Genomic DNA, 113313 nt, shown 5'->3' with positions numbered 1-113313 from the left:
ATCCTTCCATGTATATTTTATATTCTGCATTTTCTCTTTATGGGTCAGTAGCAAGTGACCTGAACTTATAAGGTTCTCCGTATCTTACCCCTTCCATACCTCTTCAGCCTCATTTCTCTCCCTCTTGCTCATGAAACTCTAGCCTCACAACTGTTAATGTTTCAGTTAAGTGAAAACCTGATTATTTGGAACCTTAGAGACCTTGGAACCTTGTTTTATTTTTAATAGCTCTTATCACTATTTAAAATTATCTGGTTCATGTGTTTATTTGTATATTGTCTGACTGCTCCCACTTGAATGTAAGCTCCATGAGAACAGAAACCTGGTCTATCTTATCCACTACAGTATTCTTACTACCTAGAACAATGCTGGGCACCTACGAAGCATTCAATATCTGTTAAATAAACTAGCACTACAGTAAACAGCCCTAGAGTAAAAATTTCTGCCATTCTAGTTTAGCTTAGCTTAAAATGAATTCTAAATTTACTCAAATTTTAGTGTTAAAATGTAACTATTTGCATTACACAAGTGTGATATGTATATATGTTATCAGAATCAGCAAAATAGTGAAAACAAGTTTAATTTTTAATTTATTAGAACCCAGTAAGAGATGATTTTAAAAGCAGAGTTTCCATCAAATTAACACTTAATTCAGGGCAAAAATACATTTAAAAAACCTAAATCTTAAGGCAGAAGTAAAACATTATAAAACCAGCATTTCTAATACAGACTGTAGAATGTCAGAATTTTAAGAGATTCACATAGAATTTATAGCACTAAAATGTTAATACAGTCAAAATATTATCAATTGGTCCAAGATTTCTCAGTTTATAAAATGTCTAGACTGCTAATGGAAGAAATTTTGCTATGTAAGTAATAGTTACCAAAAAATGAAGTAATTGTTTTTATGACAAAGGAACTAAGGCAAGAAATTTCTTGGTTTTCATTTGTAAAGATTTTATAGCATTATAGTATTACTAGGAGTATTTTTTAGATTTATCTTCCCATCCTAATGCCCAAAAGTGTGCATTAATTCCCTTTAACTCCATTTTAAAAAATTCTGTGAACTATCATACCTATTCACTGTGGGCCTAACTCTACTGATAGCAAAGGCATGAATTGTTTACTTTGATATGGTAGAAAAAACAATTTTAGTAAATCACTACATCTTTTCCTGGTCGCTAAATAATTTCAAACTGAAGTCTAAGAATTTTTGCACCTCCAATAAGTGAACAACCTATTTTTTTACGTCTATACATTTGAATTTTGATTAGAACCTGAGTACAGGGGGGAAAAAAAGCATTTCATGTTTATGTGCAATTAACAGTAGCCCTTCTGAAAAAGAGCATTAACAACCTTAAATTTTTCCTTATGATCAAAACCTTTTATTTTGGGGGAGGGGGGTAAGATTTAAAAGTGCTTTAAATCAGAAAACAAGAATTAGCTAGCTTACATATTCTACTAAACAGTGTCAAAAAAGACAAATGCATTTAAAATAATTTTGTAAGTCTAGCAAATAAGAGGTTTATGGGTTCTTAACTAACATATTAAGTAATTACAAAGATTCTTCATCTTTATTACAAACTTTTAAGCTATTTTAATAAAATGGCTATAGACCTCACTGTACTTCTATTTATCTGTGCATTAATAAAAATCTGTTAAAACTCCTTATTTAGTACTTCTGAAAAAGTCTAGTCAAATAAGATCACTAAAACTACCAGAAAAGCTTTGAAATACTGATTGCAGATTCATTTCAAAGTTGATTTAGCCTCTTTCAGAATCTGGCATTTAATCATGAATATCTTCACCAACTTGAGCTCTGAAAATACAAAATTTTAGCCAGTGCTGGTTATAGTTAAACAGTACTGGAATTATGTGAAAAAATAAAAATATATTGTCCATCATGCATTTCATAATTTCATGAACTAAGTAAGGTATAACTCATAAATATTGTTATGTCTTTGCAGGTTATCTCAATTTCCATCAGGCCTCAGCTGAAAGATTATCTCCAAAACACATCAGCACTCATGTAAAATAAAAGGAGTAGAGAGGTGATTTTGCACACATGCTGCCCAGTGTTTGGCTTCCAGGTTCTCCTCTTTTATATAACTATTCTAGGTATAACTCCTTGAAGAGCACGAGATGAGGGGTAGATAGAACAGAAGACCTGTTGGGCTAAGAAGAATATATTAGTATATAAAAAGTTTTTCCATTGAATAACTGTTCTCACTGTGGTTATGCTATGTGCAACATACAAACTGTACAACTTTTTCCTGTTTGTCCGTTTGTGGAAAGAATTAGGCTCAATAAAATGTAAAATATACATTAGTTTGCTTTAAATGCAAAGATTAAAGTTTTGCTTATTTTGTTTTTGGCTCAACTGTATCATAACCAAAAAAGTCTCTGCTTTGATAATACAATATGAAAAAGTTCACATATGTACATGGGTACATTCTTTCATTAAAATTTTTCCTTAAATCTATCTCAATGTATCTTTACAACTGATATAACTGATCTTTACAACAAAAGTCAAAAACGACAAAGTAGAAATGATTCCATTATACAGCACTTTAGGTTTTCTGAAGTTTTCCTTTAGGACTTAAAGGACATCATTGAAACGTTGCTTTCCATAGTCTGCAGGATCCATTTGAAGTTCTCGTTCTTCATCATCTGTAAGGGAGATAATTATGTATCAAGAATATTATTTTTAAAATCACTTGCAGAAATCCAATTAAATGTCTCCTTTTTTTCTCAGTCTTAAGGTAGTTTTCTGCTTGTTATTTTACACCGTCTGCAAATAGTGTTCTATTTCTTAGTTGCTTGTCTAAAGAGCAAAAAGTCTGTAACTATTTTGGAAGATTACTTAATTTTAACAAATCTTTTGATATTTGATAGGAAGGATGGAAGGAAGAGAGAAAGAAATAGGTAGAGCTAAATATATATAGCTAGCAAAACTTTAGGAGCCCACTAACATTGAGGAGTTAATCCTTTTATATAAATATATTATTTATATACAGATGAAGGTTAGTCCTTTAAAGCTTTGGTTAAAACGGTTTTATGTACATTTTTATGCCTTTAAAAACCAAATTTTTTTCTAATTATAAAATTAATCCATAGTCATCATGTAAAAATTAGAAAATAATAGATAGGAAAATAAAAGTTACTCATAATCCCAACATTTAGCATGTTAGTGAATTTCTTTGCTTCTCTGCTAAGAGCTTACCAGTAACTTCCTAAATGGAGTATACTAACCAAAACTTAACCTTTTCTTTACCAAAAAGAAAAAAATTATTACATAATATTGTTAGTAAGATCTAAAATCACTTTGAGTAGCTATATTAAGCAACCCCATATGGCACTTTGGAGTTTGACTTATTTGGCTATTGACAGGTTTTCCAACTCCTTCTTGGTTATCAGCTGTCACTTCACATCACTGTCAGTTTATCTGCCAATAGCAATCTTTCTCTTTTTTTCTAATTTTGCTACAAACTACAGGTTTTGAAATAAGACTGTTCAGAGTATTAAAATTATGTTATTTTGTAATGTATATAAATGTTGAATCAATATGTTGTACACTTGAAACTAATATAATATTGCATGTCAATTATACTTCAATTAAAAAATTATATTAGAACAAGAATGAAATTTTTTTTTTTTTTTAAGATATAGATCTCAGGGGGACCTGGCTCAACATTTTTTTTTTTTGAGGAAGATTGGCCCTGAGCTAACACCTGTTGCCAATTTTCCTCTTTTTTTCTTTTTTCTCCCCAAAGCCCCCAGTACATAGTTGTGTATCCCAGTTGTAGGTCCTTCTAGTTCTTCCACGTGGGATGCTGCCTCAGCATGGCTTGATGAGCAGTGAGTAGGTCCACGCCCAGGATCCAAGCTGGCGAACCCTGGGCCGCCAAAGCGGAGTGCAGGAACTTAACTGCTGCGCCACCAGGCCGGCCCCCAAAAAGTACTTTAATCAGATTCTAAGAGTGTCCGTTTTAAGTACATGGCTTTTAATGACATCTTTTGGCTCCTCCACAGCCTTAAAAAGTGACTTTTCTTACTTTTTGGTTCACAGTTACAATTACCCAATAGCTTAGTTTTGGACAGATTGAGGTGTTACTATCATAACTGTCTGGAAATATAATTTTATATAATTTAAAGAGAAATATACATTGGAATCCAAATTCACATGACTACCATAGCTTTCTGAAATCTATTCTTTTAGGTTTGATAGGTTTTCCACTCTCAGCTTCTTTAGGATAACCTGTGGTAAAATTTTGTTCAAAAAGATGCCATGTGGTGTATGTATTATGTATTAACTTTCCACAATGATGTGTTCTTATTTCTTCTTTGCATTTATTCATAAAAAATGCCAAACAAACCAACTTTCTCTTTCCTTTCAATAACGTTCCTGTCAAACTTTTAGAAATTCTCATTTAGAATTGCAGGCAACCACTTTGCATCATATTCTAACAAACTTATCTCATATCTTTAATAGTGTAATGCACTGGGTATGATAACCCCAAATCTGTTATGTGTAAAGGCTGAAATTATATCCATAATCATACTTGTATTTTGAAAATATGCTAATTAATCCCTTATCAAAGAACTCTGTACTTACAAAAATTATCTTTGGTTTTAAAAAGGAAAATAATCACTGGCACCTCTCCAAAAAGCTCTCCTTAGGATCCATGCCATGAGACCTCACCTTATGACTATAAACACATCTTTCAGGACTTTAGTAATTAAATGAAGACTTAATCACCATGGAACAGTGGAAAAAGCTACCATACAAAGGAGACTTTCTAGAAATTTAACACGAAAGTTACTGAAAGGAAAAAATACTGTTACTTTTTGGGATTTTTAAATGAATAATTATAAAGAGAAAACAAAATAAGAGCAAAGGTCTAGGAATAGAAAAACTGAATTCTAGTCCTGGCTCAGGCACTTAACAAACACGATCTAGTTCCAAAACCTCTTTGGACCTCTACCTTCTCAGTAGAATAGGGATAACAACTGTTTTTCCTGCCTCGAAATAAAATAACGCATATGAACGCAGTCTGTACTTCCAAAGTCCTCTATAAATACAAGGAGGAGTTTGTTGGTTTTATTATTTTATGCTTTTTAGCAAAGTTTTTAATGTAGTGCCTTCGCATTGTTTTTCAGAATTTCATAGGACTTTTGTAATATTGCATTTTTCTTACATTGAGCTATCATTTTCATTAACTAGAGTCCATTGTCAATGTGGCTATTCTAACCAGAATTCCAGTTTCTACCAACAGCCTCTTTGCATTTATCTGCAAAGTACAATGAAATTACCTAACCAAATCTGATATAGAATAACAGATAACCACTGAATATAACTATATGAACTAATATTTTATTTCATTTTACAAAGCAGCAAAATCTATAAATAGCTCATCAATGTAAAATGACTAGTAAAGGAAATATAATACAAAGACATACATAATTTATTAAATAATTCCTAAATTCCCTCTGAAGTCAAGAAAGGACCACCTCCATAAAGAAAGCTCTACCAAGCAAGAACTTCTTGGGGCAATAGTGCAATGAGGCTCCACTAAATTGTACAAATTAATCCATAGGCCAAAGTTCAATTATCCTCCAAAGCAGGCAATCCAGAAAAAAAATTCTAGATTTGCTTTTACTTTTTTTTACTATTTGCTTTTACTTACTTTTACTATTTTATTCAACAAACACTTATATAGTGCTTACAGTATGAAAGACCCTGTTTTAAGTGCTGAACAAATATTTAAATCATATAATCCACATAACAACTATTGAATTAGGAAACTATATTTATCCCTATTTTACAGATGAGGAAATTGAGGTATAGAGGTTAGGTAATTCACAAGGTCACCAAGCTAGTAAGTGGTGGAGCTAGGATTCATATCCAGACAGTCTGGCTCCAGAATCCAGGCACTTAAGCACTATGCTAAGCTTCCTTCCATAGATCTACTTAGTAATATGCATGTCATATTCTATTAAACGAACTTGGAACTTCTATGGGATTAAAGATAAGAGTAAAGAGAATTTGTAAACATCCATCTCCTTATTACAATAAAGAATGAATTAATAGATATATCCATCAAACCTATAGTGTTTCTAGAGTTAATCTTTTAGCTACTCTTTTCACTGAGTCATTAAAAGAAGCCAGTAAAAAATTTTTTACACCAATATCAATAAAATAATATTTCTTTTAGGATGTTTCAGGAAACCAGGAATTAAAAATCAAAATAAACCAGGATTGCAAACACAGGAAAAATAGACTTCACTTAATTCTACAAGAAAACACTCTGTAGGTAGTGCTGACCCAAATGATCAATACATACGAACAGGTGTCAGAGATAAAGCTGGAATCCTTCAGCTCCCTATTGGCAGAGATGCTACCAAAGCCTGCATTTCATAATCCAGAATTTCGGAAACCAAAGCCAGAGTGTGCTTAGCTAAACCCAGCACACTCAGTCCTGCAGCTGGAATCTCTAATCCTAGGGACCCGACAGCTTGAGAAAAAATACTAGAGAGAGCAGAGAAGAGCCCCTACTGCTAGAACCTTAATAGTGCTTCTGAAGTGCATGCTTCAATGTTTGATATCTCTGGCTACAGTCTCAATGGTGGCAGTAAAGTTGCTACTTTCTTTCCTGGGTTTGGAGGAAGATGTTTCAGACATGCTGAAATCTGAAACATATTTTCCCATAATACTTGCGTTATATATAGTGATTCCACTGCGAACGTGACCACAGAATTTTAGAACTGAGAAGGATCATCTATTCTACTTCAACACTCTCACATTATAGATGCAGAAATTGTGGCCCAGAGAGTTTAAGTGACTTGAAAAGCAATACACAGCTGGTCTCCTAACTCTGGCTAATGTTTTCTTCCACTCTATTCTACTGCCTTCTTTGGCTACAAGAGCAAACTGGGAACCCAACCATTATTTCTGCATTGAAACTATCAAGAAATGCTTTTAAATTCCAAATATTCTAACTTAAACATTTGGAATCCAAATTGTTGACAAGGTAGGGAACAGCCATAATTCCCCCTCCCCGCTTTTTGGACAATTAATACTACACCTAAAGAATCCCTGAAAATATGTTTTAAATTATTTGGGTCTCTAGTATTCCTTTTTAGTCAGTTCGCCCAAACTTATACCTCTTTATTTGCTGGAGCTGATGTTCTTGCATCTTTCTGTTCCCTATGATAAGGAAGTCCCCTAGCCAGCTGCCCTATCTTACTGCTACTATCATCTAGTGAACCCCAAAATAGGACAAAAATGTTAAAGGGCAACCCCCAGCTCAAGTAAGATTCACTTGCAAATGAAGAAACCCCAAAATTTAACAATCTCCTCTCTACTTCACTGAGGATATCATCTTAGGTCATTTTCATATATTCCTTAGAATCAGTGGATTTATTTTCTTGTGAAAGGAAAGGCAGAGCAGCACGAGGGTACTGGGGACCTAAAGTGGAAAGCGGCAATGACAATTGGGGCTGGGAAAGGGTACAGGAAAGAGAGAGAGAAGGCACTGAAGATAAATGTACCTACCATGGATAAAAACCATAAAAATATTAAACTGAAATTTTGTGATAAAGGTCATCAACTTTAAGATAGCCAAAATATAAGAAATTATTTTCAATTATGGTTGAAATTAATTGCTCTAATAAAAACCTCAAAATTATCCAATGAGATGATAGAAGCCCTTATGAAAGAAAACTAGAGAATGTTTAAAGTGTAAACCAAGCAATAAGACCAGAAGTTAAAGGGTTATTACCCTAGTCACAGTTGTAAGAATAAAAGCTCAATGAGAAAAGCATAAAATTATCAGTTACAACATTTACTGAGGGCTCTATGTGTGCTAAGTACTATGGTGGGGGAGAATATGAAGGCAAGAAAAGATACAAACAAAATAGAAGGCAAAATAAATGAAAAGTCCTGCCCTCCAAAAGCTTACAATCTAATTGGTGATATGATATACATGCATGAAAAAAGCCTTAAAACAATGTTATAAATAATTGCAAAAATATAACCCAAGCAAATCACAAAAGCAATAAGAAAAAAATCATAAAATGGATGAAAAATGGATGAGATTATAGAAAAGGTGACTATAATTTATTCAACAGTACCAAAAAGTTTTTGAGAAGTTAACATTAAGTTAATCATTAACATTCCCTTATATAACTCCTAGCATTTATTAATCTTTTTCTATTCCCAATAACCATTCTTCTAAAACTAGAATGTACTATCAAAACAATGCCTAGGTGGAAGTCAAAGTCTCTAGTTTCCCTTTTTCTAACTATATAGTATTCTAGGACAACTATATTTTCTTCTGAGTTCGATAAAAACAATTCTTGTCACGAAGCTAAATAAAATTTAATTACCTTAAAAAGAGTTAAAGAAGAAATCAAGACAGATTACATTGAAAAATATTTCATGCATCATATTATAAAATCTAATATATCACACATTAAGTTTATAATCAACTTTTATAGAAAAGAGAAAAAGCTCCACAAATACTACTAAATGATATAAGCAGGCAGAAAACAGGCCAAAAAACTTACAATAAAGCAACATACTCTGATATGCATGCATGGATAGGGCTGCATGCACACAGGCAGATTCTGAACTTTTACTAAGTTAAAAGCTCAGTAGTGACCCAGTTAACACAGGAAAATATGTTGAATCTGTGTATTAAACATAAAACAGACAAATCTTCACAAACTGATTGCTAAATATAAATTTAAGCCTCTCAGAAAAAATTTCAAAAACAGCCTTCCTATGCTGAATCAGCAGTGAGATAATCTTATCTTCAGTGTGGAGGAGACCATTCCCTTTGTGCCTTCCTTTTTGAGAAAAAGGCTGTCTGGTCAATATTTGTACCTAGAATAATGAATTGCTTTCAGATGAGAAATTGGAAAAGAATTATTTTCTAGGAATATTTGCCTTAGGTAAAGTCTAGAGCCATTTTAAACAATTTAATTCTAAAATTTCTGAAGATTCTGAATTTCAAATTGTAACTATATCAATAATACATATAACTAAAAATGAAAATAATTAAAATAACTTATTTATAGAACTGCACAGAACCTCTTTGTGTTAAGATTGTACTGCTACTAATAAGTGGGGAAAATTCTACACAAATTCAACCAAAATACTTAGAGGTGGGTTTCACGGTCACAGCATGGAGGCCAGGCCCACGCTCACCTTGGACGTCTTCCTCTCCACCATCACCATCTTCTTCCTCATTGTAAGCCAGCTCAGCCTGCTTGTCTGCCTCATACTCACCTACGTTACCATCATCCCCATTATAATCCGCCAGTTTAGAGCCATGCTGCGGATCAACAGGGGATTCATTCTCATCAAAGAATCGGCCTGTGAAGTAGGTAGAGGATTAATTCAAGGGTAAAGAGAGAAGAAAAGAAGGGACCTATACTGGAGGCAGACCAGAAAGTAGACAAGTGAAACCTGGCAACTTTCAGGGTACTGGTTATAAAAAAGATACATTTTGTGAAGGTTATCCAAGACAAAAAGAAATAAGAATGAAGACTGAAAATAACTTTTATTTAAGAATTTCTGTTTTGTGTTGATTTTAGTACTTGCTACTTAAGGTCTGAACGTTTTCTTAAAGGGCACCATTTTCAGGATTTTTTCCTAACAACCAAGGACTTCTCTGATATAAATATTTGTTCAATTTAACACTTTAGGAGAATAAATAATTTTATTAGTAGATACAATACATATTTGAAATTTGTAGTCATTTATTACTTTATGAAATACTACTTTCCATGAGTAATTTTCATAACTTTTTTTTTTAATAAAAATAAACAAGTACTACATATGCTAGTGTCTTCTTGGATACTAAGACAAACTAACACACCTGAGGGCAATCTCAAGTTCCTTCAGTAATAGTGATTCACTATAACCATGAATTTCCAAAAGGGATGGCAGAGAGAGTAACCTGTCAAAATCCCTAGTGATATGTGTTTTGAAAAGACATCCCAAGTAATTTTGATTTATTCTTTTCCATTTCCTAAATTAGAGTTTTAAAAGTCAGTGGTAGAGAAAGCTTAAGAAAGTTGACCTACATTAGGCTGTTAAATTGCACACATTTATAACAATTAGAAATTAAAAGGAAGGGCCAGCCCCGTGGCTTAGCGGTTAAGTGCGCGCGCTCCGCTACTGGCGGCCCAGGGTTCGGATCCCGGGTGCGCACCCACGCACCACTTCTCCGGCCATGCTGAGGCCACGTCCCACATACAGCAACTAGAAGGATGTGCAACTATGACATACAACTATCTGCTGGGGCTTTGGGGGGAAAATAAATAAATAAAATTAAAAAAAAAAAAGAAATTAAAAGGAAGAGCAATAGACACAACACCTACTGTAGACAGCTATTCAACAACTAGACATTGAAAATAAACATGTTAGGCACACTAAGCTCTGACTCACAAATACAAGTTAAACTCTACTTTGACATTAAATTTAAGTAGTAGAGAAGTAAATTTTATTCCAATCCCTAAAATATGAATAGCATTAACTTACTGATGATATAAGAATTTAAGATTTTTAAAAATTATCAAAACTTTCTGTGATAGGTCTAAAATTTTTGGAATTATATTTTAAAAATTTACATTGCAATGAAACATTCAGGAAAAAAATCAACAACTTCTTTTGTTTGGAAAGAAATATTAAGTACAAATGGAAAGAATTATGGAGGTATTGGTCAATTCTACAGATGCCTCACCATATCATCGGGTCAACATATTTTTAATTGCTGGGCAAAGAGTCAATCAGGAAAATAGTTAAAGAACAAATCACACTTACATAGGTTTTTAAAGGGGTAGGGAATTTACAATAGGAGACTGAAGTAATTGGGGCCAATAAAAAGAGCATCAGGTCATCTTAAATCTATTCAAGAATAAGGTTGAGTATGTACAATAAATAAATAAATGGAAAAGTTGATCAAATAGAGTCAGATAAAATAAATGGATATACAAGAGTTAAAAAGGAAAAACAGTAACAAAAGAAGAATAGGTAGGCTATTTGTGAGAAAGACGTCCCCTCTCCTAATGATAGTAATACAAAACAAAACATTTTGGTGGCTTTTATTATTACCTCTTTCTCTAATGATAAAATAAATGATGCCAATGTAAGTAGGAAAAAGTGAGATTTATAGAAAGCTATATTTTCTTTTTCTTAATATTCCATATTTACTATGGACAAAATACCTAGAGGAGTTAAACTATCTTTATGTAATGTGAAACTGCTATTTTAAATACATAAACACTTTAATATGGTAGTTACCAGTGAGTTTCTCAAAGTACAATATTTCCTCCAAGAAAACTTTTCCATTTTTTAACAGTTATGAAATATAGAAGACAAAAAAATTAGCCTAAAAAAGTTATTGTAAAATATAGTTAATTAACTAATATTATCAGACATGGCATATTAACCAAAGAAATGGTCCGCCTGTACCTGTTATAATTTTCCAACAGAACAATTTATAAAATTTCTTTTCTTTTCTTTTCATGTGTTTGATGATCTGACTAGCCTGAATTCAGTCATAAAATTTTAATACTACAATAATAGTGACAGAGATAATCAGAAAATCAATAACAAGAATGGATGAACACACAACTGTCCTTTGTTAAATAGTAATTTGTGCTATCATATACACAGAATTTTCATCTTTGGAGAAAAAGCTAACCCTTAATAGTGGGGTTTCCAACACCATGATAGACAACAAGCGAGCTAAAAACAGAGCCAACTACACTAAGTTGCCAGTGAAGTTGGGGACATCAGACAAACTCCACATTAAACAGTGAATGAATATGACAATATAAATAAAAATGCTGATCAATATAACAGACTGCTAAATTATATAATTGTCAGGCAACATATTTGCAAAAAGAGTTATACAAGGGAGAAATCAGTGTGGGTTACAGCAAGGGAAGGTTTCAAAGAAGAGGCAAATACATTGGATCATGACAGAGAAGGAAAGAAGCATTCAAAGAATAGGTAAGAATGAAGATGGAGTACTTAGGAGAGTAAAGAGATTCATTTGACTGGATTTATATTAGAAAGTGGAAAGAGGAAGTTTGGACAAGCAAATTGGGAATAATTATGGAAGACCTTTAAAGTTAAAGATTTTAAAAGGTCTCCTATATCTACTTCACAAGGTCATTGTTAGAATGAATGACAAAGTATATGAAAGTATTTACAATGTTCTTTCACCCATCCATCCAACAAAGATTCACTGACACATGTGATAGGTATTGTGCTAGGCACCATGATACAAAAATAAACTTAGCATTTCCATCTCTGATTACTCAGTGTAGTAAAGAAGACGAATTATAAAGTGATGCTATGTGTGCTGTAACACAATGATCGAGAAAGTGACCTCTGAACATGGAGACTGTTGCTACCACTAGTTTCTATTTGATAGAGAAGTCTGAACTTTTATGTAACAGGCAATAGGCAGTTGTCATGATTTCTTTTAAGCTCTCTGAGAACAGGAATCTAAACTGCCTTATGTATCACAGCATCTCCAGCGTCTATTCAGGCAAGAAGCTATGAGGACTTAGACTAGGAATATATCAGAAAAAATGTTAGGAATAGGTGAATCAAACACATTTAAAAATGACAAACTGAATATGTGGCACAATGGAGTGGAAAGAGTCAAAGGATGATTCTATAATCCTAGCCTGGAAACTAAAAATAGTGGTGTCTATACCCAGCAACAATTGGGAAGGTATGGGAAAGCAAATTTTGCTTTAGGTATACTGAGCTTAGGGCTACAGTAAGATAGCCAAATGAAAATATTTTATAGACACATGGAAATATGGAGCTAGACTCTAGGTGCAAGGTGAGGGCGAGATGTGTAGATTTAAGACTCATAAATGATGATAAGTTAAACTATGAGAAGATAATTTCTCTGAGGAAATAAATATTTACAGAAAACAGTTATAAGTCAAAGGAGTGATCTTGGGGAATGACTAAATTTAAGAAGGGAAAACAGAAGTAACGACGGTAAAGTTATCACATGATGATATATCTGTGGTGTTTCAACAGAAAGTAAATATTAGACTTCATTTCTGAAGCATTTTACAACTATTTAAAGATTTTTAATTCAGTTGTGCCCTCAATAACCACAATGTTAAAGCTGTGCCCAACTAGGGGAGTAATATAGTAATTATATTTAGTTTGGATCCCCAAATTTCCTTATATTGTAGCAAAATTCAATTGTGGACTAGAATATTATTTTTACCCTGGTGGCTGGTTGAAAATGACTAACTTAGAGTCTATCAGTAACAAGTTAGCTTCATCCCAACAGTTTAAACATGAGAATATGAAGAAAGAAGCAACATACACACTAGCTATTGAAAGTCTTTGGGCAGCATCAAGCTGGAAAAATAAATCATAACAGATCGTTGATACAATTTTCAGTTCACTTTAAACAATATAATAGAATTTCATATAGAATTATAGATATTCTGTAAAACACCTTAAACATCAGACTGCAAACTTCGAAACTCAGTAGAAAATGAAAGGATAATGACAAATAACTATAACTTTTCTCAATCTCAAAAAGGCATTTCAGTCAAGAGAACAAGATCCAATATTTTAATTTTGTACTATTTTTTTTTTTAATTTTTTGTTTATTGCAGTAACATTGGTTTATAACATTGTAAAAATTTCAGGTGTACATCATTGTACTTCTATTTCTGCATAGATTACATCATGTTCTAATTTTGTACTATTGATCAAACCAAGATAAATCACTTTTTTGCTTCATTGGCTCAAGGTTCATTTATGAGTTTCAATTTCTCAACTATTCTATTAAAAAGAGGTTTATATTTTTCATGTCATTCTTTTAATATATTACCACTATTATAAACAAAACGAATCAGCCTGAGTTGGTTGTAATAACTCTAGAGAGAAAGAAAAGGAAATTTTACCCTAAAGGAGGAAACCTCTTTTTCCAGCTTTTATCTAATGTTAGCATTTCTTTTGTACCATTCATTTGGCAATTAACACATTCAACTGATTCTTGCATTATTCAATTAAACACCTACAGTTTTGACTACTTCAAGTATCTCTGAGGGTCCATGATACGTGATAACTTATAATTTGCTGAGACACCAGTTAGAGTCATGAGTGTTGGGAGGGAGGGGTATGCAAACTGCGACAAAAATGTTAACTGCAGGCTTTCCTCACAGAACAATATATAGGGAAAACTAATGACTGGCTTTTAAACTGTTTACCTTGATTTCATTATCACGAACATATTGGTGCAAAAAGACCAGACATTTTGCATCTCAAGGTATAGGACCGGCATATAGTAGGCACAGGAAGGAATCTGTTAATTGACTGGACTTATAGAAGGTAAAGAGAAACGGAGGAAACAAAAGAAGCATGGTACCTAAAAATTATGGCTAAAAGCATCTGACCAATCTGACCATCCCCCTCACTTCCAACACAAAGAGGTTCAATTGCTCTTTCCCCTTCTTTATATAATCCACAAACTGCCTTTTTTTTTTTCTTAAAACTAATTCTATGGGAGGAAGGGAGAAGGGAAGGGAAGCACACAATTTGATTTGCTTCAAAGTCAAATACTGTTCTTTCCTCTCCATTTTACCCTCCACCAAACCTACTGGACTAGTACCAGCACAGGATAAAGGAGCCTGAGGTGGGAAGAAATTTGTTAAATTTTTTTTTTTTTTTTGGTGAGGAAGATCAGTCCTCAGCTAACATCCATGCCAATCCTCCTCGTTTTGCTGAGGAAGACTGGCCCTGGGCTAACATCTGTGCCTATCTTCCTCCACTTTATATGGGACGCCGCCACAGCATGGCCTGACAAGCAGTACGTCAGTGTGTGCCCAGGATCCGAACCCCGGCCGCCAGCAGCAGAGCGTGTGCACTTAACCGCTACGCCAGGGGGCCGGCCCCAGAAATTTGTTAATTTTTGAAGAAGTAATACTAGGCACACATCACATATGTATGACAACTACATTAATCTTATGTACATTAAATACTTGGATACTCCACTTCAATTTCAGGACTCAAATATTCTTTAACGTTCAAAGAATAAACAAAGCTATAATGTAATTGATTAACAAATTTTTGTATGCCAAACTTGATTGCCTTTCTGCATCTATATCAAGAAAAAATGTCATCTCAAGACAATATTGTTGTGTATTGAAGAATGGAGCAAACCATTTCTTCAAATATTTCACGAAAATTTTTCTTTTTAATGTAGCACTATGATTTACATTTTATAAAAGTTTAACAGAATTTTTCTATTTTTTATTATTAAATATTTTCAGATATGTAGAGAAGTATAGAGAATATAATATCCATGTTCCCACCATTCAGAGCCTTGTCAAATGTTAACATTCTTTGCCATATTTGTTTCAGAACTTTTAAACACATAAAACATTACAGATACAACTCAAGTTCCCTGGGTACCTCCTCTCCCTAGCATTCTCCTCCTACCCCAACGGTAACCTCTATCTTAAATCGAGTGTTAAGCATCCCCATGAAGGTTTATGTATTCATTAACAAATAGTATTGATTCACAGGCCTTTAAACATTATATATATGGCTTCTGGGCAGGAAAGAGTTAACTCAGCATGCCTGGGTTGCTCAAACCCTGTACATTCCAAAGAAAGGCTTGTCTTCAGGACTGGTCCTTGGCTGGATCCTGGGAGATAACTTTTGGACCCTTGGAATGTTCTGCCTTTTGTGTTTTTGTATGCCTGAGGCTTTGGGCCATGCTATACCAGTATGATTGGATAAATTTCTCCTAACAAAGTGATCTATGGTGAATATGTGTTTTTGCTAGGTGGAGTGGAGGAGGGCTGGAGTGTGAAAGCTGAGCTGCTCCTGTTTTCCTCTAGACGTTTTATTAGCTTTAAATTTTAAATCTATAATTTATCTTGAATTTAATTCTGTGTATTGTGTGAGGTAGAGGAGCCATGGTAAATATTCTTCCCTTTGGCTATTCAATTGACCCAGTACTGTTTACTGAAAAGACTATCCTTTCTTCTATTGCATTGTAGTATCAACTTTGTCATAAATCAAGAGACCATATACGTGTGGTCAGTTTCTGGATTGTCTATTCTGTTTCATTTGTCCACCTGTCCATTCTTGTGCCAATATGACACTGTGTTACTTACTCTATCAATAATAGTTTTATAGTAAGTCTCAATATCTGGCAATGAAAGTTGTTTTGTTCTTCTTATAGATTGTCTTGGCTATTCTTAGTCCTTTGCATTTCCATACAAATTTTAGAGTCAGCTTATCAATTTCTACCAAAAAGAAGAAAGAAAAAAACTTTGCTAGGATTATGAATGGGATAGTATTGAAATTCTAGATCAATCTGAGAAGAACTGACATCTTTAAAACATGAAACCTTCCAATCTATCAACATGGATTTATTTATATATTATCTAATTTCTATTAATAATATTTTGTAGTTATAGAGGTCCTTGTGAATATTTTGTTAGATTTTTTTCAAGGATGTGACGTATTTCAGGCTATTAAGATAGTTTCTTTTTAAAAATTTCACTTTATATGTTTGTTGCTGACATATAGAAATATTAATTTTTTAATATTAACCTTGTATCTAATAACTTTGCTAAATACATTTAATAGTTTGTAGAATGTTTTGAGTTTTCTACATACAAAATCATGTCCATAAATAACATCAGTTTATCAGTTTTACTTCTTCTTTTCCAATCTCTATACTGTTTATTTCCTTCTCTTGTACTTCATTGCATTGACTAGGACCTACAATGAAAGGCTGAATACAAGTGACGATGGTGGTTATCCTAGTCTTCTTCTGGACTTCAGGGGGAAAGTTTTTGATAGTTCACCATTAAGTATGATGTTCGTTATAGGATTTTTGTAGTTACTCTATCAGATTAAGGAAATTACCTTCTAATCCCAGTTTGCTTAGTTTGTCATGTTTCATGAATACATGCTGAATTTCCTCAAATGCTTTCTTTGCGTCTATTGAGATGACTATTTGATTTTTCTCATATATTTTGATAATGTGGTGAATTACATAGACTGCTTTTCAAATATTTAATAACCTTGCATTTTCAGAATAAACTTAACATGATCATCATGTACATCATTTTTATCTATCTCTGGACTTGATTTGCTAATATTCTATTCAACATTTTACATGAGAGGGACTGTCTGGTAATTTTCCTTTCACATAATATCCTTAGTTTTGCTATCCAACTTATGCTGGCTTCATAAAATGAGTTGCGAAGTTTTTCCTCCTTTTCAATTCTCCGGAAGAGTTCATGTTAGATTGGTTATATTTCTTCCTTAACTGTTTGGAAGAATTCACCAGTGAAATAATTTGGACATGAAAATTTCGTTAAGAGAAGGTTTTAAATTACAGATTCAATACCTTAAATAGACATGAAATTATTCAGATTTTCAATATCTTCTTGTCAGTTTTGTATAGAGGTGTTTTTCTAGGATATTGTCCGTTTCTTCTAAATTTTCAAATGTTTTGGCACTAATTCATAGTATCTCACTAAATATCCACTAATATTGTTATTTGTAGGATCTATATTGATGTTCTCTTTGTTTCATTCTTGATATTGGTAATTTGCGCCATCTCTGCCTGTCTTGATCTGTACTAGAGGTCTTATTTTCACTAGTCTTTTCAAAGAATCAATTGATGGTTTTGTTGATTTCATTGTTAATTTCATACAGCATTCCTGAATTTAGTAATCTAGCTAAACTCTCATTACTTCTAGCAGTGTCTCTTTCTGGGTGTAGTGAGACTTCTGATTACCCATTCAACTTATTTAACGGTTATTGGTTTATTCAGGTTTTCAAATATTCTTGAGTCAATTTTGGTAATTAATCTTCCAGAAAATTATCCATTTAAGTTTTCAAATTTATTGTCGAAGTTTTTAATAATATTTTCTTGTGATTTATAGTTATACCTGTTGTTCTGAATATTATTTATTTTATCTTTTCTATTTTTCTTCATTAGTATTACTAGAGGTTTGTTTATCTTGGTTTTTTTTGCTCCTGTCTATTCTTTATTTTCCATTTCACTTATGACTGCTCTCGTCTTCATTTTTTCTTCTCTCTACATTCTTTAGGTTTCCTCTGTTATTCTTTTTCTCCCTCTTTCTCTGAAACCAGATTGTTTGGGTTCTAACCTTGACTCAACCATTTACTAGCTAAGTAATCTTGGTGGGTTCTAACCCTGACTCAGCTGTTTACTCAGCTATTACTATTAAATAATCTTGGAAGTGTTATGAAACTTCTTTATGTTTGTTTACAGTCTATAAAATGAAATAATGACAGTATCTACACATGAGTTGATGAGTTTATACATACAAACATTTTAGAACAGCAACTGGCACATACTAACTTCTCCAATGTTAGCTATTATTAGTATCATCATCACTAGTAGTAGTAGTAGTAAGACTACTACCACCACTATTATTATTACTACTGCTCTTTTCAGGTTGAATTCAATTCATTTAATTTTTAGGGTTTTTTTTCCTTAATGCTTTTGAGGCCATAAATTTAGCTGTAAATACTACTTTGGATGTATCCCTCACATTTTGATGTGTGGAACTTATATTATTGTTCAGTTCTGTAAATTTTGAAATGCCCATTATAAATCCCCCCCCAAGAAGTTATCAAGAATTGACTTTTTTAAGTGTATAATATAGGGGTTTTAAAATACTATTAATGACATAAATTGCTTGAAATTTATTGACTCCCTGTGACCTAGTATCCAGCTGATTTCTGTTATTGCTCCGTGTGTACTTGAAAAATGTTTATTTTCTCTTTATTAAGTGTAGGGATCTGTGTATACTTATATATATTTGAATAAAATTGATAATTTTTGCTTTAAAATTTCCATAGTCTTAGTGATTTATAAGTTTTGTTAGAACTATATTAAAATCTTTCATATTATGTAGTTTTCAATTACTCCTTGAAATTGTGTCAGCTTTTCGTCTTGCTATTTTTAGATATGGATTTCCTCTTTTTAGTTGATTCTTCCTCTTGTTATTATGGAGTATCCTTTAATTTTTCTTTTTTCCTTAAAATCTATTTTGTCACTTGTTAATACTTTACATCAGCTTTCTTTTGATTAGTTTTCACCAAGTAACATCTTTTTTTTTTTACATATGATAAAATACACATTACATAAAATTTACCATCTTAACCATTTGTAAGTGTACAGTTCAGTGGCATTAAATACATTAACACTGTTGTGCAACCACACCACCATCCACATCCAGAACTTTTTTCATCTTCCCAAACTGAAAATATTGATTAAATATTAACTCCATCCCCCCGCCCAGCTCCTGGCAACCAGCATTCTACTTTCTGTCTCTACGAATTTGAGTACTCTAGGTACCTCATATAAGTGGAATCATAACAGTATTTATCTTATTGAAATTGGCTTATTTCACTTAGCACGATGCCCTCAAGGTTCATCCATGTGTCAGAATTTCCTTCCTTTTTAAGGCTTAATAATATTCCATTGCACACATACACCACATTTTGTTTATCCATTCATTCATCAATGAACACTTGGGTTGCTTCCAACTTCTGGCTACTGTGAATAATGCTGTTATAAACATGGGTCTACAAATATCTGTTCAAGTATCTGTTTTCAGTTCTTTTGGGTATATACCCAGAAGTGAGAAATATCTTCTATAGTCCTTTTATTTTCACATTTTCTATGTATGTGCGTTTAAGATTTAGTTGTAAACACTACATAGCTGGATTCTGTTTTTGTATCCTTTTATCATCTGTCTTTTAATAGATAACTTTAATCTGTTGATATTTATTGTGGTTTTTGTAGCAGCTGAGCTTATTTCTTTGATTTTACTGTTTATACTCCCTTCTTTAAATTTCCTTCTTCCTTTCTTTCAATATTATCTCCCTTTGCCACTCGACCCACTGTTGGATGGAAGCAGCACACTCAATTTCTATTCTTTTAGTGATCACTCTTAATTTTAAACAAATACTTCATAAATTTTTCTAACAAAATTTCAAAGCATTCAGTATTTCTGTCCTCTTTCTGAACAGGACATGGACCTTTTCACTTTACCCTTGAACATCCTTTCTATCTTTTATTATTAATTGCTATTGTTTTTGCTGTCTTAACACAAAAATAGTTTTCTTAAGTCAGTAACTAAATGTACCAATAGCTTTGATCAATTTGAGTTCCACTTCTTTGTAACTGTTACTATCTCTCTTCAATTTTCTTTTTACTAAAGAATAACCTTTACTCTTCCTTCATTGAGGGTCTATGAGAGGTAAACTCAGTCTTGTGTAACTGAATATGTCTTCATTTTGTCCTTGTTGTCCTCATTAGCTGGTATAACATTCTATGTTGGTAGTTATTTTCCACTCATCACGTTCAAGATATTATTCCATTACCTTTTGGCATTTTATTTGCTGATGAAAAATCTGCTGTCAATATAGTTGTCATTCCTTGGAAACAATCTATATTTTCTGGTATCATTTAAGATTTTTTCCTTCATTTTTGGATACTTGGAAGTTTTCCTACAATGCAACTTTCCTACAAAGCAAAGACTTTCCTCATTTATCCTACTTGACACTCAGCAGGCACATTTGATCTGAGAACTCAAGTCTTTCTTCAATTGCAGAAAATTCTGAACTCTTCTTCAAAATTCTTTTCAAGTATTATCTACCATTTCCTCCACTGTCTACCCCATACTCCTGTTAAACACACATACATCTTCTGTCTCTCTTAACATCTCTGTCATATATATATATGATATATATTTGTCTCTATATCTAAATGTCTATCTCTTTGTCTCTCTGTGCTACATTCCTGGTGAATATCTCAGTATAAGCTTCCAAATCACTTATTTTAGTCAACTACATTCATGGTCTACTATCTCATACACAGATTTTTTATTTCACTGATTATTCATTTCTAATATGTATAATTGGTTTTTATATCTGTCTGTTTTTGTTTTATTTCTGCCTCTTTGAGCACCCTTAAACATATTTAGTTTTTAGCAGACTGTTACATAAATTTATTTTCATGTTTCCATTGTTGATATGTTGGCTATCTCTCTTAGCATTAAAATTTTTCATATGTTTTGGAGTTTTGGTTTGTTGACAAATTTTCAGTGTGTGGGGGTATTTGCTTTTTCTTTTTCCCTCTCTGTGTTCACCTTTATTATCCAGTCATTTCAAAGATGCTTTCACCCAGTTTCCCAGTCTAGGATGAGATTTTATAATCACATTTCAGAGTTTCTATTCCATCATGCTACTGGGGATACTACAGATTCAGTATAGAATCAATGATGGTGTGGTTTAGTGCATGGTCACAAGGCTACATCTGTTAAGTTCCTATCTCCATAAGCCTTCAGGTTGCTAAACATTGTAGTCCATGATGGCAGTTAGCAATAGCTCTGTTTTCTGCTTCCTCTGCCAAGGGAGATGGGGCAATAATCAGCTCCTAGCTTTAAGCAATAAGCCTGGCTTCTATTTTTTTTTTTTTTTTTTTTTTTTAAGATTTTATTTATTTTATTTTTTTCCCCCCCAAGCCCCAGTAGATGGTTGTATGTCATAGCTGCACATCCTTCTAGTTGCTGTATGTGGGACTCGGCCTCAGGATGGATGGAGAAGTGGTGCCTCGATGCGCACCCGGGATCCGAACCCAGGCCACCAGCATTGCAGCGCGCGCACTTAACCACCAAGCCACAGGGCCGGCCCCCTGGCTTCTATTTTATGTGGTACCATTTTATTCTGGTTGCTCTTAAGAGCCAAATTCCTGGAAATCTGCATTTCCAGACCTGGAGCCTAAAAGGTCCAATCATTCAATTCCTTTCATCATCTTGTATTTCTCTTTCATTTCTTAACCACAGAAACGTTTAGCATATTTCTGAGATTATGAATATTGTTTTAGTTCTCTCTTTTACATTTTGTCTATCGTTTTGTGTGTGAGCAGAGTGGATATGTCAAAGGTGAACTAACTAAGCCATCTGGACCAGAGGTTGAAAAATACTTTAAAAAAAATCCATATATAAAAGAAAAGCATGTACTCTCTGATACACTGGCTTGTGTCACCAATGTTGTTCAGGAGAATCCTTAACCACAGTTAAATAAATGAATCCCTGCTGCTACTCACCCTGGAGCATGTTATACAGAAAAGCACATACAAGAAGCGGCTTGATCAACAATCACCACCTACTGTTTGGAGTAACTGCCCTTGTAAACTGCCCTTTCAGTATGGGGCTGACATTTGAAATGAACTGTTTTCTCTATTCAAGCCATCTAAATATACAAGGTAAGTCCCTCCTAATTGGCAAACAGGTGGGCCGTCCATGGATTCTCAATTTCAACTACTTTGGAGGATGTCTGACTATTTCTTTGAAGTATGCCTCCAGGATACTTTGAAGTATCCCCTAAACTATATTTTGTGTCACCATATACCCTACATTCTACATTTTATTTTATTTTTTATTTTTTTAAATCATTTTTTTTTTTAAACTTTATTTGTTTATTTTTCCCCCCAAAGCCCCAGTAGATAGTTGTATGTCATAGTTCCACATCCTTCTAGTTGCTGTATGTGGGACACGGCCCCAGCATGGCCCGAGAAGCGGTGCGTCAGTGTGCGCCCAGGATCCGAACCCGAGCCGCCAGCAGCGGAATGCGCACACTTAACCGCTAAGCCACAGGGCCGGCCCTCTACATTTTAAATTAAACCAAATATATCTTCCAAATATGGCAAAACATGCCAAGAAATTATCTAGCCATTTTTGTATGATGTGGCAATACAAAATAAATTTACAAAAATATGCATATCTTTATATAAATATAAATATGATATATTAAGCTATAAAACAAAAATACTAAATTTAAAACTGCCAGAATATTAGTGGTGTTCATTGTATAAAGCCTGAGATTTTTCTCCCCATATCTAGTAGTCAGTGTTTTCAATGAAATTTTCAACTCGTTCTAACAGCATATCATTTTATACCTACAGAATCAAGTGCTTTTATATTCATTACCTATTTATACTTCTGCTATCATTTGTACTTGTTGATCTCTCCATATACCTTTGGTCTCTAGGTGAAGTAAAATCATTTGAAGATATGGACTGAGATTATATCTGCCTGTCTCCATGATGCAAAAGCAGTCAAGCAGGACAGAAAAAGAGGTTCCTTTACACACTCAAGACTCATTCTTCCTATTCCCACTTCATATTTTTCTTTTATCAACAAAGCCTCATTATGAAAATAGTGTTCAGCCTCTGGCATTTTTAATGTAGTATCTTTTCTCTCAAGATCAAAATTTCCCCATTTACCATTTTTCAATATCACTTCTCAGTCTGATGCTTCTTACTTGCTAAATTTCAGTCAATACTTCCCTCTCCAGCTCAGTCTAACCACTTTTCTATACTGCCATGGATTCCAAATAGCTAGGCCCCTGCTCTGGATCAACTACAAAGTTTCTCTTCTGCATTCTGGTGGTACAGAAAGGGGCCACAAACTCGAATGGCTACAAGCATCAGACAAGAAAGATAAATGGATATATTATGTCAGAGTGGGGTTATAAGAAATGAGACAGGGCAAGTTTTGTTCTAAAGAGAAGTCATAATCAGTTCCAGTGATTATGTCAAACATTCTGATTTAAGAGAATCTAGATACTGGGAATTTTATGTGAAATCTCTTGATTTTTAAATGTTGTAACTATTTCAGATTTTTAAAAATCACTGTGTGGACCAAACAAAACTCATATGTTGTCTGCATGTGGCCATGGGTCACTAGTTTTCAATCTCTGCAAAAGATTATTTTTGCTATTTAACAAAGTTTCAGAAACAAAACACATAGATCTAGCCTAACACAAAATCACTTTCTTCAAATTCAACTAGAGCCTGGCCGTTCCTATAAGCCTTAATCTCCCTAATGAACAAATAGGCTTATCCCTCATCTGCTATTCCAAGTGTTTTCTTTTACCTATATTGAATACAGATGGAAAAATGAAGTTAACAATTAAAACTATAGCGAAAAAAAAGCCCTTAATGCTTCTTCATGAAAAAAAAAATCAGAATAAAATGGCAAAATATTCTTAAAAGACAGTAGAAACGGATATAAAGTAGAATATAAAAACTTAAGGTACACTACCAAACAACAGAGGAAAAATTGTGGTTATAAATGGATAGTGTTTTGCCTGATAGGCACTCAATAAAGTTTAAGAGTATATATTAATAAGAAAGAAAAGTGTGAAGAATTAAGTATCTACCTAAAAACTTAAAAAGGGAATAAAGTGACAAGTCACAAGTAGCAAAGAATAAAGTATAAGACATATTGGAAATTAAAAAAGGGCAAAATTAGTAGTTAGGTTTTTGAAAAATAAAGATTGAAACAATTGATAAATTACAATTTAAAAAAGAGAGACTATAAAAGTTTCAGGACTAAGAATTTTAGAATAAAGAAATTAAAAGTAGATAAATTCTAATAATTGTATATTAATATAATTTATGACCAAGTAATCATTTTGATTGTATGACTATCTACAGATATACAAAATTCCAAAATGGATGCAATAAGTTTAACAAATATTTAACAAATGCTTACTATGTACATGTGAAGCTGGGAAAATAAAAAGCATAAGACACAGTTCCTGCCCTTGTGGAGTTATTACTTTAATAGAGAAGACAGATATATAAACAGTTGCAGAATTAAGGACACACTACCCAACATTGCTGATTCTTTAATGTTTTATTTTCCAGATTTAAGGAAACCTTTTTCTCTTTTCTCTTAAGCTATCTCTAACTTACAGCAATTTGGTAAAGTATACTTTTGTGAATAAAGATGAAACAATTACTTTTTCTCCCTACCTGATCCCTCCAGAGTTCAGAAACTCTTAGTGAGTAATCTTACTTTCATGCAATATAGTTATTTGGATAAGTTCAATAAGATACTGTTCTCCTTGCAATAGGACACATTTGGAAACTCTGGTTGTATTACCAAGGCTCTGACTAGAATGTCATATTTGGAATGATGCATAAAATCAGATATGACCAGACAGCTTTATGGAACTAAGGTTGACTTTAAAGAGTCAATACTTGTAAAGTCCCTGTTGGAAAAACCAGCCTACATCTGGTGTACAGCGTTGCCAGCCTTATAGGTGAGTAAGGAAGGTCACTTCCCGGCAGGCTCAGGAACCTCAGGATATCTTGGGAAACTCAAGAAAAGAGGAATTCACATAAGTCTATTAGGTATTACAGGAAAAATCTGATGGTGAATTCTTGGCTTCACTTCCTAGCCTCCAGGGGCTTTTAAAAGTGCAATCTGAGGGGCGGGCCCCATGGTGTAGTGGTTAAGTCTGGCAGGCTCCACTTCAGTGGCCAAGGTTTGCAGGTTCAGATCTTGGGCGCAGACCTACACCACTCATCAAGCCATGGTGTGGCAGCAACCCACATACAAAAAATAGAGGAAGCTTGGCACAGATGTTAGCTCAGGGCTAATCTTCCTCAAGCAAAAAAAAAAAAAAGAGAGGACGATTGGCAACAGATGTTAGCTCAGAGCGCATATTCCTCAAAAAAACACAAAAAGTCCAATCTGAGATTCCTTATGAAGAGTTCCAGCAAAAGCAAACTCAAAAGACCTATGCAGTCAATCACTATTCTTGCTGTACTTATATAAATAATCAGACCAAGTTTAATGAGACTAGACTTGTTTTGCAAAGTCTTACAAGAAATAATAGACAAATAGAGAGAAAAATGATGCTTCAATAGAAAACTATAGCACACCTTTGTGGGTATTAAATTCTAGTACTATTCATTGTCTTTAAGATTTTGTTATCTACCTGAAAACTAGACTGGATCCTGAATCCTTCTAGTTTTCTCAAATATCTGGTTACAACTCTCCAAATTAAAGTTTCCAATTTTTCTCCCACCCTTCTGACTTTGAATCACTAAAAATTAAAACTGCCCTTTTCCCAAAGCCCTGCAAACTGAAGCTGGACAATTTGATATAAACTTCAGAGAAATCACCACAACAGCTCATGTACGGACCACTTTTGTGCCTGTTGCTGCATGGGCGACTTACCAAGTTCACCAGAACACCTGATGACATCACCAGAGACATTCAAAGCGTAAACCAGGAAAATTTGTCATATTGCCAGTGCCTGTCCTCCTTCCATCTGAAGATGTTTTGAGTCCAAAATCTAGAAAATCTTCTCGACTGACTGCCTTCTGGACTGAAAAACTGAGTTTACAGTTTCTGCCAAACATTAACCTTTGTCTTTCTTCTGTTTCCACAGAAATGTCCAGGACTGAGACATTGATTCAGTGGGTTAAGGTAAAATCTACCAATTCAGTTTCTGGACTGTGAAACTTCTTGGGGAATTTTCAGATGAAGGAATGATGGGGTTTTCAGGATATGCTACCCCAAAACATGGTACCTTCGCATATTAAATATTTCAAGCTGAAGGAATTTGAGAAATGGCATGTGCAGGAAGGACTTTCTGACCTTCCCCTGAAGCAGGTCATAAAACTCTCACGTGAGAGGTGCCCTCCCTATACCTGAAGGAAAGAAACATCCTTATTTCCAAGACAGAGGAACACCAAGAAGAATCTGAATAAAGAGGTCTTGTTGTTTCCCCTAGTTTATACACTGATCTCATACTCTTTGTCCTATCATGTCTTTCTACAACTTTCCACTCTTCATCAGACCTAGCATAAAAACACTCAGGTTTAACTATTTCTTCAGGTCTTCAATTCCTTATGAAGGGTCTCATGTCATGCAAAGTTATATTAAATAAATTTGTATGCTTTTCTCCCGTTAATCTGTCTTTGTCAGTTTAATTTTCAGATCCAGCGAGGGACTCTAAGAAGGTCAAGGAAAACTTTCTCCTCTCCTACAACAGTTAATTACAGAATAATGTGGCATACACACTAAAGAAAGTATGTTCAATGGATTGAAGTAGTATGAGAAAGGAGTGTCTGACTTGGTCAAGACAGTAGGGACACGAAAAAGGGCTTTATCAAATAGGTGACAGCAGAGCACGGCTTTAAAGTATGATTAGGAGTTTGCTATAAATAGAACAATAAAATAAAATATTAAAGAATTTTTCCAAAACTTCAAAAGCATAGAGGAGGTGGTATGATACCTGGTGGTTGAAAAAAGAAGTGAACCTGAAGATAATAGTCCTGGTTGTTCCACTGTTTACCTCAAGCAAATTAAACTCGCTGGATCTAATTTTTCTTGTCAGTAAAATGAGGAAATCATATTAGAGTAAAGTCTCAAACTTCAATGTAAATATAAATAAGGTCTAGGGTAGGGCCCGAAATCTTTTTAATGATCACAGGTGATATGGATGCTGCTGGTCCACTGACCTATACTTTGAGTAGTAGCACATTAGATTATCTCTATAGGTTCCTTGTACCTTAAAAGTTTATTTCAAATAATTCTTCTATTATATTGAAAATTTTTAGGCAAATATGATTTTGAGAAGGATAAAACTAAAGAAGAAAATTATAAGGTAAAAAAAAAGAAGAAAATTATAAGGCAAATTACACTTAAAAAATAATTTCCCGGGGCTGGCCCAGTGGTGTAGTGGTTGAGTTCGTGCACTCTGCTTTGGTGGCCCAGGGTTAGCAGGTTCGGATCCCAGGCACAGATGTATGCACAGCTTATCAAGCCATGCTGTGGCAGGCATCCCACACATGAAGTAGAGGAAGATGGGCACAGATGTCAGCCCAGGGCCAATCTTCCTCAGCAAAAAGAGGAGGATTGGCAACAGATGTTAGTTCAGGGCTAATCTTCCTCACAAAAAAATAAAAAATAATAATAATAATTTTCCTTTATGACTAAACAGTGTTTACCCTCTAGAAAATAAATATTCAAATAAAACCACTTTCCAGTTAACCTGACAGCATATCTTTTAAAATTCTTATCAAAAGAATTTATTGGACATACCAACAAGTAGTTTAAAGTTGCAAGAAATGAGAAATACCAAAAAGTAACTTAGAATCTACATAATAGTGATATACTGTAACTGCAGGCCCTCCAGGACCAGTTCAACTGACCCCATCTCTTAGTAACAGAGTGATTAAGAATTGCCTTTCAGAAAATCTGCAAAGTCATGTAGCCAGGGCATGCGCAAACGAAGAAATTATGACTGGAAACAACCATGGACCCAGAGATCCTCCTTCCCATGGAACCCAAGAACTGAGACACGACTGGAACTTGAAAGTCAGACTCCTATCAAAAGCGAGGGGTCCCTCATTCTGGAAGATCCGGTGTTAAAATTCCTTCCCCACCTCATCAAAAATGTTTAGAACCCTATCATAAAAGTTTAGAACCTCATCATAAATGTTTAACACCATATCATAAATGCTTGAAGCCCACCAATCAAAACCTGTCCCACCAGCATTTCTGTGTGCCAGCCTGTTCTCCCTAACGTCTTAAATATGGCCCCAAATCCTGAATTGGAGAGAGAGATCTGAGGGCACATGCCCCCTGTTCTCCCTGCAGATCCATCTTGCAGAATAAAGCTAATCTCTTTTCCCAAAGACTGATGCCATAATTAATTGACTTGCTTATGCACATCAGGCAAGTGAACCTCAATTTTGTGTGGTAACAATACAACTTGAAAATAGAACGAAAAAATGTCTCATTTTTAAATAATAAGAAAAAAACAGTTAAGTATTTGGACATCAATTTAACTTGGGAAGTCAGATATTTATTCAAAGAAAAGTATGATTACAATGAAGCGTGAATAAATGGAGTCTCAAATGTAAAGACTAAAGATAGCAAATAATATAATACTACCCAATTTAATATGTAGATTTAATTCAATATGCATTAAGGTTTCTTAGGACTAGTTATAGAACTTGATAAACTAATAGTGAAATTCTTCTGGAAGAACAGAGAAAACAATTAGTTCTTTTTATTTTAGGGTAGATTCAAATTATTATAAAGCAGTATTTTTCAAACCCATATGTGATACTGTGATTTATAATAAGAAATATGTATTTGGTCTTCATCTTTTCTGGCAGAGAGCTCCTAAAACCCTTGGAATTTCCTAAGTGATGAAAGCCACATAAAGGTGCCTTTTGTTATGTTAATGAGGTTACTGTTGGAATGCACTTAAGGTTGGGGGCTGGTTGCCTGGATAATCAACCATGTGATTAGAAGGTTAGAACTTTCAGTCCCACCCCCCTGACCTCCAGGGAAGGGAGAGGGGCTGGAGGTTCAATCAGCCACCAATAGCCAATGATTCAATTGATCATGCCTATATAATGGAGCCTCCATAAAAACCCAAAAGGCCAGGTATCGGAGAGCTTCCAGGTTGATGAACACATGGAGATTTGGGGAGAGCAGCATGCTCGCAGAAGACATGGAAGTTCTGTGCAATCTACCCATACCTTGCCCTATGCATCTCTTCCATCCAGCTGTTCCTGAGTATATCCTTTTATAATAAACTGGTAATCTAGAAAGTAAAATGTTTCTCTGAGTTCTGTGAGGTGCTCTAGCAAATTAATCAAACCCAAAAAGGGGACTGTTAGAACTTCAGATCTATAGCCAGTAGGTCAACATCCTAGACTTGTGATTGATATCTGTAGCCACAGGCAACATCCTAGACTTGTGATTGATATCTGAAGTTGGGGGCAGTCTTGTAGGACTGAGCCCTTAACCTATGAGATCTGAGGATTTCCAGGTAGAAGTAGTGTCAGAATTGAGTTGAATTGTAGGACACCCAGCTGGTATCAAAGAATTGCTTGGGGGTGTGGGAAAAAACCCCACACATTGGAATTGGTATCAGAATTGTTAGCTATGCTGTGGATAAGGAAAAGAGTTGGAAAAAATGGTAATCCTAGAGATAGGTTAAGAATAGTGAAATAATTTAATGTGTGTGTGTGATAAACCAGAAGTAAATACCACAAAGGAAAAATAAATAATAAGAATCCTGGGACAAGTGGTTATCAGGATAGAGAAAAATTAATTTGGATCACTGTAAATCCTAAAAAGGTCAAATAATCAATTAGGGGAAAAAATATGAAAATCAAGTGGTATATTTATGCCTAGATGAAGGACAAATAATTTTCTATAAAAGAAATGAAGGCTGTCATAAGAGTCAAGATAGATATGCTTAAATATATATAAAAACAAACCTACTGCATCCAATTCAGCTAATTTCAGGATACAAGCAACAAACAAAAATCAGTCATATTTCTATGCAGTGAACAATCTGAAAAGGAAATTAAGAAAGCAATTTGATTTACAATAACATCAAAAAGAATAAAATGCTTAGGAATAAATTTAACCAAGGAGGCTATAAAACCTGTACACTGAAAACTACAAAACATTGCTGAAAGAAATTAAAGATACCTTAAATAAGCGGAAAAACATCCCATTTTCATTGATTGGAAGACTTAGTATTGTTCAGATGACAATACTCCTCTCAAAGCAATCTACAGAGTCAATGCAATTCATATTAAAATCCTAACTACCTTTTCAGTAGAAATAGACGAGCAGATCCTAAAATTCACATGGAATTGTAAGAGATCCCCAATAGTCAAAATAATCTCATAAAGAAGTTCAAAGTTGGAGGACTCATACTTCCTGATTTCAAAACTTACTATAAAGTTATAGTAATCAAAACAGTGTAGTACTGGCATCTACCCTCAACAGAACAGAATTGAAAGTCCAGAATAAACTCATAGATCTGTGGTCAGTTGATTTTCAACAAAGATGCCAAGACTGTTCAATGGGGAAAGAAGAGTCTCTTGAACAAATAGTGCTGGGACAACTGAATACTCACACACATAAGAATGAAGTTAGATCCTTACCTCACATCACATACAAAAATTCACTTCAAATAGATCAAAAACCTACATATAAGAGCTAAAACTATAAATCTCTTAGAAGAAAACACAAGGGGAAATCTTCATGACCTTCAATTTGGTAAAGGTTTCTTAGATATGACACCAAAAGCATGAATAATAAAAGAAAAAATAGATAAATTGTACTTCATCAAAATTAAAAACTTTGCACATCAAAGGACACTATCAGAGAGTGAAAAGACAACCTATAGAATGGGCAAAAATATGTGCAAATCACATATGTGATGAGGGTCTAGTATCCAGAATACACAGAGACTGCTCAAAACTCAACAATAAAGACAAACAATTCAATTTAAAAATGGGCAAAGGACTTATATCCAAAGAGGATATACAAATGGCCAATAAGTACATGAAAAGATGCTCAATGTCATTAGTCATTAGGGAAATGCAAATTAAAATCATAATGAGATACCACTTCACACCCACTAGGATGGCAATGGTAAAAAATTAAGTGTTGGCAAGGATGTGCAGAAATTAGAACTCTCAGGTATTGCTGGTGGGACTGTAAACTGGCGCCGCTGCTGTGGAAAATAGTTTGGCAGTTCCTTATAAAACTAAACATAGAATTACCATATGACCCAGCAATTCCATATTTAGGTATATACTTGAAAGAACTGAAAACAGGTCTTCAACCAAAACTTGTAAATAAATGTTCATAGCAGCACTATTCACAATAGCCAAAAAAGTGAAAACAATCCAAATGTCCATCAACAGATGAATGGATAAACAAAATGAATTCATACAACTGAATATTATCCAGCCATAAAAAGGAATAAAGGACTGATACATGCTACAACATGGCTGAACCTTGAAAACATTATGCTAAGTTAAAGAAGCCAGATACAAAAGGCTACATATTATATGATTCTATTTATATGAAATATGCAGAATAGGTGAATCCATAGAGTCAAAAAGCAGATTAGTCTTTGCCAGGGACTGTGGGTAAGAGAGAATGGGGAGTGACTGCTTAAGGGATATAGGCTTTTCTTTTGGGGTGATGAAAATGTTCTGGAACTAGAAGTCACAATGACCACACAACATTGTGAACGTACACTAAATATCACTGAATTGTACACTTTGGTGAATCTTATGCATATTTTACCACAATTTAAAAATTATTTTTAATTTAAAGAAAATCTTTTGCATGATAAAATATAATAAAGTCTCATATGAGGAAAGGCAACGGGGAGGAAAACTGTAATAAAAGTAATTTGTAAAAGGTTAGTATCTGAATTATTTATAAAGATTTGATACAAAGATAGAGGGCCAATCTCCAAAGTTATCAGCCTAAGTGGTCAAAATTGATGCACAGATTATATACCAAGAAATAATTACAATAAAATCACATAAAAATGGACAGGCCACTGGAAAGTAAACACTTATTTAAAACATCTTTAAGAAATGATTATATTCTGAATGCGTTATAAGAGAGTTGAAAAGCAAATGTGGCCAGGCCATAAGGAAATAAATAAATTTAAACATCTCTAGTGACACTGTGAAACTGTTCTAGAGAACAATCTAACAATATGTAAGAGAAGCTATAAAGCCAGTCAAGTATTTCAACCTAGTATTAGTTTGAGGACTGCACTTTCAAATAAACACCCAAAGTAGGGAAAGCAGTAAATAATTTGAAAAAAAGATATTCATAGTCGTGGTAACTAACATGAGAAAATACAAAATAATTTAAATAATCAATAAAAGAGTAGAGCTAAAAGAAACTAGTATTACTGCCTAAGCCCAATGGAATATATGCATATGTCTACATATGTGTGTATATGTATATATAAATTTAAAATGACAACTATGTAACTATTTGATAGGTTAAAATGTGAGAAATAATGTCAAAGTAAATCACAAAATAGTGCTTGCATTGATTTCAACTCTATATATATATTGAAAAGAATTTGGAGTAAGTTTAAAACTCAGTAGGCTCTTTTAAAAATAAGTTGTAGAGAGTAATAATTTTTCAGCAATTATTTTCTAATCACATTCTTCACCCAATTGGTAAAAGAAATATAGGTAAGGCAACAATAAAAAACTCTATAGCATAAGCCATAAATTTATAAGAAAATCTTAAGTGATCAAATTAAGATATTTTATTTTGTTATGTCCTTACTATAAACCTCTTTTTGTTGAGATAAAAGTTTTCAGGCCGATCCTCCAACAAGATTTTGAGGAAATATTTTTTTCGCTGTATTTAGAATGTTAACCTCATTCTTGTAAATAAAAATGTTTTTCATATAATACTTTTGTCAAGACACAGATATGCTTTAAAATATCAAAGAAGGAAAGTGAATTAAATGTATGCAAACTATACATTTATATAGATGCAGAAATATGAGTAACTGTCATAAGACCAACAAAAATATCTTGAATGGATTAATAAATGTAACACTGCGCAGTTTATACTGTACAAGCTACCTGTGTACAAATAACTGCCTAAACACTGCTCTGAACAGTAGTTTCCATAGAAGCCATCATAAAAAGCAAAAAAAGGCAAACTGAGCTTTTAAATATTCTGTCTGTTCAGAAGTTGAAGAAGGGAAGAAATCTTGAAAAGCAGAAGCAGTGAAAAGTTATAGTTTAAGGGAGCTGACCTAAGAGATACTGTCCTGCCCCAAATTCTCTCTACTACAAGAATTTTGTCTTATACTTCCTGAGACTCTACCAACTGGAGAGTTATGCAGATTAACAGGTATTGTCCATATATCAAAATCAGTACCTCTGAAACAATTAAGCAGTCATACTCTATTACACAGTACTACGAATTGGTTCAATTTCTTTCACTTCTCTCAACACCTAAATGAAGCAAACTGCAATCAGAGGGAATGGAAAAGGAAGCAGCACTGATGCTTCCACTATGGCAGTCTCCCCAGGTCTATAATTCTCTCAGAATCCATTTTTCAAAAGTATTTACCTTCCCTCTCGTCTAATTGAAGTTTTCATTCATTAGCCTAACAAAATATATCTTTCTCACTTCCCCCCAAAATTTTACAGTCATAAGAACTAATAGCATTTTTTAAAATCAACTCACCTGAAATTTACTATTTAACATTGGAGAACATGAGAAGATTTTTGAAGTCTTTAAAATATCTCCATCCATTTAAAACCTGCATTTCTTTTAAATTTTACCACCAATATGCTTTCTCTTTAAATGAATATAATTTCACTATACATTCATTAGTTAGAGATTATAATAATGAAGACCTTGAGACTTGTAAACAAACATATTTAAAGAAATCGTTTCAGCATAATATTCATCAACTGATTCTTACTTTGCTTCAACTTATGGAAATCACTGACTCTATCCTTGGCAGCCTGCTTTAGTATATCTGCTTGAATTCGGGGTTCATTCTCCGAGTTTGGGCCTGGAATGAATCGCTGAAGAGGATTGGAAGGGTTTTGTTTTGAAGTTTCAGGGTTTCCATTGTGGTTGACATGAGAATCTATGGCATAAAAATATCAAATTAAGGTCATATTTTGCAGAAGAATTTCATAAGACCTGTTTTAGAAAAGCTAAGACACACTGTTGTCTGATACTGAGTAGTCATGAAGCCTTTTTTTAAAGCTTTATTTTAATTTCTTTAATCAAATCTTATAAACACTGTGATTTTAGCTGTGTGAAGTTTACGAATTATTCCTAGGTGAGTATCTCCAGTGCTGATTATAAACCTATTCACCAAAGGGATATATAGTAGGAACCCAAAGATTAAAATGGCAATGACACCTGTATCTTGTCCTCCCTCCAAACTCTATATTGCCGTCAGAAATGTCCAAAATACAATAACGCTTTTAGAATTTTTAATCTCTAAGTGATTTTCATCTACACAGTGATTTACAACTGTTAACTCTTGATTCTTTCTTATTAGTATCTGCTGGATAGAACCTTCCCTTCCCCCACTCCACTTTTTTCCTTGTCAAAGCCTTGATTTAGATCTTTATTATAATTAATCTTAATCATATCAATTCTCATTTTAGGAGAACATTTCTATAAAATTGAACACGTATTCAGTAGAAAACAAACAGATACATTCATAAGTACAGAGTAGGGAGTTTAATATAGGTGGATCTAGTGATTTATAGAAGGCCTCTGTGAGATAAATTTGAACACATTTCAAAGAAGGTAAATACATATAGACTGGCAGAGATGAAAGGGAATGTAGTCTAGAGTGGCAGAACAAATAATTCTTCTGCTCTTAATAATCCATTAGACAAAGTGCATTCTCAAATGATTATTTTTCCCTGAGTTTTTATCAGTCATTTGAAAATATATAGCATTAATAAGAATGAATGCTACTTCACTATGCTGCTAAATGACACGTTTTATTTACAACATAACAATACATGACCAGTAAATTGGTTTTCAAATGGAATTTTAAGAATAAGACTTCAGGGCTGGCCCCATGGCTTAGCAGTTAAGTGCACGCACTCCGCTGCTGGCGGCCCGGGTTCAGATCCCAGGTGCGCACCGACACACCACTTCTCCAGCCATGCTGAGGCCGTGTCCCACATACAGCAACTAGAAGGAAATGCAGCTATGACATACAACTATCTACCGGGGCTTTGGGGGAAAAAAATAAATAAATAAAATTATAAAAAAAAAGAATAAGACTTCATACCTGGAGCCATATTTGGGGAGAGAGGTTGTCCAGTTGGAAGATGGGAGATTGCTTGATGACTTTCATATTGAGAAATGGAAATAGGGGCTTTCCTTAAAGCTAAAAGAAAAAATAGGTCCATATTATTCCCATTGATATTATGATTTCTAAAAGCCAATCACCATGAATCTATTTACACTGCACTAATCTTATGATGCTTATTCTAATTTTGTAATCCTTATAGTTGGTATATTAACTAATTAATTTATGGCTACTAATTGATACACTGTACCATCCATCACAGATTTTGGTGATCAGTAAATCTGACCAGGATAGAAAACAGTAGAAACTGTCTTGTTCACCACTACATACATCCCCAACACCTAGAATAGAGCCTGGCACATGCCAGGAGCTCAACAAAGATCTGATGAACGAATAAGTAAATGAATCTCTTCAGATACATTAAGACCTTTTTATATAGACAGAATAAATAAAAATTGACATTTATAGATCAGGTGAAGCAATGAGAGTATGTTACTCTAAGTTGCTCAGATTTTAAACAAAAACTAAATATGACTGATACAGCAAGTAGAGATTTTTGAAGAGGGAAAATTCAAGTTTTGTACAAAGAACTGTACTAACATACTTATAGTTGGGGCTTTCTTCTCCCTTAAGAAATGAAGGCACCAGGGAAAGAGATCATTTTTTACTCACTACCACTGACTCCAGTGCATCCTTGGGCAGCTTAACATGATAGAAAAGCAGACAGCAAAGAAGGAAACTAGAGAGAAGGGAAACAGATATGGAGAAAAAATAGAGAGCCCATCTATAAGATATGATTAGAGGCACAATTTATTCTTCTAAAACATTGGTGTGGCAGAGACAATACTATGTGATCCTATTTCATTATATTTTTCCTGGGCACAGAGAAAGATCAGCCTTCTTTACAGTTAGGGGCCATAAGACTGAGTCCTGACCATGAGGATGTAGGTCAAACCAAACGTGCCACTTCCAAGTATGGTGATAAAATCTTCTGTGCAAATCACCTACAATCTCATTTCCCTTTTTGTCACAACTTAGGAGGCTACACATGAAGATGGTTGCATCAAATAATAGAAGGGGACACTGCTTGGAGGAGAGCTATAAAGAGAGTCATCCAACCTGCATCAGACTGTAATACGAACAATAAATAAACCTTTATTGTTTTAAGCCACTGTAATTTGGGGATTGTTTGTTAATACATCACTGCCTATTCAATCCTAACTAGAATACCTGGGTTATTTTTATAATCCTCAAAGTTTATTTCCATGACTGTATTTCATTTATTGTTACAAGGATTTCTAAATTTAAAGACCCAACAAGCTTAAAATTCACTCTAAGAAAGCAACCCACTCAAATTTACAGAAAGTTGAGGTCTTCTCTATCTCTCTGTGTTCCCATTACCTTGTTCCTATCGCCAGATGCAACGCCCAACACCCACTTTCTACACATAAGAGAGCTAAATAACAACAATCAGCTGACATCTTTAAGGAGTAGTACTTCGCCAGGTTTAACAGTACAATTTTCATTTGCCAACAGACTCTGAGGACACTAAGCATCTGGTAGATATATTTGGAAAGAGAAGTCAATCACAATCCACAAATTTATTGATCACTGTTGGACCCTAGCTGGCTCCAGCACTATAAACCAGACGACAATAGAGGACACCTCTATTACTAAACAAGAAGTGATTACACATGTCCTTAGCTTTATATAACGCTTCCTGCTCAAGAACAAGGTGACTACTTGAAGACAAAATTGTGATTTAGAAAGGTAGGAAAAAGCTGGATTACAAACAGCCTTTATAAAGCATCCACGGGAGTTTAGAACTGATATAGTAGAAAAAGAGTAGTAATATGGAGGCCTTATAAGTTTGACATTAATAATACATGTTCCTACAGAAAATTTAGAAAAGTAGAAAAGCACAAAGAAAATAAAAATTAGCTGTAATTCTACTACTTAAAAATAACCACTATTATCATTTGGAGAATATCTCTCTGGTGTTTTGGGGTTTTTTTAATGTACATTGTAATATACACCTAAAATAAAATTAGGATCCAATCATATACACTATCTTATAGTCTTATTTTTTACTTAATATTTTATACATATTTTTCTATGTCATTCCATTTTCTTCTACGACATTCCCAAATGGTAGTGCTGAATCAAAATTTTCAATTTAATAGGTTTGGCTAGAGAGACCTGGGTAAAGAATTGCCACAAGGACTTTGGAGCCCCATAAATGGTATCAGCTAAGCTAGTTGATGGATAGACTTTCACTACTTAGGAAAAAGTAATGTGTTTTCTGGAAACACTTCACTTTCTATGCTTTTACTTTAGCTTTTTGTTTACTTTCCTTTTTGGTTTCCTTGAAAAGTTCCTTTTAAAAAAACTTCAGCCTTCTTTTTGTTGAACTAAGGGGGAAAGGTGATTTATTTATACATAGGACAAGATAGAGACTTGCCCAGGAGCCAGAATTAATAGTTACAGCTAGTGGTACCGAAACAAAGGAAGATCTAGAAAACTACTAGTGGACTTGAAGACAACTAAGAGTGCTAATCTCACTCTCCAATTTTGAATAGGGTTCTTCAGACTTTTTTCCTACACACCTACAAGTGTCTAATTTTCCCTTCACAAATATGAGATTATATTATACTTGCTTTCTTGTAACCTGCTGTCTTCATTTAAAAAAATCCTAGGCATGTTTATATATAGCTCAACATCATTTTTAATGACTACATATCACATTTTATGGATCTGACAAACTTAATGAACTCACCTTCCCTATAACCTTTATGTGGTTTTAAATTTGTCATTATATACAATTTTATGATGAGAATTCTTGTACCTACATGATAGAGTAAATTCTCAGGAAAGTACTAAGCACTACGTCAATGGCTATGCATACTTCTTAAACATATTAAGAGAAACTGAATAATAAATGTGAGCTTGAAGACAATAAAAGTATAGGAAAAAATGAGACACTGAAAAGACTGCAAACAATAATTTATGATATTAAAGCAGTTCTAATTCTATATATTTTACCCTAGTCCTCTCCATTGAGGACCATTGAGCGCCAGTAGAAAATATACATCAACAGAGAACAGCATGCTACTATAAGATAATATCATTAATAACTAGGCTGCTAAAATATATATCACTCATAAAACCACTATTAAGGAAAAGTACCAAAGACAAAATGAAAAAAAACTATTTACCATAAACACAAAATATAGGGTACAAAACCACTAGAGCACATAGCATTTATCCTACCACTATGGTCCTGGGTTTTGTAATTTTTATAAAGAAGAGCTATCAGCATGGAAATTCAATCATTCTACAATATTTATTGTCAACTATATGCTAAGTACTGTTCTAAAACCCTGGAGATTTAGCAATGAACACAACAGATCAAGTTATTGCCCTATGAAGCTTACATTTTGTTGGGTAGATAATAATAAATAAAAAACTATGTATAGAATATAATATAAAAGTCAGATGAAAAGTGTTACATATAAGTAAAAAAGGGAGATGTGATAGAGAGTGGTGGGAGATTTTATTTTAGATAGTTTGGTCAAGGGAGGCAGTTTTGAGGAAGAGACAATTAAGCAGAGGTGTGAATGGAACATGGAGGAAGAGCATTCAGGTAGAGACCAGCAAGTACAAAGGCCTTGAGACAGGAGCATGCACAGCATATCTGAGGAACTGCAAAGAAAGGAGTGAGGGCAAAGTGTTAGAAATGAGGTCAGAGAGGAAAGAAGGGGCCATATTACAGACACAACAGTAAAAATGTTAGGAATAGGTGGTAAGAAGGCTAGGGTCCAAGGGCTGGGACTACATTTGGTAACTCCAAAAGAGACAATAATAGTAGTAATTATAATAATAATAGCTCCCTTTTTCTGAGTACTTAGTACGAACCAGGCACTAATCTCATGTCACCCTCAAATCTATCGGACATAGATATCCCCTTTTACAGATGAGGAAACTGAAACTCACAACAGTAGAGATGAGACATAGCCCTTACTTGACTTAAAAATTCAAAGTAGTCGTTTCTAGAGAAAGTGGCTGAGATGCTTACAAAAGGTGACAGGAGGTTTCAGGCTAATCCTCCTCCACTTCTCTATTAGCCCTCAGTTGCAGGCTCTACTCTGACAGCAAAAAAAAGAACTGTCCTCCTTTTACTCTCATTTTCTTATTCCAATGACAGGGCTATAATCTTAAAAATGTTCACACTTTCAGTTTCCTCCCTTACAGGGCTTCACAATCCAGTATCAATAACTATGGAGAAGGAATATGGCACTAGTAAGCAGTGGTCCTCAACTCCAGCAGCACTTCAGTATTACAGATACCACCCCAGACATACTGAATATGGGAATGGTACCTGGGTATCTGTATTTATTAAAAGCTCCAAAGGCAGTTCTGTTGCACAGTCAAGACAGTAAGACAGAATAAAAAGCATGGGATTGAGAGTTAGACCAAGGTTCAAATCATGACTCTGCAATTTATCAACTTATGACTTTGGTTTAGTGCCTAATTTCTCGAAGCCTCGGTTTTCATTTGAAAAACAGGGATAATGCCATTTACCCTGCATGATCGATTTGGGGATTAAGTGAGAAGGATTGCTAATGGATTATGACACAAGCCTAGCAAATAGTCAGTGTTCAATATATACCGAAGCATTTAGAGTTTTCAAAGTATTTATCTTTAGAATGAAAAAAGAATTCAAGATTCAGGTTGAGAAAACAAAACATTTTAATGTAAAACTACTAACCAATTTATTGATCCTCCTGATTACAGTTTGCTCATACTTAGGAGTCCTGATGAATGTTTACTTATAATAATGTTCTGAGACGTTCATGAAATTCTGATCAGCAATTGCCCATAAAAAATATTAATCATTCTGAAGCATGAACATTAAATACAAACAATGATGTAACATTCTCATGTTACTTTGCTCTACGTATAAATACAGATATTATTGCTCAAATATTGGTCAGTGGGACCATCTTAGCCCTCCAACAAATACACGCACATGTGTACAGAGACTATTAAAATGATGTTCTTATATAGTTCCTAAAACCTGTCTGTGAACTAAACTTCCTTCAAACTTGGAGATCCATTTACATAATTTAAAAACAACAACACAGACTTCCACTGTTAGCCATGACATAGTAACCAGTACTGAACTTACCCTCCTATACCCTAAATAATTTCTAATATGGACAAAATAGATAAGGTAACTGTTTTCAGGCACTGGACTACCAGCAGCACAAGACTATTTCTTGAAAAAAGAGATATACACGAAATGGGCAGTCTCAGTGAACAGAAGAGGCAGAGATCATCAGGGTCTGGGATGCTGAGGTGGCTGAAATTTGCAGGACAGAATACTACAAAGAAAGGAGTTGTGTGAGCTGAAATGGGGAGAAGAAATCTGCATGGATATTCCCCTTGGGTCTTTAGCCAAGGCCTGGGCTGTGTATACACAGGGTGAGACTCTATGGGGCCTAACAGCGAACACCTGCTGCAGGGCTGAGAGCTGAACAGAAATAACAGAGGTCATGTGGCACTTGAAGACAATGGATCTCTGGCCCAGCCATAGTAAAGAATCTTCACTGAGCATTTTGGGCATTCCAATGAGATGCTACAAGTCCTACTTTGAAAGTAGGGACCACACCCTAGAGTTAAGGGCCATGCCCTCAGACTACGAACAAAGTCAAAACTGACCTGCCCTAACAAAGCATAAAACCAAGCCTGACAGAATCAAGAGGATTCATCAGTAATTTAACTGTCTGCCAGAATAAAACTCAATACCCTTTAAAAGAAGACAACAAAATCCATACTTCCTTAGGGTTATCATTCAAACGGCACAGGATAAAATTACTAGACATACAAAGAAATAGGAATATGACTCATAATCAAGAAAAAAAGCAATCAACAGAAAAAGACTCAAAGATGATCCACTTGTTGAAATTAGCAGACAACGACTTCTAAACAATTTATATATATATATACACAAAGATTTAAAGGAAAAGATGGGGACACCCAGTAGAGAAATGGAAACTAAAAGAAGAATCAAAGGGAAATTCTAGAACTGAAAATACAACATCTAAAATGAAAAATACACTGAAAGAGCTTTGAAGAGTGTTTTGACTAAATACCATAGAAAAAGGGGTCAACGAACTTGAAGACAGATCAAGGACACTGAACAAATTGAAGGAGAAAAATTACTGCAAAAAAACTGAACGGAACTTCAGTAACCTGTGGGACTATATCAAGCAGTCTGAAATGTATGTACCTCAAGTCCCAGAAGGAGAAAAAAGAGAGAATTGGGCAGAAAAATTTTTGAATAATATTTGAATTTGAATAAAGGCTGAAAATTCCCCAAATTTGGTGAAAAACAACCCACAAATTGAAGAACCTCACTGAATCCCAACCATGATAAATACAAAAAAAATCAAACTAAGGCACATCATAGTCAAAATGATGAAAATTAAAACTAAAGAGAATATCTTAAAAGCAATTAGAAAAAAAATACACGCTAATATAAGGACACAATAAAAAGAACGATGGCTGACTTAGAATCAATGGAGGCTACAAGACAGTGGAATTGCATCTTTAAAGTGCTGAAAGAAAAACAAATTGATCTAAATTATCATATTCAGTAAAAATATTCCTCAAAAATGAGTATGAAGTAAAGATATTTTCAGATAAACAAAAGTTGGAAAAATTTGTTGCTAGAAGGCCCGCATTTCAGGGCCGGCCCCGTGGCTTAGCGGTTGAGTGCGCGCGTTCTGCTACTGGCGGCCCGGGTTCAGATCCCGGGCGCGCACCGAGGCACCGCTTCTCCGGCCATGCTGAGGCCACGTCCCACATACAGCAACTAGAAGGATGTGCAACTACGACATACAACTATCTACTGGGGCTTTGGGGGAAAAAAGGAGGAGGATTGGCAATAGATGTTAGCTCAGGGCCGGTCTTCCTCAGCAAAAAAAAAAAAATAAGAAGCCCTGCATTTCAAAAACTGCTAAAGGAAGTTCTTCAGGCTGAAGGGAAAATGATAATCAAGATACAAATTAGAGGCCGGCCCGGTGGCATAGCAGTTAAGTTCGCACATTCTGCTTCTGCGGCCCAGGGTTCACAGGTTAGCATCCTGGGCACGGACCTACTCACCGCTCATCAAGCCACGCTGAGGGAGCATCCCACATAGAAGAGCTACAACTCTACAACTATGATACACAACTATGCACTGGGGCTTTGGGAAGAAAAGAAAAAAAAGAGGAAGATTGGAAACAGATGTTAGCACAGAGCCAATCTTCCTCAAAAACAAAAACAAACAAACAAAAAAAGATACAAATTAGAATCCACAGGAAGGAATGAAGAGCACTGGAAATGGTAAATGTGTGGTAAATATAAGAGGCCATAATTTTTTCTTCTTTTATTTTCTTGAAAGCCTTTTTAAAGCAAAAATAATAATACCGAAAGTACTGGGATTTTTAGCATATAGAATTAAAATATATGACAACAATAACACAAAGGGTGAGGCAAGGTAAGTAGAATTATATCTATGAGGTTCTAACATTTTACATGAAGTGGTACAATATTATTTCTAAGTAGACTATGATATGTAAAGGATGCACATAGTAATCCCTAGAACAACCACTAAAACACAATACCTCGGTAGTATAGTTTTTAAAAAGTGGCAGAAACAGGCACCAATTAAACTCTCAAACCCTTGAGTCTTAACTATTCCTGTTCTCCCTAGATGATACCTGCTGTTTCAAGACCTTCTTTTGATTTCTTTTTTCTTAATTGTGCTAGTATAAATTGTGGCCTCATAAAATATGACAATAAAAGAAATGTCTTTCAATTTTAAACCAAATGTATCATTAGAAATTTATGTATCTTTAGTAGCAATTTTCAGGAATATTTACAATTTGATATTATGCTAGTATAAGTATTTTTCCCCTACAAAAAAAAATTATAAATATCCAATTTTACATAATTTGTTTCTTCTGTAAGAGAGATCTTTGAAAATTTTATTTTTCCCTGAGGAAGATTTGCCCTGAGCTAACATCTCTTGCCAATCTTCCTCTTTTTGCTCAAGGAAGATTCGCCCTGAACTAACATCTGTGCCGATCTTCCTCTATTTTGTATGTGCGTCACTGCCACAGCATAGCCACCAACGAGTGGTGTAGGTCTGTGCCCAGGAACCGAAGCAGAGCCACCAAAGCAGAGCACACAAACTTTACCACTAGTTCATGGGGCCAGCCCTGAAAACTTTTTCTTAAAGGGCCAGATAAGGAATATTTTAGGCTTGTAGGCCATACTCAAGTCTGCTGTTCTGGCACAAAACCAGCCATAGACAACACATAAACAAATGAGCATGATAGTGTTTCAATTAAACTATTTATTAAAACAGATAACCAAGTTTTAGTTTGCCAATTCCTGTTTTACAAGATACCTAAGAGAAAACTTAAGTATATCTATAGTGATTCACTTTGTTAAAAAATTTTAATGTATTTTTATAAATTTAGATAATTTTTCCCCTATAAGCTCTACCCTTTAGAGAAAGAATCTTTTTGTTATTTTTTGCTGTTGCTCTCTTTAAGAAGTGAATGTGCTGATACCTTTTTATTTTCGTCCCCAAAGCCCCAGTACATAGTTGTATATCCTAGTTGTAGGTCCTAAAGAAAGAATCTTTACACACATACAAAAAAAGATTAACTACATTGCTTCTTTAAAATATAATCTTTTACCTTTTTTCTCCTTTCAAATATCACTGTAATCACCTCTCTTTAATTTTTCAAAAATCATTAATTTTTTGAATAGGTAATTTATGAAATTACCTTATGAAATCTTGAAACCAAAATTCAAAAGGTTCAAAAGGTTGTATAATGAAAAGTCAGTCACCTTTTCTTCTCTGTCCTCAGTCTTCTTCCCCAGAGGCAACCACTATTACCAGTTTCAATCTAGAGCAGCACTATCCAATAAAACTTTTTGCAATGACAGAAATGTTCTATATCTGTGCTGTCCAATACAGTAGCCACTAGCCATAGGTGACTATTAAGCACTTGAAGTGTGGCTAGTTTGACTGAGGAACTGAATTTTTAGTTGTATTTAAGTGTAATGAATTTAAATAACTACATGTGATGAGTGGTTACTGTATTAGACAGTGCAGATCTAGAGAATCGTCCTAAAGCAGTGGTTTTCTACCTCGACTACATAATATAATCACCTAAAGAGCATTTAAACATTCAATGCCCAGGCTGCATCTCAGACCAAATATATCAAAATCTCTGGAGTGGGACCCAGGCATCTTTTTTTTTTTTTTTAAACTCCCCAGTGATTCCAATATACAGCCAAGGTCAAAAGAAAATTAAATATCTTATAAATAGACTAGCTCTACCTAATGTTAAAAAACCAAAAGGAATAACTTTCTAAGTAATTAATTATAAAAGAACTTCCAATTTCTCAAGCACATACAAATCTTTATATCTATATAGGGTTTTTCCTAAAGTAAATCATTAGGGGCAATTTTTACTATGAGATTGACTGGACCTAAAACTAGAAAGAAGTTTCCAAGTAAGAAATAAGATTATCCTCTCTGTTGATATGCAAGACATGGAAAAGGTATTTGCATTACATACTATTAAAGAACTCTTAAAAATCAGTGAGGAAAATACCAACAATCCAATAGGAAAATGAGCAAAAATGATTACCAGGCAGTTCATAGAAAAAGGCAACCAAAATAGCCAATAAACATATGAAGTGACGCTTAATGTCACTAGTACCAAGGCAAATTTAAGTTAAAATGAGATACCATTTCACAACCATCAGATTGGCAAAAAACTAAAAGTATAACAAACTCAAATGTTAGTGAGGATGTGGATGACAGAAATTGTCATATATTACTAGTAGAAGTATAAACTGATATAAGTATAGTGAAGCTAACAATACTCTATGATGCAAGATTCTACTTTTAAGTGCATACCCTTGTGCTTGGGATTGTTTATGAGTTATCAGTTTGCTGAACTATTGATCTCCTCAACCCTCAGTGACTGGGTAGGGCCTGGGACAGCTAGACCCCTAGGCCTGTCCTCTAACCCGCAACAGCCTCATCTTTTTATCTCAATGTACTAATCAAATATTAGAAGTATCTAGAGACTCTCATGTGCACAACAAGATATACACAAGAATGTCCACTGTAGTACTGTTTGAAGTAACAAAAAATTGGAAGGAGCCTACTTGTTTATTATATATGAATAGATAAATTATGATATATTTATACAATGGAATAATTATAACCATTAAAAAGCCACAGGATAACCTGGGTAAGTCTCAAAAGCATAATACTGAGGAGAAAAAAACAAACTGCAGAATAATATACACAATAAGACACCATTTATTTAAAGTTTAAGGCAGCAAACAAAACAATACTTTATAGTTTTATAGATGCTTACAAATGCAATAAAAGCCTAAAAACATGTATGGAAATTGATACACACCAATCTTAGCATAGTAGATACCTGTGGGGAAGAAGAGACAGGAATGGGAGCTAGAGGGTACACAGGGAAGCTTCAACTTATCAGTAATATTTTATTTCTTTAACAACAATATCAATGACAGAAATAGCTGAAACAAATGTGGCAAAATGTTATTTTATTTTATTTTTTTTAGGGCAGTGGGTACTTGGCTATTCAATACATTATTCTCTATGTTTTTCTGTATGTTAAAAAAGAAAGTATGTTCTAAAAAAGTTTAAAGACTAGTGATATTAATATGTAACTGCCTAACATCACAGGTGCCTAAAACAGTACATAGGTAAACATTCAGGTCAAGGATGGTCATGGGTTAAATTATAGGAATCCTGTAAAATCTTGGTGATTAGCTCCAAATCAACTTCAAAAAACAAACAAAACCCACAGAGGTTTAGCTCTATGGCTTTGGAAGCTGAGAAGCCGAAATATCACGCTAACCATAGGCACATGCTATACACCCCTTGACTGTTTCAGAATTGTATTTTAAGATAGTTCAGCACTGTTCTGCTACAGTTTCTAGTACAGTCCCGGCTATTGTAAACAAAGCTGTCATTAACACTTGAGTCTGATTTAAAATTAGAAGGATGTGTTCCTTCCTCTACTTCCTCTGTGGAGTTACTGCCTCTATAGTCATTAGGGACACCACATGGATGGGCATTAAGAACTCTGGCATAGGTTACTTCTGAGAGAAAAGAAACACTCAGTAAAAGGAGTGACAAGGAGATAACAAATATATTTACAATGATATGAAATAATCATAATAATAACAGCAGCTAAGATTTATATTGCACTGGCTATGTGCCAGGTACTGTTCTAAGTGCTTTAGATTCAAACCTCACATCTACCCAATGAGGTTGGAACTGTTATTATCCTATTTCATAGATAAGGCTAAGGGTGAAGAAATGGTCACATGCTTGTTAAAAGATAGAGCCAAGCATTTGAATCTAGGCAATTTGACTGCAGAAACCATTGCGTCACCACTAAGGATATTCTGTTAATTCAACCATACACATTAACTGGGACCCTGTCACGTGCAAGGCACAATACTGGGAGCTGAGAGTACAAAGATACGACATGGCTTTCCGTTGTGTTTGCTTTTGACTGACTACACAGCTCAAAGTTTCTTTTCACCAGTTATTATATCAAAATAATCTTTATACTCAAAATACTTCTCTAAATAATTAAGGATAACTGTTATGAACAATGATATTCAAAACAAAGCACCAACAGTTTAAAGAGGTTCAAAAATTAATCCAAAGGACTTCTAGTTTCTAGTTCTGCATATAAGGAGCTTAGAAGTCACCACTCCAACCTAACAACAAGTAAAAAGCTGAAACCGTTGAAAAATCAATGACTCTTTTTAGATACATAAGAGAGGGTAGGACATAGAGCAAACCACTGTCCCTAAGACTGGAGAAAGAGACAAGCGAGTCATGGCTTACAGGAGTAGACACATGAGCAGAAACTCCATGGGAACCAGTGCTGGAGTAAAAAAACCTGAACTCTAGGGGCCAGCCTGGTGGCATAGTGGTTAAGTTCACACACTCCACTTCAGCAGTCTGGGGTTCGCAGGTTCAGATTCCAGGCGCAGACATATGCACTGCTTATCAAGCCATGCTGTGGCAGGAGTCCCACATAAAAGTAGAGGAAGATGGGCAGGGATGTTAGCCCAGGGCCAATATTCCTCAGCAAAAAGAGAAGGACAGGCCACAGCTGTTAGCTCAGGGCTAATCTTCCTCAACAAAAAAATAAAGCACACACAAAAATCCCTGAGCTATAATTGATGAATTGCTGGAGGCTCAGTGTGAACAACTCAGAAAGTTAAAAACTCCAGGGGGTAGTGACATCAGCATCATGGCAGAATGAGTTGTTCCCTTTGTCTATTCCCTCTAAGTTATAACTAAACGGACATTCATTGACCAATACAGGATTCCCTACACAACACAACAGGACACCTGAGAGATCCACGCAACTATACATCTGCAGGTGGGTGGACTGGATCCCAGGAAGCAGTGGAACTAGATGAACAGACTCCTCTTCCTCCTCCCCATCGGCAGTGATCAAGGTCATGGATCCTCACACAGCGGCCTGTGCAACTGTAAGTGGAGGCAGGGGAAGCCAGGCTCTCGTGCAAATGCTTTCAGGGTGGTAGCTCAGCCCACAGGGGCACCCACCTACAGAGGCAGCCCCACCTGTGCGAATACTCCCCACCGAGTGGCAGTGGCTCAGTCCCCGAAAAGATGCCCTGCCTGAGTGAACACTCCCCACGAAGTGGCGGTGGCTCAGCCCAAGTGAAGGCGCCCAGCCCACCGAGCACAGCAGCTCAGCTGACCCACTCACAAATGCAGTGCCGGCCTGTGCCAAAGTGCCCCTCCCACTGGGTGCAGTGCCCAGCTGTGATCCACCTGCTGAGCACAGAGGCCCTGCCCGTATGAGCACAACCAGCCATGCAGCTTCAGCCAGCCCACATGAACACAGAGTGGCCCAACCAGCACAATTACCAGCAGACAGGGCAGGAACAGAAAACACAGCTCCTCCCTACCCCCAGCTGAGTGGTGGCAGGTAGAATCTGCAACCGGATACTACCACAAACACACCAGCAGAGAACCAATTCATCAAACACCATGAAGAACTACAGTAACACTGCAGAGCAGAAGGAAAATGACAAGTCTCCAGAAACCACTCCTGAAGTCACAGAATATTACAGTCTAAATGACAGAGAATTCAAAACAGTCATCATAAAGAAATCCAAAGAGTTATAAGAAAACACAGACAGACAGTTCAATGAGCTCAGGAATAAAATTAATGAACAGAAGGAATACTTCACCAAAGAGACTGAAGCCCTTAAAAAAACTATACAGAAATTCTGTATATGACGAACACAATTAATGGATAAAAATAATGTAGGTGGGCTGGCCCATGGTGTAGTGGTTAAGTGCGCATGCTCTGCTGCTGGCGGCCCGAGTTCGGATCCTGGGTGCACACCGATGCAGTGCTTGTCAGGCCATGCTGTGGCGGCTTCCCACATAAAGTGGAGGAAGATTGGCATGGATGTTAGCTCAGGGCCAGTCTTTCTCAGCAAAAAGAGAGGAGGATTGGCATGGATGTTAGCTCAGTGCTGATCTTCCTCACACACACACACATATAAAATAATGTAGAAACAATAAAAAAATAGAGGAGACATTATGGAGGACAGAAACAGTGAATTAGAAGGTAGAAACAGGGGTCAGCCCCATGGCCTAATGGTTAAGTTCTGTGCCCTCCACTTTGGCAGCCCGGGTTCGGTTCCCGGGTGCAGACCTATACCACTTGTTAGCAGCCATGCCGTGGCAGCGATACATATACAAAATACAGGAAGACTGACATCGATGTTAGCTCAGGGAGAATCTTCCTCAGCAAAAAAGAAATGTAGAAATGGCTTTAGGTGGAGGAGGAGAGAGAACTAAGATTTTTAAAAAATGAAGGAATTCTTTGAGAAATATCCGACTCAATTAGGAAAAGTAACATAAAGATTATAGGCATTCCAGAGGGAGCAGAGAGGAAGAAAGGACAAGAGAGCTTGTTCAAAGAAATAATAGCTAGTAACTTCCCAAACCTGGGGAAGGAACTGGACTTAGAAGTACATGAAGCCAATAGAACTCCTAATTACATCAACACAAAAAGACCTTCTCCAAGACATATAATATTAAAACTGTCAAAAGTCAATGACAAAGAAAAGATATTAAGGGCAGCACCACAAAGGAAAATAACCTACAAAGGAACCCCTATCACGCTTTCAGCAGATTACTCAGCAGAAACCTTACAGGCTAGGAGAGAATGGAATGATACATTCAAAATACTGAAAAACAAAACTTTCAGCCAATAATACTCTATACAGCAAAATTATCCTTCAGATATGATGGAGAAATAAAAGATTTCCCAGATAAACAAAAGCTGAGGGAGTTCATCACCACTAGAACTGCCATATAAGAAATGATGAAGAAAGCCCTCCTACCTGAAACAAAAAGGCAAAGGTTTACAAAGCTTTGAGCAAAGAGATAAATAGACAAAACCAGAAAATTGCAGCTCTCTATCAGAACAGGTTAGCAAACACTTAATTATAACACAGAAGATAAACGGAAGGAAAGCATCAAAAACAACTACAAACACTTCAATTTAGTTACAAATTCACAACACAAAAGAGAGTAATTTGTGACAATAATAACTCAGAAGGGGAAGAAGAATGGGATGGAACCTGCTTAGGCTAATGGAGATAAGAGGCTATCAGAAAATGGACTATCTCACCTATGAGATCTTTTATACAAACCTCGTGGTAATCACTAAACAGAAAATCAGAGCAGAGCCACAATTCATAAAAAAACAGAAAACCACCACAGAAAACCATCAAATTGAAATGACACTCAGAAATAGAGTGAAAAGAAACAATGGAAATTTAGAACAACTGGAAAACAAGAGATGAAACAGCACTATTAAGCCCTATATCAATAATCACTCTAAATGTAAATAGATTGAATTCTCCAATCAAAAGACACAGAGTGGCTGGAGGGATTAAAAAACAAGACCTAACAATATGCTGCCTCCAGGAAACACATCTCAGCTCTAAAGACCAATACAGGCTCAGAGTGAAGGGATGGAAGATGATACTCCAAGCAAAAGAAAGCAGGTGTTGCCATACTTTTATCAGACAAAGCAGATTTCAAGATAAAAAAAACAATGAGAGACAAAGAGGGGCAGTATATAATGATAAAAGGGACATTCCACTAAGAGGACATAACACTTATAAATATATATGCACCTAACACCAGGAGTACCAAAGTATATAAAGTAACTATTAATAGACGTAAAGGGAGAAATGGACAGCCACACAATAATAGTAAGGGACCTCAACACCCCACTTACATCAATGGATAGATCATCCAGACAGAAAGTCAACAAGGAAACAGTGGTCTTAAATGAAACACTAGACCAGATGGACTTAACAGATATATATAGAACATTCCATCCAAAAACAGCAGAATACACATTCTTCTCAAGTGCACACAGAAGATTCTCAAAGACAGACCATATGTTGGGAAATAAGGCAAGCCTCAATAAATTTAAGAAGACTGAAATCATATGAAGCATCTTTTCCAACCACAATGCTATGAAACTAGAAATCAACTACAAGAAAAAAGCTGGGAAAGTCACAACTATGTGGAAACTAAACAACACACTACTGAACAACCATTGGATCAAGGAAGAAATCAAAGGAGAAATCAAAAAATACCTGGAGACAAATGAAAAAGAAAACAACATACCAACTCTAATTGGATGCAGCAAAAGTGGTACTAAGAGGGAAATTTATAGCAATACAGACCTATCTCAACAAACAAGAAAAACCTAAAATAAGTAATCTTAAATTATACCTAACAGAACTAGAAAAAGAAGAAAAAACAAAGTCCAAAGTCAGCAGCAGGAGGGAAATAATAAAAATTAGATAAGAAATAAATGAAATAGAGACTGAAAAAATAATAGAAAGGATCAATGAGACTAAGAGCTGGTTCTCTGAGAAGATAAACGAAATTGACAAATCCTTTTAGCCAGGCTCACTAAGAAAGAAAGAGAAAAGGCTCAAATAAATAAAATTAGAAAGGAAAGAGGAGAAATTACAATGGATACCACAGAAAGACAAAGGGTTATAAGAGAATACTATGAAAAACTATATACCAACAAACTGAATAACCTAGAAGAAATGGATAAATTCTTAGACTCATACAACCTCCCAAAACTGAATCAAGAAGAAATAGAGAATCTGAACAGACCAGTCACAAGTAAATAGATTGAAACAGTAAACAAAAACCTCCCAAAAAGCAAAAGTCCACACCAGATGGTTTCTCTGGAAAATTCTACCAAACATTCAAAGAAGATTTAATACCTAGCCTTCTCAAACTATCCTGAAAAATTGAAGAAGACAGAATGCTTCCTAACTTATTCTACGAGGTCAACATTACCTTGATACCAAAACCAGACAAGGACAACACGAAAAAGGAAAATTACAGGCTAATATCGCTGATGAACATAGATGCAAAAACCTTCAACAAAATATTAGCAAATTGAATACAGCAATACATTAAAAGGATAATACAGTATGATCAAGTGAGATTTATACCAGGGACACAGGGATGATTCAACATCTGTAAATCAATCAATGTGATACACCACATTAACAAAAGGAGGAATAAAAATCACATGATCAGGGGCTGGCCCCATGGCTTAGCGGTTAAGTGCGTGCGCTCTGCTGCTGGCGGCCCGGGTTTGGATCCCAGGCGTGCACTGACGCACCTCTTCTCCAGCTATGCTGAGGCCGCGTCCCACATACAGCAACTAGAAGGATGTGCAACTATGACATACAACTATCTACTGGGGCTTTGGGGGAAAAAAAAAGGAGGAGGATTGGCAATAGATGTTAGCTCAGAGCCGGTCTTCCTCAGCAAAAAGAGGAGGATTAGCATGGATGTTAGCTCAGGGCTGATCTTCCTCACCAAAAAAAATAAAAATAAAAAAATAAAAAATAAATAAAAAATAAATAAAAATCACATGATCATCTCAACCGACACAGAGAAAGCATTTGACAAGATCCAACATCCATTTATGATAGAAACTCTCAATAAAATGGGTATAGAAGCAAAGTACCTCAACATAATAAAGGCCATATAAGACATATCCACAGCCAACATCACACTTAACAGTCAAAAACTGAAAGTCATCCCTCTGAGAACAGGAACAAGACAAGGGTGCCACTCTCACCACTCTTCTTCAACATAGTACTGGAGGTTTTGGCCAGAGCAATTAGGCAAGAAAAGAAACCAAAGGTGTCCAAATTGGAGAGGAAGAAGTAAAACTCTTGCTATTTGCAGACTACATGATTCTATATATAGAAAATCCTAAAGAGTCTACTAGAAAACTATTAGAAATAATTAACAACTACAGGAAAGTCGCAGGGTACAAAATCAACTTAAAGAAATCAGTTGCATTTCTATACACTTATAATGAACTAGCAGAATAAGAAGTCAAGAATACAATCTTATTCACAATCACGACAAAAAGAATAAAATATCGGGGCCGTCCCGGTGACATAGTGGTTAAGTTAGTGCACTCTGTTTTAGAAGCCCAGGGTTTGCAGGTTTGGATCCTGGGTGCAGACCTACACACCGCTTATCAAGCCATGCTGTGGCAAGGTCCCACATACAAAATAGGGGAAGACTGGCACAGATGTTAGCTCAGGGACAATCTTCCTCAAGCAAAAGTAGGAAGATTGGCAACAGATGTTAGCTCAGGGCCACTCTTCCTCACCAAAAAAAAAAAAAAAAAAAAAAGAATAAAATATCTAGGAATAAATTTAACCAAGGAGGTGAAAGACCTATACACTGAAAATGATGACATTATTGAAAGAAATCGAAGAATACATAAAGAAATGGAAAGATATTCCATGCTCATGGATTCCAAGAATAAACATAGTTAAAATGTCCATATTACCTAAAGCAATCTACAGATACAATGCAATCCCAATCAGAAGCCCAATGATCTTCTTCATCGAAATAGAACAAAGAATACTAAAATTTATATGGAACAACAAGACTCCGATTAGCCAAAGCAATCCTGAGAAAAAAGAACAAAGCTGGAGGCATCACAATCCCTGACTTCAAACTATACTACAAGGCTATAGTAATCAAAACAGCATGGTACTGGCACAAAAACAGACACACAGATCAATGCAACAGAAATGAAAGCCCAGAAATAAAAGCATACATCTATGGACAGCTAATCTTTGACAAAGGAGCCAAGAACCTACTAGGGAGGAAGGAAAGTCTCTTCAATAAATGGTGCTGGGAAAACTGGACAGCCACCTGAAAAATAATGAAACTAGACCATTATCTTTCACCATACACAAAAATTAACTCAAAATGGATTAAAGCCTTGAAGGTACGACATGAAACCATAAAACTCTTAGAAGGAAATACAGGCAGTACACTCTTTGACATCGGCCTTAGAAACATCTTTAGAATGCCATGTCTACTCAGGCAAGGGAAACAAGAGAAAAAATAAACAAATGGGACTACATCAGACTAAAAAGCTTCTGCAAGGCAAAGGAAACCATGAACAAAACGAAAAGACAACCCAGCAACTGGGAGAAAATATTTGCAAATCATATATCTGACAAGGGGTTAATTTCCAAAACATATAAAGAATCCATACAACTCAACAACAAAAAAGCAAACAACCCAATCAAAAAAATGAGCAGAGGATATGAACAGACATTTTTCCAAATTTCCCAACAGGTACATGAAAAGATGTTCAACATCACCAATTATTACGGAAATGCAAATCAAAACTACAATGAGATATCACCTTACACTCATCAGAATGGCTATAATTAACAAGATAAAAAATAACAAGTGTTGGAGAGGATGTGGAAAAAAGGGAACCTTCATACACTGCTGGTGAGAATGCAAACTGGTGCAGCCATTATGGAAAACACTATGGAGATTTCTCAAAAAGTTAAAAATAGAAATACCATATGATCCAGCTATCCCACTACTGGGTATTTATCTAAAGAACTTGAAATCAACAATTCAAAGGGATTTATGTACCCCTATGCTCACTGCAGCATTATTCACAATAGCCAAGGCATGAAAGCAACCGAAGTGCCCATCAACTGACGAATGGATAAACAAGATGTGGTATATATACACAATGGAATACTACTCAGCCATAAAAAGACAAAATTGTCCCATTTGTAACAACAAGGATGGACCTTGAGGGTATTATGTTAAGTGAAATAAGCCAGACAGAGAAAGACAAACACTGTATGATTTCACTTATATGTGGAAGATAAACAAACACACGGAAGAGGAGAACAGATTAGTGGTTAGCAGAGGGGAAGGAGAGACGGTGAAAGGGGTAAAGGGGCAGATATACATGGTGATGGATAAAAACTAGACTATTGGGGGTGAGCAAGATGCAGTCTATACAGAAACTGATATATAATAATGTACACCTGAAATTACACAATGTTACAAACCACTATGACCTCAATAAAATAATTAAAACTCAAAGGGGACCCAGTCATAAGAGGCCCCCCAAAATATTGTGAGATTAACCAACTGGAGCTCATCTATGGTCCCAAAGTAATATTGGAGAAAACTCACCCAGTGCTTCCAGCAGGAGGAGAGGAAAGGGAACCATGTTGCAATACACTACAGCACTCTGTTCTTCTTAACAAGGCCCGTTCTCAGGAGAAACTAGTTAACCAAAGCCTAACCTGCTGGGGTATCATCAGAGCCTAACTGACCCAGGGAAGAGAAATACCCAAGTCCAGCCCACTCTAGCCATCCTGTCCCACCTAAGGGGACAGAAAAAAGCTGAAAAATACTTGTGAAGTTCACAGACCAGAGGCATAGGCTCACGAAAAGTCTGACGCCTAATCACAGAACTAGAGCATGCTTCCCCTCCTCCCACACCTCCCACCCCATTACTAAATGCCTGTTCAGAGCAGTTCCTTTTACCCAGTACAGCATGTCCAGCTATCAAGAAAAAATGACAAGGCATACCAAAAGGCAAAAAGAACAGTTTGAAGAGATAGAGCAAGCATCAGAACCAGACAGGGCAGAAATGTTGGAATTATCAGACTGGGAATATAAAACAACTATGATTAATATGCTAAGGGCTCTAATGGATAAAGTAGATAATATGCAAGAACAGATGGGCAATGTAAGCAGAGAGATGGAAATCCTAAAAAGAACCAAAAAGAAATATCAGAGATCAAAAACACTGTAACAGAAATAAAGAATGCCTTTGATGGGCTTATTAGTAGACTGGACACAGCCGAGGAAAGAAGCTCTAAGCTAGAGAATATATCAATAGACTCCCCAAAAATTGAAAAGCAAAGAGAACAAAGACTGAAAAACAAAAAAACAAACAGAACAGAATATCTAGGACAACTACAAAAGGTGTAACATAGCTTAGTGGGAATACCAGAGGAGAAGACAGAAAAGAATAGAAGAAATATTAGAAACAATAATGACTGAGAATTTCCCCAAATTAATGTCAGACACCAAACCACAGATCCAGGAAACTCAGAGAACATCAAGCAGGATAAATGTCAAAAAAAAAATCCCACGTACATTGCAGCATATCATTTTCAAATTACAGAAACTCAAAGACAAAGAAAAATTAATCCAGAGGAAGGCATATAATATGCCATGACAGTGTAGATGGTGTCTGTATAGACAGATGTTTTTGGCATTAATGCTAAATTTACACAAAAATGTATACATTTTTGGTGTTTTTCCCTGTTCTAAACTATAGTGCTACAACCATTATGTGAGTTAATATGGCAAATTTATATTGTAAAAATCAGACATGAATCTGTTGGCATCTCATAAAAAGTAGCATTATTCATCCTAGTAGTTCTTTTTTTTTTGAGGAAGATCAGCCCTGAGCTAACATCCACGCCAATCCTCCTCCTTTTGCTGAGGAAGACCGGCCCTGAGCTAACACCTATTGCCAATCCTCCTCCTTTTTTTTTCCCTTTTTCTCCCCAAGGCCCCAGCAGATAGTTGCATGTCACAGTTGCACACCCTTCCAGCCGCTGTATGTGGGATGCCGCCTCAGCATGGCCGGACAAGCAGTGCCTCGGTGCGTGCTCGGGATCCGAACCCCAGGCCGCCAGCAGCGGAGTGCACGCACCCAACCACTGAGCCAAGGGGCTGGTCTCATCCCAGTAATTCTAATGAAATGGTTGCATGCTTTTTTTTAAGCAAGCAGAAGAGGTGAGATAGGATTTTTGCCCTGCTGAAGTGGTTCATGTAAGACAGACATTTGAAAACCACTGTCTGATAAGGGCAATATACCTAAAGTTGGTCAAGATAACATCTCCAAGACCTCTTGCATTCCCATTTCATTTTGCCTTAACTCTGGAATTTCCTGTGGCCAGGTAATAAATTACAATAGTGGACCAATGAGAAAATAAATTGAGACATTACACATTTAGAGTAGTACTGATAAAATTTTAACTTGAAAACTATGTGAAAATGGACAAAAGAGGATAAAAATTATGTATTTAAATATAAATATATTTTTGTAGATATATGACATAAAAAATAAATGCATGCAAGCAGGTAAACCCTTGCTCATATATTGAATAGGATGCTTCTGTATACTAGAAACCTGCAGTTTATCTTTGGCAAAATTTTGAGTGTAGCTTAAAAAATAAATAAGGGCAATGTAAAAGAGATTAATCAACCTAAAACTCAGTGAGTCTAGGACTAGAGCAAATGCTGCAAAAATTCAGAAAAAGAATACACGGTCTTTGCTCTCAACATTTCTTTAAATTAATATCTAAGCGGGCCAGCCCCGTGGCTTAGCAGTTGAGTGCGCGTGCTCCACTGCTGGCAGCCCGGGTTCGGATCCCAGGCACGCACCGATGCACCACTTCTCCGGCCATGCTGAGGCCGCATCCAACGTACAGCAACTAAAAGGATGTGCAGCTATGACATACAACTATCTACTGGGGCTTTAGGGGAAAAAATAAATAAATAAAATTATTTAAAAAAAATTAATATCTAAGCGAGTGGTTCTAAAACTTTAGGATAGATCATAATCACCTGGAGAGCTTGTTAAAACAGATTGCTGGGCTCCATCCCAAGAATTTCTCATTCAGTAGGTCTGGAATGGGACCTCAGAATTTGCATTTCTAACAAGTTTCTGGGTAATGCTGATACTGTGATCCAAGGACCACACTTGAAGAATCACTGGATAATTTCATTGCCTTACAAACAAGTCATGCTCATTCTAACTCCATATTTTTAAATTCACATTATTGTTCTTGTTCTGACCTTTATTTTAGGAGACTATACTGTGAATTGGAAACCCAAAAGAATATAGACAGGAAAGAATTTGAGAAGATAACAAAACTCTACAAATGAAAAGACTAATACTTCATTCATTTGGACTTCAGACACTCAGCAATTTCAGCCACATACAATGAGCTATAACCAGAGAAGTAATCAGAGATTAAGAAGGAAAAAGACAGCCAAGAAGAACCAAAGATGTGTTGTTACTTCCAATTTTCCACCATAATAAACTGGAGTCAGCAGGGAGGGGTATTTATAATAGCCAAGAAACACAGAAATGGCAAGAAAAACAAAAAAGACATGAAAAAAGACTGAATGAGATTAGGATAGCAGCAGTGATACAGACTTCAAATGGAAATAGATAAGGAATAGACACATTAATGAAGAAAGATATATACTGAACAGAAGTGCCCATAAGAGAAGAAAAAGAAAAAATAGTGTGTAAACTATTTAAAGTGTGGAATAATTAACTGAATGGTGGTCTAGTGGTTAAGATTCAGCACTGCAGCCCAGGTTAGTTTCCTGGTCGGGGAACTACATCACCCATCTGTCGTCTGTCAGTTGTCATATTCTGGCCGCTGTGTGTTGCTGTGATGCTGAAAGATATGCCACCGGTATTTCAAATACCAGCAGGGTCACCCATGGTGGACAGGTTTCTTTCAGACTAGGAAGAAAAACCTGGCCACCCACTTCCGAAAAAAACATGAAAACCCTATGAATAGCAGCAGAGCATTGTCTGATGAAGCCCTGGAAATTGAGAGGATGGCACAAAAAGACCGGGCAGGGTTCTGCTCTGCTGTATACACAGTTGCTAGGAATCAGAATCAACTCGAGGGCATTAACAATAAAAATTAACTAAAAGGACAAGCCTATAAAGGATCTTATAAATAACTCCTATAATGATATTACTATGCTGTATTAAGCACACCAACAACACAGCAATCTGGGAATATTTAGTATGAAAGAAATGAGCCATATACAGTTTTAGCAAACAACTGGCTCTAACATAACTGATATGAGCAGTAATTCTGAGTCATCAAGAAAAAGTTCAAATATGGTTGACTCTTATCAAAGCAAAAACAAGTACTTTATATATTTTGGCAAATATTTTCATAAAAATTATATCCAAAACAAGTTTTGGCAATTAACGGGTAGTTAATTAACTGAAAATATCAATCATCCAGATATTTGTGACTTTGCCCAAGTGTTACCCAAAAAGAGAATGGGGTCACATGAAAAATAATATGATCGCTTTAGTTAACTTCTCTAATAATTTTTACTTACCAGTGGGAAGATCTTCAACTTTTGCAAGGTCATTTTCTTCTATTCCAGGCATTCCTGCATCACCATCTCGTTTGATTTGTTCTGCCCAAGTAACAAAATATACAATTCTATATTTTTCCTTACATAAATTGAAAATGTTTTGAAGGAATGTAACAATCAGTTTCTAAAGCAACAGGCTACATTGACTGAATATCTGTATATCTTGCTTTGGACATAGCTGTAACTCTAAAACAACTTATTCTTTTTTCTCTTCTATCAAGGATCCAAATTTGAAACAATATAGATACCTAATTATAACTGAACTAAAATCAAACAATATTCTTTGATTGGAATGTTCACTTCAAAATGAGAAGAAAAAGTCAATATCCTATTAACACAAAACAAAATAATTGTTATACCTTTCCCACGTGGAATATGATTGCTTGAGGGTTCTTCATTCTTATCTGCAGCATTCTTAGCTACTTTTGGCATATTTTTAGGTGCTGCATGATTGTTTATATCCAATTCATTTCCATCTTTCGATTGAAGCTTGTGAGCCTTTTGCTGTTTGATAAAGATTTGGTAACAGTAAATATTTTTCAGTTCAAAACGTTAAACCATTAACACAACTATTAATTAAATGTTCTGAAGCAGTTCATTTTTTAAAACATATATGATAGGTCCAAATTCCAAACACTTGGAGATGTGGGATATAATACTATTTTCTGTTCAGTTTTATACCTGATATGAAGTCAAAGAATAACTAACACTTTTTAAAGTCTCTAATTATAGTAAATGGCCTAAAATGTCAGGCAGAGGTAATTCTCTTTGGCTATGCTGAGGGAGTGATTCTGCAAGAAGACAGTCTTGCTGAGCACTGTAGGTTGCTGTGGAGCCTACAGCTGGGGATTGTCCTGGGGGCTGTGGGCAGGGTGGGCTCTCCATAGGCATATGCTGTAATTGAACAGGATGGCAGACAGTAGGAAGTTGGCACATGGGTGTCCCCTTAAGTGTGACAGATCATTACTGAGATTGTCAGGGTTTTCCCCAAGTAGGAACAGCAAGAGTAGAAAACATGCAAACTTCTTCTTAGGTGCAGTGCCTACCCAAGCACAGAAAGCAATGGTAGAACAACACACAGGTCAGTGCTCCCCCTAACTGTATTATCTCCTTGAAAACTTGAATCTTCAGATATATGATTAGGCCTGACTCAACTCTACTGGTGGGCCAGTTTTCTCTCTTATATTGGTTTAGTAGCCTCAGTGGAAAATTAGGAGAGGCAAGGAGGCATGCACACATGCTTGGGTTGCCATATAAGTCCTTCTACTTAATATTTAATGCATATATAAATGCTTTGTGAACTCTAAAGCACTATGTGATGTAATTATTAGTAATACAAACAATAGTACTAAAAAATCTACAGGAAATCTAGAAAAACAAGAACCAAATTGTAAGAATTTGTTGCAGTAAAGAACAAAGGGTGCTTTGACAATCAGGTGTAGGTATTCCAGTGTACCCGGCAGATAAAATTAACAACAAACATCTGCACCGTGCTTCATAGTTTACAAACTGCTTTCAAATCTATCCTCTAGCAGAAATAAATGAACAGTTTGGGGAAAAACAAAATAAAACTGAGGATTAAAGAAGTTAAGTGGCTTGTCCAAGGTCACAAAGGTAGAGAATTGTGGAGAAGTGACTCAAGCCAGTCTATCTTACTCCCACAATTTCTGGGAACCTGTTAAGCTATTTGAGAGCTTAACTGCTGATGAGTGAAATGATAAAATTTTTTAACAATACAAAGGCCAAGGGTGAGAAAATCCATAAGGCACAACCTGAGCAGCCATCCAGTATCTCTGTGCATTTTCACTATAATGCCACATCAAAAGGCTATTTCTGTAGTACTCCACTGTTTTGTAGATGTGGATAAAACAATATCAAACAAAAATTAAAAGTCAACAAACTACTGTTCAAAAATACTTTTGCATTTAAAATAGTTAGGAAGGATGTTGTACCTTAGATGCATTATCGACAGTACCCTTATGTGAATGGACAATATTAAATATTCTTAATAAAATAAAACGGCTTGCTGGATGCAATGTTGGTGATCTGGTAAGGGGGGCACCTAATTGTCTTTTAAATAAACTTTTTATTCTAAAAAAATTTTAGATTCACAGAAAAGTAATTACCCCTCGCCCAGTTTCCCTTAATGTTAACATCTTACATTAGCATGGGACATTTGCAAAATGTACATTATTACTAACTAAACTTCAGACTTGACTTAGATTTCACTAGTTCTTCCATTGTCCTTTTTCTCTTCCAGGATTCAACCCAGGATACTACACTGCATTTAAGTTCTCAGGTCTCCTTAGTCTCCTCTGGTCTGTAACAATTTCTCTGCCTTTGTAGCATGAAAGCAGTAAACAAATGAACATGGCCGTGTTCCAACAAAACTGTATTTATAGACACTTAAATGTGAATTTTTATAATTTTCTCATGTCATAGAATATTCTTTTGATTTTTTTTCAACTCTTTTAAATGTAAAAACCATTCTTAGCTCATGGGCAGTAGGAAAACAGGCAGCAGGTTGGTTTCAGTTTGCTGACCCTTTCTTCAGAGTAATTTCTAAGACAGGCCCGTGCTTGGTTGAAAAAAACAAATCCCTGACTGCAACTTACACTTGTTTCATATAGCTAACACTGGATTTCTTCCTATGAAAAAACAACTCAAATTTCACAGAACCAACTTGTTACAGTAGTAGAAGAACAGGGAATGAAGGTTGAGAAGTAGAATTAGGCAGCTGGTCAGATGGGGAAGTAGAATTAGGCAGCTGGTCAGATGGGTAAGGGCTGAGAAAGGAGAAGTTCTCTAAGCATCTCCAATCCTCACCACCTTGTTCCATTTAGGTTAGGATAAGGGCAAAGAAGAATTAGAGAGGATCTTAATTAACTAATAATATAAAAATAACCTAGTATAGAAAAGCAGAAAGAGAGAACTACACTCGCCTGGGAAAAGGGAAAAGCTCTCATCTGTGTTCCTTGGGAGAACAGAAAAGAGCAAATTTATCCCATTACTTATATACTGGGCTTGTAATAACACAGTTGCCAACAGCAAACTCTCTTCCCCTTCCTTTTGTGTTCTACTATGCTCCTCTCACTGTCCATTGTCTCAATAATACCTTCTGACTGCCCTCAATGCCTCTATGCCACTATGGTAGCTCACTCAGGCCTGCTATCTTCCAGCAATCTATCCTCACATCTCTTCAAGGTAGACTGCAAATAGGCAGCAGCTATTCTACTCTGTAGATTCAAGAACTAAAACAGAAAAAAAAAAAAAAACGATGCCCTCAACATCATGCTGTAAAATAGTGAAATAGCTAAAAGCAAAAATCTGGTTTCCTTAACTTCTAGTCCTTTAGGTGACATGCTACTAAAGAGCAAGATAAATACTTTTCACTATTCAATCTCCTTACTTTAAATCACAAGACTTTATACAAACCATGGCTAGTCAGATGAGATTACAGAGTGTACAAAATGAATATCCTAATGACTAGTAATCTTTAGACAAATTCCCTCCATTTCTAGCAGAGCCTTCATAATCAACTAAAAATGATCAATTAACAAAAGAATTTGCCACCCCCAAAATACAAATCAAAACTGGTTAGGGGCCGGCCCAGTGGCACAAGCGGTTAAGTGAGCATGCTCCGCTGCAGCAGCCCAGGATTCGCCAGTCCGGATCCCAGGCACACACCGACACACCGCTTGGCAAGCCATGCTGTGGCCATGTCCCATATAAAGTGGAGGAAGATGGCCATGGATGTTAGCCCACGGCCAGTCTTCCTCAGCAAAAAAAACAGGAGGACTGGCAGATGTTAGCTCAGGGCCGATCTCCCTCACAAAAAAAAAAAAAAAAAAAAATTGGTTATAGTGGCTAGTGTTTCATTTCTGTGTTTTAAGAAAGAAATTCAGAATAATAGAGATTGATAACTAAGAAAAAAGTTTCTCAATTTTTTCTATTTATCAAAAGCATAAAATAGGAAGTAATTGATTTTTCAGTAAAATATCATCTGCTTTACAATATGAGAAATATATTAACAGCAAAAATTATTTTTAAAAGTCACAGAAAAGATATATAGCTCAAAATTAGTTTTAAGAGTTGAGGTTATATTTTTGCAAATCTCTAATAACCTCAGCAATAAAGCCACTATAAGTCATTTTTAGAATTAGGCAGGCTAGAATACTTAAAAATACAATGTTTTATGACAAAAGTACATATTTTAATTTCTGAATTACAAGATTTATAACAAGAACATATTTTAAGTATTTTTTAAATTTACCTTTTGTTCCTGCAAAAACTGGTCTGCTAACTTTTTAATATTTTCTTCATGCTGTGCTCTTAATTCCTTGATCTGCTGTCCACACTGAAAACTAAATTACAAAGTCATTCTTTTAGACTATATTATCTTGGATTGGATTCTCAAAGCTGTTTACAAGCTGACATACATTTACAAAGATAAAGCATTTAGTTAGCAGGAGAGTGGGCAGGGAATGACAAAGAGTAGACATAAAAATAGCTCACAGTCAAATTCTTAAAATATTTGAACCTTTAATAGAGGATAAAGAATACTGATAAAGCGGGGCTGGCACGGTGGCGCAGCAGTTAAGTGCACATGCTCTGCTTCGGCGGCCCCGGGGTTCACAGGTTCGGATCCCAGGCACGCACTGACACACCACTTGTCAAGCCATGCTATGGCGGAGTCCTGTATAAAGTAAAGGAAGATGGGCACAGATATTAGCCCAGGGCCAATCTTCCTCAGCAAAAAAGAGGAGGACTGGCATTGGATATTAGCCCAGGGCTGATCTTCCTTGCCAACAACAACAACAACAACAAAATAATACTGATAAAGCTAATTAAAACAGAAAGAAAAAAGATGAAAACTTATTTTTATAACTTGCACATGAAGAAACAACTGTCAAAGCCAACTTCAATCACAGAAGAGAAGAATACTACAGAAGAGAAAACTGTGAGACCAATAAATAGCAACAGATGAGAAAAGCTAGAATTATGGAATTGACAAGGAGTGGCTGCAGATGATTCATCTAATAGTTAGTATTTTAAACACAATAATAAAAGTCTAAATCATAAGAAGAGCAAGAACGGAAGAAACTAATAAAGAAGATAGAATGCAGCCATCAAGAGAAAATGTAAAGGAACAAAACAGATAAAGATTGTGAATTTCCACTGGACAAGTAATACAAATAGATCATTTATGCAAAAAGAAACAAATAGTTAATAAATATATAGAAAAATGTTAACCTCCACAATTAAAAATGCAAATTAAACTTCCTATATGTATATATGGTACTATCTTATTCCTATACTAGCAAAATTAAGTTAGAATTATAAAAGCCAACGTTGGTGGGGCTATGGGGAAACATTTACATTATAAATTAGTACAATCATTTTAGAAAGTAATCTTTCATATATGTCATAAAAGCAACAAAACCAATAAAACATTCTGTCTCAGTAATTCTGTATTTGAGAATATATCCCAGTGAAATAACAGAAGAAGGGAAAAATTCTTTTTGCACAAGGATTTTTACAGATTATAGTCATAATAGTGAGAAAAGGAAAACTCCAATGGTCCAGCAATTGGGAGAGATTAAACAAGCTTTGCTACATTAACATGCTGGAATAATATATTACCTCTAAATATGTTAAATCCTTAATCCTATAGATATATGGAAAATTACTGAATACTGTTAGGTTAAAATACATACACATAAGTAGATGCATATCGATAACCTACAAGAGTAGAAAGTCACAAATGGATAAACAGCACTTTAAAATATGGCAAATCTTTCTAATTTTTGGTGCACAGACCTAAAAAATCCCTTTTAACGTAAAATTGATTAAAGATATAATAAAGGTGTTTTTTTTTTATAATTTTATTTATTTATTTTTATCCCCCAAAGCCCCAGTAGATAGTTGTATGTCATAGTTGCACATCCTTCTAGTTGCTGTATGTGGGACGCCGCCTCAGCATGGCCGGAGAAGCGGTGCATCGGTGCCCGCCCGGGATCCGAACCCAGGCCGCCAGCAGCGGAGCTCGCACACTTAACCGCTAAGCCACGGGGCCGGCCCATAATAAAGGATTTTAAAGAGAGATTGCTAGAAAGGCCCCTAAGAGGTTCCCTGACCTCGTCACCAACTGAGTGTAGAGTTGTAAGCCAGGGGACTGAAGTGCAGAGCAGGGGAAGCAGCTGGCACTCTTAGTCCCTCAGCTATTCTAGGGACATCTCCCAGTGCTTGCTTTATCTTCTGGATGCCCCTCAAAAAGAATCACAGAATCTTCTTTCAACTTCTGCCATATCTAACTCAATAAAACTCAGGCTTTGCAAGATTTTCTGTCTCACAATGAACTCTACTACATGGGCAGACTCAACACGCCTTGTAAGAGATATTTTCACGGTGTTTAACAAATCAAAATAAAAGAGCATGGATTTCAAAGAGGCATAGAAAGACAACAGAAAAGGAATTTAAAGACCTAAGAAAATGAAAGAAGAGAAGAAAAACAGAAGCCAGAAAGAAAGAAATTAATTGTCCAAAAGTTGGACAAATATTCCAGCTTCACAAATATTTGTTGCATGTAGCATCTTACCTCTCATATTCTAACCTCTTCACAAGATAAGTATTGTTTTTCCTATAGTCCTGAAGCTGGTCTTCTTGTCGAAGAAACTCCTGACGAAGCTCAGCAAGTTGCTCTATCCACACAAGGTAAAATCAAAGGAATAAAGTTTACTCACTCTAATGCTTCCAATTAAGAAGTTAAGGGATTTTTAAAAATTATATACACTTCTCAATTTTTTACTCATAATCTCAGGGAGTTAAATTATATAATCAGTACCTCATCTAATTGCTTTTTATAACACAGGCATGGGCAATAAAATTTTTAAAACAAAATAGCCTCAGTGGCTTTCACATCAATCAGACATATTTAAAAATTACACATCCTTTCACATTATGTAGACATATACTAAATTGTGGAGATAGTACAAAAAAAAAACCTACCTATCTCTTTAAACCTATCTGCTTTACAAAAGTGAAGGAAAAAAATTATATTTTTTAGCTATGTTGGCTATGGATACAAAATTCAAGGTTTCTTCTTCATTTTAAATCACATTTGACTTCCAACTTAGGTGCCAATCACTTTAGATTACATTTCTAGTTCCACTACTGATGCTAGGTCCACATATACCAGGATTTCATTTCAAAGCTCATAATTTCTGGACTAGGGCTAAAAGTTTTAGTTGTAATGAATAACACGAAATTCCAAGCTGGATAGTAAATTAAAAGCTGGGCCAGATGCTCTTTTGTGAACGTTTAATCCATAATCACTGGCCCCACATTTTCTACAGTTGCTCCCTCTTCATCTGACCATACAAATAAAAGAAATGCAGCCAGAGAAGAGTAAATGTCAGTTTCTTGGATTGCCATGTGTTTTCTTTATTTTGAACCCAAAGATATTCCGTCTAGTGTGGCTGCTCCAGATCATCAAGCAGGATTCTCGGAGTAACTCAACATGAGATGAGGTCCAAGGTCGATTATGCAGGATGTTCTATCTCTGACAGTAACACCAGGGAATGTTATAGAAAGGCACGGCCATACTCGCTCAATTTAACTTCCAAAGATTAGGGATATAGTTAAGAAAGGGTTGCCTAGGACCAGCCTTTAAAGCAAAAAATATTTACTTCTAGACATTTTTATTTCAAATTTTCTTTTAGTAATAGGTATAAAAATAAAGTGAGCTATTAAAAATAAATCAGTGTATACTCAAATGTTAATTGATTATCTCAGGGATTAAAAACCAATTCTCATTCCTTTTATTTCCAAGAAAATATTAATTACGGATAGTTGGGTACATGTGTGTGGTGATGGGTTGTAATTAGTATTTTGGTGGTGAACATGATGTAATCTATGCAGAAATAGAAGTACAATGATGTACACCTGAAATTTTTACAATGTTATAAACCAATGTTACTGCAATAAACAAATAAAAAATGAAAAAAAAAAAAAAAAAAAGAAAATATTAATTACCATAAGGTTTTTTGAGGGTCTCAGCATGTACTAATTTCATTATATACAGTATTAATTTCAATGAAAACAGTCAAATCTGGATTTTACAGTCAATTTGTCAAGAAGTTTGTTTCAGCAGAAATGGTTTCTAAGTTGCAAAAGTCACATTAATGAAATTCAATCTAAACAGTCCAAGTTTCAGTAACTGCACTAAAACCAAAAGCTGTACAATTATGAGTTCAAATCAAAGCCCTTTTTTCTCTGTGAAGAGTATCACACAAATTTCAAAACATCTCAAGACCAATGCATACAGTACAATAAAGATTTTTACTCAGTAATATAGGCTGTCATTTTCTTTGACATACACTAGCAGAAACCACAGGATTTTTTATTCAACTGATCTATTACTATTTAATAAGAAATATACTTTGACGACAAGCAGAATCATTTCTAAAAATTCCAAGCTGGAAGCAGCACTGACAGTGTGGCATCTTCTGTGTCATCCTAATGCACTCCTGCGAGTCAAAAAGAGTAGAACATGGACACAAATGCATCAAAAACAAATGTGGCCACCCAGGAAGCGAATTTCTAATAGAAAGTCAAAGCTGCTCTAAATCACAGAAATTAAAAAGTTAATAATTTCTATTTTAAGGTTATAACACACAAATAACACTTCCTAATGGTTTTGCCTAGGTAAAGGGCAAAACTTCAATAAATTGCAAAGCCAGCGTGGGTTGGCTTCTTCAAGACAATGATAAAAATACACTATCTAATTCTATCTAAAGAGGTTCAAAACGGTTACAGAACAAAGATATATTTATGAAATTAGAGATCATGTATTACAATAAAGATATATTTATGAAATTAGAGATCATGTATTACCCACGTATATAAACTTAAGAGTCACTGCACGCAAAGTTTTAAAATATACAGTGTTGTAATCAAAGGGTGGGAGGAAGATGAGGGGTAGTCCTCAGACCCCAAACTCCCAAGACCAGAAATGGTGTGAAGCGATGTAAGCAGAGCATAAAGCTTGCTCTCCTTACCTATATTTTCCATAAAAGTTTTAGTTATCTCCTATCACTTCATCTAACTGAAAAAAAAAAAATATATATATATATGTATATGCATATGTGTTTATGTGTGTGTGCATCCAGGTTTCTTCCTGGTTTCTTCTAGGCTTCTTTCTGTTCTAGGTTTCCTTCTGTTCCCAGGGTGTCTAAAACATTAAGCTTAAAGGACCTGTCCAAAGCATCCCTAGACCTGAATGAATTATTTTAGCAGATTGGACAAAGTACAGAAGAATCATTCCTTACCCTTTTCCCTAGAACTCTGATGGCCTCTGAAGCTACAGCTCAATTTTCTTTGAGAACTCTTTGAACACTATTTCATTGCATGAACACTGTCTACAGCACAAGATTAAGATGCAGACCTCATATTTTAACTTGCATTTATTATATATAAAGCAACATTAAAAATTGTTTTATACTACCTTAAGACAAAAGGATAAATGTTTTGCTATCAGAGGAGCTTTGTTCAGAAAATTTTATTTCATTTAGCTAACTTACTATTTCTCAACTTTTGAGGATTTTAGACATATAGTGACCTTTGTTTATGTTTAATCTGTAATTAAGTTTCTTACCCTTTAAATGATGTATGTCTGCCATCTGATATGATATGTTGTTCTGTAGTTTAACCTGAAAAAAGAATTAAATTTTCATTTTACTAAAGAATATGTAGTTTTGCTCATATTTACTTTTTTTTTGCTCATATTCACTTTGAGCATGACCATAAATGCAAAAGAAAAATCTTGAATTAGTTATGTATAACCCATCTCTTTCCAAAAAGAATTACAGATATTTCTGATTTTATAATACTCATTTTAAATTTGCAGAAGAATATTTATTTTACTTAATATACAATAACAACTTTCAAAAGTTTTAAAGTTTGAGTTGAATATTGCTTAATGATATGTTTGTTCAAAATCTTCCCAGATGGGCCGGCCCTGTGGCTTGGTGGTTAAGTGCGCGCGCTGCGATGCTGGCGGCCCGGGTTCGGATCCCGGGTGCGCATCGAGGCACCACTTCTCCGTTCATCCTGAGGCCGAGTCCCACATACAGCAACTAGAAGGATGTGCAGCTGCGACACACAACTATCCACTGGGGCTTTGGGGGGAAAAAATAAAATAAATAAAATCTTTAAAAAAAAAAAAAAAAAATCTTCCCAGAAGAGACCTCTTACTAACTCTATATTAAGAAAAGAATTAATTGTTTGAATCAATAAATGTCAAATCAAAAGTAATCTAAGCTTATCAAACTCCATGAGGATGACAGATACTACACAGGACTCATTGCTATGGTCACTGTCCTCTAGGAGCCAGTATACAAGAACACTAGGAACTTAAAAGTGTACCAAAATATGACTCAAATTAAGACTTACCACTTAATTTAGAAATGAAAACAAAGTCTTGGATAACCAGAATGTCATACACGAAGAACCACTGTGCCTCAGTTTTTGCTTAAACAGGTTTCACCTAATTGTAAAATGCAACTACAAATGGGTTCTCTTGTCAACCTCAAGAGGAACTTTACATTGAAAGGCATAGTCAGTTTTATACTGATCAGAAACAGCACTATGAGTGACAAAATAATTATGATAAACACCACTTTAATCTCTAAAGAACCATTTTTTTTACTTTTTATTTTGAAGTAATTATAGATTCATGGGAAATTGCAAAGATAGCACACAGCAAGTTCCCATGTACCCTTCACACAATTTTCCCCAATGGGTACATCTTATATAACTATAGTACAACAATCAAAACCAGGAAACTAACATTGGTACAATGTGTATATATATAGTTCTATGTCATTGTATCATATGTATATATTTATGTAACCACCATCACAATCAAGATACAAAACTATTCCATCATCACAAAGATCTCCTTCATGATATCCTTTATAAGTCAAATCTATTTCCCTTTCCTCCACTATCGCTAACCCCTGGTAACCACTAATTTGTTCTCCATCTCTGCAATTTTGTCATTTCAAGAATGTTATATAAACGGAATCATACAGTATGTGACCTTTTGAGATTTTTTTTCACTCAGCATGATTCATATATGACTGTTGCATGTAACAATAGTTCGTTCCTTTCTATTACTGAGGAGTATTCCATGATATAAATGTACTAGTTTGTTTAAGCATTCAACTACTGTAGAACATTTTGGTGGTTTCTAGTTTTTGGCTATTACAAATACAGCTGCAATGAAAAGTTATGTACAGGTTTTTACGTGAACATTAGTTTTTATTTTTCTGGGATAAACACCCAGGAGTGAGATTGCTGAGTTGTATGGTAAGCATATGTTTTTTAAGAAACTGTCACACTATTTTCCAGAGTGGCCATGCCATTTTCAATTACATTTTAAGAACTTAGTATGCCAAGGACTGGATGGGAGAGCATAAAACAACTACAAAACATTAGAACAGTCTGAAGGAATCAGTAGACAAGGCAGCATCTAAAGCAGCATAATTACTGTAGGAATTCAGAGATGATTTCTATCCGGTATGATCAGGGAAAGCTTCATGGAAGGGATTTTGTCTGAATTAGGCATTGAAGGCTAGGTAAAACCTTAAACAGGTAAAAAAAAAAGGCATTTCAGACAGAGGAGATGGCATAAAAAAAGGTACAGAGGCAAGAAAGCATGAGACACATATGAAGACCTCACCAGAGTACTGTTGGGCTAAAGCATATGAAACAGGGGAAAGAAGAGTGGGAAAAGAAGCTGGAAAAAGACGACCACGGAGTGCCCTTCAGCCCCAGGTAGTGTATTCTTCAAACTGATAGCCAGTGACTTTCAAATTTCAAATAAAAGTTTATCCATAAACAAATAACAGATGAAAGCAGACTTGCTCTAGTTGAAGCAGGAGTGGGAGTCTAGGGGTTCCTCTTTCTTTTCCTCTAAAGTCCTGGGGACTCTGAAGAATGAAGTTTAAAATATAATGCTGATATTCAGTCGTAAAAAGGAATGAAGTACACTGACACATGCTACAACATGGATGAGCCTTGAAAACATTATATATGCTAAGTGAAAAAAGCCAGTCACAAAAAGACAAATATTATATGATTCCATTTATATGAAATGTCCAGATTAGGCAAATCCATAGAGACAAAAAGTAAATTGGTAGTTGCCAAGGTCTGGACGGAAGAGGAAATGAAAAGTGACTTCTTAATGGGCACGGAGTTTCCTGTTGGAGTGATGAAAATGTTCTGGAATTAGATAGCAGTATTGATTGAGTGGACTGAGAGACCAGACTACAGAGGGGTAGGAAAGTAGGAGACTACTGTTAAAACAGTATTATTATTATTATTATTGTTATAGTAGTAGTAGTAGTAGTAGTAGTAGTAGTAGTAGTAGTAGTAGTAGTAGTAGTAGTAAATGTTGGTCTAAGCCAGGGCTGGGCAAACTGACCTGTGAGCCAAATCCAGCCTGCTGCCTGTCTCTGTGCAGATAGCAAGCTAAGGCTAGTTTTTATATGTTTAAATAGTTGGGGGTAAAAAATCAAAAAGAACAATATTTCATTAGTATTCACTGTCTATAAATACAGTTTTATGGGAAAACAGCCACACCCATTTTACATATTTTCTATGCTGCTCTGGAGATACAGTGATTGCGACAAAGACCATATGGACTGCAAAGCCTAAAGTATTTACTGTCTGGCCCTTTATAGAAAAGGTTTGCCGACCCCTGCTCTAAACTATTAGAATGAGAACACAGACATAAATATACAGGAGAGATATTAAAGGGGAAGAATGAATAGTCTTGTTGATTGATCAGATATGTGAGGGAAGACGGAGAATCCCCCTCTGCCCTTTCCCTTAAGGTTCTTATGGCTGGCCAAATAATTAACAAGACAGGTTAGCAGGAGAAAATAATACCAAGTTTAATAACATGTATACATAGGAGAAACCAGGGACACTGAGTTTCTCAACACAATGGCAGAGATTCTCGTCTTAAATAGTATCTTCAGCTAAAGACAAAGGAGGATGTTGGGGGTGGGTGGTGTTTTGGGATTTCAGAGGGGAAGAAGACAATTTACTTGAGGAGGGAAATGTAAATGTTTGTCAGACAATGCTTTGCAGGGCCACCTATAAAGAATGTGGCCAGAGAGACAGGAATTATAGTAATCAAGAGTATGTACATTTAAGTCTTCTTCTTCTGTCCTGTTAAGAGTTTTCACAGAAAAGGTCATCCCCCGCTCCTCCCACTACACAGAGGGAGATACCTTTACAAACGTAAATATTTGGTAAACAGAACTTTGAAAAGTATGGGCTTAGTGAGGACCCTGCCAGCCTGTCCATACCCAGAGTTAAATTCCTTTAGGCAGTTAGTGGGGGAGGTCAAATGTCCATCAGAGAAAATAATCAAGGTAAAGAGACATATTTCAGGGTGGCCAAATTTTGATCTCCCACAGATACAAGGGTAAAAAAAGAAACATCAAGGATGATATTTAGATTTCTAAAGTAGGGGGACTAGATGAGTCAGGTTGCAATACTCCATAATAGGGAAACACAGACTTAGGCTGGGAAGGAGAAGTGGGGAGAGAATTTTTTCAGACTTGGACCTATTGAATTTGAGGTACTTGTGACATACTCAAGAAGAAATCTTCAGTAGGCAGTTGGATATGTGGGTCTGGAGTTTGGGCATTGATGATTTGAGGGTCATTAGTATACAAATGGTAATTAAAGCCATGGGAATGAGATCACTGATGGAAAGCTGCAGAGGCAGCAGGAAAAACTGACACCATCAGCTATGATCAGTTGCTCACTAATAACAGCTCTCTAATAACTTCTAATTAGCCCATGTTTTCTTTCTTTCCCACTTCCTTTATTTTCATGATCCAATTTCTTTTCCATTTTTTGCCCCTCCAAAAAACATAATCATCCTTTTTCTTGTTTTTGACAAGTTTGCATTATTTTGTTTTTTATCTAATTTTATGATGCTATTCCAGCTTCTCTGTACTCTTTATTTTAAACTTGCTTTTGAAATTGCTAGAGAGATGCTATTCTTGAATATTAGGCTATGATGGGCCTCAGCCTTCCCTGGACTGTCTCTCTCTCTTTTTTTTTTTTTTTATGAGGAAGATCAGCCCTGAGCTAACATTTGGTGCCAATCCTCTTTTTTTTTTTTTTTTTTGCCAAGGAAGATTGGCCCTGGGCTAACATCCATGCCCATCTTCCTCTACTTCATATGGGACACCGCCACAGCACAGCTTGACCAGCGGTGCATTGGTGCACACCCAAGATCTGAACCCTGGGCCACCAAAGCGGAGCGTGCGCACTTAACCACTTGCGCCACCAGGCCGGCCCCCTGGACTGTCTCTTTTATATCCTTATACACTTAAAAAAATTTTTAATGGAGGAGGGAAAATTCAATCTACAGACTACAAAAATACTTAGTAAAGGATTATATGGGTAGTACTGCTTTATTCTTATCACTTTAATTTTCTCTTCAATCTTCTTTATTGAGAACGGAGACATTGATCCAAATGCTCATGTATAACGGCCTCATATTTCAAAAGCTGCTCTAGAACAATACATTTTACATAGTATTAAAGAGAAAATCATAGCTTGTCTAAATAAAGGCCTTTTCTTAATCCTAGCAGAATGAATTTATTTCCTATCCCATTCCTTTGCCATGTAAGGGTTTTTCACTTAGCTTCTCAGACCCCCTTTATGGCATATTGTTCCCTTGGCATTTCATGTTCTCATTATTCCTGTCAATCTTTCCAGCAGGACTCTCACAAAAATCTTATATTCAGTGTTTAGTGTTACTATCAGCAGGTACCAGTTCACAATTTCTCTCACTTTCTATTAACACTAGTTTCTTTTTTTTTTTTTAATGAGGTGTGCCCCATTTAACGTTAACTTTTTTTTTCCCCCCCCAAAGCACCAGTAGATAGTTGTATGTCATAGCTGCACATCCTCCTAGTTGCTGTATGTGGGACGCAGCCTCAGCATGGCCGGAGAAGCGGTGCGTCGGTGTGCGCCCGGGATCCGAACCCAGGCCGCCAGCAGCGGAGCGCGAGCACTTAACCGCTAAGTCACGGGGCCGGCCCATTTAACACTAGTTTCATTGTGCTAGTTATCTCACCTTCCATATGCCTTTGAACAGAGATGCCAAGGATTTGTTCAAAGATCTCACAAAGCCCAGCTGGTAGATCATTAAACCCAGAAGTTCTCTTTCCTCTACAGCAATTTTACTATGTTGCTCACTTTTAGAATTTGGATGTCTGCTACTAAATTATCTATTCATCTTTTTGACACTGCAATATTACAGGCATCTGATCCTTCTTCTCCCCACATAAACACTCCACTCCCAAAATTCTTGTCTAGCTCCTAAAATAGTTTGTTAAAGACTTCCAACATTCAATGTTGTCCTTGTAAGGAAATCTGATATGTTTTTACCTACCACAACACTCCCTTGTATTATTGCAAAATCTAAGAATGTAAAGCAATGACTTAATTTTGGCTTTAATCTCATGTCTTCTATCATCTTAAGTCTGTTTACAGAAACTTCTCCCATTTAGTTTCTGATTTTTAATATTTGCCCCAATTTCTTTAATTTTGTTTTTCTTTCCTTTTATGCTTTTCATTAATCATTTCTGCATATAGATGGGTCTCTTTGGCTCTTTAACTCCTCTGGCTTTAACCCTTCCTGTGAGAGCCTTCACTTCTTTTAATACTTCCACCATCTCATCACTTTCAAAACGAAGCTTGGCTTCCCTTCTGATTATTCCTTCTCTTAGTTTTAATTTCCTAGTGTTCTAACAAGAATGTGTTTATCTTTTAAATGATTCTTCCAAAACTTCCCAGTTTTTGAGAAATTAATTTGAGTTCTTACTACTGCATGATTGGAAAAAAGATACTTCACTTTACCACTGATGGGGTTCAAGGTAGGCCGCCCCAAAATATGCCACTTTGGCATATTGATTATTTTAAATTAAAGTTACTTAAGAAACAGCCAGTGCAAGAAGGACACTCTGACCCTCCTCTCTGTACCCCTGAAAGCAGGAAATAAATTCCCACGTGAAAGGTACCCTTCCCACTCCAGGAAGTAGAGAGACATCCTTATCGCCAGAGATACAGAATTCAGGGTCAAGAAGGCTATATAAACAAAATCTGCTTAGTTTCTTCACTAATTAGTACCCAAGCCTAAATTTCTTTGTCTTGTCAGTTCTTTACAAATTTATTGTTTCTTTGTCTAAAAGGTATAAAAGCTGCCTGCTTTGGTCACTTCTTTGAGCTTTCATATTTCTATGAGCTCCCATACATATGTAAGTAAATTTGTTTTTCTCCTGTTAATCTGTCTTGTATCAATTTAATTATTAGGCCAGCCAAAGAACCTGAAAGGGTAGCGGAAAAATTTTTTCCTCCCCGCCACCACATATATATACTCTCTGTTGAACTGGCAATGCTATAGGAGTATTTTCTTTTTTTTTCAAGTATATTCCAAACAGGTAACAGTACATACACTCTAAGAACTATTACTTAATCCTGATTTTATAAAGGCATTCTCATTGTCTGGCTTCATAGGTTCCTTTTTGGTTGCTTTCAGACTTTTCCCAAAATACCCTTATTTAAAATATGCAAGAAAGAGTGACGTCAGCGTCAGGGCGGAGTGAGCTTTCCCGTGAACTCTTCCCCCGATAAGATACAACAAAAGGAACAGTCACAGACCAACAACGGAATCCCAGACAGTGAAAAGCTAGATTGGAAAGATCCACACTGCCCCACATCTGAGAGTAGAACATGCTGGGTCCCCGGAGGAAGTGGGGAGAGGTAAGGAGAACTCCTCTCCCTCCCCATCAGATCAGCAATCCCAGTCCGCGAGGATCCCAGAGAGGGGGGAGGGGCGGCCCTCGGTGGGGAAACCGTAGCTCCTCTGGCTCTCTCAGCCAGTGGGAAACTCCCACACAGAGGACTCAGAAGAGCCACAGGGCTACCATCAACATCTGAGCACCCCAGAGAGCAGATAACGAGGGGCTAACGAGAAGCCCCCCACGCCAGGGACCCAGAGGGCAAGAGAGAGAGCCCCCCCCCTCCCCACAAACCGGACCCTGCAGCTCAACCAACCAGACCAGACCAAGCGATCTGCGGCAGACCAGACCAAGCGATCTGCAGCAGACCAGACCAAGCGATCCATGGCAGACCAAACCAAGGCAGACCAGACCACGCAATCCGCGGCAGACCAGATGAAGAGACTCAACCCGTGGATCGCAGCGGGGAGAAAAAAAAAGGAAAAAAACTGTGGATCGCAGCAGAAAAACTGCGGCAGAGCACAGGGGGCTTAGACTACACAGCCCTTTACCACCACACAGTGGTGGCAGGTGGAAATTGCAACCAGAGATTTCCAGGATGAGGAAAAACAAAGCCAACACAGGAACCACAATGCAAAGATATATGAAATCACCAGACCAGAAGCAAACCCAAAAACCAACCCCGAAGACACAGAAATCCATAATCTAAACGACAGAGATTTCAAAATAGCTATCATAAAAACACTCAACGAAATACGAGACAACACAAACAATTCAATGAGTTTAGGAGTTTCTTCACAAAAGAGATTGAAATCATAAAGAAAAACCAATCAGTGCTGATGGAGATGAAGAACACAATGGAGGACATAAAGGAGAATCTGGAATATTTAAAGAACAGAGCTGACAATATGGAGGAAAGAATTAGCATTTTATTTTATTTTATTTTATTTTTTTAAAGATTTTATTTATTTATTTATTTTTCCCCCCAAAGCCCCAGCAGATTGTTGCATGTCATAGCTGCACATCCTTCTAGTTGCTGTATGTGGGACGCGGCCTCAGCATGGCCAGAGAAGCGGTGCGTCCGTGTGCACCTGGGATCCGAACCCAGGCCGCCAGCAGCGGAGCACGCGCACTTAACCGCTGAGCCACGGGGCCGGCCCAGAATTAGCATTTTAGAGGATAGGAATACAGATATGCTCCAGATGGAAGAGGAGAAAGAACTAAGACTAAAAAGAAATGAAGAAAGACTCCGAGAAATATCTGACTCTATTAGGAAATGTAACATAAGAATTATAGGTATTCCTGAGGGAGAAGAGAGGGAAAGAGGGACAGAGAGCCTATTCAAGGAAATAATAGCTGAGAATTTCCCAAATCTGGGGAAGGAGCAGGAAATACCAGTAAGCAAAGCCAACAGGTCACCTAAATATATTAACAGACAAAGGCCCTCTCCACGACACCTAGTGGTAAGGTTAGCCAGAGTCAATGACAAAGAAACAATATTAAGGGCAGCTAGACAAAAACAAAAAATAACGTACAAAGGAACTCCCATCAGGCTCTCAGCGGATTTCTCAACAGAAACTTTACAGGCTAGGAGAGACTGGAATGATATATTCAAAATACTGAAAGACAAAAACTTTCAGCCAAGAATGCTCTATCCAGCAAAAATATCCTTCAAATATGATGGAGAAATAGTAACTCTCCCAGATAAACAAAAGCTAAGGGAGTTCATGGCCACGAGACCCCCACTACAAGAAATACTCAAGAAGGCCCTCAGGCCTGAAAAAAAGAAGAGAAAGGGAATACAAAGCTTGGAGCAAGGAGAAAAATAGGTAAACTCAGAAAAATAGTAGATCTTTACCAGAATAGGTTAGCAACCACTTAAATACTAAAATCAAAGATCAAAGGAAGGAACTCACCAAAAAGAAATTTAACCTCATCACTGTAAACACACAGCCACAACACAAGATAGAATAAGGTATAACAAGAATGACTTAGAAGGGGAAGACGAAAGTGATTGAATTGACTTAGTATAAGGAAATAGGAGGCCATCAGATAATGGACTATATCATACACAAGATTTTTTACCCAAACCTCAAGGTAACCACTAAACAAATAATCAAAACAAAACCACATATGATGAACAAAGAGAAAACTAGAAGAGTCATAAGACAGAACAACCAAACTGAATTGGCAGTCCGAAACAAATGGGACAAGAAACAAAGGAAACACAAAAGAACCAGAAAATAGGTGACAAAACAGCAACATTAATTCCTCTTATATCAATAATTACCCTAAACATAAATGGATTGACCTCTCCAATCAAAAGATACAGAGTGGCAGGATGGATTAAAAAGCAAGACCCAACAATATGCTTCCTTCAGGAAACACATCTTAGCACTAAAGACAAGCACAGGCTCAGAGTGAAAGGATGGAAGACAATACTCCAAGCTAATGGCAAACAAAAGAAAGCAGGTGTTGCTGTACTCATATCAGACAAAGTAGACTTGAAGATAAAACAGGTTAAGAAGCACAAAGAAGGGAAATATATAATGATAAAAGGGACACTCCACCAAGAAGACATATCACTTATAAATATATATGCACTCAACATAGGAGCACCAATGTACATAAAGCAACTATTAACAAACCTGAAAGGAGACATTAACAACAACACAATAATAGTAGGGGATCTTAACACCCCACTTACATCAATGGATAGATCATCCAGACAAAAAGTCAATAAAGAAATAGTAGACTTAAATGAAAAACTGGACGAGATGGACCTAGTAGACATATACAGAGCACTCCATCCAAAAACAGCTGACTACACATTCTTCTCAAGCGCGCATGGAACATTCTCTAGGATAGACCATATGTTGGGAAACAAAGCAAGCCTCAATAAATTTAAGAAGATTGAAATCATAACAAGCATCTTTTCAGACCATAAGGCTATGAAACTGGAAATGAACCATAAAAAAAAAACTGGGAAAGTGACAAAAATGTGGAGATTAAACAACATGCTACTGAACAACCAATGGATCATTGATGAAATTAAAGGAGAAATCAAAAACTATCTGGAAACAAACGAAAATGATAATATGCCATATCAAACCATATGGGATGCAGCAAAAGCGGTCCTGAGAGGGAAACTCATAGCGATACAAGCCCACCTTAACAAACAAGAAAAAGCCCAAATAGGCAACCTTAAATTACACCTAACAGAACTAGAAAAAGAAAACAAACAAAGCCAAAAGTCAGCAGAAGGAGAGAAATAATAAAAATCAGAGCAGAAATAAATGAAATTGAGACCAAAAAAACAGTAGAAAGGATTAATGAAACAAAGAGTTGGTTCTTTGAGAAGATAAACAAAATCGACAAACCCTTAGCCAGGCTTACTAAGAAAAAAAGAGAAAAGGCTCAAGTAAATAAAATTAGAAATGAAAGAGGAGAAATTACAACGGATACCATGGAAATACAGAGGATTATAAGAGAATGCTATGAGAAATTATATGCCAACAAACTGGACAATCTAGAAGAAATGGATAAATTCTTACTTAGACTCATACAACCTCCCAAAACTGAACCAAGAAGAAATGGAGAATCTGAATAGACCAATCACAAGTAAAGAGATTGAAATAGTAATCAAAAACCTCCCAAAAAATAAAAGTCCAGGACCAGATGGCTTCTCTGGTGAATTTTACCAAACATTCAAAGAAGATTTAATACCCATCCTTCTCAAACTATTCCAAAAAATAGAGGAAGATGGAACACTTCCTAAATCATTCTACGAGGCCAACATCACCCTGATACCAAAGCCAGACAAAGACAATACAAAGAAAGAATATTACAGGCCAATATCGCTGATGAACATTGACGCAAAAATCCTCAACAAAATATTGGCAAACCGAATACAACAATACATTAAAAAGATCATACACCATGATCAAGTGGGATTTATACCAGGGACGCAGGGATGGTTCAACATCCGCAAATCAATCAACGTGATACATCACATCAACAAAACAAAGAAGAAAAACCACATGATCATCTCAATAGACGCAGAGAAGGCATTTGACAAGATACAACATCCATTTATGATAAAAACTCTCAACAAAATGGGTATAGAAGGAAAGTACCTCAACATAATAAAGGCTATTTATGACAAACCCACAGCCAACATCATACTCAACGGGGAAAGACTGAAAGCCATTCCCCTGAGAACAGGAACGAGGTAGGGCTGCCCACTCTCACCACTCCTGTTCCACATAGTACTGGAGGTTTTGGCCAGAGCAATTAGGCAAGAAAAAGGAATAAAAGGAATCCAAATAGGTAACGAAGAAGTGAAACTCTCACTATTTGCAGATGACATGATTGTATATATAGAAAACCCTAAAGAATCTGTTGGAAAACTATTAGAAACAATCAACAACTACAGCAAAGTTGCAGGGTACAAAATCAATCTACAAAAATCAGTTGCATTTCTGTATGCTAATAATGAACTAATAGAAAGAGAGCTCAAAAAGATAATACCATTTACAATTGCATCAAAAAGAATAAAATACCTAGGAATAAATCTTACCAAGGAGGTGAAGGACCTATACAATGAGAACTACAAGACATTATTGAAAGAAATCCATCATGACATAAAGAAATGGAAAGATATCCCATGCATGTGGATTGGAAGAATAAACATAGTTAAAATGTCTATATTACCTAAAGCAATCTACAGATTCAATGCAATCCCAATCAGAATCCCAATGACATTCTTCACAGAAATAGAAAAAAGAATACTAAAATTTATATGGGGCAACAAAAGACCCCGAATAGCTAAACAAATCCTAAGAAAAAAGAACAAAGCAGGAGGCATCACAATCCCTGACTTCAAAACATACTACGAAGCAATAGTAATCAAAACAGCATGGTACTGGTACAAAAACAGACACACAGATCAATGGAACAGAATTGAAAGCCCAGAAATAAAACCACACATATAGGGACAGCTGATTTTCGACAAAGGTGCTAAGAACATACAATGGAGAAAGGAAAGTCTCTTCAATAAATGGTGTTGGGAAAACTGGACAGCCACATGCAAAAGAATGAAAGTGGACCATCTGCTATTGCCATTCACAAAAATTAACTCAAAATGGATCAAAGACCTGAAGGTGAGACCTGAAACTATAAAACTCATAGAAGAAAATATAGGCAACACACTATTTGACATTGGTTATAAAGGAATCTTTTCGGATGACATGCCTACTCAGACCAGGGAAACTAAAGAAAAAATAAACAAGTGGGACTTTATCAGATTAAAGAGCTTCTATAAGACAAATGAAACCAGAATCAAGATGAACAGGCAACCCACCAGCTGGGAGAGAATATCTGTAAAACATACATCTGACAAGGGGTTGATCTCCATAATATATAAAGAACTCACCCACTGAACAACAAAAAAACAAACAACCCGATCAAGAAATGGGCAGAGGAAACGAACAGACACTTCTCCAAAGAAGATATACAGATGGCCAATAGGCACATGAAAAGATGTTCAACATCACTAATCATCAGGGAAATGCAAATCAAAACAACACTAAGATACCACCTCACGCCCGTTAGAATGGCTATAATCACCAAGACAAAAAACAACAAGTGTTGGAGAGGATGTGGAGAAACAGGAACCCTCATACACAGCTGGTGGGAATGCAAACTGGTGCAGCCTCTGTGGAAAACGGTATAGAGAGTCCTCAAAGACTTAAAAATGGAGATGCCCTATGACCCAGCCATCCCATTACTGGGAATCTATCCAACGAACCTGAAATCAACAATCCAAAGAGGCTTATGCACCCCTATGTTCATTGCAGCATTATTCACCATAGCCAAGAAGTGGAAGCAACCTAAGTGTCCCTCGACTGACGATTGGATTAGGAAAATGTGGTATATATATACAATGGAATACTACTCAGCCATAAAAAAAGACAAAATCGTCCCATTTGCAACAACATGGATGGGCCTGGAACGTATTACGTTAAGTGAAATAAGCCAGAAAGAGAAAGACAAACACTGTATGATCTCACTCATATGTGGAATATAAACCAACACATGGACAGAGAAAACTGTACTACGGTTACCAGGGGCAGTGGGGGTGGGGGGTGGGCACAAGGGGTGAAGGGAGTCATATATATGGTGATGAACAAACAAAAATGCACAACCCAAAATTTCACAATGTTAAAAGCCATTAAAACATCAATAAAAAAATAAAATAAAATAAAAATAAAAATATGCAAGAAAGATACCAATTAATTATTTTCTCTTTCAAATTTATTTGGGGATGAGAGATAGGTGTGTGTAGATAGCTAGATAGACAGACACACAGACACACATACATTCACAAACACAGCCTCCATCCCCTTGCCTAATTTACATCTATGGTCAGATAGACTCCAACCCAGATCCTTCAAAAATCCTCCAAATAGGGCCGGCCCCATGGCTTGGCGGTTAAGTGCACGCGCTCTGCTGCTGGTGGCTCAGGTTCGGATCCTGGGCACGCACCAAGGCACCGCTTCTCCAGCCATGCTGAGGCCGAGTCCCACATACAGCAACTAGAAGGATATGCAGCTATGACATACAACTATCTACTGGGGCTTTGGGGGGAAAAAATAAATAAATAAAATCTTTAAAAAAAAAAAAAATCCTCCAAATATCTTGCCTGGCTCCAGAGTCTACTGGGAAGGGCCTCACATTCAGCCCTTTCAAAAACAAAACATTTTTTTTTATCATATGCAGTCCTATTTCCAATAAGAACGTCACCTTATTTCTTTTCTATGCCCAAGGTTTATCAGAAATGAGAATCCACAAGAACAGGAACAGTGTCTCTCATTCATCCCCGTGTGTCCATCATCTGGCATACTGCCTGACACCAATAAACACTCAATAAATTTTTGCTGAATGACTCCCTAGACTTATATGTTCCACACTCTTTGTACTACATACTCTCCTACCTTAAGTTGTACTTTATTCATATTTGTATAATTCTAATTACCCTTCAAGACTTCTTCTGAACTCCCTTATTTCCCTGTTATCAACTTCATTGCCTTAGGCTTTACTTTACCTCTCCCCTTTTGTAATACTTGTTTCTCTGGGATTTGGAGTCTATCTATAGTAGGCTGATTATCCATGCTCACTTTGGCCTTTTCCATGTTAATTTCTTTTTTGTTTTTTGCTGAGGAAAATTTGCCTTGAGCTAACATCTGCTGCCAATCTTCCTCTTTTTGTATGTGAGCCACTGCCACAGCATGGCCTCTGACAGAGGAGTGGTGTAGGTCCATGCCTGGGAAGCGAACTTGGGCCACTGAAGCGGAGCGTGACGAACTTAACCACTAGGCCACCAGGGCTGGCCCCATGTTAATCTCTTAAAATGTGCTTACTATCCTTCCTGAGATCTCTTCTTTTTTTTCTCTCTTCTGAGGCCTATGTTATCTCTTTTTTTCAGTAAGAATTATCTTCTCCTGATATTTTCCTATTGCACTTCTTGCTCATCCCCAGTTACTTCATCTATTTTCCTCTAATCTTTCTTCCTCCAATATCTAAAACTTAAATTTTATATTTCTACCACCTCCGTCTGAAGCTCTTTTAATGCTTTCCCCATCCCACATGGCTACTCTGAATTAATTTCGGCAGCTGTTACCAGCTCAGTTGCTCTGCTTCTCTTTCCATTCTGGGACCTTGAAAATGGCTCAGCTGTGCATGCTTCACTTTCATTATGACCTGTTCTTGGGCAATCAGCACAACTATGACCACTGATCCCAAAGGTTAAATATACAATTGGCTTTTTACAGATGTCATTTCTGGCTCCTTTTTCTCCACATCAGAAACATTTTTCCTGATTATATCTCTTACTCAGATGATTTCTAGAGACAATTCTATCTCCTATAACTTAACCGCCAAATCTGGTTGATGCTGAGAATCACCTGGGGACCTTTAAGAAATATATATTCTTGCCTCCCCCACCCCACTCCGGTGTGATTCAGCAGTCTGGGGATGGGCCCAGGAATCTTTTTTCAAAAAGTGCAAGTGATTCTGATAAGCAGCCAAGTTTAGCGATTACTCACCTATAGTATGTCTTTGGCTGGCACCTATATCAGCTGGATCAAAATGGAATATCACTAAATAATAACTAATGGGTATTAAATGCTTATATTGTGCCAAGTCTTGTGCTAAGTGCTTTACAAGTATTATTGCATTTAATCCTCACAACCACCCTATGAGGCAGGCAAAATTATTTTCTCCTTTTCACAGATGAAGAAACTGTGCCCTATATCATATGCCTACAGGAGATTCTGGATATTTTCCCAAGCAGTCCCAGACCAGAGTCTGTGCTCCTGACCTCTGTGCATATACTAGATCAGGTAGGTGATTAACCTTTTTTTCTTACTACTCTTACCCTGCACACATATTATTGAGTCAATATTCCAAACACAACTGTAACTTTTACTTGATGTGTTCAAGAATTAGTCTCTCTTCCGGCAGCCCGCGATGGCGGGCCGGTCGGCCAGGGCTCGAGGGGCCTCGCGGGGAGCGGCCATGTTGGCTTCATGACTGAGGACGCGGGGCGGCCTGGGGGGACCCCCTGCCGGGGGTGGGCGTGAGGACAGCCGAGGATTCAGAAGGAACTGGCAGACATCACTTTAGACCCTCCACCCAACTGCAGTGCTGGTCCCAAAGGTGATAACATCTATGAATGGAGATCAACCATTCTAGGGCCTCCAGGATCCGTGTATGAGGGTGGTGTATTCTTCCTTGGTATCACTTTTACACCAGAATATCCTTTCAAGCCTCCAAAGGTTACATTTCGGACAAGAATCTATCACTGTAATATTAACAGTCAAGGAGTTATTTGCTTGGACATATTGAAAGATAATTGGAGTCCAGAACTAACCATTTCTAAAGTCCTCCTTTCCATCTGCTCACTTCTTACAGATTGTAATCCTGCCGATCCCTTGGTAGGAAGTATTGCCACTCAGTACATGACCAGCAGAGCAGAACATGACAGAATGGCCAGACAGTGGACCAAGAGATACGCTACATAAATTGGGTTTTCACAATTCTTACCTTATTTGTCTGTCACAGAGAGAGCTGCTTATGATTTTGAAGTGGTTGGGGAGGGTGGGAGTTGGTAAAGAGTAGGGTATTTCTATAACATATGATTCAGTCTTATTTCCTAAGATTTTGCTGTAACTTAAGGTATCTTGCTACAGTAGACAGAATTGGTAATAGTACCTTTTAAAACTGTCATTAGTTCTGCAATATTAGCTGAAATGTAGTACAGAGAATAGACATTTGGGTTCAGTTGCTTGTAGTCTGTAAATTTAAAACAGCTTAATTTTGTACAGGTTACACACATGGCCGTTTATGTAAAGTCCTTCTAAGACTACACACTTTTTTGTTTTAAGGAATTGGAATTTGTTTTCCCTTCTTGGAAGGGAACATTGATATTTAACAGTTTTTTAGAGACTGTCATCTCATTTATATAAAATGGACACATGGCTATAAGACACCCTATAAGAAATGAGTAGTTATGTATTTTATTTTATATGCCAATCTACTTTATTGTGAAAAGGTTAGAGGTTTAAATCAGGACTTGGAAAACCTGTAGTAAAATACCTTAAGCTGTTAACTGTAAGGCATGGAATAGGAGTTGCTCAGTGGATTGGTTATATGTTGTGGACTACTTAAGTCTGCATTTGTTACTGTGCTAATAAACAATATCAAAACAAGCACCTAAAAAAAAAAAAAAAAGAATTAGTCTCTCTTGAAGCCAGTTTTAGTTTAAGCTATACCCAGTTACATTTTTAAAGAGAATAAGCAAGGTCTTTGGTCTTGGTTGGCTATAATGAATCACCACAAAGTTTTTTATTCACCCATTCATTTTTATTCAATCAGTCATTTATACAGCATTTACTGAGTATCTACTACGTGCTGGGCCTGGGGATACAAAGTATTTGGTCTTGGTCTGTTAAGAAGAATCATAAAGAATCACTGCAAAGTTTGTTTATTCATTCAATCTGTCAGCCAGTCACAAGGAAAATATTTATTGAACACCTACTACATGAAAGACACTGTAAAAGGCCTAGAAATACAGCAATATACAAGGAACAGGAGGGAGATTTGTGTAAAGGACACACATTTTGGAGTCATCAACATAAGTTTTCTAAGTGAATATGATTACTTAGGAAGAGAGTAGAATGAGAAGAGAAAAGGATCTCAGACAGAAAACTATGAACTATAACACTTAACGATGAATAGAGGCAAAGCCAGCAAAGGAGACTAAGAAGTAAACTGAGAGAGAGAAGAAAAACAGGCGAGTCTGGTGTCATGGAAGCCAAGAGCACAGAGTGCCGGGTAAAAAGATGCTGAGATATTAGGAGTAGAAAGAGAAAATGCAGAAATGAAAAAAGACAATTCTCTCTTCGAGAAATTTGACTCGAAAGGGGAAGAAAGAGTCAAGTATTTTTTAAGTCCTGAGGAGCATGTATTAGACAGAGAGATTGACTATAAGAGGGAGACTGGATTAATAATAGTACAAGGTCTTTGAAAAGGTGGAGAAGTTTGGATCCAGAGAACAGGTAGAGAGGCTTGTCCTGGGGAAAGAATGAAACTTTTTTATTCTAATAAGGAGGAAAGACATATAGGTAGAGATGTAGGTATGCCTGCAGATTTGCTCGTGAAAATCGTATCAGTTCCTGTCCAATTCTTAGTCAAGCAGGAGACAAGATCACCTGTTGAGCTTGCAGAAGAAAGAGAGGAGTTTAAATGGTTGGGGGGAGGTCTGAGGATAGAAGTTTGAAAGTTGTTGGAATGGGTGTGTTAATTAGAGAAATGTGATTTTTAAGGCACCATTGAAAACCTAGTTGGGGTAACATCATAAATTTCTACAAGTACTAATCTGGTTATATTATTTTCTCCAGCTGTGCTTGATATAGCCATGTAAAAGAGAGAATAATGGCAAGAAACTAAACTGAAACAACAGACCACAGAATCTTAGCTGGATAGGGAAGAAAGTAAAGAATAAACAGGACTACAGGAAAGGAAGAAGGAAAAAGATCAGCAGTCCAGATGAAGTTGAAGAACAAATATAGTTTGTACGGCAGTTCTAATCTCTTTTTTCATATACTCTCCCAAGAATGTGCAGGTTTGAAGTTTAGAAACTTTAAATTTCAAGGATTTGAAATTCTACCTCAGGTTCATGTTAAAATGAATTAAAAATCAAGGCCTTTGGCAGTCATTAGTATAGGCAAATATTTCTAGTCTTCATCCCAGGCACTTGGTAGGACTGCGCTTCTCCATTCCTTTGAAGTTGGGTTGAGGGAAGGGCAATGAAATGTGAGCAAAATGACATGAATTGCTTCCAGGCATAAGCAATTATAGGGAGCACAATTCACCACTCTCTCATTCTACCACAGCAACCAGTGTTTCAGATGGTGGCTGCTGAATGAGGAAGATACAGAGCAGTGCCTCCAGTTGACCCACAGAGGGCATGTCGAGTGAATGATAAATTTTAAGCCACATAATGGGATGCAGGTGGAGGACTATGAAAGGGAAGGAGAAAATGAGAGGTGGGTAGGGAAGGCAAAGCAGACTTGGAAGGGAAAGCAAGGCAGACTCAGAATGTATGAGAGTAAGAGTCTCCTCCCCATCTGCCATATCCAACCCTTAAGGTATTTCCACTTGCATGTCTCACTAATCCTTGAAACATAAAAAATCAAAATAGTTTCTACACATATTAGTAGCCCTTCTCAATTTCCCCATTATCTTCATCATCATCCCTTTGGTTCTCCTGCCTCTTCTCTCTTCTCATCCTATCCACCAGCCCATTAGTACCTACAACTGCATGCATTCACACTCCACACAAGCTATCACAAACTCCTGCCAATTATTCTTTTGCAATTTCTCTCAGACCTGACTCTTAACTCTTTTTATGTTCATGGCAGCCACCTTGATCTATGTGGACTATTCTCATCTAGCTGCACTAGAATATAAGCTCCATAAGAGCAGAGATCTTTTTTGTTTGGTCACCCCTGTATCCACTGGCACACTGCAGGCACTCAACATTATTATTGAATAAATAAATGAAGAAATCTAATCTAACACTAGTCTTTTCCCACTTTTATCTATTTCCAAACAGTAGCGACAAACACCTTTGCAAAAACTTGTTTTCCATCAAGTCTTTCTTATAGTCACGATCCAAGAGTAGAATACTATTGCCCATAGCGTAGAATCTAAAACTCTTCTACCAAGCATTTAATGCCTTCCATAAGGTGGGCATCACTTTCTCTATCAAGTTATCAGAAAAGGTCTCCTTGACATTGTCAAGCTAGTTTTTTTTGGTTTGGTTTGGTTTTTTTGAGGAAGATTCACCCTGAGCTAACATATGTTGCCAATCCTCCTATTTTGCTTGAGGAAGATTTGCCCTGAGCTAATATCTGTGCCAATCTTCCTCTATTCTGTACGTGGGTGCCCACCCCAGCATGGCTGCCGACTAATGGTGTAGGTCTGCGCCCAGGAACCAAACCCAGGATGCCAAAGCGGAGCACACCGAACTTAACCACTAGACCATGGGGCCAGCCCCCAATCAAGCTAGTTTTAACCATATCTAACAATTAAACTACTCTTTCCTATGTCCGTGCATCATCAGCAGAGTGTCCTTCCCTTTTCTTTTCACTACTAGAAACTACTTGCATCCTTTAAAATCAGAACCAAAACTTAAATTGATTCTACATTAGCATGATGTTAATTTTTATAGATAAAAATTTCATTACATTCACTGTCCCCCATTCTTCCAACATGCTCCTAATTTTTTATGCTGTTAGGCCCTAGTTACACCTTCCACTTCCAGGTCTCCTCTAATTCAGTCATGTCCCAGCCACCTCCTGCCAAGACTAGCCACCACTGTTGCCAAATCCTGCTTTAGGTCTTAAGGGTACATTTAATTTCTTCCTATGTTAATTTATTCAGCATATATTTATTGAGTACCTATTTTGTGCAAGTCACTGTTCTAAGCACTGGGGATACAGCAAATCACAAAAACAGACAAAAATCCCTGCTCTCCTTGGGAGTGTGGGGGACCAGCATACAATAAAAGAAATAATACAATAGATTAGAAATTGATAAGTACTGTGGAGAAAATACATGAGAGATGGAGAAGAGGGGGAAGGCCTCAACAAGATGGTGTCATTTGAACAAAGACTTCTAAGAGTGAGAATTACCATGCAGCTATCTGGGGGAAGAGTGACCTAGACAGATGGTACACCAGTGCAAAAGCCCTAACACAGGAGAATGATTGATATTTCAAGCAGCATCAGGGAGGCCAGTATGGCATGAATGAAGTGGGCAACAAGAAGGCTAGTAAGAGATGAGGTCAGAGAACTGCAAGGGAAGCAGATGGTATACAGCCTATGGGCCACTGTAAAGACTTAGGCTTTTTCTGCAATTGAGATGGAAGCCTTTGGAGTATCTTGAGCAGATAAGGAATATGATCGAATTGACATTTTAACAAGATGCTATGTTGAAAATGGATTAAAGTATGAGCAAGGACAGAATAAAGGAGGCCAGTTAAGCTATCACCAATAATCTAGGCAAGAGATAAGAGTAATTTAGACCAGGGTGGTAGTAATGGAGGTAGGGAGAAGTGTTTAGATTCTGGATATATTTTGAAGCTGAGCCAATAGGATTTGATGCTAAACTGGATGTGAGGATGAGTAAGAGAGAGACAGGAATAACTCCAAAGTTTCTGGCCTGAGGAACTGAAAGGAAGGAGTTGCCATTAACTGAGTTGGGGAAGACAGTGAGTAGAAGTTTTGGGGTGGGGGAAAGATCAACGGTTTGGCTTTGGACAGATTAAATCCAAAACAATTTTTGCCATCCAAGAGGAGATGATGAGTAGGGAGCTGGATATCAAGCCTGGAATTCAAGGGAACAGTCTGGGCAAGAGATATAAATTTGAAAATCATCAGTGTACAGATGGTATTTAAAGAGGTGGCATGACAGCTCTCCAAGGCACTGAGTGTAGATAAAGAAAAGGTCCAAGGACTAAGCCTTGGGGCATTCCATTTGAGCCATTTGAGGACGAGCCAGAGAAAGAAAATGAGAAGGAATGGCTAGTGAGGTAGTAGGCAAACTAGATTTCCTAAAAGTCAAAATGAAGAACGTGTTTAGGGGACAGCCTGGTGGCCCAGCAGTTAAGTGCGTGCGCTCCACCTTGCCAGCCCGGAGTTTGCAGGTTCGGATCCGGGCGCACACTGACACACCACTTGTCAAGCCATGCTGTGGCGGCGTCCCATATAAAGTAGAGGAAGATGGGCATGATGTTAGCCCAGGGCCGATGTTCCTCAGCAAAAAAGAAGAGGATTGAGGGCCGGCCCTGTGGCTTGGTGGTTAAGTGCGCGCGCTGCGATGCTGGTGGCCCGGGTTCGGATCCCGGGTGCGCATCGAGGCACCACTTCTCCGTCCATCCTGAGGCCGAGTCCCACATACAGCAACTAGAAGGATGTGCAGCTATGACATACAACTATCTACTGGGGCTTTGGGGGGAAAAAATAAAGTAAATAAAATCTTTAAAAAAAAAAAAAAAAAAAGAAGAGGATTGACATCGGCTGTTAGCTCAGGGCTGATCTTCCTCACAGAAAAAAAAAAAAAATGAAGAATGTGTTTCAAGGAGGAGGAGGGAGTAATCAACTGTATCAAACGCTGCTCATAAGTGAAGTAAGATGATGACTGAGAATTAACCACTGGATTTAGCAACACTGAAATCATTGGTACCTTGAAAAGGACACTTGGTGGTATGTCCGGGGCAAAAACCTGATTAGAGTGGATTTAAGGGAATGTGGGTTTTTGTTTTTGTTTTGCTGAGGAAGATTCGCCCTGGGCTAACATCGTGCCCATCTTCCTCTGCTTTAAAAAAAAAACATTTTTTTTTTAATTTATTTTTTCCCCCAAAGCCCCAGTAGATAGTTGTATGTCATAGTTGCACATCCTTCTAGTTGCCTAGACACGGCCTCAGCATGGCCGGAGAAGCGGTGCGTAGGTGCGCACCCGGGATCCGAACCCGACCGCCAGCAGCGGAGCGCACGCACTTAACCACTAAGCCACAGGGCCGGCCCAATCTTCCTCTACTTTATATGTGGCACATCTGCCACAGCACGGCTTGATAAGCGGTGCATAGGTCCGCGCCTGGAATTCGAACCTGCAAACCCTGGGCCACCGAAGCTCAGCATATGAACTTAAGCACTATGCCACCGGGCCAGCCCCTAAGGGAATGTGTTTAAGCTGTTCCCAGCATAGGCTACCAGAGGAACTAACTTTCAACAATAATCTTTCTACCTGCAGAAGGCCAAAATAGGGTTTCAGCTCACTTTCTGTGAAAGTTACCTCAGCTATGATACCTGTTACTTTCAAATAAAAAAGGTGATGGTATAGTTAGCCCTTAGTCTTCTGATACTAATTTTCCCAAAAATAATTGTACTAGAAAGTTCACTTCTGTTTTCAGCGCCTGGAGTGAAATATGTCCTAGACTTTCCAAAGGTTCCAATTTAATATAATTGTGTTCTGTTAATGAAGGGGATTCCTTATATGTGCAATTAAACATGATTTAACTTTTGTGCCACTGTAAAGGTTTTTATATTAAAATTTGTTCTCAAATAAAAAAAAATTCTTTTTCTGCCAGGAGTGGGAAAGGGGAAAAGGAGAGTTTTGTTCAACAGGTATAGAGTTTCAGTCTTGCAAGATGAAAAAGTTCTAGAGATCTGTTGTACAACAATATGCATATAGCTAACATTATTGTGCACTTAAAAATGGTTAAGATGGTAAATTTATTTATGTGGGGTTTTTTTACCACAATTTTTTTTTTTTTTTTTAAAGATTTATTTATTTATTTTCGCCCCAAAGCCCCAGCAGATAGTTGCATGTCATAGCTGCACAGCCCTCCAGTTGTCGTATGTGGGACACGGCCTCAGCGTGGCCGGAGAAGCAGTGCGTCAGTGCGCGCCCGGGATCCGAACCCGGGCCGCCAGCATCAGAGAGCACACACTTAACCGCTAAGCCACAGGGCCGGCCCCTTTACCACAATTTTTTAAAAAATTCTTTTCCAGGCATCATGTCCTGATTTTCAATTTGGAAAATATGAACACTAGGATGTTAACTCAAATAAATCTCTAATTCAAGGCATTCCAGGCACCATAACAACATGGTGTAAACGTTTTTGTATTGGGGAGGGGCACCATTTAAGGAAGTAAAATCCATTAAGAAACTTTCCCCACTAAGCTGTAAAACAGTCTCCTCCTTTCTTCTAGTTAAGGTAAGAGATACCATATGGCATTAGGGCAGCAGCATAAGCTATAAGAATGGGTCATTTATAAGTAGAATATGTATAATATATACTACCTTTCAGAATTTGGTATGGAAAGTTTATATATCCATATTCTTCAGTCATATGATCTTCCAAGTTTTTTCCAGGTCCTTTTAGTTGGTTCTCTAGTAACTGCTCTTTCATCCCTTGCTTTTAGTTGTTCTTCTCTGGATCTTTCTTAAACTTACATCATGTAATCAATACTGAACAAAGGCAAGGAAAGACTGTGATTATGTAGTGGCCCAATAGCATAGTACTTAAAAGAACAGGCTCTAAGGTTAAATTGCCTGGGTCTGAATTTTGAATCCATGACTTACTAGCTCCATTACCTTGGACATACTGCTTAACTTTTCTGTGCTTTAGTTTCCTCATCTGTAAAATGAGAATATTATCTGCCTCACAGGGTTGTAAAAAGGATTACATCTAAGATAAACAACATGCTTACAACAGTGCCTGGCACACAGTAACTGCTTAATAAATGTCAGCTATTATTATTATGTAAAAGGGTAGAATATCTTCTATACTGTCCCCTGTACCTACCTTGCTGTCCCCAAAATTCAGCCTTTTTGGCTAAAACAATACATTGGGAATTTCACAGAATTTCCCAATGTATTACTCTATTCCCAAATGCTTTTTTGATAGCTCATAGCTAATTATCCCAGAAGTAAGTACATTTTGAATTATTTTCTCCTAAATGCTTCCACTGAAGCTTTGACGTTTTTCCCCACAGAGTTAATGATCTTTCTGTGGTTAATCCCCTTCAAGTTTGCCATCTGTACATTGTGCACTTTTTCTAAACCGTTCATTAAAAATGTTAAATATGACCAGTCCCAAAACTGATCTCTTGTTCTTCACTATTTATAATTCTCCATCCGAGAAAGTAACCATGGTATAGTGGAAACACTACTGGATTAGAAATCTGAAGACCTAGGTTTTAGTTCCAACATCAGGTACTAGAGATCAGAGGCAAATCATTTTCAAAAGCTTTAGTTTTCTCATCTATAAAATGGGAATTACAAGCCCCATCTACTTTACAGTTTAGTTATAAATCAAATTAACCAGGCTTTCAAATCTATTATTCTCTATTCTTGCTGCTATTGTTTTAAATTTAGGCCCATAGTTCTTGCCTAAACTTCTGCAGTAACCTATTTCCCAACTGATCTTGGCTTCAATTTCTTTTCTTTACAATTATCCTCCATACTACATCTATAATTATCTTTTCAAAATACAAATTTGATTACATTGTTCCCTATCACCTAGAAGGTGAAATCAAAATTCCTTGGTATGGCACATAAGGCTTTTACGAGTCTAGCCCTGGGCCGGCCCCATGGCGTAGCAGTTAAGTGCGCATGCTCCGCTGCTGGCGGCCCGAGTTCGGATCTGGGCGTGCACCAACACACTGCTTGTCAGGCCATGCTGTGGCGGCATCCCATATAAAGTGGAGGAAGATGGGCATGGATGTTAGCTCAGGGCCAGTCTTCCTCAGCAAAAAGAGGAGGATTGGCATGGATGTTAGCTCAGAGCTGATCTTTCTCTCTCTCTCACACACACACACACACACACACACACACTAAAAAAAATAAATATTAAAAAAAAAAAAAAAGAGTCTACCCCTAGAGAGCCCAGAAATAAACCCCCACATATATGGTCAACTGACTTTTCAACAAGGATGCCCAGTGGGAAAAAAGAGTCTCTTCAACAAATGATGCTGGGACAACTGGATAACCATATGCAAAAGAATGAAATTAGACCCTTTCCTCAGACCATACAGAAAAATTAACTCAAAAGGATCAAAAACCTAAATTTAAGAGCTAAAACTATAAAATTCTTAGAAGAAAATATGGAGGAAAATCCTCATGACCTTAGATTTGGTAATAATTTCTTAAATATGACATCAAAAGCACAGGCAACAAAATAAAAAATAGATAAAATTGGACTTCATCAAAATAAAAACTTTTATGCATCAAAGGACACTATCAACAGAATGAAAAGACAACTCAAAGAAGGAGAAAATATTTGCAAATTAGATATCTGATAAGGGTTTAATATCTAGACTACATAAAGAACTCCTATAACTCAACAACAAAAAACAATCTAATTCAAAAATGGGCAAAGGACTTGAACAGACATTTCTCCAAAGAAGATAAAAATGGCCAAGAAGCACATGAAAAGATATTCAACATCATTAGTCATTAGAGAAACGCAAATCAAAACCACAAGGGGATACCACTTCATACCCACTAGGATGGCTAATAAAGAAAACAAAAACAAACAAAACAAGGAAAATAACGTGTATTGACAAGGACATAGAGAAACTGGAACCCTTGTGCATCGGTGGTAGAAATGTAAAATGGTACAGCCACTGTAAAAAGCATTTTGGTGGTTTCTCAAAAAGTTAAACATAGAATTACCATATGACCCAGCAATACCCCAAAGAATTGAAAACAGAGATTCAAACAAATACTTATATAACAATGTTCAAAGGAGTATTATTCACATTAGCCAAAAGGTGGAAACAACTCAAGTGTCCATCAACAGATGAATGGATAAACAGAATGTGGTCTATACATACAATGATTATTATTCAACCGTCAAGAGGAATGAGGTTCGGATACATGCTACAACATGGATAAACCTTGTTGAGAACGTTATGCTAAGTGAAATAAGCCAGACACAAAAGGACAAATATGGTATGATTCCACTTATATAAAGTACCTAAGAATAGACAAATTCATGGAGACAAAAAGTAGAACAGAGGTTACTAGGGGCTAGGAAAGGGAGGCAGTTATTGCTTAATAGGTACAGAGTTTTTGTTTGGGATGGTGAAAAAGTTGTGGAAATAGATAGTGGTGATGGTTACACAACCTTTTGAATGTACTTAATGCCACTGAATTATAAACTTAAAATGGTTAAAATAACAAATTTTGTATTATATATATTTTACCACACTAAAAATAATAATAATAAAGAGTCTGGCCCTAAATAGCTTTATCTGCAAACACAAACTCCCTTCCTTCTCACCACCATGTCCCATACATTCCACTCTCCTATTGCCTGTTTGACCTGTAAAGGTACAACATACTTTCAAGTTTTCCTGGCTTCCTTTATGTTCCTTCTGTCCTTACCCCTTTCTAAGTTTGGTGAACTACTCTTCATCCATTTGGATTCATGTTCAGCGAATCCTTTCTTTCCTGACTTCCTGGAGCAGTTAATCAATTGTTCCTTTGTACTCTCAAATCCCTTTGTAAATAGTTCTACCATAGCATTTAATCATGCATTATGGATTATTTCTCTATGTGTGTCTCCCCCATTAGATGGAGCTCCTTGAGGATAAGTAATGAATCATCATCTATCTCTAGCACCTAGCACATGGCAGATATTCAACTTTCCCAAATAAATGACTTATGCATATAACATGCTTTGAAAAATCATAAAGCACTATATCAGTAAAAGGACTTATTTCATTTTACCCTTTGTGAATTTATTTCAAGTTAGTTTCCAGTTTATGAAACAAGTCTTTGATGATATGTGATATATAAGATAACTCAACTTTTTTCATCATACTCCCATTAAACTAATCCCAAGGTTTTCTTCTCTTCCTTTAAATGCTAAATTGAATCAGAAAAATACTTTTGAGTTTCTAAATGAAGAAAATACTAATGTAGATGTACTATCATATGTTTCAAAGAAAAGATAAATTCTACATACGATAGAAAGATAATGAGTTGATAATGAGTGGTTTTACATCAGAATATTTTGATCATGTCTTCCAGAAAAGTAGCATAATCAGATATGTGGAAAATATCTGTGGTAGCCCCAACACATATTTTTTTTTTTTAAATAAACCAATTTTGTTACTTTATTTATTTATTTTTTTTAAAGATTTTATTTATTTATTTTTTCCCCCCAAAGGCCCAGTAGATAGTTGTGTATCATAGCTGCACATCCTTCTAGTTGCTGTATGTGGGACGCGGCCTCAGCATGGCCGGAGAAGCAGCGCGTCGGTGCGAGCCCGGGATCCGAACCCGGGTCGCCAGCAGTGGAGCACACTCACTCAACCACCAAGCCACGGGGCCGGCCCCCCAACACATATTTATGTATGCTTTGATTAAGAGCTAGTGCAAACTGCTGAATCAGTCATCAAATATTTACTGAGTCCACACACAGGGCATAGTACTAAATATATAAGTGTTTACAAAGTTTAGACTAGATTTTTATAATCAAGAAATGCACAATATAAAGTTGGAAGACACAAAAAAATAGATCCAATATAAATGTGCAGATATGGTCATTCACTCAACAATTATTTATTAACTGGATATGAACTAGGTACTCAAAACATGTGCAGATTAAGAGATATGGACTCTGCCCTCAAGAATCTTAAACATTTATTATGTAATGTTATGTCAGGAACTGTGGGAATACAAAGATGAATAGAACGTACAGCCCCACCTGGCTCACAATCTAGCTATGGAAAGACAATTATAAATAATTAAAGCAATTAACACTGACAACTTTTCCGAGAAACTCTTTTCCCTTGGCCTACATGACACCATATTATCTAGCTTTCTCCTCCTCTCTCTGTGGCTATTCTTTCTCAGTCATTTAAACTGGCTCCTTCTCTACTATACCCTTATAGGCTGCAAGGCTCTGTCTTACATATTCATTATCTCACTTTACATCCTAGACCATTCTTAACGACTTCAACAACCATAACAGACTTAAATCTGATCCTAGCCCATCATTTCTACTGAGTTCCAGAAGTGTATTTCCAACTGCCTACTTGATATTTCACAGATTCCTCAAACTCAATTTACTTAAAAATTGTACTTTTCTCAAACTAACTTCTAATTTAATGTTTCTGACCTTAAGGAGAAAGAATTTAGTCTTTTGCCATTAAGTATAATGTTAGCTGTGGGGTTTTGACAGATTTCCCCTTATGAATTTGAGGAAGTTTCCTTCTATTTCTATTTTGCCGAGAGTTTTTATCATGAATGGGTGTTGAATTTTGTCAAATGTTTTTTCTGCAAGGATATCCAATCTCACCACTTCTATTTAACATTGTACTAGAGGTCCCAGCCAGTACAAAAAGGCAAAGAAAAACAAAATTAAAAGTCTCCAATTGGAAAGGGGAAAAAAACACTGTCTTTATTTGCAGATGACATGATCATGTACATAGAGAATTCTAAGGAATCTACAAAAAAAGCTACTACTGATGAGTTCTATTGGATTTTTGGCAGATTCCTTAGAATTCCTTAGATTCCATTAGTACTAGAACTAATAGTTCTAGTGCAGGGAAACGATCAATATACAAAAGTTAATAGCATTTCTATAGATCTCCAAAGAACACGTGGAAAATGGAATAAAAGATACAATTCCATTTTTTATAGCAGCAAGTCCGTGAAATACTTAGGGATAAATATAATAAAATTTGTGCAAATCCTGAATACTGAAAATTGAAAACTGTTACTGCAAGAATTTAAAGAAGACCTAAAAAAGAGATACACCATGTTCACAGATCAGAATATTCAATATTGTTAAGATTCAATTCACCCCAAATTGATTTATAGATTTATTATAGGGTGAATTGAGTCCCCAAAAAGTCATGTTGAAGTACTAACCCCCCAGTACCTGTGAATGAGACCTTACTTGGAAATAGAGTCATTAAAGAAGTAATCAAGTTAAAATGAAGTCAAACTAGATTAGAGTACGCCTTAATTTATTATGACTGGTATACTTATAAGAAGAGAAAACAGAATTAGGGAAGAGAACGCCAGGAGAAGAGACCAAGACACACAGACATATTGGGAAGACAGCCATGGCAGATGGAGAAAGACTGGAGTTAGACTGCCATAAGCCAAGGAACACTTGAGGTTATCAGAAGCTAGAAGAATCTTCCCCTAGAGGCTCCAGTGGGAGCATGGCCCTGCCAACCCCTTAATTGTGGACCTCTATTTTCCAAAACTGTGAGACAATAAATTTCTGTTGTTTTAAGCCATCTAGTTTGTGGTACTTTGTTACAGCAGCACTAGGAAACTAATACACATACTGAATACTCAAAAGTTTTTTGATTTGTTGGCTAGATAATTGCTCTTATATAATAATATACAATTTCATTTTATATATATGATTTAATATATTTCAAAATATATATACATAAAATACTGTCTGGCAAGTTTACTGGAAAAAGCAAGGGCTTTTGGAATCAAACAGACCTGAGTTTAGAATTGTACCATTCTCTTACCTCTCTTAAGCTTGTTTCTTCATCCATAAAATGGGGAGAATTAATGAAATAAAATATGTAAAAGCCTGTCCAGTACAGAATTTGACAGTTAATAACGTTGGTTAATAATGTTAGTTCCTTTCTTTTCTGGTATAGTTAATCTTGAAGAAATCTGGTCTTGTATTGTTCTCCTAAAACCCAAATATATTAAATTGCCAAAAATATATTGAGCACTTCCTGTACTCTGTACTAAAAAGATCTTAGAAACATGTCTCCGCTTTTCTTTTTTGTCTCCCTTTCTTATTTTCATATTTCTCCACTTTCTCTTTCTCCCATGATAAGGGACAGAGTAATCCCAGGAGGTTCCATGGAGATCATAAAACAAACTGATTCCTGAAAAATGATGGCTAGGATTTATTTAGCTTTGCAGAAAAAAGGCAAAAGGACATTCAAGGAGCTTCCTTCCACCTACTCCATAGCGGAAAAAAAACAAATCTTGTAGTGTGGCATGTGGTACCTGTCCTCTGAAGTGATAGGGAGTGAACTGTGACTTCATTAAGCAAGAAGAACTATTTTTTGTGCATGAAGACCTAAGGTTTCCCCATTTTAGCTTCTTCTTTGGAAGACAATTAACATTTCCTTTGATTGAAAGTCCAAGCTTCTCTCTAGGCACAGGATAGGCAAGCAGTAATTTCAGTTTCTCGGGGTGCTGCAAGGTTCTCTTTCTGATTCCTAACTAACTTGAATGTTTTTGCCCTATTTTTTCCTGACCAGATTGCTCCTCCTTTGAACAAATGTTGCCTCAGAGTTTTTAATCAGTTGCCTACCATGTCTGATTCTTCCTCCCTGCCAAACTAGGTCCTTCCCCTAAGGATGACTTCAAAACTTATCTCCAGGAAGACTTTTCTACGTAATATAAAACAATTTATGTACTTCTGCTTTACAATTTCAATCCTATATATCTACTTAAATTCAACTTGGGGCAAATTTTTTCTCATTTGATGATTAACAAAGGCCTAATCAACTAACATTTTTCACTCTTAAACTTGACTATAGCATTTAGTGTGGATCTCTCCTGCCCTTCCTTCTTGAAACTTTTCTCCCTTAGCTTTAATAACACCCGTTTTCTCTCATCCTATCCCTCTCCCACTCAATGTTTATATACCCTGTGCTTCCATCTTTAACCCCAATTTCATTTCCTCATTCATCAGATATGTCTGTGTTTCTATTTTCGGTCAGTTCCTACGCTACATGCTGCGGATACAGCAGTAAACGAGTGAATAAGAGACAGATACAGTATATATGATAACGGTGCTTAGAATTGAGCAGCGAATATGGTGGGGGGACCTAACCCAGTTTAACGGCTGGGGGAAGGCATTCTTGAGAGAGTTTTAGCTGAGTCCTAAAAAAGATTAGCCTTTAGTAAGGTAAAGAATGAGTGAGAAGTTTTGAGGAATAAAAAGCTAGGGAGATATGAGAAGAGGGTTCCAAATGTAGGACACTGTATGTTTCAAAGCACAGAATAGGGAAAAGCACGGAGAGTTTGAGGATCTAAAAATTCAGTATGTGGAGGAGAGGGAGCTAAAGGGAGAATGATACCATTTGATGCTGGACTGCAAGGCTGGACTCAGACTGCAAAAAGATTTGTGAGCTATGTTAAGGGCAGTAGGAAGCCATTGACTGGCTTTCACTCCCCCTTTATTTCATGTTTTAATTTTTATTTTTTAATAACTTCATTGAAGTATAATTTACATACAATATACTGCATCTATTTAAAGTATACAATTTGACAACTTTTTTGATTGCTTTATATATCTGTGTAACCACGACTACAATCAAGATATAGCACATTTTTATCACTCTCTCCAAGTTTCCTCTTGTCCCTTTGTCATCCCTCCCTCCACCTCTGGCCTCAGGCAACAACTATTCTGTTTTCTATCATTAGAGATTAGTTTGCTCTTTCTAGAATATTATATAAATGGAATCACAAGTATGTACTCTTTTATGTTAGGCTTCTTTCATTCAGCATAATGGTTTTGAGATTCATCTATGTTGTCAAGTGTATCAGTAATTCATTCCTTTTTATTGCTGAGTAATATTCTGCTGTATGGATTTATCACATTTTGTTTATCCATTTACCTGCTGATGGACATTTGGGTTTTTCCAGTTTTTGGCTTTTGTGAATACAGCTTCTATGGATATTTGTGTATAAGTCTTTGTGTTTTTATTTCTTGTGGGTAAATACTTAGCCATGGTAGGTATATATTTAACTTTATTAGAAATGCTAAGCAGTTTTCCAAAGTGGTTGTACCATTTTATTCTCCCACCAGCAGTATATGAGCTGTAGTTGCTCCACATCCACACTAACACTTGGTATTGTCAGTCTTTTTAATGTTAATCATTTTAATAAGTGTGTACTGGTATCTCATTGTGGCTTTAATTTGCATTTTCTTGATAACCAATGGTACTGAGCATCTTTTCATGTGCTTATTTGCCATTCATAAATATTCTTTGATAAAATATCTGTTCAAATCTTTTGCTCATTTTAAAAAATTGGGTTGTCTTCTTCTTATTGAGTTGTAAGAGGTTTTTATATATTCTAATAAAATTCTTGTCAGAAAAATGTATTGTGAATATTTCTTCCAATCTGTGTCTTGCTTTTTCTTTTTTTTTCATCATAATATTCTAGTGATTATTTTATTTTTATTTTTTATTTTTATTTTTTTTAATTTTTTGTTTATTGCAGTAACATTGGTTTATACCATTGTAAAAATTTCAGGTGTACATCATTATACTTCTATTTCTGCATAGACTACATCATGTTCACCACCAAAATACTAATTACAACCCATCACCACACACATGTACCGAATTATCCCTCTCACCCTCCTCCCTCCCCCCTCTTTTTTTTTAAATAGTGCCTTTTGAGAAGCAAATTTTTAAATTTTGATAAACCAATTTATCAGTTTTTTTCCTTATGGTTCATGATTTTTGTGCCCTCAAAAATCCATGCATAGGGGCCAGCCCAGTGGCATGGTGGTTAAGCGCATGCACTCTACTGCAGCAGCCCAGGGTTCAGATCCTAGGTGTGCACCAAGGCACCGCTTGTCAAGCCACACTGTGGGAGCATCCCATATAAAGTGGAGGAAGATGGGCACAGATGTTAGCCCAGGGCCAGTCTTCCTCAACAAAAAGAGGAGGATTGGTGACAGATGGTAGCTCAGGGCTAATCTTCCTCACCAAAAAAAAAAAAAAAAAATCCATGCATATCCTAAAGTCGCAAATATTTTCTCCTGTGTTATTTTCTAGAAGATTTATAGTTTCATCTTTTATATTTAGGTCCGTAATTCATTTCAAGTTAATTTTGTACATGTTGTGAGGTAGCAGTTATTGTTCTCCCCACCCCCCATAAAGATATCCAGTTGTTTCAACATCTTTTGTTGAAAAGACTTTCCTTTCCCCATTAAACTGCCTTAGCACCTTTGTCAAAAACCAATTGATCATATATATGTGGGTCTATTTCTGTACTCTTTTCTGTTCCAGTGATTTATCTGCCTATTTTTTTCATCAGTACCACACTGTCTCGATTATTATATCTTTAAAATAAGTCTTGAAATCAGGGAGTGTAAGTCCTCCAACTTTGTTCTTCTTTGCATAAATTGCTTTGGCTATTCTAGGTTATTTGCATTTCCATATACATTTTAGAATCAGCTTGTCAGTTTCTACCAAAACTGCAGGAATTTTTATTGAATTTTGTATTAGTTTCCTAGGGCTGCTGTAGCAAAATACTACAAACTCGGTGCCTTAAAACAACCGAAATTTATTCTCTCACAATTCTGGAGGTGAGAAGTCCAAAATTAAGTTGTCTGTAAGGCCATGCTCTCTCTTGGAAGGCTCTAGGGAAGGATCCTTCCTTGCCTCTTTCTTAGGTTCTAGTAGTTGCTGGTGGGGCCAGCCCAGGGGCGTAGTGGTTAAGTTCACGCACTCCACTTTGGCGGCCTGGGATTTGCAGGTCCAGATCCCGGGCATGGACCTACGCACCGCTTATCAAGCCATGCTGTGGCAGGCGTCCCACATATAAAGTAGAGGAAGATGGGCACGGATGTTAGATCAGAGCCAATCTTCCTCAGCAAAAAGAGGAGGATTGGCAACATATGTTAGCTCAGGGCTAATCTTCCTCACAAAAAAAAAAAGAAAGAGAGCGAGAGAGCGTACTACTAGTTGCTGGCAATTCTTGGCATTCCTTGGCTTGTAGATGCATCACTCCAGTTAAGGCTTCATTTTCACAAGGGCTTCTTCCTTGTGTGTCTTTGCATATCAGTGTCCAAATTTCCTCTTCTTACAAGGACACAAGATATTGGATTAGCGTCTACCCTAACCCAGTAACCCATACCACCTTGTACCAGCACTACGGACTATCAAGAACCCATAGGAAAAATTTTAAAATATGCTTCTTCCTTGGGCCAGCCCCAGTGGCCTGGTGGTTAAGTTCGGCACACTCTACTTTGGCAGCCCAGGTTCGGTTCCTGAGCGCAGACCTACACCACTCGTCTATCAGCAGCCATGCTGTGACAGCGGCTCACATACAAAATAGAAGAAGACTGGCAACAGATGTTAGCTAAGGGCGAATCTTCCTCAGCAAAAAATAAATAAATAAATAAATAATAAATAAATAAATAAATAAATAAAATATGGTCCTTCCTCAAGGAGCTTAAAATTCTGTTGAAAAGACTAGGTTAACATATAAGAAACTATTAGTGAAAAATGAAGAAAAAAATAAATTAGTGCAGCTCAAACAATACATGTAAACTGTGTACTAAAAAGGAAAAGTATGCTCCAGGTCAGAAGTCCTAGGGGGCTTCATGGTGGACATAGAGCAGAAACTGGATGAAAGACTGTAGAATAGACACACAGAAAAGAGGCAAGAGGCTAAGAGCCAAGCAGCAGGAACAAAGGTACTGAAATAGGAATTAACATAACACAGAAAGGCAGGTGGGGAGACAAAAGTAAGCAAAACAACCTGACTGGAACATAGTTTGGGTCAGGAGATAGTAGCAGACAAAGGTAGTTGGAACCACTCCATGGAAGACCTTAAAGGTTAGATAGCAGAATTCTGACTTGATGAAGTGAGTGATACAGCCATCTGAAAGTAAGGCTTGAGGAAGATCAGGTTTGCTTAAGGTGGAGAACTGACTGAAAGAACTAGACACCAGGGCAAGGAGACTAGTTAGGAAGCTACTGCTTCCTCTCCAATCAATTCTCTATTCTGCAACCAGAGTGATGTTTTTAACTCAATTTGATCGAGTAACTCCTCTGCATGTTGAATCACTGAATATGAGATGCTAAAGGAATCAAAGATGACGCCAAAATTTCTAACCTCAGTCTTAATAATGGTTGCATGAGCATTATCTACAGGGACCAAGAAGGTACGAAAGGGATATAGTTTGGAGAGGAGGTATGAATTTTGTATGGTTTATTAATAATTTGAGGTAGTAATTAAATTACAGCTAGAACTTGGCCAGATTATGACTGGTGAGGCAGAGGCAAAGGCAAGGATTATCATGTGCAGCATATTAGAAGAACTGTAGAAGGCTGATTTTCAAATTACAGAGGATCAAGCAGGCTCCAGGAAGTCAGCTAAGACAAACATGGGAGGAGTTAACTAAGCCTAACTAGAAATGGACCAGGAAATGGAAAAAAAAAAAAAAAAAGTCAGACAACCAGGAGCAAAGGGTGAGGGAGGTAGGCTGGAGCTGGGACCGGATCTTGGGCAGGAACTCGGACAGAGTCCCATCCTGGAGAAGGCAGGCCAGAAATAAGGAAGTAGCTGTGGTATAACAATAGCTAATACACACTTATTGAACGTTTCTTTTCACTATGTAGCAGGCATTGTACTAAGCATTTTAATAAATTTATTCATTTAAACTTCACCAGAATGAGAGGTAACTATTATCGTCCTCATCTTACAGACAAGGAAACTGAGGCACAAAGAAGTTAAGTAATTTGCCCAAGGTCATATATGTACCAAATGGCAGAGCCAGGATTTGAGCCCTCGGTAACAAACATCTACTATGTGCCAGAGTTTTTACATATACATATTTGGCATGTGTATGAGTGTTGTGTACACACAGACACACATAATGAGGATATTTTTTGGAAGAAAAAAAGTAGTATGTTCCCCATCCTCCTTTCTGGTACATGACCTTTTCCCTACTCAACCAAAAGTATATGCTGCCTCAGGGAGGATTATGGTTGTTAAAGGGAAAAGAGGTCATTTATTATTCAGCTTCAACCTCAAAATTGACTTTTTTTGCATTTGTAATAAAACAAAAATTTTGAGGAGGACTTTTTCTACATTCTATCAGCTCCTTTTATTTATCAAGAGCTCGACTTGGTCCACCTGGACTACACAGCTTCAGTATAAACTACAGGTAGCAAGAATTCAAGTTAGGATAAGAGAAATGCCCTACACCCAGGAAATAGAAGGAAGGGCCTTTCTGATAGAAAGAGGAAAGAAAAGGCAGTGTGTGTGTCATAGATCCCCCTATTATGGGCTGAATTGTGTTTCCCCAAAATCCATATATTGAAGTCTCAACCCCCAGTATCTCAGAATGTAACCTATTCAGAAATAAGGTCTTTACAGGGGTGATTAAGTTAAAATGAGGCCATTAGGGTGGGGCACTAATCCACTATGACTCGTGTCCTTATAAGAAAAGGAAGAGAAACCAGGGATGCATGTGTACAGAAGGACTACCATGTGATGACAAAGTAGCAAGAGGGTAGCCATCTGCAAGCCAAGGAGAAAGGCCCCAGGAGAAACCAACCTGCTGGCACTTCAACCTTGGACTTCCAGACCCCAGAACTAACAGAACATAAATTTCTGTTGTTTTTAGCCACCCAGTCTATGGTATTTTGTATGGTAGCCCTAGCAAACTAATACACCCTCTTAGGCTGAAGTCCTTTAGGGGAAGGCAAAAAAATACAGTAAATGTGGGGGAATCCCAGAGAAGTGGGACTTGTTTCTCATTTCCCTGGACACTGATAGAGGCAATTTCAAGCTCCCTTAAAGAATTTCTGTGTTCTAATAGCCCAGGTAACAGATTGAAAAAGGCAGGATAGTATAATAAATTGGAAGAAGTCCAAGATCATCTTTCTGATTCCTGTGGAGCAGGGATTCCTAAATTTCCAAAGAGCCTGAGAGTAGCAATGAGTACACCTAGCACCTAGATCTTGGTCTCGAATACCATTTTCCAATGAAAGGAACCAGGGCTCCTTGGAGAAATCGCTGATTCTAGGACTAGGTACAAGATGATTCTAGGTACAAGATGAGCCTGGAGCATCTTGTAGCCCTATAAAAGTAAGGAAGGTGTATGTCACAATGATGGGGTATCATGTCAAAGGGATACCTACAGGAGGCAACTGAAAGAGTTCCCCAATAGCCAAAGCTGGAACAATTTGAGCACCAAAATTAAAAAAGTAGCATTGGATTATAACCTAAAGTATAAAATAAATATCACCGAGTCCATACTGATATAAATTAATTAATAAATGAGGGAGAAGACACAGAGGTCTGTGCAGAAGAATTCCAAATAATTTATGCAGATACTCTATCCTTAAGGAGGTAGAGCATAACTCCCCACTCATTAAGTGTGGGCACATAATGATTTTCTTCCAAAGAGTACAGTATGAAAAGGGAGAAAAAAAGAGTAACTTTACAGTGGAGAAACCTGAAAAATACTACCTCAAGCCAGGTGATCAAGGTTAACATCAATAGTGATATGTCATTTTGAAAGATGGACCCATGATATGATGTGATAAGAATGGCACTTTACCTCTGTGGTCTTCCTCCCAAAAACCATAACCCCAGTCTAATCCTGAGCAAAGCATCAGACAAATTCCAATTGAGGGACATTCTACAAAATACCTGACCAACCAGTAATCCTCAAAACTGTTAAGGTCATCAAAAACAAGGAAAGTCTAAAAAACTGTCACAACCAAAAGGAGTCTAAAGAGACATGATGACGAAATGTAATGTGGTACCCTGGATTGGATCCTGGAACAGAAAAAGGACATTAGGGAAAAACTGAGGAAATCTGAATAAACTATGGACTTTAGTTAATAATAATGTATCAATACTGGTTCAGTAATTGTGACAAATATGCTATACTAATGTAAGATGTTAATAACAGGAGAAGCTAGGTGTGGGGTATACAGAAACTCTCTGTACTATCTTTGCAATCATTCCATAGATCTAAAACCGTCCTAAAATAAAAGTTTAATTAAAAAAAACAGAGGATAGACTGAGCAAGGAATGCCTTGTCAACACCCCCTACACATACATCCTACCTAAGGCAGCTCAGCAGGGCAAAGGGATTTTTGATGTGGATCATCTATGGTGTGTATGGGAGGGTGGTACAGGAGGGTGATGCCTCCCTAGGATCCTGGTCTCCAAAAGACTGTGAAGGAAGTACCTAGTAAAGCATCCAAACACCATTGCGGATTCTTAAGACAAAGACCCTTGAGGACTCCCAAAACCACATGCAGATTTGAGGTCACTGCCCACATTGCCTTGGGGCCATGTAAGATTTAATCTACACCCCAGACACTACCTTGGCAATGAGAATGTTAATAGTTAGGACACCTTAGGCTGCAACTAAGGAAATCTCAACTAGACTGGCTTAAACAATAAGGACAATTTTTAATCTCACATGAGAAGTGTCAGTATTCTAATGTAATATTTTACTCTGTCATCTTCAGTGCCTCAGCCATTCCTTAGCTAACCCTCCTAGCACTTGATTTCAGATATCACATGCATAAGCAACAAAATCTGGCAGAAGAGACCATCTCGTCAAGTGTGACTCTTCTGAAGAGTACTGGTCAGGTGTTCTGTAAAATGTCCCTCAACATGGGTTTGTCTGATACTTTCTCATCATTAGACTGGGGATTTTAGATTTGGCGGAAGAATATCATAGAGGTGCAAGTGTGACTCTTTTAAGGAGCAAGGAAACTTCCCCTCACAATTCACCAGCCACATCATGAGCCCCTTCCTAAACTAAACACTGAGACAAATAATGAAATTACCATAATTGGCTTAGACCAATCAGGACTTAGCCCTGAGTCACAGGGAAAAGGATATATACCAAACAAAACAGGGCTTGTCTGCAAAGATGAAGGTGGTGTGAACGGCTTATTGAGTAGGCCACCACCTGTGTCTGCTATAGGTAAAAACCCTGAAAGGCAGAGCCTTTACTCAAAAGAGACTACATTAACATGGACAAGCCTGTTTTAAAGTGGAAGAGACACTTTTAACTGTCAAATTTACTTCTCCTACCTCCAAACCTATCACCACCCAGAGGAATTTAGATCAGTTATAGAAAATATGAAAGTTTCAGGCTTTGTTTGTTTTCTCTACAGTCTGATATGTAATGTGTCAAGTTTGATACTTCTACATATATGGGATCTCAGATATGTACAATACCTAGGTAGGTACTACGATCCTCATTTTACAGATGAGGAAATGGGCCCAAAGTAGTTAAATAACTTGCCTCAACATCACATAGCTATAAATTGAGCTAGAATTCTAACCTATAACTGCAGCCTTCAAAGCCTGAAATGTTTTTTAATCTACCACATACTTCTCCAGATATCAAGAGAGTAGTAGCAATAAAGGAAACACCTCTGAAAGACAAATTCCATCTATAGCTCATCTAGGTCAAGACTATCCTTTTTATTAGCAGCTCAGAGCCTCCTCATTAACCCCAAGAACATTCACAAGCACTCCAACAAAGATGTTAAAGCTAGCTCAAAACATGGAATTGACAAACAAGTAAGAGAGAGATTTGTGAGCCAGCTGCACAGAATATTAGCCAAACAAAAGTAGAAGGTACCTTAGAAGGTACCTAAGGAAACATTTCCCAAACTAGTATGTTTGCTACATTCTTCTGTACCATTATAACAAGTAGGCTGTGAAAATAGTAATCTGTGATCAAATTAACTGAGAAAGACTAAACAAAATTAAATAGGCTTCTTTACTAATAGATTTCTCAGAGCCTTTATATGCTAGCAAGCATTATGAACTCCAAGGGGAGGATATATACTACTTATACTATTCAACATTTCCCTCCAAAAATGAAGGTTATCCTTTTTTATCCTGACCACCTATGAACAATTCCTAGGACAATATTCTGTTTAACACCATTTTGAGAAATACTGCTCTAAGGGGAAAGCAAAGGCCCAAGAATAGAGTCCATTATTAGGCGGTTGGAGGGAGAAAAAAAAAATCCAGCAAAGGATATAGTGAAAAAGATAGGAAGCAAATCTGGAGAGTCAATATTATAGAAGCAAGAAAGCAGACAGTTTCCAAAAAGCTAGAGACAATCAACAGGACCAGACTACTGAGAGATTAGATTGACAATAAAAATGTTTTTTGGATTTGACTAGGAAGACTGTCACTTGTGACCTTCAAGAGAATAGCTTTAGAAAGGGGGAGGAAAGAAGGATGGCAGACAGATTAAAAAAAAAAGATTAGGATGGGGGATGAAAAAAGAAGTAGATAAGCATTTATAGACCATCAATAACTGGAGTTTCGCAGTGAAAGTAAAAAAAGAAATTGGTTGATTGGGAGTATACAGAGGAATAAAACAGTTTTAGAAGAGGGGACACCTACATCTGGTTGAAGGTAAAAGTGAAAACCTACTGAAAGAAACTGATATTGCAGAGTAGCAGATGGAATAAATGAAATCCAGACTATAAATTACTAGAAAAAACTTATCTTTCCTTTCAGATTGGAGAGAAGAATTTTAATGGTAATACCTAACCATTTCAAGTATGAAGACCTCATTTTAATGCTCCAAAATTTCACAAGTCTCTGCCTACTACACCCAAGAGAATTTTTCAGTCTTTAGAGTTCAGTGTGTAGTGTACGTATAAATTTGCTGATCTCTTTCTCCTCTCAGAAGATGTCTAAGTTGTGGTGAAGAGGAGAGGGTTACAGAGAAGCACTTACCTAAGGGCCTCAGTCTTCATGAAATAAGAAGTAAGGCAGAGGCTGGTGACAATAAGGAAGTTGGCAGCTCATGGAGATTTTAATTTATAATGATTTACTATAAATGACTTTGATATACAAAATAACTTATAATAGGAACAGACAAAAAACAATGTGAAGATTACCAAAGAAGGGTCCAGAAACAAAGGCATCTACTTATCCTACCCAGAACTTTTCACAACTCTGTTATACCAACAGAAGTTGCATAAGTCATAAGTTAATAATATAGCTCCCCATATGGCGGTGAGAATAAAGATTATTTAGTAGCAGGTCTAGTTATAGTCGAGCTTTAAATTTTTTAAATTTAAACTTTGTATGGTTTTCCATCTGCCTAAAACACCAACCCTAATAGCTACTTACACATACAAAATTTCACTGTTATTTCCTTTCAAGAACTGTGAGGACACTGAGGTGAGATTCTGTTGCTTAGAATATATTTTTAGATTCTTAGAATCTATTCTTAGAATAGATTTTTAGCTAATTTCATTAACAATTCAAATTGAGTACATAATTTTGGATTCACTATGTCCAAGTCACAAGTGTGGCTCATATATGGCTCCAGAGCTCATCTATCATAACATTTTGATCACAAAAAAGGCAGTAATATCTGATTCTTTACTTAATACATTGCCCTATAGAGATTTAAGAAAAGTCATATTGCTTAAAAAATATATGATGACCACCATAAGTAAAGGAGTTTTAGAGAAGGCTCCATTCTTTAAATAAAGAAATTAATATTGATCAGTGTGCACGGAATAAGGATAAGGCAACAATACCCAAACCAAATCTGGCAGTCTCCAGATTTGTGTATCTGCGAATGTAAGGCGGCCACATAGGCCAGATGATTACTACTGCCAACTCAGCAGCTGAGCTTGGAGAAAAGGCGGCATCCACACACAGGCCACTCTTGAGAACTAGAACTTACAGCCAGTTTTGTCTGGCAGGGACTGGAGAATGTGGCAGTGATAAACCAGGAAAAATCTGAAAGAAACGAGGTTGCTGGCGATAAGGGGAGCCTCCAGGGCTCCAATCCTGGAAGGCATAAGGCAACCGCTGGCAGGCTAACACCCCACCCCCGGAGCTGAAAGAAACGATGGGGGTTGAGGGCTCGTCCTTACCTTGTCATCCTCGCATCTTTTCCCCAGGCCCTCCCTGGCCTGAAGTCTGCTGCTGAGGCGGCCGTAGTCGGCCTCCTTCTGGTCGATCTGTTTCTTGTGCGAGTCCACCAACAGCAGGAGGTCCGAATTGCGCTTCTCCAGGCGCCCGCGGGCCACCTCGGTGCGCTGGACCTGGCCCTGCAGCTCGGCCACCTCCTCCTGGAGCAGGACGTGGCGAGAGGAGATGCTCCAGTAGTTGAAGGCGAGGACCGCTATCACCACTAGCAGTACTACCAACACGAAGGAGGGCAGGCGGCCTGCCCGCCGGTTGGTCCCGAAACCCACCATGGAGCCGAACCAGGCTGTGCCCCGGGGCCTCGGGCAGAAGCTCAGGCCTCCGCTGCTGAGTTGCCCCGGGGACGCGGCCCCAGGGCCGGCTGACGGAGGAGGCGGGCCGATCAGCCCGCCGGCTAGCCGGAGAAGGGGGCGGGGCCGCAAGCTGCAGGTCCCTCCCCGCCCCCCTCCTCAAATCCGGCCAAAGCGCGTTCCCGGGGCTTTGAACACGACCCCGTACTAGCCGAGAGTAACCAGGGGAACCCAGCTCCCGGCACCCAGGGCCTAACACCTCAGGGTTAGGGGGCGGGGAGAGGATCCGGAAGGGGGCGGACTTAACTCTGGCCTCGCCCACCGGCTGGGTCCGGGTCGCCTAGGGGGCCATTTCCTAGTTTCCGCCGACGCCCCCTCTTCTCGCGAGAAAGTGGGGTTCTCTCGCCCTTTGCAGTCTTATCTCGCGAGTGTTATCTCTGTGTTTGACGAGGGTTGTGTTAATTTTGGTCGTTTGGGGTAGCTTTTGTACCTGAGTCGGAGTCTCTTCGCTTTTTACTCTCTCAGTTTCCTTCACCCGGGGTCTGGGGAGTACCTGCCCTGTCTTGACCCTCGTGACAGTTTTTGTCTTTGAGGACATCTGGGGCTGCGACCGCTATATAGGGAAAGCAGTAGGTGAGCTGCGGGCAGAAGGGGCGACTAGAAAGGTTTTGCAGTACTTGCTTCAGTAGAAGGATTTTCTCGTTGTGCTAAAGATGTGGAGAGAAAACAAACAAAAAATCCCATAAAATAGGGGTGCCCCAAACAATACTGAGAAAAGCAAGAGAAACTAAGCTTTATGATTTAAAGAGGTGATGCCAGCCTGGTTTCCAAGGTTATGGCTTTCAGGGAGGGAAAGAACTTCAGAATGTGTGAGCTCCTGTTCTTAAACCCACTGCTGCTTTTGCTTCGAACTAGGCTTCCTAATAGAGAGATCAGAAGCTGCCCTCAGTGGATGATGACTAATACTGTTACTGACAGTGAGCATATTCTGGGTTAGAAGTAACAGCTCTGTTACAAATTATTTTTGCATGTCTAGTCTCATATTATCCTCTCAACTATAGTTTTACAGGTGAGAAATCCAAGACACAAAGATGTTCCAGGAACTTTCTCAGAGTCCCATATCTTGTTTGAGAGAGAGTTAAGCTTGAATACAGATCATTGGTCTCTAACATCATTGCTCTTTGCATTACCAGGCTAACTTGCTGTATTATATTATATATTTTATATATTTTTATATATATTTATAACATATATTGCATATTATATTTTCAGCGTTAATTATACTGATGCAGAGAAAGTCCCCACCTCTTTTGTTTTTTCCTGCATATTTCCTTTGTCCTTGCATAAAAAATTAAAAAGTTATTGGCTCTATCCTGTTAAGGAGAGGATGATGGAGTTGCTTTGTTTTTCAGAACTCAGGTTCAAGAACTTACATGACCATAAAACCTCAAGAACGCAAAAACTTTGGTGTTTTCATTCAAATCAGAGCAGTATGATTTTGAGGCAGGAAGACTTGTCATCTTTGAATAATTATTCTATGCTTCCTCTCCGTTCAAAAGTAGAGTTACTTGCCTAATGGTCCTACAGTAGGCTGGAAGAATTATTGCACCTTCAAACAGTGATGATTTCTCTCTCAGATACAGAAAAATAACACCAAAATTATTAATATTTAGTTCACATCAAACTTGAGCCCTTTGCTCTGGCTTCATAAGATCTAAGAAATTCCCTCCAGTCTCAGATGACAAGCAGACCTTGACAAAAGGGAGCAAGGCAAAATGGGGAATCATTGACTATAATGAGCCTTCCCACATATCTTTTCCTCAATTTTATGTTGGCCTTGCTTTGCTTACCCAGCAGTTGAAAATTAATCTATAATGTGATGTTAATTGCTTAAGATGTTACTCTTTCCAAAAGTGTTTTCATTTTTGTATGGGATTCTGACATGTAGAAGTATGATATTGTACAGAACATTCACATACATTTTTTCATCAGATGCTTAAAAGAACTGTTTGGTACCATTATTCCATTTTATGGATGCAGAAGTAACTTGCTCAA

General features: G+C 36.8%; 2 protein-coding genes across 3 annotated transcripts; one reads left to right on the top strand and one right to left on the bottom strand.

The window, feature by feature from the left end:
• Positions 1–572: 572 nt before the first annotated feature.
• On the bottom strand, positions 573–111511 carry GOLM2 (golgi membrane protein 2). Of its 2 annotated transcripts, XM_004421506.3 has the most exons (10): positions 110914–111511; positions 68953–69007; positions 65896–65998; positions 63571–63661; positions 59657–59801; positions 59259–59339; positions 35525–35623; positions 34181–34351; positions 9212–9379; positions 573–2670 (listed from the first exon to the last, which is right to left on the bottom strand). In XM_004421506.3, exons 1-10 carry the CDS (start codon positions 111238–111240, stop codon positions 2600–2602), a joined length of 1311 nt encoding a protein of 436 aa, XP_004421563.1. In that variant the 5' UTR covers positions 111241–111511; the 3' UTR covers positions 573–2599. The 2 variants fall into 2 exon arrangements, with proteins under 2 accessions (XP_004421563.1, XP_004421564.1); XM_004421507.3 differs by lacking the exon at positions 9212–9379 and having other exon boundaries at positions 110914–111508.
• Positions 84662–85277, top strand: LOC106800405 (ubiquitin-conjugating enzyme E2 E1). The gene is made up of 2 exons (XM_014780354.2): positions 84662–84682; positions 84781–85277. The coding sequence occupies exons 1-2, from the start codon at positions 84662–84664 to the stop codon at positions 85213–85215; spliced, it is 456 nt and encodes a 151-aa protein (XP_014635840.1). The 3' UTR covers positions 85216–85277.
• Positions 111512–113313: the final 1802 nt, after the last annotated feature.

This window comes from Ceratotherium simum, chromosome 3 (assembly GCF_057802395.1).
Source record: "Ceratotherium simum simum isolate JZ-2026a chromosome 3, ASM5780239v1, whole genome shotgun sequence".
Classification (NCBI taxonomy): Eukaryota; Metazoa; Chordata; class Mammalia; order Perissodactyla; family Rhinocerotidae; genus Ceratotherium; species Ceratotherium simum.
This window is presented reverse-complemented; position numbering and strand designations above follow the sequence as displayed.

What these genes read in the sequence shown, in the direction of transcription:
- GOLM2 (XM_004421506.3), bottom strand. Translation starts at nt 111,240, where the DNA reads ATGGTGGGTTTCGGGACCAACCGGCGGGCAGGCCGCCTGCCCTCCTTC. An exon ending in AAGAGGTTAGAATATGAGAG is followed by an intron (nt 63,662 to 65,895) that starts GTAAGATGCTAC and finishes TTTGTAATTTAG; the next exon opens with TTTTCAGTGTGGACAGCAGA. An exon ending in TGGAGAGGAAGACGTCCAAG is followed by an intron (nt 2,671 to 9,211) that starts GTGAGCGTGGGC and finishes TCTCCCTTACAG; the next exon opens with ATGATGAAGAACGAGAACTT.
- LOC106800405 (XM_014780354.2), top strand. Translation starts at nt 84,662, where the DNA reads ATGGCGGGCCGGTCGGCCAGG. An exon ending in TGGCGGGCCGGTCGGCCAGG is followed by an intron (nt 84,683 to 84,780) that starts GCTCGAGGGGCC and finishes GCGTGAGGACAG; the next exon opens with CCGAGGATTCAGAAGGAACT.